General features: G+C 36.6%; 3 protein-coding genes across 8 annotated transcripts; 2 read left to right on the top strand and 1 right to left on the bottom strand.

Moving 5' to 3' along the window:
• The first annotated feature begins 1,233 nt into the window (after positions 1-1,233).
• On the top strand, positions 1,234-64,958 carry LOC123547847 (eukaryotic translation initiation factor 5B-like). 2 transcript variants are annotated; one of them, XM_053551089.1, is made up of 8 exons: positions 1,234-1,314; positions 14,233-14,335; positions 15,568-15,724; positions 22,967-23,032; positions 29,451-30,384; positions 43,686-44,595; positions 47,071-47,604; positions 56,027-64,958. In XM_053551089.1, exons 2-7 carry the CDS (start codon positions 14,246-14,248, stop codon positions 47,599-47,601), a joined length of 2,688 nt encoding a protein of 895 aa, XP_053407064.1. In that variant the 5' UTR covers positions 1,234-1,314; positions 14,233-14,245; the 3' UTR covers positions 47,602-47,604; positions 56,027-64,958. The 2 variants fall into 2 exon arrangements, with proteins under 2 accessions (XP_053407064.1, XP_053407065.1); XM_053551090.1 differs by lacking the exon at positions 22,967-23,032.
• A 4,833-nt stretch (positions 64,959-69,791) lies between these two features.
• LOC123546785 (galactocerebrosidase-like) lies at positions 69,792-103,532 on the bottom strand. 5 transcript variants are annotated; one of them, XM_053551091.1, is made up of 19 exons: positions 103,342-103,532; positions 97,298-97,366; positions 96,380-96,443; positions 94,694-94,782; positions 93,844-94,011; positions 93,049-93,087; positions 90,339-90,478; positions 89,193-89,310; positions 88,652-88,689; positions 84,799-84,923; positions 84,470-84,609; positions 81,584-81,673; positions 79,947-80,036; positions 78,501-78,642; positions 77,100-77,277; positions 75,761-75,930; positions 74,893-74,972; positions 74,380-74,574; positions 69,792-73,023 (listed from the first exon to the last, which is right to left on the bottom strand). In XM_053551091.1, the coding sequence occupies exons 1-19, from the start codon at positions 103,477-103,479 to the stop codon at positions 73,012-73,014; spliced, it is 2,085 nt and encodes a 694-aa protein (XP_053407066.1). In that variant the 5' UTR covers positions 103,480-103,532; the 3' UTR covers positions 69,792-73,011. The 5 variants fall into 5 exon arrangements, with proteins under 5 accessions (XP_053407066.1, XP_045189274.2, XP_045189276.2 ...); XM_045333339.2 differs by having other exon boundaries at positions 69,792-74,574; XM_045333341.2 differs by lacking the exon at positions 90,339-90,478 and adding an exon at positions 90,178-90,305 and having other exon boundaries at positions 69,792-74,574.
• A 13,345-nt stretch (positions 103,533-116,877) lies between these two features.
• LOC123547846 (DBH-like monooxygenase protein 1 homolog) lies at positions 116,878-120,012 on the top strand. The gene is made up of 3 exons (XM_045335092.2): positions 116,878-117,181; positions 117,929-118,075; positions 119,479-120,012. The coding sequence occupies exons 1-3, from the start codon at positions 116,921-116,923 to the stop codon at positions 119,614-119,616; spliced, it is 546 nt and encodes a 181-aa protein (XP_045191027.2). The 5' UTR covers positions 116,878-116,920; the 3' UTR covers positions 119,617-120,012.
• The last annotated feature ends 2,145 nt before the right edge of the window (positions 120,013-122,157 follow it).

The raw sequence follows: 122,157 nt of genomic DNA, 5'->3' as shown, positions 1-122,157 counted from the left end.
TGCCATCTTTAACTTATTATAAGAACATTCAGTGACTATAGACTTCGAGAAGACCATGCACTATTTATGCATCAGTAATCAGTGGCTCGGTACAGGAGTATCTGGCGAGTAAGCAACTATCTGACTTGTCACACTCAAAGAGAGGCCTCTTGGATGACATGTCTCTGTCCCATTGTCATTGATTAGAACCTGAAAAAAGTACAACTGTTTCATCAAAAAAGTTTTTATAAACTTCAATGGTTTTTAATAAGCATCTTCAAACTATTCAACCGAACACTGCAACTGTAGAGCTACATATAACATTGTGGTTAAAATCGCGCCCCACTGCGCCGCTCTAGAAATAACACGATATATCAATACAAAAATGTTACGATAAAGGTAGATCATACAAGCTAGAGTTCCTGTAGTTTATCAAACATTTCAAATATAAAGAATACATGTATATGATTAGAACTGGATAATGCTATGTAGCAATTTCTGATAATCAATGACTTCTTGATGATATTTAAAGCACAGATACTTGAACGCATGACAAGGTATCAAGTCACAACGTCCCCTATCAAAACTCTCCTGATCAACCCCCTCCCCCCCCTCCCCTCCATTTTGGTCAAAACATCCCCTTTAGGTTTAGAAATTGATCAACCTCACCCCCTCAATTATATTTTTATATTTTCTATTTGTCTTAATTGTGTTTTTGTATTTTTTTGTAATACTATAGTAAATACTTTTAGATCCCGTATTACTCGAAATCAAATTTATCAACACATAAATTAATTTAATCAACACCTTTAAACTATTCCACTACTAGAGTATATCGATTTGAAGTCCCCACCCCCTCCCCAACCCAATAAACAACTCCCATCTGCTTATCAGCGGTTATGTAACAGTAGCTGATTAGAGGGCGATTAACAATAATAATAATAATAATAATAATAATAATAGTAATAGTAATAGTAGTAGTACTGTAGTAGTAGTAGTAGCAGATTCTAGTAGATAATAATGATAATATTAACAATAATTAATTTATTTTTAGGTGATATTATTAATGTACATACACAGAAGGAAAATTAATTCTTTCAACTCCACTGCACACATCTTCATGGTCTAGTTGGGACTCCTGCTGTGCAAATATTTATCCAACATGATTACATGTAAAAAAAAAAAATGACCAACTGGTATTTTACGCGGATTTGGGTAAATCATTAATTTCTTGCATTGCCTCCCTTGCACGCTCTTCATACTCCAAGCGCAAAAATGGCGAACATTTTCGTCAATTTTTGAATACAGAATTCGTTGATTCTTGCTTAGATTGCGGTAAATGACGAGTAAATCCCATCATATTGTAAAAAAACTACATAAATGTTTTGCACTGCGTAATATTCCGATGAAAATTAATTTTGCATTGTTGAGAAACATCCTGTCTAATATTCGCTTTTGTTGCTCTGCAAACAGGCCGTTAAATCTATTTATCTGTTTGCTAAAACAAATGGTGCCGATCCATGTGTGATACATTTGTGATATATAAAAGTAACAGTCTTTGTAGACAATGTGACACAAGAATATGCTTTAGGTCTAATGCCTGAGAGCTTGTAGGAAAATCCAGGCTGGAACCCAGTCTTAAAATTCTGACTTTCAACAAAATTGATCACAAATGTCCAAAAAATAAGGCAGTGGCTAGGAGTCAGGTATTCCGACCTCTAGACAACCCATGCAGGGCTGTCTAGAGGTCCGGCAATCTCCTCCTACAGGACTGTCAAGAGGTGTGGCAATCAATATGAATACTGAGAACAGTTAGTCTAAATAATGAGACCTCAGGTAGACTCTTACATTCTGATATTTCATGTTGTCTACCTGGGGGATATTGACCAGTCAAAAAAAATATAACGATATTCAATTCTTTGAGTACAATTATTTGACCTATGAGAACAGTCGTGAAGGGAAGACCCTACAGGGTTCTCGGAAATGCTATTATACATACAAAAAGAAAGATAGATAGATAATTCTGCGTATTTGTATGCATACTTTTTGGATATCGAAGGCGAACTTTGCGGTGGCAGCTTTGCGCTCTCGCCCAATTGGAAATCATTGTTTTCCAATAGCCGCATGGACGATTAAAGTAGTATTGTTTACGTAATAGATTTAATCAAGGCGCGACAAACATGCCTTTGATTTATATGCTAAGTTTGTTTACCAATTTATTTTCATAACACTTGGCTCACTTATGCTTTTTGCATTTGCCACAAATTTAGATACACTGGGACCCCGTTATAACGCTGTCGTCGGGGTCCAAGGTTAGAGACCCGCGGATCTAGCGGGGTTAAATTTATAACGCGGGTTGATCGTATCAGCGGTATATGCAATACCCCACCCACCGGTAATGTTTTAGACGTATTTTGGATGCTGTTTTATGTAAATAAGAAATAAGAATCGTATAAACGGGACATATATTTACCTATGTTACTGAAAAATACATTAAAAGAATTATAACGCTGTGTCATCTTCTCATTTTGTCGTGATTCTAAAAGAAAGTTGGAATTGTGTATCCCGGAAGTAAACATATATAACGCTGTGTGAGGAGTGCGCGGTCATGAGAATTACATATGCAATGCAATTGCACTGGGGGTTTATGTAACTAAAAGAACGCGGACAGTCTTAAAAAATTTAATTTTGAATACATGAAGAAAATTGATAAATAAGATAGAAAATTGTTAAATTACCGTCGTTAATATACGATATTAAAAAGGGAGAACATTCTCAATGTGGCTTTCAGTGCGTCGAATCTTCGTTAATTCCGATGAACTGAGTGTGATGATTACGAAAAACGGCTGCATTTTATTACAAAACTGGGCCTGTTGTTTGATTTTTATTCACTCAAGTGTTCATGTCATCCGCTTAATTGGTGCAAACTTAACGGTTTGATAGTTGACTGACCGCTTACACGCTTGTTATGCAAACAATCTAATTTTGACACGGTACTGATTGCCTAATTGTCACATGTCTACATGTATTCAAACTTTAACAAAGGCGATACGCAAACAAGTAAGCTAGCAGACTATTATTGGTTTTTGTCACAGTTGTCATGGCAAAGGTGTTAATGTACAAAGGTACATGTAGTTTTAACGCTGGTTATGATCAAATTAAATAACATCCGCGGACTCGTTTTTTTTACCCTCGAAAATTCCGGGTCCAAGAGTCTACCGCGTTATAACGAGGACCGCGGTATATCGAGTAGCATTATAACGGGTTTCGAGTGTAATTGGATTAAATGATGACTGAAAGTAGCGGTGTTTGCAGGACAGTAACTGGACATTGTGATGTTAATCACAGCAGGTGACTGGAAATAGAAGGATAATCCTTTAATCCCTTGAGAAACATGATCGCGAATTTGATAAATTATCAGTAATAATTAGCCGTATGTGCATACTAATATTTATAATAATATTTTAAGAACTTTAAAATCTTAAAAGTGTTTTTTTCTCGGGATCAAAAACTTACATTTCTCTTTAGTATCTAAGACTTGATTTGTGCTTATATATGCTGAATTCGTTTACTGCTATAGTAAAAACAATGACTTATGGCAATCTACATGTAGTTAATGTCATTGATGACTTGACTATGACAATGAGTGTGGTTTTTCACTTGAATAAAATAGACTTTGTTTTGAAATGTTATTCCTTCATCTTTTACCATGAATACAGTTACATAAATGTAATTTTATAAGGCAAGAGTTTTTAATTAGTTGCTTCTTGGGAGCAATAAACACGATCTACTGAAATTCAAAAGTGAAGATAAAAGTAAGGCATTTTTGTAATTCCATTATATTAGATACAAGAAACAACCAATTGAAACAGCTGGTATTAAGAGTTATAAACTATAGCCTTGGCAAAAGGAAGCATTTCAGAAGGCTATGACTTTATCTAGCGACTGGCAAAAAATATACGACTCCAATTTTTCATAGTGGGACCAGGGCCCTCTCTACATTTTGGGGGATTGGGGCCAGGGCCCTTGGAGGGGGGAATTTCGCGTCGTTTTCAAGGGAGGGGGGAATTCATTCTGGAGATATGACATCTGATCATAACCCCTTAAATTAAGGTCAACTGAGTATTACAGATATCAGACTAATGTGAATATATCTGAAGTATTGTACAGAACATAATCTATTGAAAACAGGCAACTTTTATTTTCTTTTATTAAATCAGTTATGTGACATCCAATCGAGGTTCACATGTCGTCATTATCGTTAGCACTAGCAGTATCCACGGACATTGTCTCAGCAGCAGCCGGAGCAGGGCTTCCCTTCGTCGTATCTACCTGATTGTGCATGTCTAGCCCTGATGAAACAGCGGTGTCCGTGACAGTAGTTTTTTTTTTTGAGAGCATGCTGCTTAAAAAGCAAATCTATTTTTGCGCATTTCGCCCCTGTTGCATCCGTGATCTTTTTACGGTATGATGTGCATTATGCGACATTTTTTTTCAAAGGGAAGTAACTTTGCATACACGCATCCAGGGAACTGAAAAACACGCATATTATACGGATCAGTAAAACCAGGGGTTCCACTAGACCTGAAAACCCAAGAGTCCCGGGACCCTTGGGTCCAAATTTTGAAGGGTCCTTTTTCAAAATACAAGAGTCCTGCCCCAACACATCGATACAATTGACTATATTTTCTTATAAAGTAAAACTAGGTAACTAATAGCTACTACAACCAAGAACATGTTACATCATAATAACAATTTCTGTTTCAGGTCATATAATCTCATATTGAAAATAAATTTTTATCAAAATTCATTTTAATTTGATGAGGTTTTTCTTCAATATTTTTGTTTGTTAGCAGAAAAGTTCTAAAACACTGTAAAATTGTATCCAAAAACGTACTATCTGGATACTGGTACACTTTTGGAATGTCGTCTGAAATGTTGTTTTTGCCAGTTAACTTGGTCCACTAAGGTAAATCAGAGATAGTTCCTCAAATAATGATGCTACTTTTCATTAAAAATTGCATTGAAAGTCAAGTTTTTGTAGTGAATTTGGAAAAATTGCGTATGTCATCGGGTGTATTTAGAATTGTGAACGGACATTCTAATCTTTTTTAGCTCATCTGATTTTTTGAAAAAAAATGATGAGTTATTGTCATCACTTGAGCGGTTGTCGGCGTCGGCGTCTGCGTCGGCGTTGTCTGGTTAAGTTTTATGTTTAGGTCAGCTTTTCTCCTAAACTATCAAAGCTATTGCTTTGAAACTTGGAATACTTGTTCACCATCATAAGCTGACCCTGTATAGCAAGAAACATAACTCCATCTTGCTTTTTGCAAGATTTATGGCCCCTTTTGTACTTAGAAAATATCAGATTTCTTGGTTAAGTTTTATGTTTAGGTCAACTTTTCTCCTAAACTATCAAAGCTATTGCTTTGAAACTTGGAATACTTGTTCACCATCATAAGCAGACCCTGTACATCAAGAAACATAACTCCATCTTGCTTTTTGCAAGAATTATTGCCCCTTTTGGACTTAGAAAATATCAGATTTCTTGGTTAAGTTTTACGTTTAGGTCAACTTTTTCTCTTAAACCATCAAAGTTTTTGCTTTAAAACTTGCAACTCTTGTTCACCATCATAAGCTGACTCGGTACAGCAAGCAACATAACTCCATCCTGCTTTTTGCAATAATTATTGCCCCTTTTGGACTTAGAAAAATCATTTTCTTGCTTGAATATTATGTTTAAGTCAACTTTTCTCATAAACTATCAAAGCTATTGTTTTAAAACTTGCAACAGTTTTTCACCATCATAAGTGGACACTGTACATCAAGAAACATAACTATATCCTGCTTTTTGCAAGAATGATGGCCCTTTCTAGACTTAGAAAATCATGGGTAGGACAATATTTCTATTATACAAAAAAATCAGATGAGCGTCAGCACCCGCAAGGCGGTGCTCTTGTTTTACTTTCCAAATTCATTTAAATTTGTGGATTTTCTCGTTGATATTAAGGTACAATCATTAAACAATGGTCTAATTTAAAGTTTGCATGAAGAAATCATGCAGGACACTTTTCACATGCTCGGTAATCAGCTGGTTGCTTAATTATGATAATAATTGGCGCCTTTTTTGACAGTATGCAGGCTCAATATCAATTAATGTTAACACTTCATTGATTCTCATTACCTATGTTCACTCGCCGTGACGTAATTTGCTGATAAAGAAAAATCAGCGTGGCATGTCCACAGGATAAAGGGCGGGAATTCAGCAGAAGATCAAAGACAGGAGGGCATGACCGCGAGTGTTTATTTTGAATACACGTGTTTATCGTGGACATAGTTTTACTGTAGGAAATGACTGGTAAGAGGAAGGATTATCAAAGGAAAAAGTCTCCGGGTCCCGAGTGACGCACAGGCAATTATCATGCCGGGTCCTTTGAGCGTCTTTTGAAAATCTCCCGGACCCAGGTTCCCGGGTCAAATGGAACCCCTGAGTAAAACTTTATCAGGTCCATTAAGTTACGAGACGCTCCTAAGACTATCGGGTATCGATTTTTTTCTTGATTTTTTTTTTTTTCGAGGGGGAATTTTTCTACAGTTGGGGGGAAAAAAACATACTATTTTGAGGGGGGAACGGGGCCGAATTTCGGCCCCAAAAATCGGCAAACGAGGGCCCTGGGGACTCCAACTTTTTCCAGGAAGGGAGTCCAGGGCTGCTGTTTCGAAAATCCTATGAGAACCCTGCAGCATGCCCACTCATTTTTAGCTTGACTATTCGAAGAATAAGTAGAGCTATCCTACTCACCACAGCGTCGGTGTCAGCGTCCGCGTCGGCGTCACACGGTTAAGTTTTTCGTACCAGTCCACATTTTGACAAAGTCTTTTGAGATAAAGCTTTGAAACTTTCAACACTTGTTAACCATCACCATGTCCAGTTATAGGCAAGAGCACATAACTCCATCAAGGATTTTGGCTGAATTATGGCCCCTTTCGTCTTAGAAATCATGGTTAAGTTTTTCGTACCAGTTCATATTTTGACAAAGTCTTTTGAGATAAAGCTTTGAAACTTTAAACACCTGTTTACCATCGCCATATCCAGTTATAGGCAAGAGTACATAACTCCATCAAGGATTTTGGCTGAATTATGGCCCCTTTTGACTTAGAAATCTTGGTTAAGCTTTCCGTACCAGTTCATGTTTTTTGTAAAGTGTTTGACATATGGCTTTGAAATTTTTATCACTTGTTTAGTATAATAGTTTCTATCTGTAGGAAAGAGTATATAACTCTGTCATCTATTTTGGCTGAATTATGGCCCTTTCTGGACTTCGAAATTGGTTCTGTTTTCATACAAGTCCACGTTTTGTCAAAACTATTTGACATATGGCTTTTAAACTTTGAACATTTGTTTATCATTATGATTTCCATCTGTAGGCAAGAGTACATAACTATTTTGACTGAATTATGGCCCTTTTTGGACTTTGAAATTGGTTCATACATTGCCATTTAGTGCAAGACTTATCGAAATCAAAGAAATACAGGAACATTGTTTGTCTAATCTATCTATTTCTTTTGTCTGAATATCTGTGGAAATATTTTGACCCCATTCTTCAATCAATTCTTCGAATAGTGGAGCGCGCTGTCATCAGACAGCTCTTGTTAATGTTGAGGGTACTTGTACTCCCTGCTTTTGCAAAATAGGGGTACACTTCAAAATTTGGGGGTACACTACATGGCAGATCTAAAAATTTTCTATTTAACTACTGAAATTTGTATATTCAGGGTTTCAGAAATCCCATGTCCGGAGCCCGGGGGCTACCAGAAAATTCTGTCGGGCTACTTTATTTTTTATCAGAGCGTGCCCGCCGGACTACCTTGAAACTCCGTATCGGGTAGCCCGGAAATCAATAATTTAGTCTTCAAATATAATTTTGGTAGTTGTGTATAATCCCCTTGTTTATCAAGAGATACACGCCCGAGGCTTTAATTATCTTACCACCTACTGTCACAATCGGCAAACAATTAACCGTTTAATCGTACCTGCAGGCAAGTGTTTACAAAAACATGTGCACGAGTGATTTTAGACTGATCCAGTAACATCAAAGCCGCTGATCGGTATTGTTTAAAACAATATGCAAACCAGTCTTAAAATTACGTCATTTTAGCGCCACCTGCCAAAAGTGTACTTTCGGTTTCGCTGACCTCAATATTAAATTTTATCGAGCGATCAGAAAGATGTTTGATTTTGAGGCAGTTTAGTGCCTACACTGACTGTTTATGCTTTTCAGTTTAAAAACTTGCCTAACATGCAAACAAATCGACCATGATTTAGCAAAATATCAGAAAGTATACAGAATTTTGGACAAACATAATTTCGGATAAGTGAATATACAGTGCCAAGAAACTTAGAGACGTTATATACGCGGTTCGAGTCCGTTTATTAAACCAGACAGATGTTTAGAATCAGACAGAATTATTATGTCAACTTTAAATAATTTTGAGATAAATCACAATTCATACAGCTCTAAAAAGAAATATGCAAGTTTGCATTCCTTTTACATTGCCATGTTGCAATAATTTAACTATCAGGAGTGCTCCTTGTAATATTTCTCAGTTTAAATATATCTAATTTTATCTTTTAAAATGATAAAAAGGAGTAATGATAATTGCTATTTAAGAGAACAAAATTTATAACGATGTGCGTATGGCTAAAATTATGAAATTTAATCATTCCATCCACTGTAGTATAGAAGCACATAGTAAATTAATCGAAATGACCATTTCCAAATAAACTTAAATGTTCGGGCTACCAGATCAAAATTTTGGTAGCCCAGTGGGCTACCAATAAATTTGCAGATTTCTGAAACCCTGGTATATTACATGTTTTTTTTTGTTTTTTTTCATGCAGAACTCTCGTGGGTGGTGTATGACAGATGAGAGAATTTTAGAAAATTTAAAATATTTTCCAAAGTTAAGATAGGAAATTCTGAATCAAAAGACCCCTCCCTATATTATACTAAATATAAATAAGTTTTATTCCCAATTTCGTGAACGGAACACGATTCGTCCGAAATAACATACAGTCAACTGAAGACTGGTAAAAATCGCCGATCAATAATAAATGCCCAAACTATTACAGACGTGTATCAAAATTGCAGTTAAATATCGAAAAATAAAATACTGTTAACCTTTTGCTGAGTTTATTAAAGCTAAAATGCCTTTTTGCATTTCGTATCCATTCTTTTTTTGCACACGACCCGTGTGAGGTCCGACTAAAACATTTACCAAACCCCTCTATACAGCTGACAATTAACTGAGAATTCGGTGATGGAAACAAATTTATCACGTCTGTGGACCGGGTCTGCGTTTTAGACCATACCAAACAATTGGCAAGTGCGCGATGAAATTTTAAACAGCGATTTGGCAGCTGAACAGGTGTTCCGAATCTCTGCGTGCATGTACCCCTAACAAGTGATTTTTATGCGTACATTTGATATTTTGTGCGTGATTCATGTACTGCAGTGCGTGAATGGGCATGCTGCCCTGACTATATTTTATCTTTAAAAACAGGAGATGATTTCAAGTTTGTTCTTGTATTTATTTTGTCGTTTTAAATACATTGTAAGTGACAGGAAATAGAAGTATTTAGAGCGGGGTCGGGCATTTCCGAACACTTAAGCATGATTCTCCATAGTGATGAATGACAGAGGGTATTGCCGAACTAGGCAGTTATTTATAGCTCACCTTTATCTAACGTACGGAAATATACTCCTTACTTGTATTGTAACCGTTATATAACTATGAAAACATGTACTTAAAGAAGGTGACCGCTCATGTCTATTTCCGAACATGGAGTGTCAGCCGAACAGACTAAAGGTCTATTTCCGAACATGAGTGTACTTTTTAAAAAAGGTGAAATTAGACAACAAAACGTTTTATTTTCAAAACATTGACAGCAATTAGCTAGATCTATTTTATTTTGACGTTTCATTTGATTATTTTTAGACTTAATTAGAACTAATGCGAATGATTTCATTCAATATTAAAGACCCCCAAACGGAAACAAAGCAGCGTCTTCCTCTTCCATTTAGTTAGCAGCAATTTGTGTTGTGCCAGTCAAGATTTCCTTTTCTGTTAAGAACGGTTTTAGGGCCTATTCTGTTAGTTCCTGGAGAAAGGTATTTTACTCAAATTTCAATTTTAATATAATTGTTGTACATCTAGAGACATTAATTTATTCATTTTGCTTTAAATGAGTCAAGGTGCATTATGCATGTGTGCGAGTCGGCGGGCTAATGCGATAAAACAAGCAAGTGTGCAATACTTGCATTGATTGGTCACAAGTTACGTTTTTCCTATTTATGTTTGTACATGAAGCATGTTTTTCATCTTAACAGATCTTAACATACCTTGACCCTAGGCCGGATCAAGAAATATTTCATTGGGGTGGGGGGAGGTTAGTGGGTGGGGGGGAGGGGGGGGGGGTGGAAGAGCAGAAGTTTAGAACGAAGGTGTCATTGGGGAGGTGCATAGCGCAAAGATGAAATAGGTCAGCCACTGTTGGGGAGGGGATGTCAGGGGGGTCTCCCTAAGGATTATTATACGGATATGAAATGAGGGTCTCTTGTGCATTTTTGGTATTAGGTTTGAGGTACTTGGGGGCATATTCCTGTCAGTTTAGGGGGTCAGGGGGTTCTCCCCTGCAAAGTTTTGAAATACAGGTGGCCTCTGGTGCATTTTCTGGTGTAAATTTTGAGGTTCTTGAGGGAGTAGGGTGGGGGAAGGGGTCAGGTATGAAATGGTTGCCTCTGGTGCGTGTTTGGGACTAAATTTTAAGGTACTGGAGGGTTATTCTTGTCATTTTAGGGGGCCAGGGGTTCACGCCCTGGAGGTTTTTTTACAATACAGGTAATTGGAATGGCCGCCTCTGGTGCCTTTTTTATCTAAATTGTGAGATACTGGAGAGGGTAACCACCTTATTATTGGGCATCAGGGAGCTCGAGATCTCTTTCCTAGAAATTCTGATGCAGGTATGAAATGGTGGCCTCTGGTGCATTTTTTTTGTTTAAATATTAAGGGAGGGGATACCCCCTGGAGAGGGCTCTCCCCTGGAAAATTTAAAATGGTGGCATCTGGTGCATTTTTGGGGGTCTAATTTTTGAGAAAATATTATGTTTTTGCCGAAATAAATGTGTGTAAGTTTGATAAGTATGGGTAACTTTTCAGCCAACTGGACATACATAGATCTATGTACTTTATAAGACAGTTAACATAACGTTCGGTCTAGTACTAAATACAATACAAACTGTGTTCGGAAAAAGACGCTCTGTGAAAATTCATTAGTATATTTCCGAACACACAAATTACGTCATTTGAAGTGGTCCATTGATCTCCAACAGCCGTGAAAACATAGTAAAATGTATACAAATGTGTTTATCTACTTATAAAAGCCACAAACAGAAATGCTTTAGACACAAAACCTTAACTCGTGATGTTCGCAACCTTATCATTTTAAGTAATTTTTATTAACAGTGTCTGGTATACTTACTGGGTCGAAGTTTAAGCGTCACTGTAACGTGTGTGTAAAATCAATATGTAGAAACCGAGTGAGGCTTCCAATTTTAATTGTTTTGGCCGGTTTAGAACTTTGTGCAATGTCGCTGACAAAAGTTATGACGTCATGTAAGAATGTTCGGCTCAGACACGCCAGTCGGAAATGCCCGACCCCGCTCTACTATTCTTTAATCACGGGGAAAAATACCAGACTAAATTCAATAGATACCGTAATAAATAACAATTTGTTTACTACATAATCGGAAGCTTTTATCAAATTCTCGTTTTTCGCAGCACTGATGAATTAAAATAATAAACCTGATTTTTAAAAAAAAGAAACGGATTGTGCTCATGAATTTTTGAATTCCTTTTACTGCTTGTGTAAATAAATAACAGTGACTAGTGGAAATTGCTGGTAAAATTTTATATTCCATATGCCTGGAACCTGAGTGAGAGCTAATTTGCAGGGTTGGCGAAATCTGATTTTGACTTGCTTGTCCATTTTTAGCTCGACTTTTCGAAGAATAGGCAGTCAAGGGTGTAACTATTTTAAGTTATGTAACCTATTTCAGTTACTTTTTCAAGCATTTTATAACCTGTATTAGTTATAAAAATATAGTTAACTCAGGTAAGTTATTCAAAAAAAGTCTTTTTGCTGTTCTCACAAAGTGACCTTTGAAGTGTAATTAGTAGCAAACTGTGGTTAATAAAATTCTCTTTTTGTCTGATCATGACCTGATAAGCATAATGCGATGTTAAGAGTTTTATAGCTTTAAAACTTCTGCGTAAAACTTTATCAGCCTTGCGTAAAACATTTTACTACTGCATAGCTGGAAAAATAAAAGTTCAACGATTCAGGAAATAATTGCATTAGTCTCATTCACAATGAGGAATTGGCACAGGAAGCCTTTGTAATATTTTATGATAACTGAAACAAGTTATGTAAGTATAAACAGTAACTCAGATGGGTTATAAACTTCAGTTACTTTAAACAATTACACCGGCCTGACTGATAGGGGAGCTATCCTACTCGCCCCGGCGTCGGCGTGAGCATTAACGTCACACAAATGTTAAAAGTTTGCGTACCACCACAAGTATTTTCAAAGTCCATTGAGATACTGCTTTCATATTTTGCATACTTGTTTATCATCATGACCCCAGTCTGTAAAAAGGGGAGGCAACTCTTATCAAGCATTTTGACTGAATTATGGCCCCTTTTCGACTTTGAATAATGTTAAAGTTTTCGTACCACCCCAAATATTTTCAAAGTCCATTGAGATATTGCTTTCATATTTTGGATACTTGCTTACAGTCATGACCCCAGTCTGTAAAAAGGAGGAGGCAACTCTATCAAGCATTTTGACTGAATTATGGCCCCTTTTCGACTTAGAATATGCTTATTGTAATGTTAAAGTTTTACTCATAGCTTATATTATACTATCAAGCACAGAGAATAGTCGAGCGCGCGCTGTCCACTGACAGCTCTTGTTGTCAACCGATATTTTGAACTTGTCCGTATGACAGTTAAATAGTACATTCTGGTCAAATTTCACTTGTCCGCACAAGCTTGGGGACAACCTGGGCAATACAGACAACTGAATTTGCTGCCCCAGTAATTGTAATTACAATATTTACAAAAAACATGTAATAACGGCAACTTTATTACAACTTACCGCAACTTTTACCAGCAATTACCTTATACGCTGGTAATACATCAGTACATTTATATTAATTACTAGACCTCTAGACTCCTGGTCTAGAGGTCCAGTTACCGGACTCCTAGCCACTTCCTTAAAATAATTATTTCAGTTGTGGATGATCACTGGTAACCACTTAATACATAAATTTGTGAGGTTAGATGGATATACCAGGGCTTGAGCTAGGTGGCGCCTTGAGCGAAATAGTCGCTCAGGAGCTCCCTACTTTGTTTTAAAGCGAAATTCAAGTTGCCCGAATTTTTATCATTATCCATTATCAGCCTATTGACAGTTTGCAAGCTTTTCAATTTGACTCATATACATGGCATAATTTAAGCACTGCCTACTTCAATACATGTAAAACTTTCCAGAGAAGTGTGAAGGAGGTTATGTTGCTTTGTGTTGTTAAACTAAGCAGGATGGATTGACATTAATTTAAGTTTTAACGTACACATTGTATCCTCTTTTGTGCTTCAAAAAGTACCTTATCTCAAATAATTTCATTAAATCCACTTAATTTTACTTGTATTTTATAAAACACTATAAAACACACTTGCTGTGATAAAAATAACAGACTGAAATTCACACACATTTTTGACACCTGCATCAGCTGTTGGGACAACATTTTTATGCCACCGCCAGAACAAAGACAGGAAATTATATAAAAACAGTTAAAGTATATTTAGATCTGTATATTCAGATTCATTTTTGTCTGGCTTGTTGTGGTTCCAATATCTCTTTGTGTCTCCCTAAAATCTCTCCACTTCTCCCTAATCTTAGCTAAGGGAGAAGTGACCTCCCTAAAATCTAAGCCTAGCTTAAGCCCTGTATACAAATACACATAATTACTTCATAAAAAATGTTTTTAGTCCATTTTCATGAAATCATGTAAGATGTAACTCCTGCAGATAGCTTCCTTGTTTTATGTTCAAACTCCTTGTGGTGAATAGGTTCCCTGTAAAAATCATGTAATTTATATCTCCTTTAAAAATGTTTTCCTTTATTTCAGATTGTTTACAAAGATGGCAGAACATATGTATGGAGAGGAATGGGACAGTGATGAGTTTCAGACAGCTCTGAAAGTAGTGCTAAAGTGTGAAATACAGTCTCTGGTATGTTGACTGTACATATCTAATGCAAACAAATCTTTGAACTGTATGAAAAAAAATTTTTTTTTGGCCCAGTCTTATATATTCTGGTATCAGAGGCATTCAGACTGATTGTTTTTATTACCATTTTGAAATTGCCCAGTGGCTGGTCATTTTTCATGAAAGTCAGGTGACAGTCAGTGTCAGAAAATTTTGAGCAGATCTGGACTTCTTGAGATGTCCAAGAAAAATATTAAGACGTTCACCGAAAGTACTATGCATTCAAATATTGGTGAAAGATGGTTTTTCTTGGCCAAAAAAAAATGTAACAGATGTTTGATGCTTTGACAGTTACTTAAGAGCCCCCAGACCCTCCTAAAATGAGCGGAGTACCTTTCCAGTACCTCAAAATTTTGACCATAAAATGCACAGAGGCCACCATTTCATACCTGTATTTCAAACTTTTCCAGGGAGAGAGCCTTGTGACCCCCAACCCCACCCCTAAAATGATTGGGATGGCACCAGCAGGTGGTGCTCTTGTTGTTTTTTGTGTCCTTATTGATTTGTAATTTCTAAAACATGTTTAAATATAGTCTGAATGTTTGCAACTTGCCTAGGCATAAACTGTGATACATTAGTGACTTACCGGTACTACCTTTTTGGGACAGTGTTTATAGTTTGCACTGGAATTGAGAACAGTCTCCATTCTGCATCCATTAGTAACAAGGGTCTGACACAGAGAGTTGTTCTATAGCCTATGTTAAGATTAATTAGTTAAATAACAAGCATAACTGCAGGTTTATTTCATACATTTATTTCATTTTGGGGGTCTCCATTGGCAAGTGCTTCAGACTGCTGACGTCAAATCACTTGCCACTTACTCAGATTGGCATTTAACCTTTACCCTGCTAAATTTCTAAAATGGACTGGTTCATCATTCAGTTCGGGCAGTACCACTTATTATTCAAAGGGGTGTTCACTGAAAATTTATGGACTGGATAGCAAACAGTGCAGACCAAGATCAGCCTGTACGGATCTTGGCCTGCACTGGCCGCAAAGGCAGAATCTCTTGCTGCTAGCAGGCTAAAGGTTAAGGAGACCATACGTCTGATTTTTGGAAATTTGTGGTCTTCCACTACCATTCAGGGCTTAAAGGTAGGTGGTCCAAACTACCAGTGTGACTTTAACCCTACAAAAACCCAGACAAAACAGCGTTAAAGATCTATATAAGTAATATGTAATGTTATCTTCAACAGTTGGAGAGATTGTCGGAGACGGGGGAGGAAACAGTGTTACTCACAGCCAGTGCAGCAGATTTGTGTGTTGGACATTTGGCATCATCAAAAGCACTGAGATTTGTCAACACAACAGATGTAGGCATTGTCAAGAACAAATTCCTTTACTTTCTAACAGGTGTGTATTATGATACATATAAATAAAGTTGTAATTCACTGTAAAATCAGATATAGATAAGTCTGAACTTATATTCTAATTAGGTGCATAATTTGAGCCATGCCATGAGAAAACCAACATAGTGGCTTAGTGACCAGCATTGATCCAAACCAGCCTGCGCATCCGCGCAGTCTGGTCAGGAGCCATGCTGTTCGCATTCATAGTCTATTGTAATTAGAGAAACCGTTAGCGAACAGCATGGATCCATGAATGTAGTGGTAAATACATTGAGGGCACGAACCATATATTAGCCTGTGATGGTTCTGTGATGGTTAAGAAAATTTGAACAATACTACCCATCACCTTTACCCTGCTAAATTTCTACAATGGACTTGTCTATCATTATAGTTGGGGGAGACACATTGTCTTTGCCCCGTCCGTCCATCTGTCTGTCACACCATTTCTGATCAATATCTGGAGAACCATTTGACCTAGAACCTTCAAACTTCATAGGGTGGCAGGGCTTACTGAGTAGACGGGGTCACTCCATCAAAGGTCAAGGTAACAGGGGCCTGAACATTTAAAACCATTTCCGATCAATTACTTGAGAACCACTTGACCCAGAATGTTGAGACTTGTTAGGGTGATTGGTCATGCGGAGTAGATGACCCCTATTCATTTTGGGGTCACTCAGGTCAAGGTCACATGGGGCCTGAATATGGAAAAGCATTTCGATCAATAACTTGAGAACTACTTGACCCAGAATGTTAAAACTTCATAGGATGATTGGTCATGCAGAGTAGATGACCCCTATTGATTTTGGGGTCACTCTATTTAAGGTCAAGGTCACAGGGGCCTGAACATGGAAAGCCATTTCCGATCAATAACTTGAGAACTACTTGACCCAGAATGTTGAAACTTCATAGGATGATTGATCATGCAGAGTAGACGACCTGTATTGATTTTGGGTCACTCTAATAAAGGTCAGGGTCACAGGGGCCTTAAAGCCCCAACTTTTACTACCCTGGCAGTAAGGTTTTGTAGGAGGAGCCTATCAAATAACAACGCTACTCTAGGCTGTCTGTTAGCTAAAAATAGCTCACTTTAAATGATTCACAGGCAAATGTAAACAATGGTCAGTTGAAGAAGAAATTTGAACTAGTTTGCATGTTTTGTTGGTAAAAAACTATTATTATCTATATTGTGCATAGATATCAGTATCAATCCTATGAAAAATTGAGTCAAGACTAGCATTCCTGATTTTCAATCTTGTTTATGTAAAGTTAACAATGAAACACAAACATTCATTTAACTAAAATTCTGTCATTGCTGGCTGGTCCATTAATTGAGATAACCTAGCAATAAATGTAGAAATAATAAACTTTAAGTCTGGGATGCAAAACAATACACACAAATTAGCAAGTGCTGCTGTGATAAGGACTAATAAAAATGATAAGCTATTTGAAATTATATTTGTCACTGTATGTCTGTAATTAGTAGTTCCCTATTTCTTTAAAACATTTTTTATGATATGACACTTAAAAATATAACTGTAGAAATGACTATGATATTCTATTTGGTTCATGACCTCATTAGCTCCTCCCGGCAAATTCAAATTTTTGGCAGTTAGGTTTAAATAATTTTTTGAAACTATACTTCAGAATTTTTTGTTTTAAAAAATAAAAACACCAATTGATAAAGAATATTTCAATGTGTATTTATGCAATTTTTCATAACTTTTTATTCAGTGGTTTATTTAAATTATGAAAAAGGGCTCTCTAATGTGAAACATGCATAATTTATATAAAAACCTGCCCCGGCACCATCTTGTGGCTTTTATATGGCAGTTGGGGGTTTAACATAGAAAACCATTTCCGATCAGTAACTTGAGAACCACTTGACCCAGAATGTTGAAACTTCATAGGATGATTGGTCATGCAGAGTAGATGACTCCTACTGATTTTGGGGTCACTGATAAAGGTCAAGGTCACATGGGGCCTGTCACATCGAAAACCATTTCTGATCAGTAACTTGAGAACTACTTGACCCAGAATGTTAAAACTTCAAAGGATGATTGGTCATGCAGAGTAGATGACCCCTATTGATTTTTGGGTCACTCTAATAAAGGTCAAGGTCACAGGGGCCTGAACATGGAAAACCATTTCTGATCAGTAACTTGAGAACCACTTGACCCAGAATGTTGAAACTTCATATGGTGACTTACCGAGTAGATGACTGCTTTTGTTTTTTGGGTCACTCTATTAAAGGTCAAGGTCGCAGTGGATAAAACATGGAAATCCATTTCCAGTCAATACCTTGAGAACCATTTGACCTAGAACCTTCAAATTTCATAGGGTGATAGGACTTACAGAGTAGATGGCCCCTTAGGATCATTCCATCAAAGGTCAAGGTCACAGGGGGCTGAACATAGAAAACTCTTTTCAATCAATAACTTGAGAACCACTTGACCCAGAATGTTGAAACTTAATTGGATGATTGGACATGCAGAGTAGATGACCCATATTGATTTTGTGGTCACTCTAATAAAGGTCAAGGTCACAGGGGCCTGGACATGGAAACCGTTTCCAATTCATAACTTGAGAACCACAAGGCCCAGAATGTTGAAACTTAGTGGGATGATGGACATGCCAAGTAGATGATCCCTATTGCAGCCAACCATCAGTGTCTCTTTGACTTTTGCTCCTGTCCCCTATTGACTTCTTGCCTATATGACTATGCATTGGGGGAGACATGCGCTTTTCTACAAAAGCATCTGGTAGTACCATTTATAATTCAAAGGGATGCTCATTGAAAATTTACTGACTGAACAGCGAACAGTACACTTGGTCTGCACTGAAGCTATTACAATTGTTTGGAAAATAGAAAGTTGAATTAATGAATAAACATTTCAAATGAATGGACTGGAGGAGTAATGGTTTTGATTGTACAAAGTTTATGGAGAGCTATCCTTCTCACCCTGACATCCTCATACACAACTAGTTTAAAGTTTTTATGCACTTTTGTTTTGATATAACTACATAGATTTGATTCAGACTTATGACACAAAGGCCATTATTCTCCGACAAACATTTTATGAATTAATAACCCTTTTTTACTTCGAATTTCACGTTTTGGTAATCCTTCACTCTTCTCCTTTATATCTGAATCGATTTGATTCAGACTTAAAATAGTAGTTCCACATCATCATTCACATCATACCACACAAATGCAATGACTCTTGCTCTAATATTTCATGAATTAGGCCCCCTTTTTACTTAGATTTTTAGTTTTAAAGTTGTGATGAAGTTTTACTCTATCTCAGTTATTGCTAAATGGATTTGATATAAACTTAAAATGATTGTTCAAACTTATAGCCACATGATATGACACAATATGCATTACTTTTGCATGAGCTATGTTCCTTTGATACTTTATTGTTTTGATACACTTCCACTCCATCTCAGTTATTACTCAATACATTTGACACACACTAAGTCTTAACTATTAATATTGCCATCCACATTGGAGTCAGTAAACACTCCAGTGATAGCTTTAGCCACCTCAGTTGCCATCCACATTGGAGCCAGTAAACGTTCCAGTGATAGCTTTAGCCTCCTCAGTTGCCATCCACATTGGAGCCAGTAAACACTCCAGTGATAGCTTCAGCCACCTCAGTTGCCATCCACATTGGAGTCAGTAAACACTCCAGTGATAGCTTAAGCCTCCTCAGTTGCCATCCACATTGGAGTCAGTAAACACTCCAGTGATAGCTTTAGCCTCCTCAGTTGCCATCCACATTGGAGTCAGTAAACACTCCAGTGATAGTTTTAGCTTCCTCAGTTTCCATACACATTGGAGCCAGTAAACACTCCAGTGATAGCTTTAGCCTCCTCAGTTGCCATGCACATTGGAGTCAGTTAACACTCCAGTGATAGCTTTAGCCTCCTCAGTTGCCATCTACATTGGAGCCAGTAAACACTCCAGTGATAGCTTTAGCCTCCTCAGTTGCCGTACACATTGGAGCCAGTTAACACTCCAGTGATAGCTTTAGCCTCCTCAGTTGCCGTACACATTGGAGCCAGTAAACACTCCAGTGATAGCTTTAGCCTCCTCAGTTGCCGTACACATTGGAGCCAGTAAACACTCCAGTGATAGTTTTAGCCTCCTCAGTTACCATCCACATTGGAGTCAGTAAACACTCCAGTGATAGCTTTAACCTCCTCAGTTACCATACACATTGCAGTCAGTAAACACTCCAGTGATAGCTTTAGCCTCCTCAGTTACCATACACATTGGAGTCAGTAAACACTCCAGTGATAGCTTTAGCCTCCTCAGTTACCATACACATTGGAGTCAGTAAACACTCCAGTGATAGCTTTAGCCTCCTCAGTTGTGCCCTATTTCACTATCAAGCTTCATAAAAGTGGAGCATTCTGTCTCCTATAACAGCTCTTGTTTAGGATGCTGTAATCTGTCCTATACCATTGTTTGTTTGTGTCAATGGTGTCTGGTTCAGCAGTAGATGTGGTCTGGAAGCCAGTGGGGATCAACAGTGGTCTGGGAGGGTTGCAGCATTCCTGTGACTTTAGTTGATGTGAGTACAATTGCCGACAATAGGGTTGCATTATTCAGAAAACACAAGTATTGATTCAGTAGTGAACTGTGATAAGGTCAGAAAATTGACCTTTATTTTTGCCCCAAATTGCCTGAGGTAACCTTTATTTAAAAAAAAAACTTTAGAAAAGCCTTTATTTTCATTATACCCTGCTGGGAGGCCTGCCATCATCAAAAGCTGGAAAGTTCATTGTGGGGATTCACATGATCAAAATAATCTCTAAACCAGAATAAATTTATGAAAGGTACAGGATAATATTAAAGCAACTTTTGCTGTAAATCTCAAATATAGCCTATCATATGGCAACATATATCTTATGTATCCTAAAAATCTACATATATTTCAATCACAATCACCTTCTGATTATCTGGAACACTTTAAGAATCTGAGACTTCTTATTTTCCTTAGTGTTTGTAATTACAGGATGTCTATCATTATTGTCAACTACATAATAATTTAACAATTTTCATTAGTCATATGTTAGGCTATGTTTAAATTTCATATCTTATCATGGTAGGAAATTTATTCACGTTTTTCAAAATATAACTTTGGTTTAGAGATTATTTTGATCATGCGATTCCCCACAGTGAAGTTGCCATATCCTTTCCGCAGCCTTAACGTACTAAAACGTATAAGCGTCTGATGGCCATTTCACGCATCTGTAGAAAGAACATTTATTACACGAAACCGATTTTGAAAATATTTCTGAAATGTCTAGGTTTGCAGCTCTCAAATACGGTTATATCTTACATCTGAGGCATATACTGACACTCTCAGACAACATCAAAAATGACAATTTGAGCTATTTGATGAAGTTCCGAAATTATCAATGTACCCTTTGTCCGTTACGGACCCCTGTGGGGTTTGTGTTTATCCAGAGCTCAAATAGTTTTTAACAGATTAAAAGCTGACATGCTGTACTAAAGCCCAGGTAATTTCAATTCGTGATGAAGTGCTGAAAATTGGCTCCCCAATAGCAAAAAAAAAAGAAGAAGTCCACGCGCATACATTTAGACAGAGTGACCCCTGCGCGTGACCCCTGACTATCTACGAATCAAAATGCGGCTTTCGTTTTCAAGTTTAGCATTTCTACTTTCATTTTATTTACTTCCGGAAATAGCTGAAGGTCAAGTGATGTCATTTTCTATGTTGTCAAAAACATACATATACCTGGCGAGGTTGCATAAATATGTGCTGGCCGTCCTAAGGTTATTAGAGAAATCATTTTTTATCCAAAAATCAGCGCTTTTTCGACATTTTTTTACAAGTCTGTATGAAAACTGACGTTTGAGTCAAAAATGGCTAAATTAAAATGCAATTTAGGAAATCTGTATATCCTTTCCGCAGCCTTAACGTACTAAAACGTATTAGCGTCTGATGGCCCTTTCACGCTTCCGTAGAAAGAACATTTATTACACGAAACCGATTTTGAAAATATTTCTGAAATGTCTAGGTTTGCAGCTCTCAAATACGGTTATATCTTACATCTGAGGCATATACTGACACTCTCAGACAACATCAAAAATGACAATTTCAGCTATTTGATGAAGTTCCGAAATTATCAATGTACCCTTTGTCCGTTACGGACCCCTGTGGGATTTGTGTTTATCCAGAGCTCAAATACTTTTTAACAGATTAAAAGCTGACATGCTGTACTAAAGCCCAGGTAATTTCAATTCGGGATGAAGTGCTGAAAATTGGCTCCCCAATAGCAAAAAAAAAAAAAAAAAGAAGAAGTCCACGCGCATACATTTAAACAGAGTGACCCCTGGGCGTGACCCCTGACTATCTACGAATCAAAATGCGGCTTTCGTTTTCAAGTTTAGCATTTCTACTTTCATTTTATTTACTTCCGGAAATAGCTGAAGGTCAAGTACGTCATTTTCTATGTTGTCAAAAACATACATATACCTGGCGAGGTTGCATAAATATGTGCTGGCCGTCCTAAGGTTATTAGAGAAATCATTTTTTATCCAAAAATCAGCGCTTTTTCGACATTTTTTTACAAGTCTGTATGAAAACTGACGTTTGAGTCAAAAATGGCTAAATTAAAATGCAATTTAGGAAATCTGTATATCCTTTCCGCAGCCTTAACGTACTAAAACGTATTAGCGTCTGATGGCCCTTTCACGCTTCCGTAGAAAGAACATTTATTACACGAAACCGATTTTGAAAATATTTCTGAAATGTCTAGGTTTGCAGCTCTCAAATACGGTTATATCTTACATCTGAGGCATATACTGACACTCTCAGACAACATCAAAAATGACAATTTGAGCGATTTGATGAAGTTCCGAAATTATCAATGTAGCCCAGGTAACTTCAATTCGTGATAAAGTGCTGAAAATTGGCTCCCCAATAGCCAAAAAAAACCAAAAAAAAAAACGGGGTGACCCCTGACTATCTACGAATCAAAATGCGGCTTTCATTTTCAAGTTTAGCATTTCTACTTTCATTTTATTTACTTCCGGAAATAGCTGAAGGTCAAGTGATGTCATTTTCTATGTTGTCAAAAACATACATATACCTGGCGAGGTTGCATAAATATGTGCTGGCCGTCCTAAGGATATGGCCTAAACTTAACTGTGTTGGTTTGATAATGAACTAAACCAGAAATAAGTCAAAATATGTGAAAATAAATATTCCAGGAGCTAATCCACAATCTCAAGGAACAAGACAAGTTACGACTGGGCCAGGAACCAGTGCAGTTACAGGTATAAATCTACCCAGAATTGTGTTATTTAGAGACACCTCACTTATAAAAACAGTTTCATTTTAAAAAAATGATTAGTACTGAACTTGGTCTTTAGAAGTAGCACAGTTTATTAAAAAGGTTTTCCAAAGATGAAAATCTGGTTACTGTGAAATCATTAATATTCGTGGGGGACTAATTTTCGTGGATTTCGTGGTTGAGTCAATCCACGAAATTTAATCCCAATGAACAAGTAAAATTCCCATTCATTTTATGTTCAGAAGTTGAAATCCACGAATTCATATCCCCATGAAATTGCCGTTTTGACCAAAACCAAGAAATTTCATGCCCACGAAATTTAATGATTTCACAGTATTAGATGTTAGGATGGATGGTTGGATAGACAGCCGGATGGTCAATCTCTGGGTTTTTATTTCCATTAGTGATGTGACTTGGGGGTTGGGATACTGAAATGAAACTTGGCATATAGGTAGCTTATAGTAAGACCAAGGTAGGGATTGCATTTTGGGGTCATTGGAATCAATGTCAAGGTCACTTGCTGAAAAAAAAAAGAACTCAGTTTCCACTAATTTGCTTTAGTTTAGATTGATGTATTGAAATTAAACTTGGCATATAGGTAGCTTACAGAAAACCAAGGAAGGATTATAATGGGGTCATTCAGTGGGGTCAAGTTCAAAGTCAGCATAACTTAATTAATCTGCATATTTCGAAAATTCACCATGACACTGTGATCTTAGCTGTTGGTCTGTTTTACCATTTTGAATGTACAAATTTTTGAGGACAGCAGATTAGTAGGTTTGGATTTAATTGTTTTGGGGAGGGGTGGGTTGTAAAAACTGCAATTAGGCCAGGGGTGTGGAATTACTATGTCCGACTTGTCCGACTCGGGAGTTTCGGTCGGCGGACAAGTGCATTTTTCCAGCCCACTTGTCCGTGGACAAGTAGAAATTCTGAGGTCAAAAACTTTGTTTCATTCATATATTGTTATTATGGGAGTAGTAATTAGAAAGAAATTACATGTACTTGTATTTATCGGTAAGAATTATTCCTATTATTAGCGAGAAACGTCGAAAAACTTGGAACAGTACGACACATATATATTGGTGCATCAGCACCATTTTTAGCCCACCATCATCAGATGGTGGGCTATTAAAATCACTCTGCGTCCGTGGTCCGTCCGTCCGTCATTCCGTCCGTCCGTCCGTCCGTCTGTCCGTTAACAATTTCTCGTTATCCCATCTCCTCAGAAACTACTGGGGGGATTTTGACCAAACTTTGTCAGAATGATGTATTGGTACTCTAGTTGTGTCCCCCTGAAAATCAGACTGGTTCAACAATTTATGAGTGAGTTATGGCCCTTTGTTTATTTCTATAATTTATATAGATTTATATAGGGAAAAACTTTGAAAACCTTCTTGTCCAAAACCACAGAGCCTAGGGCTTTGATATTTGGTATGAAGCATCATCTAGTGGTCCTCTACCAAGATGATTCAAATTATTTCTCTGGGGTCAAATATGGCCCCCCCCCCCCTGGGGGTCACATGGTTTATATAGACTTATATAGGGAAAAACTTTGAATAACCTCTTGTCCAAAACCACAGGGCCTAGGGCTTTGATATTTTGTATGTGACATCATCTAGTGGTCTTCAACTAAGATTGTTCAAATTATACCCCTAGGGTCAAATATGGCCCCGCCCTGGGGGTCATATGGTTTACATAGACTTATATAGGGAAAAACTTTGAAAATCTTCTTGTCCAAACCACAAAGCCTAGGGCTTTGATACTTGTAATGTAGCATCATCTAGTGGTTCTCTACCAAGTTTGTTCAAATTATCCTCCTAGGGTTAAATATTGCCCCGCCCCGGGGGGTCACATGGTTCATATAGACTTATATAGGGAAAAGCTTTTAAAATGTTCTTGTCAGTAACTATAACATTCAAACTTGGACCACATGTATATTTTTGAGTGGCAAGATGAACCTTGACATGAGTTGACCTTGATTTTGACCTAGTGACCTACTTTCACATTTCTGTAGCTACAGCCTTCAAATTTGAACCACATGCATAATTTTGTGCACTGGACCTTTGACCTTTATTTTGACCTAGTGACCTATTTTCACATTTTTGAAGGTACAGGCATCAGATTTGGACCATATATAGTTTCGTGTTTCAAAATGAAATTTGACATTGATTTTGGCCTAGTGACCTACTTTCACATTTCTCAAGCTACAGCCTTCAAATTTGGACTACATGCATAGTTTTGTGTACCGAAAAAAACTTTGACCTTGACATTGACCTAGTGACCTACTTTCACATTTTTGAAGGTACAGGCTTCAAATTTGGACCACATGCATAGTTTTGTATTCTGAAATATATTTGACCTTGATTTTGACCTAGTGACCTACTTTTACATTTCTCAAGCTACAGCCTTTAAATTTGGACCACTTGCAAAGTTTTGTGTACCGAAACAAACTTTGACCTTACATTGACCTAGTGACCTACTTTCACATTTTTGAAGGTACAGGCTTCAAATTTGGACCACATGCATAGTTTTGTATTCCGAAATAAAATTTGACCTTGATTTTGACCTAGTGACCTACTTTTACATTTCTCAAGCTACAGCCTTCAAATTTGGACTACTTGCATAGTTTTGTGTACCGAAAAAAACTTTGACCTTGACATTGACCTAGTGACCTATTTTCACATTTTTAAGGTACAGGCTTCAAATTTGGACCACATGCATAGTTTTGTATTCCGAAATAAAATTTGACCTTGATTTTGACCTAGTGACCTACTTTTACATTTCTCAAGCTACAGCCTTCAAATTTGGACCACATGCATAGTTTTGTGTACCGAAACAAACTTTGACCTTTACATTGACCTAGTGACCTACTTTCACATTTTTGAAGGTACAGGCTTCAAATTTGGACCACATGCATAGTTTTGTATTCCGAAGTAAAATTTGACCTGGATTTTGACCTAGTGACCTACTTTTACATTTCTCAAGCTACAGCCTTCACATTTGGACCACTTGCATAGTTTTGTGTATCGAAATGAACTTTGACCTTAAGATTGACCTAGTGACCTACTTTCACATTTCTGTAGCTACAGGCTTCAAATTTAGGACCACATGCATAGTTTTGTGTACCGAAACAAACTTTGACCTTGACATTGACCTAGTGACCTACTTTCACATTTTTGAAGGTACAGGCTTCAAATTTGGACCACATGCATAGATTTGTGTTGTGTACGGAAATGAAATTTGACCTTGAGCTAGTCAATAAGTCTAGAAATTTGGAACACTCAAAAATGGCACATTGGTGGGCGCCAAGATCACTCTGTGATCTCTTGTTTTTTTTATTGTTTTCTGGCTGTGGTTCAATCAAAATTTATTTAATTTCTTAGGTTTAATATTAAGTACGATCTGGAACAACCTTCTTGCGATGATATAGAATTATTTCAACATAATAACATAGGAGATTGAGAACAATCCCGGTACACTCTCGACGCGCATTATTGCCGATTTCAATCTATAAAGTATGCAATGAGAAAAAATTTAAGTTTACTTTGTAATTATTAAGTTTCTTATGCATAAAACTGGATTGAAAATGATTGAATTTATTTTAAATAACAGTTACAACGGAAAATAACTGTTAGACATAAGCGTTTAGGTCGCTTCCGGTATGCGCAATCGCTCGGCGTATATACTTTTATCGTATAAAAAGTATCCTAATCGTACACTTTTATTTAATGATGTGCGGACATGAATAAAAAACATTCTTTTTGAATAATTGTTTCTTAGGAAATGCTCAGGAATTGAGGTCGGTTCTGGTATATGCACCCACTGCGCATTTGCGTGACTTTTTTTCGTTCGTCATTTAATCAAATAAAAAATATATTTATATTTAACAATTAAACTTCCTGTGGACTTTATGGATATCATTTATGATACCCCAAGTCTAAATTTGATATATTTAAATGCTGGGTATGTTGAATGTAAGCTACATCAAACTTAGATTAGTTCTCGAAGTCCGATCATGCTTATAAATTATTTAATAAAAGTTGACGATTTAAGAAATAATAAATTAGTTACGACAAAATATCCTAGACATCACTGAAACATTTGGACTCTTTTTCTGAATGTGCGTCTCTGCACGGTCGTTTAATCAGTATAAAGTGTATTAAGGCTCCCTGGTCTCTGATAACATCGCAGCACAAAGAATGACGTCATCTCGCACTTGTTGGATTATATCGAACATACTGTACAGCTAGATGGCATCATGTTAAAATGCTGATGGAAAAAGTGTTTCCTCGAAGTGTCTCTCCATCAGGGATTATCATTTTGGTTGCACACATGTTTTTCAAAATCTATCGGTCTGAACATTGAAATTATATGTTTGGGTCCAGTAAGAAATTTTATCTTGTGTAAGTAACTAAGATAATGTTTCTTATATTGAAAATTGGGACCGTGGACAAGTGCAAAAAAATGGGAATTCCACACCCCTGTAATTAGGGCTATAGGCCAGGGTCAAGGTCACATTAACTAAAAATAGATTTATTTTCCCTGGGATCATGAAAAAGATGGTTTCCGGTTAATCACTTTCTATGGATTGACAAACTGAAAAGAATTGATAAATACATAGACAATATACCAAGTCATATTTTCTATCTGTACAATGTACATTGAACTCCTACAGTTTTCAGCCAATTCCAGTGAAATTTGTTAATATTCACATTTTGTTTTGAACTTTATGTCAGACATTTTTTCCAGTTTTCCCTTTTTCGAATTTATATGTCATTCTATTAAACATTTTCGTGGGGCATGACATGCCCCACGATGCCCCACATTGTGTTATACAATATTGACATCATTCTTGTTAATCCCCCGCCGTGACGGAGGGATTATAGGAATGGTCTGCGTCTGTCCTTCCGTTCGTCCGTCCTTCCGTCTTTCCGTCCTTCCGTCCGTAACAAAATTGTGTCCGGTCCATATCTCCTAAACCCTTTGAAGGATTTTCATGAAACTTGGGTCAAATGATCACCTCATCAAGACGATGTGCAGAACTCATGAGTCAGCCTTGTCGGTTCAAGGTCAAGGTCACAACTCAAGGTCAAAGGTTTGAGCCTGCCATTTTGTGTCCGCTCTATATCTCCTAAACCCCTTGAAGGAATTTTATAAAACTTGGGTCAAATGGTCACCTCATCAAGACGATGTGCAGAACCCATGAGTCAGCCATGCCGGCTCAAGGTCAAGGTCACAACTCAAGGTCAAAGGTTTGAGCCTTCCATTTTATGTCCACTCTATATCTCTTAAACCCCTTGAAGGAATTTTATAAAACTTTGGTCAAATGATCACCTCATCAAGACGATGCGCAGAACCCATGAGTCAGTCATGCCGGCTCAAGGTCAAGGTCACAACTTAGGGTCAAAAGTTTGAACCTTCCATTTTGTGTCTGCTCTATATCTCCTAAACCCCTTGAAGGATTTTCATCAAACTTGGGTCAAACGATTACCTCATCAAGGCAATGTGCAGAACTTATGAGTCAGCCATGTTGGCTCAAGGTCAAGGTCACAACTGAAGGTCAAAGGTTTGAGCCTTCCATTTCATGTCCACTCTATGTCTCCTAAACCCCTTGAAGGAATTTTATAAAACTTGGGTCAAATGATTACCTCATCAGTATGATGTGCAGAAAGTATGAGTCAACCATGCCAGCTCAAGGTCAAGGTCACAACTAAGGGTTGAAGGTTTGAGCCTTCCATTTGGTGTCCACTCTGTGTCTCCTTAACCCCTTGAAGGATTTTCATCAAACTTGGGTCAAATGATCACCTCATCAAGAACTCACGAGTCAGCCATATCAACTCAAGGTCAAGGTCACAACTGAAGGTCAAAGGTTTCAGCTCTGTATCTCCTAAACCCCTTGAAGGATTTTCATGAAACTTTGGTGAAATGATCACCTCATCAAGACGTTGTGCAGAATTCATGAGTCAGCCATGTCAGTTCAAGGTCAAGGTCACAGCTAAAATCAAAGGTTTTACCCTTTCACTATCCATAGCAGTGGTGGGGGATTGAGCTGTCTTTCAGACTGCCTTGTTTTTTTTAGGGGGTGGGGGTTTCAACCCGTTCTTGACTTTATTCTGTTAAGCATTTGTCATATAATGTTTACAATTGAGCCGTGCCATGAGAAAATCAACATAGTGGGTTTGCTACCAGCTTGGATCCAGACCACCCTGCGCATCCACGCAGTCTGGTCAGGCTCCATGCTGTTCGCTTTTAAAGCCTATTGGAATTGAAGAAACTGTTAGTGAACAGCATGGATCCTGACCAGACTGCACAGATGCACACTATGTTGGTTTTCTCATGGCACGGCTCACATCATTCTTATTTCTGTTGCAGCCTATTGCAATTTATTTTCATTTTAGGAAATGTGGCACAGGTCTCTCCTGTTATAAACAACATAACCCCTAAGGGTCCAGTTCAAGCCCCTGCTCCACAGTCAGTGGCAAAGAAATTGAACACAAAAGCGGTAACTCCAAATCAGACAAAGGTTGCGGAGAAACGACCTTTGGAGGCTGTAGCTGCATCTCCAGATATCAGTTTATCATCACTAGATGCAAAAAGGAGAAAAACTGAATCACAGCCAAATTTGGCAAAGGGAAATTCCATTACCTCATTACAGACATCAACAAATCCATCAGTCACTCAGGTGATGGCATCAAGTACTGGCAAAGGGCCAGCTCCAAAATTAAAAACTACAAAATTTGTATCAAAATCAGGTGGTTTTACTGAAGAAAAGATCTCTGATGCGGAATTTCAGAAATTTTTAGCCCAGTATAAACCTAACATACCGGAAGGTGATGAGGAGGAAGACGGCGATCAGACCAAAAATATCGCCATGCTTCGGTCTGGTTCCATGCCTCAGGCAACTCTTCAAAAACAATTTCAACCAAGTCCTGTCTCAAGTGTTCAAAATACTCAGTCCAAAGTGACCAGTCTAGTGAATAGTTTAACAGACAAAAATATTAAGACTGGAATCCAGTCTGGGAAAAATCAAAGTACTCAGCTTGCTGAAATGAAGAAAGACAATTCTAGTGTTAAACTTGAAAACAAAAGTGTGAATAAAGAAAACAGGGAAAATGTGAATACTTCTAATGTTGAATTGTTAACTGAAATTAAAGAGGAGTTAGATCCAGATGACACACAATATAAGGAAGCACAGGCAGCTGTTAAGAAAGAGAATGAACTGAATGTTAGCAAAGAAAAGGATAAGAATGTGACAGTGGCTGGAAATACACAAAAGAAAGACACATGTGGCCAGTCAGACAGAACTGGACAACCTAGTCAGAATAGAAACAGGTATGTAATGTTGTATGCTTTAAGGTACTTTATCAATAATACAATTATGCAAAGGTTACCACTTATTTTAATCTCCTTTTTATGCCCCCGGCATCTACTGATGCGGGAGGCATATAATGATTGTCCTGTCCGTCTGTTCATTCGTTCATTTGTTCATTCGTCCGTTCAGATGAGGTTAACCAAATGGGACTGTTTCGTCTAGCATCAATACCCCTTACTAGAATGACTTGATACTAATGCAGATGTAACCTGTGACCATTCCTCATCTTCAGACATCACCTGACGTCAGTTTGACCTTGAACTTGACCTCGTTTTGGACTTAGGTTGCTTTGTATCAACAAGGATGCCACTGGGGGCATCAAGCGTTTATTGAACGCAGCTTCTTGTTCAGTTTTTTTTCCTTCTTAACAGGGGCCATTAATAGGCCCCTTCCCCTCAGAAAAATTCTTTTAAATCATGCAGTTTTCATGCTAGTTTCCCCACAGCCCCACTCCCACCTCCCACCTCTCAGTGGAAGGAGCATATAGATTTGGTCTTGTCCGTGCATCGGGCTGTCAGTCTGAAAAAAAGTTTGTTATACGCCTAGCTCAAAAAGTGTCTGATATAAATTGATGAAACCTTGTATGAGTCTTTATCATGATGTGAACTTGCGTATCTTCTAGTTTTAGCTCGACTTTTCGAAGAAAAAGTAGAGCTATTGTACTCGCCCTGGTGTTGGCGTCAAATATCTCTGTTACTATTGAAGCTTTTGACTTGAAACTCAAAATAATTATTTACTACCAAAATCTACACCAGGAGACACAATCCCCATAACTCTGATTTGAATTTTGAAAGAATTATGCCCCTTTTTAATTTAGAATTTTTTGTTAAATTTTTTGATGAAGTCAAATATCTCTGTCACTATTAAAGCTTTTGACTTGTAACTCAAAATAGTTATTTACTATCATAATCTACACCCGGAGACACAATCCCCATAACTCTGGTTTAAATTTTGACAGAGTTATGCCCCTTTTAACTTAGAATTTTTGGTTAAAGTTTTTGATAAAGTCAAATATTTCTGTTACTATTAAAGCTTTTGACTTGAAACTCAAAATAGTTATTTACTATTAAAGTCTACACCAGGACACACAATTCCCATAACTCTGTTTGAAATTTGACAGAGTTATGTCCCTTTTTGAACTGACAAAAGTCGAGCGCGCTGTCTTATGGACAGCTCTTGTTTGTCTGGTTCTGCCCCCTATTTCCAGAGTTATGGCCCCTGAAATAGTAAAAAATGTGAAATAGTAAAAAATGCACATTTTCACCTTGCGAAACCTTGCATGAGTCTTAATCATGATATGAACTTGCACACCTCCTATCGTTAAAGTTTTGATGCACTTTTACTCTATCTCAGTCATTACTAAATGGATTTGATTCTAATTTAAAATAGTTCTTCAACATCATCAGGGGTCTAGCTAGGTCCAATTTTTAAGGAGAAGTCACTTCTCCCTCCAGCTGATTTAGGGAGAAGTGGGAAGACTTTTTCTACCTAAACGCTGTGATTCGAAAGGTGGCTATAATTTTCTTGTTTCTAGATAAAAAAACATTGATGTGACCATTCATTTTCTTAGTTACATCACTTCCCATACAGTGGTTATTGTTTTGATACAAAATTCTGAAAAAGGTCATTTTTAAAAATTCAGGCCGATGCTGTAAATCTAAACCACCAATTTTTAATAATAACTATTTTGTATAAATACACGATGAAAGCGTTTATTATTAACACCGAGTTACCACATCGGCGAACAGTATTTCACTCGAATAAAACTGAAAGTAAACTGTGTAAACCAGAAATATATATTCAAATCAATTCATTGATGGAAGTCAGTTTAACATAGTTAATACATTACATGTCGTTCTTTTACTATAGATAACAAAAAAATTTGTACAATAAACCAATTAATCACATGGTTAAATGATCAGCAATTTTTTTTATAAAACATTGTTTTTTTTACACTTGAACATGTTGACAAACCAAAAGTGTCAAAGACGTAACCGCAAGGCTACTTGGCTGAGGCCTAAAAAAAAATATGTTTGTTTCCTGTAACATGCTGAAGAAAATGGGGGTCGGTAGGTAGGAATTTTTTTTTTTTTTTTTTTTTTAGTAGGCAGTTAACTGCCTAATCAGGCCTCTACCTTAACTTTTTTCAGCAGTTGCCAGCAGGTTCACCAACTGCTAAAATCTAGTAGACCTGCTCAGACTTTAGTGGACCTCCAATTCTATCTCATAAATTGTGATGCTGTAGACGTCATAACTTCATATGACTCAAAGAAACAGGACTTATTTCTAAAATAATTAAAAATGGAAGACAGTAGCAATCTGTTATCCCGAAAAATAATTATTTTGAAAAGTGTCCCAAAATATGGACACAATCATCATCCTCCCGACCAGTGTTGAAAGTGAAAAAAAAAACATCAACAATTATCGGTAATCATTCTGATGATAAACTAAGTAATTGGCCTCGTTTTCATCCCTCAAAGAGCTAAAAGAAGTATGTCGCATCTGCAGTGGAGATCAAAGCGGTATAGTTTCCCCCAGATTGTCATTGCATTACGTCATGTTTTCGCGCCATGTGACACATCACTGTCTGATCGTACTTTCTCGATTCCTTTAATTGTTGAGAAGAAATCAGTAAAAAAGTTTTTTCTTTAATTTTTTAAAAGCGAATGTGCAATATCCCGAATAAACTGACATGTAAATGTGTCAGACCCTGAACGATGATGACCTATTTGCCCTCAAGAAATTTACATTATTGTTTGAGAAGAATATCTAACAAAGTGTTGTGGCAAAAAATATATGTACAAAGAATCATTTAAAACTTATTAAAAATTGCAACGACATCATACTGCTTCATTTTAAAACCACATTTCTATTTACGTTCATGAGGTCACGAAACCTATTCTGCCTGCCGTGCTAACAGAAATCTGTTTGCCAAAAAATCGTTTTACTCCATGTATTTAAATTGTTGCCCCTTTTTCATTATTAACCCAGGTTTTCGTTGAAAACCTGAGTTATTAGATTGGGGTAGATGTCGGGCGGGCGGGCGGGCGGTGGCGGCGGCGGCGTCAAACAGGTGTTTCCGGTCAATAACTTTTGTTTCGGTAAAGATATTTGAATAAAACTTGGTATGTATGTAGCTTATATCAAGACAAAGGCTGGGATTGATTTTGGGGTTTGTGGGGTCAAGGTCAAGGTCACTGTTACTTAAAATAGAAAAAGGGTTTCCGGTCAATAACTTTTGTTTCGGTAAAGATATTTGAATAAAACTTGGTATGTATGTAGCTTATATCAAGACAAAGGCTGGGATTGATTTTGGGGTTTCTGGGGTCAAGGTCAAGGTCACTGTTACTTAAAATAGAAAAAGGGTTTCTGGTCAATAACTTAACTTAGGAATGAGCTATCACGATGAAACTTGGTGTATAGAAAACTTATATAAAGTTGAAGCTTGGGATTGATTTTGGGGTTTCTGGGATCAAGGTCAAGGTCATTGTTACTAAAAATAGGGTTAGGGTTAGAGTTAGCATATCTTCTACATGCATGGAGGGATTTTGATGAAAGTTGGCACAATTGTTCACCATCATGAGACGGAGTGTCATGCGCAAGAACCAGGTCCCTAGGTCTAAGGTCAAGGTCACACAGAGGTCAAAGGATACAAGAATGAAAACTTTGTCCGGAGCATATCTTCTTCATGCATAGAGGGATTTTGATGTAACTTGGCACAATTATACACCATCATGAGACGAAGTGTCTTGCGCAGTTCCCTTCTTTAGAATTACTTCCCTTTGTTGTTACTATAAATAGCTTATATTGTAACTTTTTCATTACTAGACGTAGGGAAAAATCGAGACCACTTTTCTGTAGTACAACATGCATGTTACATCAAATTTTGAGGTGTATTTTGACCAATCTCTACCTGGTAAGGATTTCTGTGTGGACTTACAATTTTTTTTTTTTGTATTTTTTTTTTTTTTTTTTTTTTTTTTTAAGATTAACTTCCCTTAGTTGTTACTCTAAATAACTTATATTGTAACTTTTTATAATTGACCGTAGGGAAAAATCAAGACCACTTTTCTGTGGTACAACATAGTTGTTACTTTCTAATTTTAGGTGCATTTTAAGGTATCTCTACCTGGTAAGGAGTTTTTTTTGTGGACTTAGAAAAACAATAGAATTACAATGATTACTAAACAACCACAAAATTAAAATTACATCTGCAAATACAGCTGCTAGAGTAAAGAAATTTGCTGTGACGGGCGTATATTGTGACATTCTGGCACTCTTGTTTATTCTTATGAAAAGTGTTGAAAACCTGGTTTCGTGGCATTGCCGCGTTTCTTGTTTAAGATTTTTTAATTGTGTTTTTTGTACTTTCTGGTCAAAAGTCTGAATTTTATTACCATAGTATGTACCGTTTATTTACTTTAAAATGGAAATAAATAATCAAGATCGCGCTGTTTGAAATTTTACAAAACATTATATGAAAATTTGATCGTTTTTAAAGAATTTTGCCTACATTCCTGTCGATATCTTATTAAAATTGTTATAGAATTCAAACTGTATTAGTTCTCAAGCGGTGTTGAAAATCTGAAGTGATTATATTAAAAAATGAATGCACTACGCGCGTTTTTTGTGTCAAAAGTAACTGCGATGTAAATTAAGTATTACGATAGGGTGCACGTGCTTGTGGAATGGAAAATTACCAGCATGACGTTTTGATATTTTTACGATTCGCGGGTAAATTCCAGTCAATCCAGGTAATTTTGGCTGATGTAATTACTCAATTTGGTAAAGTTACCACGTAAAAACCACTCGCCCGATCGGTGGAGTAGTCCATTCGTGCTATCCTGACTTTAACTCGCCAATGCTTATAACTGTAGAATGCCGTACTAAGGCAAAATCAACTTTGGTTTTGTGAATTCGCCGATATGGGTACGATTTCCCCCCCTATTTTTCACTTTTAAGGGTTTTATTTTATTTGCAGACCGTGACTGAAAATTGGTTGACCGTTGGTCTACCCAACTTTTGATAGTGGACCTGCCGATATTTTGGTTGCGTCGGTCCAACGGTCCACCGCTATGGTCGAGGCCTGCTAATCAAATAAAATTGTTGAAAATTTGCTCCCGCCTTTCAATATCAGATGTTGTTCATACACGTTTTTTTCTCCTTTTGTTCAGTAAACATTGTGTAACAGGCAAAGTTCATAGTTTTGCAGACAGACATAGCTTCAGCCGTTTTTGCCAATTAGAGATTTTCGGGGCCACAATTAATCTTTTGTCGCAATTAGTTCAAGTGCAACCGACAGTGTGACCTCTGAACAAGTGGTACAAACATGATAATAGGCTGCTCTTCTACGAATTGTTTATCAATTAACGTTTACACATTGATCAAATAAATAAACGCCTTTCATAATGAAGGACATTATTGTACTAAATACAAACCGTGAGATGACCACGTGTCAGTCGGCGCGTGACGTGATTGACATCTGTCAGTAGCTAATTAGTATATCACGCTCCGCCTACTGCCATACTTCCGCTTGTGGCAGCGAACAGTATTGAAATTCACCGAGATTTTGATTGACAAGGGGCAGAACTGTTGAACTCGATATGCATCCAAGAAAACTTCTCGATTTTCGCGGATGAAAACCCGGAACCTCGAGTCTACCGACAAACAGGCTTTTCGCCATGTTGTTTCATGTCGACGGAAGCAGGAACGTTCGTTACTATGCGCGACGAGGTCAGGTACAACTAAATTATCCCTATAATCAATAAAGATATGATCAGAATCTCGAATTTCGGCCCATAAAAAAATTGCGGTCGGCGGTAAAAACTTACGGTCGGTCGGGTTACAGGAAACAGACATATTTTTTTTTTAGGCCTGAACACAATCGACTGTAGTGTATCGGATAATTTGATTGGCTTTCACACTTCGGGAAAATCTCTGAAGTAGGTGGAGCTTAAATTATGCTATCGACATGTATTCAACACTCATTTTGACATTGTGCAAATTGTCAACTGTCTGGGTAGCTTTAATTAGTGAATGCGGATATCAAAGAATATGGGGCGACTTGCATTTCACTTTGAGGTTAGATTTGAGCAAACTTTGAAGTTCCAAAGTGCCTATTTCGCTCAAGTCGCCCACTTGCGAGAGCCCTGATCATCACTCACATCATATTACACAAGAGCCATAACTCTTGCACCAATATTTGATGATTTATCTCCCCTTTTTACTTAGAATTTCAGGTTAAAGTTTTGGTGCACTTTCACTCAATCTTAGTTATTAACCAGGTTTTCAACGAAAACCTGAGTTATTAGATTGGGGTAGATGTAGGTCGGGCGGGCGGGCGGCGGCGGTGGCGGTGGCGGCGGCAGCGGCGGCGTCAAACTGGTGTTTCCGGTCAATAACTTTTGTTTCGGTAAAGATATTTGAATAAAACTTGATATGTATGTAGCTTATATCAAGACAAAGGCTGGGATTGATTTTGGGGTTTCTGGGGTCAAGGTCAAGGTCACTGTTACTTAAAATAGAAAAAGGGTTTCCGGTCAATAACTTCTGTTTCGGTAAAGATTTTTGAATAAAACTTGGTATGTATGTAGCTTATATCAAGACAAAGGCTGGGATTGATTTTGGGGTTTCTGGGGTCAAGGTTTCTGGGGTCAAGGTCAAGGTCACTGTTAATTAAAATAGAAAAAGGGTTTCCAGTCAATAACTTAACTTAGGAATGAGCTATCATGATGAAACTTGGTGTATAGAAAACTTATATAAAGTTGTAGCTTGGGATTGATTTTGGGGTTTCTGGGATCAAGGATCAAGGTCAGTGTTGCTAAAAATAGTGTTAGGGTTAGGTTAGGGTTAGGGTTAGCATATCTTCTACATGCATGGAGGGATTTTGATGAAAGTTGGCACAATTGTTCACCATCATGAGACGGAGTGTCATGCGCAAGAACCAGGTCCCTAGGTCTAAGGTCAAGGTCACACTTAGAGGTCAAAGGATACAAGAATGAAAACTTTGTTCGGAGCATATCTTCTTCATGCATAGAGGGATTTTGATGTAACTTGGCACAATTATACACCATCATGAGACGAAGTGTCTTGCGCAGTTCCCTTCTTTAGAATTATTTCCCTTTGTTGTTACTATAAATAGCTTATATTGTAACTTTTTCATTACTAGACGTAGGGAAAAATCGAGACCACTTTTCTGTAGTACAACATGCATGTTACATCCAATGTTGAGGTGTATTTTGACCAATCTCTACCTGGTAAGGATTTCTGTGTGGACTTACAAACTTTTTTTTTTTTTTTTTTTTTTTTTTAAGATTAACTTCCCTTAGTTGTTACTATAAATAACTTATATTGTAACTTTTTTATAATTGACCGTAGGGAAAAACCAAGACCACTTTTCTGTGGTACAACATAGTTGTTACTTTCTAATTTTAGATGTATTTTAAGGTATCTCTACCTGGTAAGGAGTTTTTTTGTGGACTTAGAACAACAAAAGAATTACAATGATTACTAACAACCACAAAATTAAAATTACATCTGTAAATACAGCTGCTAGACAGTCAGGGGTGTAACTGTTTTAGGTTATGTAACCTATTTCAGTTACTTTTTCAAGAATTTTATAACCTGTATTAGTTATAAAATAAGGATAACCCAGGTAAGTTATTCAAAAAAAGCCTTTTTACTGTTCTCACTAAGTGAGCTTTAAAATGCAATTAGTAGCAAACTGTGGTTAATCAAATTCTCTTTTAGTCTGATAATGACCTGATGAGCATAATGGGATGTTAAGAGTTTTATAGCTTAAAAACCATTTGCGTAAGACTTTATCAGCCTTGCGTAAAAAAATTTACTGCACAGCTAGAAAGATAAAAGGCCAAGGATTCAGGAAATGATTGCATTAGTCACATTCAAAATGAGGAATTGACACAGGAGGGCTTTGTAATATTTTATGATAACTGAAACAAGTTATGAAAGTAAACGCAGTAACTCAAATGGGTTATAAAATGTGATAACTTGAAACAGTTACACCCCTGACTGCTAGAGTAAAGAAATTTGCTGTGACGGGCGTTTATTGTGACATTCTGACACTCTTGTTTATTCTTATGAAAAGTGTTGAAAACCTGGTTTTGTGGCATTGCCGCGTTTCTTGTTACTAAATGGATTTGATTCAAACTTAAAACAGTTGTTCCACCTTATCACCCACATCATGACACAAGGTGCATAACTCTGGCACCAATTTTTCAAGAATTATGCCACCTTTTACTTTACTTTTACCTTATTTTTGATACAGACTCAAGCTATTGTGCAATATCTTCTTCCACCATTGGAGTAATTAAACACTTCATTGACAGCTTCGGCTTCCTCAGATGTGCCCAGTTTCACTATCCAGCATCGAAATAGTCAAGCGCGCTGTCTCCTGTGATAGCTTTTGTTTGTTACTTTACTATAATACATATGTATATAATAGTCCACATAAATACGGGGTACATTCATTGCCATCAGTGATAGCTCTAGTTTGTGACAAATGTACCAGTAGGGGCACACCCTGTGTCCTACAGACACATTCTAGTTCTGTTATTAATAATTAATTTAACTGAAACCAGGGTTCTGCTGAGAATCAAATGGTGGGGACACATGTCCCCTTGGTTTGAAAAATGTGGGGACATTTACAAAATCTTGGGGACAACAACTGTTGATCGTATGTCATTGAAATTAGATAGTAACATTACTAAAATTGAAGGCTTTATTGCAGTCCAACCATTGACACTTTTTGAATCAACTCTCCTGAAATTTGGAGTCACTTCCCTATTTGGGTTTATCCGAATTTTCTGCACCCTTTGTAGTTTGATTTTGTGACACATTTTCAGTTTTGGAGACAATTAGTGCCAAAATGGTTGACAGATTTTAAAAGATTGCTGATAAGGCTGTTTGTCTATGCAGTAATGGGTTAAGCAGTCAATGGACAAGCTCTCAATTTCATCTGCCGAGACAGTGGGTGGAGAACAGTTCACAACATCGGGTTTGTGTGGTCTATCGGGCTTTTTATGAAGCAACATGAAGTACTAGGCCGTTAATCATTAGACTGAATGTTTTTCTAGTCTGCAGATACAGAAACGAAGCTTAAAATTTTTCATTGTTGATCAAAATGATGTTTTTATGGGAAACTCTTCTATTTGGATAAGGAAGAAAAAATGAACGATTCGTACTCAGTTCCTGTCCTCCCATACGGACATTCATCCCCAAAATTTTCGTAACGCTACAACTGACGCTTTTAGGCCAATTTTATTGCGACATTCATTCTTTTTACGCAAGATTCCCGCAATGTCGTGGTCTCGGCAGAACCCTGCTGAAACCATAGAAAAACCTTGTTAACTCAATAGACACCTTATTTACTAACCAACCTACATGGTTCTTGGTACGTTATTTTGAAGCAGATCAAATATTCGAAGCAAGACTGTTTTGGGGGACATAAAATCCAGTCAGTTCAGTAATGTTAAGTTCAATAATGTTTAATAACAACATGTGTTTTAGACCAGCAGAAGAGAATTACGGCTTGTTTGGCTATCCCTATTGCATACAAAGTTCAAGTATCACAGACAAATTTTCAGGAAGGGAAATCTCCGTGTGCTGTGAAATCATTTAAATTCGCTGGCTTGAAATTTCACGCAAATGTGAAAAAGGACTGTTTCGGGCGGGCTTTAATAGGCGCATTTTCAATTTTAGAAATGAAAAATAAAGTTAAAAAAAATAATAGAGCGGTCTTTAATTCGCGCATCGGTCCTAGCGCAAAATACGTGAAAATTCATCCAACGCGAATAAAAATGATTTCACAGTATTACCGATATTTCAAAGATGTATAACTGTCACACTGTAAACAGAATGATATCCATGAAAAAATAGATTTTCCTGAAATCATGATATTTAAGAGACAAAATGGTGTAAGATTTATTTTGCAATTTACTTTATCTGTCCAATAATAGTAACCTTTTTTGGCGAAATAACACTATATTATCAAAAGTGAGTGAATTGTAAGATAGGTGAATTATTGAACAGACAGTCACATATCAATTCTGTGAAATGCCACAGGGCCCTCGTTTGCCGATTTTTGGGGCCGAAATTCGGCCCCGTTCCCCCCTCGAAATAGTATGCTTTTTTCCCCCAAAGTATAGAAAAATTCCCCGTCGAAAGAAAAAAAAAATCAAGAAAAAAATCGATACCCGATAGTCTTAGGAGCGTCTCGTAACTTAATGAGCCTGATAAAGTTTTACTCCTTCCTCTTATCAGTCATTTTCTACAGTAAAACTATATCCACGATAAACATGTGTATTCAAAATAAACACACGCGGTCATGCCTTCCTGCCTTTGATCTTCTGCTAAATTCCCGCTCTTTGTCATGTGGACATGCCACGCTGATTTTTCTTTATCAGCAAGTTACGTCACGGCGAGTGAACATAGGTAATGAGAATCAATGAAGTGTTAACATTAATTGATAAAGCGGTACCCGTATTGAGCCTGCATACTGTCAAAAAAGGCGCCAATTATTAAATTATCGTAATTAAGCGACCAGCTGATTACCGAGCATGTGAAAAGTGTCCTGCAAGATTTCTTCATTCAAACTTTAAATTAGCTCATTGTTTAATGATTGTACCTTAATATCAACGAGAAAATCCACAAATTTAAATGGATTTGGAAAGTAAAAATAAGTTTAGAATGTCCGTTCACGATTCTAATTACACCCGATGACATAAGCAATTTTTCCAAAATTCACTAAAAAAAACTTGACTTTCAATGCAATTTTTAATGAAAAGTAGCATCATTATTTGAGGAACTATCTCTGGTTTACCAAAGTGGACCAAGTAACTGGCAAAAACAACATTTCAGACGACATTCCAAAAGTGTACCAGTATCCGGATAGTACGTTTTTGGATACATTTTTACAGTGTTTTAGCACTTTTCTGCTAACAAACAAAAATATTGAAGAAAAACCTCTTCAAATTAAAATGAATTTTGATAAAAATTTATTTACAATATGAGATTATATGACCTGAAACAGAAATTATTATTATGTTATTATGCTGTAACATGTTCTTGGTTTTAGTAGCTATTAATTACTTAGTATTACTTTATAAGAAAATATAGTCAATTGTATCGATGTTTTTGGGCAGGACTCTTGTATTTTGAAAAAGGACCCTTCAAAATTTGGACCCAAGGGTCCTGGGACTCTTGGGTTTCCAGGTCTAGTGGAACCCCTGGTTTTACTGATCCGTATAATACACGCGTTTTTCAGTTCCCGGGATGCGTTTATGCAAAGTTACTTCCCTTTGAAAAAAAAATGTCGTATAATGCACATCATACCGTAAAAAGATCACGGATGCAACAGGGGCGAAATGCGCAAAAAAGATTTGCTTTTTAAGCAGATGCTCTCAAAAAAACAAACTACTGTCACGGACACCGCTGTTTCATCAGGGCCAGACATGCACAATCAGGTAGATACGATGAAGGGAAGCCCTGCTCCGGCTGCTGCTTAGACAATGTCCGTGGATACTGCTAGTGCTACCGATAATGACGACATGTGAACCTCGCTTGGATATCACATAACTGATTTAATAAAAGAAAATAAAAGTTGCCTGTTTTTAATAGATTATGTTCTGTACAATACTTCAGATATATTCACATTAGTTTGATATCTGTATTACTCCGTTGACCTTAATTTAAGGGGTTATGATCAGATGTCATATCTCCAGAATGAATTCCCCCCTCCCTTGAAAACGACGCGAAATTCCCCCCTCCAAGGGCCCTGGCCCCAATCCCCCAAAATGTAGAGAGGGCCCTGTGCCAACCTGCTTTCGATAACAGTCGTTATGAAATCTGTAACACTTCGCTCAGAATCATGTTACAGAGGCTTGCTGTCCGGAATTATTTCTTTGTGTGAGTGCATCCCTAGACGTGTATAAGGCTTTGTGGAAAATCTACTCTTCCCAAATGGCTGGCCTGAATTTAAAATTTTTTCACAATAATCATGATAATCAGACTACTTCTGTATGTGACCCGCTACCAAATTCCTTCAGTTCAGTCTTTAAGTCATCTTGATTTGTTAGCTCACCTGTCATATGGTGAGCTTTTGTGATCGCATTTCATCTGTCCGTGTGTGCATCCGTCCGAGTTTGTCTGGGCTGTAACTTATCCACGGATCAAGGGATTCCTAAATAACTTGGCACATATGTTTGCCTCATTGGCATGGTGTGTCACGTGCAAGAACCAGATTGATAGCTTAAAGGTAAAGGTCATACTTTGAGGTCAAAACTTGGTGCTGTTTTGCTTGTCCGGGCTGTTAAACTCAACTATGGACTGAGTGATTCTTAAAAACTTTGGCACAAATGATTGCCTTGATAAGATGATGTGTTATGTGCAACAACCAGATTGATAGCTTTAAGGTCAAGGTCATAATTAGAGGTCAAAGGTCAAAACTTGGTGCAGTTTTCCTTGTCCGGGCTGTAACTCAGCTTGGATTGAGGGTTTCTGAAGTAACTTGGCACAATTAATTGCCCCAATGAGACAGTCTGTCAGGCTTAAGTAGTTGAATGGTCAAGGTCACACTTAGGGGTCAAAGATCAAAAGTTGATGCAGTTTCTCTTGTTTGGGCTGTAACTTAGCCATGGATGGAGATGTTCTTAAATAACTTGGCAGAAATGTTTGCCACAATCAGTTCTGTCGCTGTAGTCCTTTTGACAGCTGGCGGGCTCGACATGTTGCCCGAGTATGATATGTCAATTGAATAAACATATGTATTGAAAACCAGAATGTGATCTTAAACAATCCTTAGGGCAAGCAGGGATCATGATAGTGGAGCAACTAATTTTGCCCTTTAATTAAGAAATAATAAGTTCCCAAACGTGGTTTATCGTAGAATAACCCGAGTTTTGAGTTCTTATGCGTAAGAATATATCACGAAGGCGTAGGCCTGAGTGATATATTGTTTCACATAAGAACGAAAAACTTGGGTTATTCTACAATAAATCACACTTGGGAACTTATTATTTCGTTTCTAAGATGACAAACTAGTATCAAAAGTGTTAGAAAAAGTGGTAACTATTTTTTACGACCGTGCTACGCGCCTGGATCAGATGACATCATTGCACTCGAGTGGTTTATTGCAGAATAACCCGAGATAGATTTTGCTCTACACGTATGTAGGTTATTTGCTGGTCGCGTTAGAATTGAAAATATAATAACATTGTTTCTGAATTATTGTTTTAAATTTCAGGTTAGAGAGTATAGATAATCTTGACACAGAAACTCTCATTCAGATGACCAAAGCTAAACACCTTGAAAATATGTCTGAGGCTGACAGAGAAATACAGGCTAAACTGGGACAGCTGTCATCAAAACTGAGTTGGGTTGTAGAGTATCCCAAAGAAAAAGGTCAGTCTGGGCCATCTGGTCAGGTCACTCCTGTCCAGAGAACGCGAGTCTCTGAGAGTTCGGAAATGGCAGCAGCGAGACTGATGCATCATGGACCATATCGAGACAGTCAGGCAGATGATTTTGAAGAAATGGAAGATGATGATTTTGAGGATGATGAAGATGAATTTGATGAAGAGGATCTTGATGATGAAGATAAAGCAACTCTGAAAGCAATGCGTGAAGCCCATATGAGAAAACTTAATGCTGGTATGGTACAGTTTGGGGAAGGGGAAGATATGTATGCTGAGGGGTTTGGGGTGTCACAGAATTTTCACCCTGCCATGGGTCAGGATTTTCCACAAGATTATGAAGAAGATGAGGATTATGAAGAGTTGGAAGAATATAATTCAGAAGAGGAAATGGGTGCAAATATGGCCCAATTAGGGCATAACAGAATCCATGGAACTCTTCCAAATTTAACTGGGCCTGGTATGGTGCAAGGCCATGGAGAAGGGCCTTCTGTCTCAGGGCATCAGCCATATCAAAGAACTGCTTCCCCGACATCGGAAAACTTTTTAATGATTGGACCAATAATGGCAAAATGTTTAATATGTAATAAAATTGTGCGGAAAACTGAAATGAAGTCACATCATGAAACACATTTAAATGAAGAACCCTATGATGAGGAGGAAGAGGAGGAGGAAGATATTGAAGAGATGGAAGAGAATATTCAGGATGAGGACGGTGGAGCATTTCAGGAAAAACAAAAGGTTTGTTTCAAGGTTCTTCTTGGCTCGACTATTCTTAGAATATGCAGAGCTATTGTACTCGCCCATTCTTTGGTGTCACTATTGGGTTAAGTTTTTGTATGTCATGTGTATCTCAGTAACCACTTGCAGACTTGGATTGAAAGTTAACACTCATATTCACTGTGATGAACTGACATGCCATGTACATAACTTTGTTGTTTCTTTACAAAGCTATGCCCCATTTTCAAGGTAGGATTTTTATATGTAAGCTGATATCTCAGTAACTACTGATGGAAATAGATTAAAACTTGAGTAGTTAGACATTACTGGCCTCCAACAGTTCTTGTTATTGAATTTAGTGTTAAATATCTCTGTGTACCTGTCTTGCTGGTTTGTTAGCACACCAGAGCAATGCTCAGGTGAGCTATTGTGATCGCTTGATGTCCGGCGTCTGTCTGTCTGTCGTCTTGTCTGTCAGCATTTACTTGTGTATGTGATAGAGGCTGTATTTTTCAACTGATCTTTATGAATTTTGGTCAGAATGATTGCCCTGATGAAGTCTAGGCCAAGTTTTAATATGGGTCATCTAGGGTCAAAAACTAGGTCACTAGGTCAAATCAAAGAAAAACCTTGTGTATGCGATAGAGGCTGTATTTTTCAATTGATCTTAATGAAATTTTGTCAGAATAATTGCCATGATGAAATCTAGGTTGTGTTTGAATATGGGTCATTCGGGTTCAAAAACTAGGTCACAGGGTCAAATCAAAGAAAAACCTTGTGTATGTGATAGAAACTGTATTTTACAATTGATCTTTATGAAATTAAGTCAGAATGATTGCCTTTATGAAATCTAGGTAGAGTTTGAATATGGGTCATCCGGGTGTAAAAGATTAAGGTCTATAGGTCAAATCAAAGAAAAACCTTGTGTATGCAATAGAGGCTGTATTTTTCATTTGATCTTCATGAAGTTTAGTCAGAATAATTGCCTTGATGAAAACTAGGTAAAATTTAAAAACGGGTCATCTAGGATCAAAAACTAGGTCACCAGGTCAAATCAAAGAAAACCCTTGTGTATGCGATAGATTTTTCAATTGATCTTCATGAAATTTGGTCAGAATGATTGCCTTGATGAAATCTTGGTAGATTTCGGTCATCTGGAGTCAAAAACTAGGTCAGTAGGTCAAATCAAAGAAAAACATTGTGTATGAGATAGAAGCTGTATTTTTCAATTGATCTTAATGAAATTTGGTCAGAATGATTGCCTTGATAAAATGTAGGTCAGATTCGAATATGGGTCATCTGGGGTTAAAAACTAGGTCACCAGGTCAAATCAAAGAAAGACATTGTGTATGTCATAGAGGCTGTATTTTTCATTTAATCTTCATGAAATTTTGTCAGAATGATTGCCTTAATGAAATCTAGGTCATGTTCGAATATAGGTCATCTGGGGTCAAAAACTAGGTCACTAGGTCATATCAAATAAAATTCTTGTTTAAACTTAAGAGACCACATTATTTGGTCCAATCCTAATGAAAATTGGCCAGAATATTTGTTTCCATGAAATCACTAGGTCAAACATGTTTACACTGTTATGGTGTGTTCTCAGGTGAGCGACCTTGGGCCATCTTTGCCCTCTTGTTTTTAATTCACACTGCATAAGACAATGTTCCAATATTTATGGTGGAGGAAGGCCACAGTTGCCTTCTGGGCATTATTTCAGGCATAGGTGACATATGGGTAGAACCACTCACTTTCTGCAAGCCAGCAAGATAGCTTCCTAGCATGAAAGCTTTCTAAATCTTAGATGGAGTTTGAAATCTGCAAACGTGAGAGTTATGCAGTTTGAAGTGTTAGAGAAGTTCAGATGAATATTGAATAGAATAGCAGGGTTTGAGTAAGACTGCAAAAAGTTTGCAAAATGCCATTAAAAATCAAATTGCATGATGAGGTTTCATGACTTTTTTGCAAGTGAAATTTATACCTAATTAAAGACTATTTATGAACATGCAAATACAAAATACTAGTTTTTATCTCAGATTTTTGGACTTCCTCAAAGTAGCCAGTAATGCATTGCACTATGATTACAGTTGGAAGCGTCTGAATTTCTTTAAATTGCAGTGCAGTCGCATTTTCATGTGAGTGAACAGCAGCTTGGACATCATAGCTCACTCAAATCAAAAATCAAAATGGCTGATATACTGTTAAAAATTCGCTTTTCTCCAGATCCACATCATCTGGGGTCTGTTTTGTTCTTGATGTCTTGCTTTCTTTGTACTTACAAGCAGAATGTTGAATTTCAGTTCTTTAGCACTATAAAAGGGGGCCCTGATCAAATTCCCCTATATTCTACTATTCATTGAACTCTGAAAGCTTAATTCAAGCTCCAACTTCTAAGAGGCTTTTACCAAAACAAAACCTTTAACATGTGACTAAGCTCTACTAAAATGCTTTACTAACTTGTTGACAAATTGATTTGATGTTTTCTGTGTTATTTAGACATTACAAGGTGAGTACAACCCAGAAGAAGGGGAATACCCACCCGAAGAAGGCGAGTATGCGGAAAATGAGGGCGAGTACCCTCAGGAAGAGGGCGAGTATCCGGAAGAATTTGAATTCCAGGCAGAAGAGGCTGAGGATGGTATGGAATATACAGCAGAAAAATTTGTTGCAGAAAAACTTGTTGCTGAGAAAGTAGAAGATATTTCAGATACTTCAAAGGAATGTAAAGACAACGTTTGTGACATTTGTAATAAATCATTCAAATCACATGGAAACATGATACGTCATCGGAAAAATATTCATAAGGAAGAGACAAAAGAAGTGAATTTAGACAGTTGTCCAGTATGTGGGAAATCATTTCGTCACCTACAGAAACATGTGAAAAAAATGCATCCCGAGTTTGGTGACCAGTCACAATCGGGGGAAGTAAATGAAAACAGCGGTGACAGTAAATTAGACTGTAATATTTGTGGAGAACTATTTACAGAGGAGGAAAAGTTAAAGGAACATTTCAAAGTCCATGCCTAGTCAGTAAGTATGTTGTGATATTATACAGTTGTTTCTCATATAGAGGCAGATATGTGGATTTATCAGTTTGTGATAAGTGATATTTATGTAGGATGCAGCCAAAGGTATATATATCGCTTTTTCCAGGTTGAGAAATCCTTTTATTTTATGACCCTTATCTCTCTGTTCACATGAAGATCGATAGAAGGTGATATTCTTGTAAACAAATTGATTTTGGAGATCACTCTAATAAAGGTCATGGTCATAGGGGCCTGAACATGCAAAACCATTTTCGATCAATAACTTGAGAGCCACTTGACCCAGATTGTTGAAACTTCAAAAGATGATTGTTTATGCAGAGCAGATGACCCCTGTTGATTTTAGGGTCACCCTGATAAAGATCAAGGTCACAGGGGCCTGAACATGGAAAACCATTTCCGATCAATAACTTAAGAACCACTTGACCCAGAATGTTGAAACTTAATGAGATGATTTGACATGCAGAGTAGATGACCCCTATTGATTTTGGAGTCGCCCTATTAAAGATCAAGGTCACAGGGGCCTGAACATGGAAAACCATTTATGGTCAGTAACTTAGCAAGTTTAGAACCACTTGACCCAGAATGTTGAAATTTCACATGATTATTGATCATGCAGAGTGGATGATCCCTATTGATTTTGGGGTCACTCTATTAAAGGTCAAGGTTGCAGTGGACAGAACATGGAAATCTGTTTCCAGTCACTAACTTGAGAACTATTTGACCTTAGAACCTTCAAATTTCATAGGGTGATAGGACTTACAGAGTGGATGACCCTTATTAGCTCATCTGATTTTTTGAAAAAAAATGATGAGTTATTGTCATCACTTGAGCGGTTGTCGGCGTCGGCGTCGGCGTCTGCGTCGGCGTTGCCTGGTTAAGTTTTATGTTTAGGTCAGCTTTTCTCCTAAACTATCAAAGCTATTGCTTTGAAACTTGGAATACTTGGTCACCATCATAAGCTTACCCTGTATAGCAAGAAACATAACTCCATCTTGCTTTTTGCAAGATTTATGGCCCCTTTTGTACTTAGAAAATATCAGATTTCTTGGTTAAGTTTTATGTTTAGGTCAACTTTTCTCCTAAACTATCAAAGCTATTGCTTTGAAACTTGGAATACTTGTTCACCATCATAAGCAGACCCTGTACGTCAAGAATCATAACTCCATCTTGCTTTTTGCAAGATTTATTGCTCCTTTTGGACTTAGAAAATCAGTTTTCTTGGTTAAGTTTTATGTTTAGGTCAGCTTTTATCCTAAACTATCAAAGCTATTGCTTTAAAACTTGCAACACTTGATAACCATCATAAGTTGACCCTGTATAGCAAGAAACATAACTCCGTCCTGCTTTTTGCAAGATTTATGGCCCCTTTTTGACTTAGAAAATATCAGATTCTTGTTTAAGTTTTATGTTTAGTAACTTTTTACGTTAACTATCAAAGCTATGCGTTGAAACTTGCAACATTGTTCACATCATAAGCATGACCCTGTACAGCAACACATAACTCCATCCTGCATTTTGCAAAATTATTGCCTTTTGACTTAGAAATCATTTTTTGGTTGAGTATTATGTATTAAGTCAACTTCTCATAAACTATTAAAGCTATTGTTTAAAACTTGCAAACAGTTTTTCACATCATAGTGGACACTGTACATCAAGAACATAACTCTATCCTACTTTTGCAAGAATGATGGCCTTTTTAGACTTAGAAAATCATGGGTAGGACAATATTCTATTACACAAAAAAAAATCAGATGAGCGTCAGCACCCGCAAGGCGGTGCTCTTGTTGTTTTTTAGGGTCACTCCTTTAAAGGTCAAGGTCACAGGGGCCTGAACATAGAAAACTCTTTTCAGTCAATAACTTGAGAACCACTTGACCCGAATGTTGAAACTTAATAGGATGATTAGACATACAGAGTAGATGACCCCTACTGATTTTGGGGTCACCCTATCAAAGGTCAAGGTCACAGGGGATTAAACATGGATAACTGTATCCATTTCATAACTTGAGAACCACTGGGCCAAGAATGTTGAAACTTAGTGGGATGATTGGGCATGCCAAGTAGATGATCCCTAATATTGCAGCCAACTATCAGTATCTCTTTGACTTTTGCTCCTGTCCACTATTGCTTCTTGCCTATATGACTATGCATTGGGGGAGACATGCGCTTTTCTACAAAAGCATCTTCTAGTTGTATGATAATACTGGACAAGCAAGATCAAGGTGTCACCTTAGAGCAAAAAGTGAATAAGTCCTTCTTTATGACAATGTAGTTATCCACTTCTTGCGTTGAGGTGACGAATTTAGGGGATGTATTCATGTTGGCCTGGGTGGATATCACATTGATCAGGTTCATAAAGTAGGATATTGACCACATTATCATACAATAATTGTTTAAAAAGGCATACCCTATTACGAGGGGAGTAGATACAGAGAACCTATAGTATTAGCTAAATGAACCTAAAATAACAAATTAATGAAATTTCACAGAAGAACTTGCAGCGAAAAATGTCATTTTAGGCATGTAAACAGCAATATTGTACATTTTATAATAAATCGCTATCCACCTTTTTTTGTACAACAGCAAGAAATAAATCTGATTTAAATTTTACATTAGTAAGACCGATAATTGTTGAAAGGTTTTTTGTAAGAACAATAAAGTGTTCCAATATCTATTCAACAGTACCCCTGTTAGCTTGCTACCTACCCCCTTTCAACTGCTACGCCCGGATAAACACGTTGAAAGAGTTGCGGTGGCCCAAAAGCAAAATGACAGAAAAACGAGAATTGTGGGTGAACGATAAGGTCCAGCAATCTGGGAATGGGTGTCGTCCAATGTAAAATTATAAATTCTCTGTAAGTAAATCAATTTCGGACAGTTTTCGGGTGCACCAAGTTATAGGGTATGCCTCTTTAATACTGAATGACAAACGGAAACAACCATCAAGAAAAATCATTACCTCCAACAGCTAGCTTGTTATATGTAAAAATGCCACAAAATGAGCCATGGCATGAGAAAACCAACATAGTGCGTTTGCGACCAGCATGGATCCCTTTCAAACCCTATCACAATTAGAGAAACTGTTAGCAAACAGTATGGATCCTGACAAGACTGCACGGATGTACAGGCTGGTCTGGATCCATGCTGGTCGCAAACGCACTATGTTGGTTTTCTTACGGCGTGGCTCAATTAATCATGTGACTGTGTAAGCTAATAGAATGGACTTTCAATACAAATTCTACAGTTACGGTAATATAAAACTAGGTCAATAGGGCAATTAATATGTAAATTCTTGTTAACACTCACATTAACACTAACAAGGTTTAACTTTTCTTTTTGTCTATCTCCAAATACGCTTTTGTACAATGGCCAGATATTGTACATTTAAATGAAATGGTATGGGGAGACAAAATGCTTGACAAAAATCAATCTCTGTTTAGACTTTCACTTAACTCCCTGAGGCCGGTATCGTAACATACCTGCTGCAGCAAGATAAGAATTACCACCAGACGTCGAAGAACATTATCTGATCTTATCATTATCACACTCGTATGCAGTCAATTGATATCTTGCAGAGAAATATTACTAACTTTGGTTTAAATTTAAATAAACTTAAAAAATCTTCGAGGTTTGAACAAATATTTTTATATTCAATTTTGTCCGTAACTTATATCCAAATCGAATATTTTCACTTTGAAATATTCATAATTTTAACACACCTATTGCGTTTAATAAATGTTTGAACATTTCTGATTTTTTTACTTCTTTCACATGTAAACACATTAAATTCCAATAAATAGAAATACATTATTAACACAGAATATTTACATCGGCATTACTCAAAATTTACACCCGTTTTTGTGCGATTTTGATGTATAATCTATATCTAAACATTACACAGATGTTACGTGACACGCGCTGAGACAGTTTAAGTTGTAATATTTACACCCATCTTTGAAGAATTATTAAATTTACAAACATGGGTTTATTTACACAATTTTTTTTGCTATTTTATAAAACGTGTTTTGTTGTGTTATTCTTTTTCCATCTGTATTGTATGCAATGTAAGTGTACGAATATTTAACAGTCAGGGGTGTAACAGTTTCAAGTTATCGCAGTTTATAACCCATTTTGAGTTATTGCTTAACTTGTTTCAGTTATCATAAAATATTACAAAGCCCTCCTGTGCCAATTCCTCATTTTGAATGAGACTAATGCAATTATTTCCTGAATCCTTGACCTTTTATCTTTCCAACTATGCAGTAAAAGTTTTAGTCAAAAGTTTTAAAGCTATAAAACTCTTAATATCCCATTATGCTTATCTGGTCATGCTCAGACTAAAAGAGAATTCGATTAACCACTGTTTGCTACTAATTTCACTTTAAAGGTCACTTTGTGAGAACAGCAAAAAGACTTTTTAGCTTGACTATTCGAAGAATAGGTGAGCTATCCTACTCGCCCCGGCGTCGGCATGAGCATGAGCGTCACACAAATGTTAAAGTTTGCGTACCAACTCAAATATTTTCAAAGTGCATTGAGATATTGCTTTCATATTTTGCATACTTGTTTACCATTATGACCCCAGTCTGTAAAAAGGATGAGGCAACTCTATCAAGCATTTTGACTGAATTATGGCCCCTTTTCGACTTAGAACAAATGTTAAAGTTTGCATACCACCCCAAATATTTTCAAAGTACATTGAGATATTGCTTTCATATTTTGCATACTTGTTTACCATCATGACCCCAGTCTGTAAAAAGGAGGAGGCAACTCTATCAAGCATTTTGACTGAATTATGGCCCCTTTTCGACTTAGAATAAATGTTAGTTTACGTACCACCACAAATATTTTCAAAGTCCATTGAGATATTGCTTTCATATTTTGCATACTTGTTTACCATCATGACCCCAGTCCGTAAAAAGGAGGAGGCAACTCTGTCAAGCATTTTGACTGAATTATGGCCCCTTTTGTAATGTTAAAGTTTTACTCATTGCTTATATTATACTATCAAGCACTGAGAATAGTCGAGTGCGCTGTCCACTGACAGCTCTTGTTTGAATAATTTACCTGAGTTAACTATATTTTATAACTAATACAGGTTATAAAATGTTTGAAAAAGTAACTGAAATAGGTTACATAACTTAAAACAGTTACACCCCTGACTGTTTAAGCCTTCTAAAACTTAACATTTTCCGACCATTCATTTTTCTGATAATGGAATTCCATCGTCGGAGTCATCATCCGCCGGAACTAATATGTCAGAATCAGCATGATAATTAATATTTTCTTCATTTTAAGAAAAATCTTTGGCAGACGACATTATTTTATTCTTTTGAAATACAGTATGAACGAAAGACTGTGGAGTTTGTCTTTTTTATTTACTTTACATGACTGCATAATTACAAACATTTATTTTAACACGGGAACTAAATATTAGCACATTTGATAATTATAATATCTAAGAAATAACAGCCAGTATGCAAAATAGTTTTTGCTTTTGTCAGGATTATCAAAATCAACAAGTATGTGATGCAATCAGCATGATCTCGATGCCGCGACTATACTCGTCAATTGCTTTCCTGCGGAGTCCTGATAACACACATATAGTCGGGATATCGACGCTACAGGCAGGCCTTGACACTAACTTTTTTTTGTGGTGTCCCAGAGGGCCCCCTACCTGTAGAATTTGGTGTCCCTCACCAACACATGGGATCCTTCCAGTATGAAAGGATGAAGATGTACAGTACTCAACCAAAACTGCTAAATCTTCAATCATATTTATTTCTTTTCTTGTTTAGAATTATGTCTCCCCCAGGAGACATATTGTTTTTGCCCTGTCCGTCCGTCCTTCCGTCCGTTCGTATGTCACACTTCATTTCCGAGCAATAACTGGAGAACCATTTGACCTAGAACCTTCAAACTTTATAGGGTTGTAGGGCTGCTGGAGTAGACGACCCCTATTGTTTTTGGGTCACTCCGTCAAAGGTCAAGGTCACAGGGGCCTGAACATTGAAAACCATTTCCGATCAATAACTAGAGAACCACTTGACCCAGAATGTTGAAAATTCATAGGATGATTGGCCATGAAGAGTAGATGACCCCTATTGATTTTGGGGTCACTCCGTCAAAGGTCAAGGTCACAGGGGCCTGAACATTGAAAACCATTTCCGATCAATAACTTGAGAACCACTTGACCCAGAATGTTGAAACTTCATAGGATGATTGGTCATGAAGAATAGATGACCCCTATCGATTTTGGGGTCACTCCATTAAAGGTCAAGGTCACAGGGGCCTGAACATTGAAAACCATTTCCGGTCAGTAACTTGAGAACCACTCGACCCAGAATGTTGAAACTTAATAGGATGATTGGTCATGCAGAGTAGATGAGCCCTAACGATTTTGGGGTCACTCTGTGAAAGGTCAAGGTCACAGGGGCCTGAACATTGAAAACCATTTCCGGTCAGTAACTTGAGAACCACTTGACCCAGAATGATGAAACTTCATAGGATGATTGGTCATGCAGAGTAGATGACCCCTAACGATTTTAGGGTCACTCTGTTAAAGGTCAAGGCCACAGGGCCCTGAACATTGAAAACCATTTCCAATCAATAACTTGAGAACCTCTCGACCCAGAATGTTGAAACTTCATAGGGTGATTGTTCATGCAGAGTAAATGACCCCTATTGTTTTTGGGGTCACTCCTTTAAAGGTCAAGGTCACAGAGGCCTGAACATTGATAACCAGTTCCGATCAATAACTTGAGAACCACTTGACCCAGAATGTTGAAACTTCATAGAATGATTGAACATGCAGAGCAGATGACCCCTATTGATTTTGGGGTCAGTCTATTAAAGGTCAAGGTCACAGTGGCCTGTTCATGTAAAATCATTTTTTGGAAATAACTGGAGAACCACTTGACCTACAATGTTGAAACTTAATAGGATGATTGGACATGCAGAGTAGATGACCCCTATTTATTTTGAGGTCACTTGATCAAAGGTCAAGGTCACAGGAGCCTGAACAGTGACTTGAGAACCACTAGGCCAAGAGTGTTGAAATTTAGCGGGTTGACTGGACATGCCAATTAGATATTGCAGCCAACCATCAGTGTCTCTTTGACTTTCACTCCTGACCCCTATTGACTTCTTGCCTGTAGGACTTTGCATTGGGGGAGACATGCGCTTTTTTGCAAAAGCATTTTCTAGTTAAATTCAGCAATAGTTTATATACTTTATTTTGTAACAACTGATATTGGTTGTTGCTGAATTTAAACTGAAGCAAGAAAAGAAATAAATACAATATAAGATTTAGCAGTTATTGTGAGTTGAGAGCAATAACTGCTAAATCTTATATTGTATTTATTTCTTTTCTTGCTTCAGTTTAAATTCAGCAACCATAGGCGTTATATTTTCTACCCCTGTCAGGCCTCGACACTAACAGTGTCCCGGGATCCCGAGGACCCCAAATTCTAGCGAGGGACACCCATTATTCAAAGCTGGAGGTTCCTCCAGGATATCTATTTTCAACAACGACAATGTAATAGCTACATTAAATACCGAGTTACATTGATTTTAAAGATTTCTTAATTCTTGCAGAATATTCGACCAAAAAAGTATGACAGTTAGTGTCGAGGCCTGACGGGTAGAAAATATGACGCCTATAGTTGCATTTCGGCCCCAGGGAGTTAAAGGCCCATAATGCCTTTGTTTAAAATGTGGCTGCCACATTTTCCATTATGAACATAAAATACATAATATACTACAATGTTTTATTGAATCTATTAATTTTATTACCTCCCTTTATGACTGTAACTATAACAGTACATGTGCAATATTAAAAGAAGTGCTTTTCTAACAATGTAATTTTGCAAAACATAGCTGTTTCATCTGTTTTCAAGATAAAACTTTAAAGCATTATTGACCTTTAAATTATCCTCCTAGGAGGGGCATTCCCTGAACTGTAATTGGAAATCCTGACCAGTTGGCTCAGAATGTAAATCACGAAACAGTTAGATTTGGTTCTTCAGTGAGAGAAATATTTTTCATGAAAAGTTTACAAAATATGATTTTCTCAAGTACACTGTAATGTGACCTAAACATCTGATTTAAGTGGGGAAATTTATTGATACTAATTTCTAGAACATTCTTTAGATTGACTGACCACAAAACTGAAATGTTGCTGTAGAAGGGCTAAATACTGATTTTAAACAAATAAGATTTCAATATGGAAAATAAATGTAAATTTGTGTTTGCAAAATACCAAAATTGCTAGCTTTTGTTATTTTTTGCAGAGTACTATGAAGAGAAATCTTGAAGGTCAAAGGTTGCCAGATATATTAGACAGATAGGTGACAGGTTTTTATGCCGTGCCAGTTTAATAATTGAAATCTGTTTTTCTTTTTCAGGTCTGAACAGTAGCATTCTGAGTTACACTACCTGAAGTTGGAAGAGTTTACAGATGGAGTTGGACTTTTTCTGACATTTGTTTTAGAGACGAACTGTTTCTTCAGTGAAACAATAATTCTTTGATTACACTTTCAGTTGAATAGGTGTAGACATTTTTATGGAAATTAATGCCTAAGAATGAGTAGAGGATATAGAGCAGTATTGTCTCTCTGGCATGCCATGGCCTAAATGTCTGATACAAAATAATATAAGGAAGCGAACTGGTAATGAAAGTTGTCAATTTTTTTGTGATCACAGTCATATTCTTGTATTTATTTAAACCGAAATAGAAAATTATTCTTTCATAACAAGAAGAAGCTAAAGACATATACAGAGAACTCATAATGGAAAAGGAAATGCTGATTGTCATTATTGGTCTGCCACCTTAACCCATAGTGCTAAATTTCTTTATAATGTACTTGTCCATCTTTCAGTTTGGACATTACCATTAACAGTTAAAAGGGGTGCTTACCAAAAAGATACTGACTGAATAGCGAACAGTGCAGACCATGATCAGACTGCACGTATGTGCAGGCTGATCATGATCTACACTGGTTGTAAAGGCAGAATCAGACGTGTCCAGCATGGTAAGGGTAAATATGTAACCTGATATATTTCCTAATAATACAAGAAATTGTATATTTTGAGTCAATTTTTCTGATTCTTGCTTTTTTCAAACAAAGTCCATCAGTATCTTAGTTTTATGTATATACTTCCTTGCAGTAATTAGTACTCTAAACAGTCAGGAAAAGGTGTTAAAAGATTTACAGTGAACAAGATTTGGACACAGGCATAGCCCTTATTATTTTAATGCCAGCTATAAATTAATTAGTAAATAAATAGTGAATCCTTATGTGTAGATTACAACTACAAGTGTTTCTATCCCTTTATGAATTAAAATAAAAGCTGTCTGTTTTTGAATTGCATACTTCTGTTAAAATGGATTTTGATATCTGTGATTCCTTTTTGCTTAAAAAGTGGATACATATGTTACCATTTTTTACCAGTTTTCATTAAGCACCTGTATCTTAGATTGGTGATATTGCATGCGTATGGATTTTATGTAACAGGCTGTCAGTGTTTTGTCTATATATATAAAGAGAATTAGTAAATTTATGTATTAAAAGTGCATTGATGACATGTGCAAAATCAAGTTTCAAGTCAGTGCCTACTTTCTTTTAACTGTAGCGTATTTTGCTCTGGAGCTGAATCAGAAGATGCAATTTGAGTGCAAGAAATGGGTATTTATCCCAGTTGAGGTTCGAGTTGGGGCTGACATGAATTATATTCATGAAAACGACAGATATATTTAAAGATGTTAGTCATAACTGAAACTCGGGCACTTTTACAAGACTATTAGCATTACACTAGATTTCAACATTATTAATTATATGGAAGTTGCAAAGAATACTATGTGTTATTGAATGGCATAAGTAATATATTTGACTGGAATGGACTGCTTACATGTTATTAGAGGAAAATGTTTATCTTGACTGGTTACGTATTTGGAGAAAAAGACTTTCCTTGACTGCTTATGCATCTAGAGAAGAGTTTTGTCTTGACTGGTTACATAAAAGATTTTTAGCTTGACTAATGGAAGGATATGTAGAGCTATTGCATTCATCCAAGTGTTGGCATCAGCACCTGCATTCCGAATATGGTTAAGTTTTGTCTGTAAGTTGTTATCTCAGTACCCACAAATGGGGTTGCATTAAAACCTCACACACTTGTTCACTGTGACCATCTGAAATGCAGTGCAAAGGCTTTATAGCTCTGTTTTGCCTATTCACAAAGTTACACCCCTTTATCTTTGTAGCAATTTTTGGTGTTATCTGTTATCTCATTAAGCATCTAATGATGGGAAAATTGTCGCCCATTTTATACTTGTTAATGTCTATATTTTCATGATTTTTATAAGCCCAGGGAACGTATTATGTTATACCCACAGTGTCCGTCCGTCCGTTAGCAATTTCGTGTCCGCTCTGTAGCTCTTGAACCCCTCGAAGGATTTCAAAGAAACTTGACACAAATGTTCACCACATCGGGACGACATGCAGAGGGCATGTTCTGGATGGCTCGCTTCAAGGTCAAGGTCACACTTAGGGGTCAAAGGTCATTGCTCTGTAACTCTTGAACACCCGAAAGGATTTCAAAGAAACTTGACAGAAATGTTCACCACATGGAGACAATGTGCAGAGCGTATTTTCTTAATGGCTAGCTACAAGGTCAAGATTGCCTAGTTATTTGTCACTTGTTTACCCAAGTGGAGCACAAGAATGAATTTAGAGGTCAGAAGTTCAATATCTTGTTTGGGCAAGTGTTTCTTTTTGACACTCTAACAGAAGATGACTATAATGTCTGAACTCTGTCATCCTTCACTTGCATAAAATCAATTTTGTTGTTTGTGTGCATACAAAAAATGGAATAGTTTTGATATAAATTAGTATAAGCACGCTGACCTGTAGCAATGAATAGTACAGTTGTAATGTTCGGAATCACTGTCAGTAGTGGCCTAAGTGCTGCAACACAGTGCATATATATCTGTTTTGGTAGCTTAATATCGCAGTAGTTAATATAATTATGTACATTTGATCTTCCCGGAGCAACAGTTAAAATTCCAATAATTTAAGAAAATCCTTACTTTCTGAAATAATTTATAAAATTTATAATGGCAATGGACAACATGCAGGGGATATTTCAACTCACAGTGCAGTATATTTATCAACATTCTGTGTTAGTGCGATGCATTTTTAGCTCATCTGATTTTTTGAAAAACAAAAGCTGTCTCCATAGGATGACACATGCCCCCGATGGCACTTTGAATGAATAGTTATGGCCGATGTTAGAGTTTAGGACCTTTGACCTACGGACCTGGGTCTTGCGCGCGACACGTCGTCTTACTGTGGTACACATTCATGCCCAATAATTTTAAAATCCATGCATGAATGACAAAGATATGGACTGGACACGCCCATCAATGCACTATCATGAAATATGACCTTTAACATCTAAGTGTGACCTTGACCTTTGAGCTACGGACCTGGGTCTTGCGCGCGACACGTCGTCTTACTGTGGTACACATTCATGCCAAGTTATTTGAAAATCCATCCATGGATGACAAAGATATGGACCGGACACAAATGCACTATCATGAAAAATGACCTTTAACGTCTAAGTGTGACCTTGACCTTTGAGCTACGGACCTGGGTCTTGCGCGCGACACGTCGTCTTACTGTGGTACACATTCATGCCAAGTTATTTGAAAATCCATCCATCGATGACAAAGATATGGACCGGACACGAAAATTGCGGACAGACTGACAGACCAACAGACAGTTCAGAAACTATATGCCTCTCTTCGGGGGCATAAAAAATGATGAGTTATTGTCATCACTTGATCGGCGTCGGTGTCGGCGTTGGCGTTGCCTGGTTAAGTTTTATGTTTAGGTCAGCTTTTCTTTTAAACTATCAAAGGTATTGCTTTGAAACTAGCAACACTTGTTCACCATCAATAGCTGACCATGTATAGCAAGAAACGTCACTCCATCCTGCTTTTTGCAAGAATTATGGCCCCTTTTGGACATAGAAAATGTCAGATTTCTTGGTTAAGTTTTATGTTTAGGTAAACTTTTCTCCTTAACTATCAAAGCTATTGCTTTGAAACTATGAAAGCTATTGCTTTGAAACTTGCAGCACTTGTTCACCATCATAAGCTGACCCTGTACAGCAAGAAACATAACTCCATCCTGGTTTTAGCAAGAATTATGGCCCTTTTTGGACTTAGAAAATCAGATTTCTTGGTTAAGTTTTGTGTTTAGGTCAGTTTTTCTCCTAAACTATCAAAGCTATTGCTTTAAAACTTGCAATACTTGTTCACCATCATAAGCTGACCCTGTACAGCAAGAAACATAACTCCATCCTGCTTTTTGCAAGAATTATTGACCCTTTTGGACTTAGAAAATCAGATTTCTTGGTTAAGTTTTGTGTTTAGGTCAGCTTTTCTCCTATACTATCAAAGCTATTGCTTTGAAACTTGCAACAGTTGTTCACCATCAGAAGCTGACCCTGTATAGCAATAAACATAACTCCATCCTGCTTTTTGCAAGAATTGTGGCCCCTTTTGGACTTAGAAAATATCAGATTTCTTGGTTAAGTTTTATGTTTAGATTAACTTTTCTCCTAAACTATCAAAGCTATTGCTGTGAAACTTGCAACAGTTGTTCACCATCATAAGCTGACTCTGTATAGCAAGAAACATAACTCCATCCTGCTTTTTGCAAGAATTATGGCCCCTTTTGGACTTAGAAAATATCAGATTTCTTGGTTAAGTTTTATGTTTAGATTAACTTTTCTCCTAAACTATCAAAGCTATTGCTGTGAAACTTGCAACAGTTGTTCACCATCATAAGCTGACTCTGTATAGCAAGAAACATAACTCCATCATGCTTTTTGCAAGAATTATGGCCCCTTTTGGACTTGGAAAATCATGAGTAGGACAATATTTCTATTATACAGAGACAAAAAAATCAGATGAGCGTCTGCACCTGCAAGGCAGTGCTCTTGTTGAAAGTTAGTACTGATATGTAACTATTATTCATCTATTAAACTAGAAAGCAGCTAATATATAACACCATGTTAGTCTTGATTTTATCTCAGTTATTTCAGAGGTCAATTAAAGCTACAAGTCTGTTCATGTAAGTGAACACGAGTAGCGTCAAATGAGTCTGTTGCCAAAATCACCAGTGACTTTTACAAACCTTTTAAACTGTTCTGGACTACAGAAATTTCACATGAATTTAGTGAACCGAAGGAAAATCATGTTTCAGGTATCATTTAAGTGATTTTATAATGAAGTACGAGAGTATAATTGTTACGTTAAAAACATAATGAATTAATTTTGACATGCATTGATCAATCACTTTTTTTTATTTGGCAAATTTGTTTTGTGAAGTTACAATTTCTTTACATAATTACTTCCCTTTGTTGTTACTATAATATGTAACTTTCTAGAGTGTCTGTATTTGATTTATACAATAATGACAGCAACTGTAGGTATATGTACTTCTATAACTTGTTAATGCAAAAACCTTTCCAGTAATATCCTAGCCCGCCCGCTTAGCTCAATAAGGAATGTGCAGATCTACAGATCTCAGGGTCATGAGTTGGAGCCATGGACGAGGCATATGTTCTCCATGACAGTTTGATAAAAGACATCAAGACATGTCCTCCACCTCTGATTCATGTGGAGAAGTTGGCAGATACTTGCAGAGAACAGGTTTGTACTGGTACAGAATCAAGGAACACTGGTTAGGTTAACTGCCCGCCGTTACATACCGGTAACTGAAATACTGTTGGAAAAACTGTGTTAAACCCAAAACAAACAAACAAAAGTAATATCCTAGTGTTTCAGAAATACCATATTTTGGAATACTCCTTATAGTTTTTTGTTGCAAAGAAATTTAAAATACAATGTTTGTCACATTAAAGTATTGTTGATTTTTTCTAACTAAAGGTAATTAATTTCTGAAGAAAGAAAATGCCAATTATTACTTTATGATTATGTTGATAGAATGAGAAGAGGTATAAAGCAATTCAAGGTCTTTAATATATTCATTTTTGTCAGTTTAAACTGCCTCAGTGACCATTTGTATTAAGCAGCCACTTGCTTTAAGCAGCCAGTCATCAAGACTTCTCAGATTAACATTTGAGCCACGCCATGAGAAAACCAGCATACCATAATCGGCCGATTATAGGTTGCACTCATGTATAGGACGCAGTGAAAAAATATCAGCAGAATTCTGGAAAAATGCTTCTACCCACTTATCACTTATCCGAATTTATGTTTGTCCGAAATTCGCATTAGTTTCTATGAACTCGCCGGTTTTGCTAAATCATTGTCAATGTTTTTGCATGTTGTGCAAGTATTTAAATTGAAAAGCATAAACTTTGTGTAAGCACTAAACTGCCGCATCCTCTGATCACTCCATGAATATTGACGCCAGTGAAAACGAAAGTACACTTTGGCACCTAGAGGTAAAATGACGTAATTTTAAGACTGGTTTGCAAATTGTTTTGATTATTACGGATCAGTGACTATGATCATATTGGATCAGTCTAAAATCTCGCATGCATATGTTACAATTGCCTCCGGGTATGATTAAACGGTTAAGTGTGTGCAGATTGTGACAGTAGGTGTAAGATAAGTTAAATGCCTCGGGCGTGAATTTCTTGATGAACAAGAGGATTATAGACAACTATCAAAATTATGTTTGAAGATTAGATAATCGATGTCCAGGCTACCTGATACGGAGTTTCAAGTATTTTAATGCAAAATGTGTAAAAACACGCCGGGATAGTTTTACGCAGGTCTTGTTTAAACTTAATGATCAGTTACAGAAATGCGTTGTAAAATATATTTTAATGAAAAACAGCATTTATTTATCTTAAGATTTTACGTGAGCTCTAAATTTTACATTTTATACAAAAGTAATTTAAAACGCCGGGTCCCGATACTGGCTATTAGCTATGCTCAAGTCATTGGTATTTAATCCCCTTGAATTCTCTTCAATATAGAGGTATACGGTGTAAACAAAGATCAATTTTCTTAATTTTTGAGTCTGGGGGAAATGTTTGGTCTTTTTCTATCCTCATACATAGGATGCATCGGTCCTTCAAGACCAGAATCTTGTAAAAAAAATGTGCATCTTATATTCGTAGGATGACGGTAGTGGCTTTGCGACCAGCATGGATCCAGACCAGCCTGCGCATCCACTAACGGTTTCCCTAATAACAATAGGCTTTGAAAGTGAACAGCATGGATCCTGACCAGACTGTGTGGATGTGCAGGCTGGTCTGGATCCATGCTGGTCGGAAAGCCACTATGTTGGTTTTCTCATGGTGTGGCTCAATTTTTATTCTTATTTCAACCTGATGCAGCAGCAGTCACATTGTGTCACTCCTGTTGCTGTCTGCTCTATACAGGTTTGACTGTATCTTTAAAGACAACAGTAGATGTAGCATTTCTCTTACTCTACGCAATCCTTGGTGCAAGTAGTATGAATTATTCATAGTTAAATAGAACATTCATACCCTATGGAATCGTTTGTTAATTTCAGCTTTTTTAATGTGTGAAATTTGATAGTTCATTTAACTATTGAATTTTTGCTATGTATTTTGTACTTTTTTTTTCTTCTTTTTTTTTTTAATGTATTTAATATTCATTATAAGTACAGGGCATGTTGAACAAGATTTGATTCAAGTTAAAGTCATTCCAGATTTAATCTCTATTAACTAGGTAAGCTTGATAAGATTTTGGCATTTTGCATTTGAAAAAAATACCGGTAATGTAAATATGAATATACCAGAAAAGTGACTTTTTTTCTTTGGTCTGATCTCCCTGATAGTCTGGTGCTTTTTAGTCCCCTACTGGTGGTGACTATAGGAATGCCCTCTGTCTATCTGCAAATCTGGATCTTGCGATAAGTCAAAAAGTTTCAAGTTCGGTTCATAAAACTTGGTATGTGAATTGAGGGCAATATTTAGATTATACACGTACATGAATTATGCTTGTAGGTCAAAGGTAAAGGTCATTGTTGAAGGTCAAGTAAAAATAGTTTCTGTTTCATAACTTCTATATGCATTGATGAATTATCTTAGTGCTACACACAAACGTTCCAAAAGATGAGACAATGTGTCAACGCATAATCTATGTTTGCTGGTTAAAGGTCAGTGTCGCTGTTCAAGGTCAAGTAAAAATTTGTTCATGCGTCATTACTTTTAATTGCATTGAAGGATTGTTCTAGTACTACACAATAATGTTTCCCATGATTAGACAATGTATCGCGCACATGACCCATGGTTGGTCAAAGGTCAAGGTCACTATTGAAGGTCAAGTAATTTTTTTTTTCACCATTAGGGGACTTCTGTATTTCCACTGCAATACTCAATCTCTTATTCACATGTGTGACACAGAAAATTCAGATTATCTTTAGTATATACATCAATTACAACTAGCTCTTGTATATTAAAGTTACTGCCATACGTAAAAGCTGTAAGCATATTTCAGAAAATATTCAGTATCAGTTAAAACTCTCATCTATTTCTGATGAACCACTGCAGGATTATATTGCATTAACCAGACTTGGCATTTTTATAAGTTTAATCCATTTTATAAATGGGGTACGTTTGTTCAAGTTCCACAAGAGGAAACATTTTTCAGTTGACATAAATCAAACATTTGTGTGTGATAGCTCAGTTTAAGACTAATGTCAGCTTACTGCAGAATGGGTAGTGGTTCCCAGTTGAAACTGAAAAATTGTGTTAGGGATGAGACTTGAAATATCTGCAGATTTTCATTGAGAACCTACAGCAAGTATGTTGGTTTGCTTAGTGGTTCCAAGGTTAAAAGTTTAGTGTCCAGGCAGCTGATTGGTCGTTTTCTGAGCATATTATTGAAATTGACCAATAGCAAGACTGCTTTCTAAAACTGGTCTCTAAGCAAAATTTCATAACCTGGAAACCTGGTATATTTGAAAAGCTTTTTTCATGTCCTACAATTTCAAAAGATTGTAAAGGGCAAGATTCCCATTAAAAACTGGGGTAAACCAAATCAGATGAGTCATAATATGTCATTGCTTGTATATAAACAGACAAGTTAACTGTACAGATTGATTGTTTGTTAGTAGATCTCTATTTTTTTTGTCTGTTGCCTTGTACAATTTTGACAGAGTTGAACAATATTAATATCCGATCATTTCAATATATTTGTACAAAAAAGGTGTATATTATAGATAAGGCATTACATTTATTTGTTGTACCAAATTGTATTTGTGCTATTTTCATCTGTTCTTCATTTGGGCCATAATGTCAGTGTGAATAAATTCCTTCAATGGTGAACAATTGTGTTTTTTCTCACTTCTCAATAGATAACAAAAAAAAAGAGAGGTAAGTTGTTTTTAGCTGGATTATTCTCCTTGTGCTGCTATCATTACAGGCATGGCATCTTGTAATACCTAACCAAGATTCATGGAATTGACCAATAAACCAAATTCATCATAAAAGCAGTGATCAAAAATGAGAAGAAACTACAAAATATGACCTTCATTTGTTTAATTTGTCATAGAAATAGAACAGGTAGATTTTTCTCCTAGCTTAATAGTCCCCTACTGGTTCAGGGACTATAGGAATGCACTTTTCCGTCCGTCTGTCCGCAATTTCCTGTCAGGTCCATAACTCTGAAGGGATTTTAATATTACTTGGCACAAATGTTCCCCATGATGAGACGACGTGTCATGCGCAAAACCCGGACCCCTAGCTCAAAGATCAAGGTCACAATTTGAGGTTGAAGGTCAACAGGGCTTTTTTCCTGTCTGGTCCATAACTCTCCCATCCATGAAGGGATTTTAATATTACTTGGCACACATGTAGCGCATAATAAGACAATGTGTCATGCACAACTTCCAGACCCCTAGCTCAAAGGTCAAGGTCACACTTAGCAGTCAAATGTTAACATAGCATGAACAGGGTCTGTTTCGTGTCCGGTCCGTAACTGACATTTATGAAGGGATTTTAATATCACTTGGCACAAGTGTTCCCCATGATGAGACGACATGTCCTGCGCAAATCCCGGACCCCTAGCTCAAGGGTCAAGGTCACAATTGGGGGTCGAAGGTCAAAAGAGTTTTTAGCTCACCTGAGCCAAAGGCTCATGGTGAGCTTTTGTGACCGCTTGATGTGTGTCGTGTGTCCGTCAACAATTTCTAAAAAAATCTTCTCTAAAACTTCTGGGCAGATATACACCAAACTTCACATGAATGATCCTTGGGTGGTCCCCTTTCAAAATTATTCAAAGAATTTAATTCCACAAAGAACTCTGGTTGCCATGGCAACCGAAAGGAAAAACTTTAAAAAACTTCTTCTCAAAAACCAGAAGCCCTAGAGCTTAGATATTTAGTGTGAAGCATTGCCTAGTAGACCTCTACCAAATATGTTCAAATCATGACCCCGGGGTCAAAATTGACCCCGCCCCAGGGGTCACTTGATCTTACATAGACTTCTGTAGGAAAATCTTCAAAATGTTTTAAAAAATAAACCAGAAGGCCTAGAGCTTAGATATTTGACATCTAGCATTGCCTGGTAGACCTCTATAAAGTTTATTAAAATCATTACCCCCGGGTCAAAATTGACCCTGCCCCAGGGGTCATTTGATTTTACATAGGAAAATCTTCAAAAAATTTCTTAAAATAAACCAGAAGGCCTAGAACTTAGATATTTAACACAAAGCATTGCCTAGTAGACCTCTACAAAATTTGTTCAAATCATGACCCCCGGGGTCAAAATTGACCCCGCCCTAGGGGTCACTTGATTTTACATAGGAAAATCTTCAAATTTTTTTTAAAAATAAACTAGAAGGCCTAGATCTTAGATATTTTACATGTAGCATTGCCTAGTAGACTTCTACAAAATTTGTTCAAAGCATGACCCCCAGGGTCACATTGATCCCGCCCCATGGGGTTACTTGATTGTACATAGAAAAATCTTTAAAATTTTCTAAAAATAAACCAGAAGGCCTAGAGCTTAGATATTTGACATGTAGCATTGCCTAGTGGACCTCTACAAAAGTTGTTCAAATCTTGACCTCCCCCCTCCCGGGGTGAAATTGACCCCACCCCAGGGGTTACTTGATTGTACATAGGGAAATCTTCATAAATTTGCTAAAAATAAACCAGAAGGCCTAGATCTTAGATTTTTGATATGTAACATTGCCTAGTAGACTTCTACAAAGTTTGTTTAAATCATGGCCCCCGGGGTAAAATTGACCCCGCCCCAGTGGTAACTTAATTGTGCATCCATAAATCTTCAAAAAATTTCTAAAAATAAACCAGAAGGCATAGAGCTTAGATATTTGACATGTAGCATTGCCTAAAGGACCTCCACAAAATTTGTTAAAATCATGACCCCCCCCCCCCCCACCGGCATCAAATTGGCCATGCCCCAGGGGTTATTTGATTGTACATAGGAAAATCTTCCTAAAAATGTCTAGAAATAAACTAGAAGGCCTAGAGCTTAGATATTTTGTGTATAGCATTGCTAGTGGATCTCTGCCAAGTTTGTTCAAATCATGACCCCGGGTCAAGCTTAAATGCAAATCTTCATAGCAACCATTTAACCAGGTGAGCGATATAGGGCCATCATGGCCCTCTTGTTTTCCTGTCCCATCCATAACTCTGCCATCCATGAAGGGATTTTAATTTTCTTGGCACAAATGTTCCCCATGATGAGACAATATGTTATGCGCAAAACCCGGACCCTTAGCTGAAAGGTTAAGGTCACAATTGGAGATCAAAAGTCAATAATTTTTTTTTCCTGTCGGATCCAGAACTCTGTCCTCCATCAAGGAATTACAATATTATTTGGCATAAATGTTCCCCATGATGAGACGTGTCATGCGCAAACCCAGTACCCTAGCTTAAAGGTCAAGGTTACACTTTGAGATCAAAGGTCAATAGGATTTTTTACCTGTCTGGTCTATAACTTTGTCATGCAAAACAGGATTTAGATATCAGTTGGCACAAATATTCCCATAGATGAGACAACATGTCATGCGCAAAACCCAGGCCCAAGGTCTAATGTCAAGGTCACACTTAGAGACCAAAGGTCAGACACAAGAATGACTTTGTCTGCAGCATTTCTTCTTCATGCATGGAGGGATTTTGATGTAATTTGGCACAAATGTTCACCAACATAAGACAGATTGTCATGCACAAGAACCAGGTCCCTCGGTCTAAGGTCAAGGTCATATTTAGAGGTCAAAGGTCAATGTCAAGGTCACACTTAGAGACCAAAGGTCAGACACAATGACTTTGTCTGGAGCATTTCTTCTTCATGCATGGAGGGATTTTGATGTAGCTTGGCACAAATGTTCACCAACATAAGACAGATTGTCATGCGCAAGAACCAGGTCCCTAGGTCTAAGGTCAAGGTCATATTTAGAGGTCAAAGGTCAAATTCAAGAATGACTTGCTACGGAGCATTTCTTTTTCATGCATGAAGGGATTTTGTTGTAACTTGGCACAAATGATCACCATTATAAGACGGATTGTCATGCGCAAGACCCAGGTCCCTAGGTCTAAGGTCAAGGTCATATTTATAGGTCAAAGGTCAAATTCAAGAATGACTTAGTATGGATCATTCCTTCTTCATGCTTGGAGGGATTTTGTTGTAACTTGGCACAAATGTCCTCCAACATAAGACGGATTGTCATGCGCAAGAATCAGGTCCCTAGGTCTAAGCTCAAGGTCATATTTAGAGGTCAAAGGTCAAATTCAAGAATGACATAGTATGGAACATTTCTTCATGCATGGAGGGATTTTGATGTAACTTGGACCAAATGTTCACCACCATGAGGCACCTTTGTTTTTAAAATTACGTCCTTTTGTTTTACTATAAATAGATTTTATTGTAACTTTTTTATTAGTGGCAGTAGAGAAAAATGGAGACCACTTTTCTGTGGTACAACATGCACGTTACATGCAATTTTTAGGTGTATTTTGACCTATCTCTACCTGGTTAATTGTTTCTTGTGGACTTATATAGATGTTGTTTTTTTTTTGTTTTTTTTTAGGATTAATATATAGTACAATATTGTTTATGCATCATTGACAGATATCAGTTCATTATGTTATACTGCAGTAGAGAAAATTAGGTGCCTTCCAGTAGGGGACTTTGTATTGCATGGCAATACTTCCTTCACTTGTTTTAAGTTGTTGCTTGTGTTGCACTTGACCCATGCCTATCAATCACAAAGGTTCCCCATGATAAGACAATGTGTTGCATACATGATCTATGCTTGTGGGTCAAGGTCACTATTGAAATTTAAATAAAAAGTTTTTGGTTCTTGGCTCCTTAAGGCCTTGAAGCATTTTTAGTTCCCTATCTCGACAGAAAATTTTGTTGAGGTTTTACAAGCAAGTTGGCAATTTTTTTAAAAGTTGAGCGCACTGTCTAACGGACATCTCAGCGTGGTTGTATGCTTTGCTGTTTCACTCTTTAGACAAATTTTATTGTCAACGGAAAAGGTTATATAACACTAAATTGAATTTAGTTTATTATCCATTCTGAAATTGCTTAACATTCAGCATCGCAGCTATATAAGGCCATATACAGTATTTACTTTGATAAAATGCTCATTAATATTAGCACCAGTTTTAAATTCACAAATCATTTTCAAACTAGAGATGCTTTTGAGAAAAGCGCATGTCTCCCACAACTGCCTTGTTTGTCTGGATTGTTCAGATGAATGGTTCCTATGAAAAATATCTAGTTTCTCTAGATGGACTAGATGAGTGGACCCATAGATGCTTTAGATGAGTGGATCCAATCAGTAATTCAAGGGCCATAATTCAAAAGTGCCTGGGCCGATTTGGCTAGTTATCGAACTTGGCTGAGGTGTTATGGTCAAACACATTTTGTTCAAGTTTGGTGAAGATCGGATGAGAAATGTTCGACTTAAAGTGTGCGGACAAGCTTTGTGACAATATGACACACACACAGACAAGAGTAAATCTATTTGTCTCACACACCACTGTGTGGTGGGAGACATATTAAGAGAAAACCCATTATAAATATTACCAAATCTACCAATACTTTATAAGGTCTGCTTCTCGAATATCTTATTTCACCAATATGGACCTCCATAAGATCCAAGAAAAGACCAAATGCACAATGTTATAGTATGAGCATTTTTATTTCCCTCAGAGTATAGTAATTTACATACAAAAATAAAGATAAGATTGTAAAAAAAATATAAATGGATTTCATTTACTATATAAACAACAATTACATTGTAATAATTAAAAGAATGTCACATAGTATGTCTTCTCTACAAACTGAGACTCATTTCCAAAACCTGGCCCCGTGTTCACAAAACTTTCAGTCTCAGCTGAGTTTGATAATGAAACTTTTATTTGTTATTTATATCTAATGAGCATGTTTAAACTAAATTTGAAGTTAATAACTATTTCCAAATGACTATTCAGTTTTGATAATTTAACACTGCAATTTAGTAAAACAGATACCAAACTCAGCTGAGACCGAAAAATGTTTTGTGAACATGGGGCCAGGACATCACTCAGGAAGAAAACCTTTGTGTCTTATCCAATTTCTGGACATTATGTACAGGCTATAGAACTAAAACCAGCAATGCAACAATATCAAATCTTTGGAAAGTATTGTAAAAGCAGAAATTTTCGCAAGGGTTTAAATTTGCTATATTTGAAAGGCCCAACATATTAACAAAGATCAATCCTTGCATAAATATTCACCATTTGTATAATTCAAATTTAAGTAGGATACCATTTTTACAATGTTGCGAATATTAAACCTCGTGAACATACACAAAATTTCAAATTTGCGAAATTTTTACCCAGCAAAAATATGTTCTTTTACAGTATAAAATGCCCTGTTTTTTGACAGGGTATTTTGGGGGCATTTTACAACTGCCTCTTATCGAAATGTAAACAGATTTTCATACAAAATCAAAGAGATTAGAACAAACAGAAAAAACAGAAGCACTTTAAATTCATATCTGGTTAGGTAAACACTATACAGTAAAACACCGCTCGCTCGAGGTCGCAAGGGGATGAGCAAAATGCTCGAGTTATCCATGGTTTCGAGCTACCCAAACATTGACCAACAAACGAAGAAAATTGAAACTTGTTTTACCAATTGCCATCGGGACCATTTGCAGGTTAAACGGTGATGCGTAATAATAACATACTTGAGACATTTTAAAAAAAAACGTATTACAAACGTTATCTATGATAGATGTTTCAATATGTAATTTGTAAATGGCAAATGTGAAGAAACAACTAGCACTTTTTGTTTTTATTTATCAACAAGTGCATATCAAAATTATCGTCTCAATTTTATGAAAAGGCTATATTATTTCCTTTATTTGCATGCAAACAACTGCTTATTAAAATATTAAGATCTCATAGCTATCTTCTCATCCCGCAGAAAAGATGTTTTAAGTAATCAGTAATTGATCGATATTTGATCAATAAAACTTTTCTTCAACCTTTCATCAATAATTTATCTCATTATCAGATCAAATATACCGACAAACAAACATTTAAGATAGTCGGGGAATAGACCACGCAATTCTCACGGGGTGTGAAATTCTTTTTATTAACATTCTGACCGCCGAAGGTGTGAAAAATTTTGACACCTCTGCTCGAGTTTGCCAGAAGCAACAAAGAATAAATTAATACACAGGGACCAGGTGTCATGCTCGAGCGATCGAGTTATCGATGCTCGACCCAGCCATGGTAATTTCACATAGAAAATAGAAAGAAATCGACCGGGACCGCATGAATTGCTCGAGCGAGCCCGGGTGCTCGAGTCATCGATGCTCGAGCGAGCGGTGTTTCACTGTATATATTGTAACTGTATTATATAGAAGTAAAAGAGCAAAGGTCTATCGCACAAAACTTCAACAGCAAATGTAAGAGATAAAAAAGTCATCATGATTTACAATGAAATGTTACAAAGGGGTGACTTGCTTTTGAAACGTAAATCCTACCAAAGACTTCAATTTTTTTTAAAATTCATATTGTGAAAAAATTTCAATTCTTTCAAAGACAAAATGAGACTTTTCTATAAAATTATATCATACCAGATCTTTGGATAAAACTGTGCAGGTTGATTTTGTTTGGTTTCTGTTACACCAGTACAATAAAGCTCCTACAACAAGTTTCCAGCTTGGTGGAGAAAGATCCCAGGTGTTCTCTTCCAGAGAGATCATTTTAGACACAGAAGAGTTTCTGGATAGAATGAACTTTCAAGTCAGTTGATCCTTGCATGTAAGTATTCTACAACATTGTTGTGTAGCAAGGATAAGTAACCTGCAGTAAACTAAGTTAAACAGGGTCACCCTGAAACTTTGTCATGAAAAGAGAACTATAAATCAATATATCACAATTGCGATGTAATACTGCAGTAAATTAGATCAGATACATTCTGGTAATCAGTATATCATACATTTCACAATAATATCAAAGACACCCAATGAAGTGGCTCGGGAAAACAGTAACTTTTCAACTTTTTAAACATACTTTAACCACTTCATAGTCCATAATCATGTTATGCAACTGTACTCAAGTTGTTATATACATAATGTTTTAAATCTGGTCTAGTAAACTGCATTTTTGAGGCTACAGAAACAAGTATACATAAATTATAATGTGATGTGATACTTCCTACAGGTATCTCCATGGAACAAAAATAAGACCTAAACATTAATCTAGTTTAACAATGCAATTCAAATAAAGAACTAAAAACTAATAATGTAGAGATTCAACAAAAATTAATCAATTTTCTCAATTGACAATACTGAATAAGAAAACAGAAAAGTAACGCCAATGAAATTTTTCGGTGAACAAATAAAAGTACATGAACAAGAACAATGCTCATGATAAACAGACAAAGGCTATATTCCATATTCAGTCCAACATCAAAATAATCATACATAACATAAATACTAAATGTATAATACTTAGATCTACAGAGATTAAAAATCATCACAGATATAATGTAGGGATAATGCAGAATCCCGAGGGAATGGTTGGTACACAAGCCCTTTACGGCGAGGGTACCAATGATTCCTGAGGGATTCTGAAGGTATTACAACACAAAAAGAACATGTACTAATGCTATTCTAGCGTAAAAATCAGGTAAATGAATATGTTGTCTCTAAACGTCATTAAATTTCCATGAAATGCGCGGAAAAGTCTAAGTTGTTTTTTTTTCACGTTGATGTCATTTCCTTTTGAATTATCCATTTTGGGGCCATAATATGTTAACGCTTTGCCACGGAACGTGCATATATTTAAAGGTGTTATAACAGCATGTGAGTGCAAGAATCTCTCAACACACGTTTTTTCTCCTGTTAAAACACCCCCTGAAAATGACAATAACAGCAGTTTTATGCTAGAATGTTCTCAGATCTTAAGTATAGTCTGTTTCAAAATGAATTTTTAAGTAAAGATAGCTTCAGTGAAGTTAATACTGGACATGACTCTGCCTTTGCAACCAGTGCAGATCATGATCAGCCTGCACATCCATGCAGTCTGATCATAATCTGCACTGTTCACCATTCAGTCAAAATCTTCTTGGTATGCACCCCTTTTAACAGTTAATAGTACTGTCCAAATTGAAAGATGGACAAGTTCATTATAGAAATTTAGCTGGGCAAGGGTTAATCGGACTGTAAGTCAAACGGAATGCAAGTAAATTCACACATTGGCCACAATATAAAGCTTCATGTTATATTCTGCACAATAAATAACATGCAACAATGTGGGCCTGCATTTATCAATAAAAACTTGTACTGAAATTGCCGTAACAATAGAAGTACTCAGCATGAAATACCTCAAGTGATAAGCAGCTGTTGTCAGCAAAACTTCATTAGAATACAATCAATTTCAATTCAGCATCTAAATTTCAGACTCAGGAAATTGATAAATCACCCAGGTATAATTTGTTTACAAGTAAACCTCTAATTAATGTTTGACAAAATTATAATTTCATTCTCCTAATGCATAATATGGTAGTAATATTAATGTGAACATACTGTATAAACATTTCATTTCATGGACACACAATTTCGTTGTTTTGGCTTGAATTCATGGGAATTTGAGTATACAATTTAAAATTTTGAACACAAAATACTCGTTTATTTCAAAACGAGGCTATAAAACTACAGTATCACCATTTTGTTATGTGATTATAAAAATATAAAATCTAGGAAAAGATTTTTCAATTATTCACAAAAATACAAGTCTTAAATCAGATCCTATTTAACAATATTATTATCTTAAAGTGAGTGAAGTCACTGACTATGGAATGTAAAAGTTACAAAACAACAACAAATAGAAAAGATGAGTATTTCAGTAAACAAATACTTATCAGTAATATAAGCTTTAACAAAAACAGTTTCTTCTTAAAACTTCAGGTATTTTGCCAAAACAAGTCATTTCAGAGTATAAAGTCTGTAATTTCTATCCTATGCCATTTCAATACACATTGCATCATTATTGAAATATTCCCTGCACCATTGTCTCAGTATATGAAGACATGCCTAACTCCTATATCTACAGAAAGCAAGTACATTGTATTTATCTCCCGGGCTTTTTACCTTTAATAACAATTTCATATGAATTTAGCTATTTCAGAAGAAAACTTGAAAATTTCACAGAGCTGAAGATGATATCCTATTTATTCCTTAAAGATTTAGAACGTCAATCTCTGGGCTTACATTAGAATCATCTGCATTTCTTAACACATTATCAATAATTTTCTCTCCATCATGAGGGCTTGCTACGACAAAATTATCAAAATCGGCAATTCCCCACGATGAGGTTCCAAGGCCGGCAAATCCATGTGTCTTGTAGTCAGCAACTGTGACATTAAACAAAATCTTGCCATTTAACAATCCGACTGCTTTACTACCCTGAAAAGTGTAATGGAAACTTTAGTACTGTAGAACATAACATCTTTTACCCAAATGCATCATTAAATTACCACATATAGCTTAAGCAACATACTAACACTTCATTGGATAAATCGTGAAATATTCTCAAACTGTATTCTGAAAAGTAGCCTTTAAAGTGGTTTAAACTTGTGAACATATCATTTTTTGCAAAGCATCTCTGTGAAGTACAGAAAACTTTTTCTAAATCAGTAAAACATCTGACCGAGATATTTTGTGAGATGAGGGAGCATATCTGAACTGTTCTATTTACTATTTCTTTGTTACAATGGATCATACCTGGACAAGAAGCCTCAGTGTGTTCCAACCCTTGACATTTAGCTTTCCTGTCGGTCCAAGCTTATGAATAACAGACTGACCTGAAATATGAGGTGAACTTATGAGAAAATAAGAATTTAAAACTATTCCACACCGTATGTTAGATTTGCTTTTTTATTTTTGTTTTTCGGTTTAGCACTGTTTTCCTCAACAGTATTTCAGTTATGTATTGCCAAGCAGTTAACCTTACCAGTGTTCCTGGATTTTGTCCTACTGGATTCTGTACCATTACAAACTTGTTCTACACAAGTAACTGCCAACCAGAGGTATAGGCTGAAATGACTTCAGACAAAATATCTTTCACCAAATTGTCATGGAGAACATACGTCTCGCCTGGGACCGAACTCTGATCCTAGATCTGCACTATCCCTTTTGATCTATACTGATGAGCCTCATCTTAAAAATATTCCAAGACTGTTTAGACAGCAAATTTTCTACTATTGCATGTGAGGCCTTATTAATTTATTAAAAAATGTTGTTATGTCAATATATCAACACAGGTAATATCATTTTTAAAATTAACTTATGCTATGTCCATCTCATGATGTTGAAATCTCAAGTTATCTTAATAGGGACATTTTTCTGCAATACCAAAGATTTACATGTTACAAAATTTTTAAAAACAAAAAACACCCAGCAGTCCAATTACATAAAGGGTTTATCTTAACGCAAGATATAAATTTTTCCATTAATGTAATTGAAATCTCAGCTGTTCAACAAAATAATTTTCCCAGAATTATAAGAAAATGTGATATTAGCTAGAAATCAACCAAGAACTACACCCTTCAGCAGTTTTTGAAATCATTTGTCACTTTACAGAAATTCTTACCTATGTTACCAGTGACCAAAAATCTTTGAGTAGCAGGGAAGACAAAGAAGAAAATTCCAGTTGAATCCAATATGTTACAACCTCCTTCAAAAATACGTGCACCAACAAAGTATCCATCTGATGAGTTTGCTTCTCCGAGTTTAGCATCTACTTGGACATAGATATCTGACCTATCAAACACAAAAAATTATGTAGAATAATTTTCAAATTGTTAGTCATATAAATGCCGATTTAATACAACACAATGAACCAAATACTAAACCATAACAGTCTTCCAAAATCACTCTTGAAGCATGTCCACTCTAAAACATTTTGCTGGATCTGCTTATAAATTTTGAATCATGTGGTTTCTTTCCAGCTATTAATGGTTTTGGACACCCTAGTATTAATGATGCAGTACTTTCCATCAATAAATGGTTTTATACTTTCAAGTTTTTAACAGTTTAGTACTTTCTGTCAATTAATGGTTTAGTATTTTCCAACTACATTTGTATTAATGGTTTATTACCTTCCTGCTATTAATGATGTAATTATTTCCAACTATTAATGGTTTAGTACTTTAAACCAATTAACGGTTTAGCACTTTCCAGCTATTATTCATATAATACTTTCCAGCTATTAATGGCTTAGTATTTTCCAGATATTTACTGTTTAGGACCTTTCAAGGAATACCAAGGTACTCCTGAGGGCATTATTTCTGGTACAGACGCACACCTGATGGAACTATTGACCTTCTGCAAGCCAGCTGGATGGCTTCCTCAAGTTAAGAACAGAGCAGGACCTGAACCCATGGAGGTGGAAGGCAAGTGATTCAAAGTCATCAAGTTTAACCACTCAGCCACTTCAGACCCTATGTTCCTTTCAACACAAATATGAATTATTTTGGACTTGCCATACATTTCTTACTTTTTGTCAAAAACAAATAACTGATTTTTTCTAATTTCACACATTCAGAACAAGCTTTAGACAAATGTTTGGCTTTTAACCAACAGAAAGACATACAGTAATTATAAGACAGCGACAGTGGTCCAATGTTCCTCACCTGACCTTTACTGCTTGACATTGGATATATGTATGACACACTGAATCATATATAGTAAGTTACAACTGTGTTAAACTAGATGCCCACAGGCAACATGTCGAGCCCACACTGTGACCTTGAATTTTGAGATAGGAACCTACCCTGGGGTTTGCACATGACACTCCGTCTCATTGAGTTAAACATTCATGCCAGATATAAACAAAATTTCTCAATATGGTGAGTGATTACAATAACTCACCAGAAGCACAAACAGAAGCACTTTGTGTCAAGATGAGCTAAGTACTGAATCAAGCTTACCATTTTTGTGAGCCTATGTAATTCGTTGCAAAATTCAACTTCTCAGCAGCACACCAGTATACAGGAATCTGGGTCACCATTTGTCTCATGACCTTGCCTTGACCTCCACCAAGGTCCTTCACCTCGAAAGACCCAGTTTGCTGAGCAAAGTTAAACGGTTCTTCATGTTCATTATATTCTGTAAAAGAATGAATACAGACTTGTTATAATGGTCAACCTTAGTTTAGTTTATACTGGTTTAATATTTTTGCTCAGTTACAAGGAAGCTTTAATACTGATTTGAATCATTCAACCTCTTTGGTGTGCAAACAAATCATGCAAAGTATATTCATCTTTTGTTTAAATATGTTCAAGCATTCTATTTTCTCACTTACATCTTCACAAGTCTTTCCACCCTTACCAACATCTGTGATTTCTGATTAAACAAATGTGTATTTCAATAAATGGTATTTTATAAAAAGCGGGTCATGATGACCCTGAATCGCTCACCTGCGTATCAATGTTTCAAATGGCAAACTGATGCTAAAATATTAGAAAGTAGATCAGTAGGTAACATTTATGGTCACTGAAAGACAGTTTAAAGACTGGTGTGCAAAACTGTACATGTCATCCAAATTTCAAGGCTGGATCTTAAACTAGAGTGGTCATAAGCAAAAGTTTATGCATGGACACACGGACAACGTAGACCTACTGACCTAGCTTTTTACTGCTGTTAACCCAGTTTCGAACTTGACCTAGATATCATCAAGATGAATATTCAGACCAACTTTCATACAGATCCCATGAAAAATATCGCCTCTAGAGAGGTCACAAGGTTTTTCTATTAATTGACATAGTTTTTGATGGCATGTGACCCAGTTTCAAACTTGATACCCTCAAAGTGAACATTCTGACCAATTTTCATGAAGATCCATTGAAAAATATGGCCTCTAGGGAGGTCACAAGGATTTTCTATTTTTAGACCTACTGACCTAGTTTTGGACCACACATGACCCAGTATCGAACATGACCTAGATATCATCAAGATGAACATTCTGACCAACTTTCATAAAGATCTCATGAAAATGTGACCTCTAGAGTGGTCACAAGCAAAAGTTTATGGACAGATGCACGGACGACAAACGCCTCGCCATCACAAAAGCTTACCTTGTCACTCTGTGACAGGTGAGCTAAAAAGGCAAATCAGTGGCCTTTAACAAAATCATAATCACCTTGCTATAAAATAGAGTTCCACAGAATTATTTTCTTATCACAAATGACTTTACTGCTACAATTTGACAAAAAATCTAAACAATAATGTTTATGCTTCATACTTTTCCCTGAAATAAACAATACACCAGACATACTAAACTCTGAATTACATTAGAAGGACTCAATGAACAAATAGCTTCACTGTCTTACTTTCAAAACCCTCCATGTAAGGCAGTGGAAAGTCTTTGACTGGAGGAGGAGTCTTGTGACTTCCCTTGTTGCCAGTGTTTAACGTTGTCAAGGTGATCACCACATCTACATCTAGGTCAAGTGTAAATGTTCCATTTATAATCTGAAACAAAAATTGTCTACCTAATTTGTTCAACAAGTTTCTTTAGTATGTGCCATACAAACTTTTTCGAATTCATTTGATGTAGAACCCATGTATATTTGCAGTGAATAAAGTCATGCATCCCTTGATTTTAAACAAAACTAGAGCTATCCATAAAGATGATTAACACCGCTTTGATCCAGGGTAAGTAAAATGCTGTGATCATGTTTGACCTTTACTTTGAACTTAATGACCTGGACTGCACACTCTGCATGTCTGCTTGATGAGGTTAAGAACTGTTTTATGAAATTCATTAAAATTCATTTCAGTCATTTTGAGGACATGCAGCGGACACAAATTTGAGCCATGTGATTTTAAACCTCTGTGACCTTGGCAATGGACCTTGTGACTTTGGTTGTGCACTTTGAACATCATCTTGATAAGGTAAATACTTGATGCCTGTTATATGAAAATTTTCAAAGTGGTTAAGAAGATATGCAGTGAACACAAACATTGGGCCTTGAAGTATGACCTTGACCTTGGACCTAGTGACCTTGGTTGTACGTTCTGCATGTCATTCTGATGCGGTTAACAAATGATGCTAGTTTTATGAAACATTTCCAAGCTGTTAAGAGGATATAAGACGATATTGAGCATGATGGACAGATGAATGGACCAACACATGAACATGCATGAATCTAATATAGCCCCTATATACATGTACTTGGTATCTAGGGATATGATCAGCATATTCTCATATTGGGACAGTGGACTTTTCTGTTTGTTAAGTTTAACATCACACATATACAAATATAAGACAAAGGGTGGCAGGCGGCTGTCCAGCTTTTGATTGTGAAGGAAAAACCCAGGTACCTCATTCTTTCATCACAAGTGTGCCCATGGTTAGAATCACTGACCTTCCATAAGCCAGTTGGATGGTGTCCTCACATGAAAGAATTCTACCCTCCAGACAAGGTTTCAAACCCATGTTTGTGATGGGCAAAAGATCTGATGTCAGCAACCTTGACCACTCAGACCTAGGCAGCCTCTTGGGACAAAAGTGGAAGTAACAAAATCAGCAATGGCTCGGATTGTCTTGAATAGTTCATTATGTGTTTTGGTCACTCTGCAATGATTTTGTCTGGAAACGCACTTTGTCAAACCTTGCTATTTAAATCATTACATATTGTTAAGCAGGATGAACTTGTTCCCTACAATTTTCAGGAACAATTTAGTGTCTTTCTTATCTGATAATATGCAACAACATACAATGTTCTTTCTAAATTTGTAATGAAGCTGAGTTAATTTTTAGCATCAGAACTTACCTGTAGTGGTTTTTGTTTCTTGAAGAAAGTAGATGAAGTGTTATCAAACCTCAGTTTACTTTTCCACATCTGTAACACTTTTGTATTAGCCTGCAAACACAAGCATGCACATTAGGTTAAGTGTGACTCACTGGCTGTTTGCATGGCTTCTAATACAGTTTTAAAATAGGTACATAGACATATCATGGCTTTCAGGAAGTTTTTCTGTTTCTGTATGTTACAAAATACTCTGAGGAAAGAAAGCTAACAAGGTCTATCTGCTCCTTTATTTTTACAGACTTAGACTTTTTTCACCCCTAAAACAATAATATCTCTGCTAGTAAGTGACAACCTTCATAAAAAGGACAAAAAATACAACAAAACAAGAGCACCGCCTTGCGGGTGCTGACACTCATCTGATTTTTTTTGTATAATAGAAAAATTGTCTTACCCATGATTTTCTAAGTCCAAAAAGGGCCATAATTCTTGCAAACAGCAGGATGGAGTTATGTTTCTTGATGTACAGAGTCATCTCATGATGGTGAACAAGTGTTGCAAGTTTCAAAGCAAGAGTTTTGATAGTTTAGGAGAAAAGTTTACCTAAACATAAAACTTAACCAATAAATCTGATATTTTCTAAGTCCAAAAGGGGCCATAATTCTTGCAAAAAGCAGGACAGAGTTATGTTTCTTGCTGTACTGGGTCAGCTTATGATGGTGAACAAGTATTGCAAGTTTTAAAGCAATAGCTTTGATAGTTTAGGAGAAAAGATGACCTAAACATAAAACTTAACCAAGAAATCTGATTTACTAAGTCTAAAAGGGGCAATAATTCTTGCAAAAAGCAGGACAGAGTTATGTTTCTTGATGTACAGGGTCAACTTATGATGGTGAACAACAGTTGCAAGTTTCAAAGCAATAGCTCTGATAGTTTAGGAGAAAAGTTGACATAAACATAAAACTTAACCAATAAATCTGATATTTCTAAGTCCAAAAGGGGCCATAATTCTTGCAAAAAGCAGGACAGAGTTATGTTTCTTGATGCACAGGGTCAGCTTATGATGGTGAACAAGTGTTGCAAGTTTTAAAGCAATAGATTTGATAGTTTATGAGAAAAGATGACCTAAACATAAAACTTAACCAAGAAATCTGATTTTTTAAGTCCAAAAGGGGCAATAATTCTTGCAAAAAGCAAAACAGAGTTATGTTTCTGAATGTACAGGGTCAGCTTATGATGGTGAACAACTGTTGCAAGTTTCAAAGCAATAGCTTTGATAGTTTGGGAGAAAAGCTGACCTAAACATAAAACTTAACCAAGAAATCTGATATTTTCAAAGTCCAAAAGGGGCCATAATTCTTGCAAAAAGCAGGATGCAGTTATGTTTCTTGCTGTAAAGGGTCAGCTATTGATGGTGAACAACTGTTGCAAGTTTCAAAACAATAGCTTTTATAGTTTAGGAGAAAAGCTGACCTAAACATAAAACTTAACCAGGCAATGCCGACGCCGATCAAGTGATGACAATAACTCATCATTTTTTTTCAAAAAATCAGATGAGCTAAAAATGCTAAAAGAGTTGCATGGTTTAAGGGATTTGAATAGGAAATATTTCCTTTCTACTATGAATATCTTTTTCAGGTTCAAACAAATGTCATACTTACAAACTGTCCTTTTAGCTGGAATTTCACTGTCTGTTTCTTTACATTATATTTTGGTAATGGTGGCCTGATACACTTTGAATGGTCATGACTCTAAAACATAACAAGAGGACCATGATGGTCCTGAATCGCTCACCTATCACCACATGACCCAGTGCTGAACTGAGTATGTCGTCATTATTTCTATTATTTGACATAGTGACCTAGTTTTTGAGCACATGTGACCTGGATATCATCAAAATAAAAAATTCTGACCAATTTTCATGAAGATCCATTGAAAAGTATGACCTCTAGAGAGGTCACAAGGTTTTTCTATTATTTGACCTAATGACCTAGTTTTTGAAGGCATGTGAACCACTTTTTAACTTGACCTAGATAACATCAAGGTGAACATTCTCACCAAATTTCATGAAGATCTCATGAAAAATATGGCCTCTAGAGAGGTCACAATGTTTTTCTATTTTTTGACCTACTGACCTAGTTTTTGACCGCACATGACCCAGTTTCGAACTTGACCTAGATATCATCAAGCTGAACACTGTCACCAATTTTCATTAAGATCCATTGAGAAATATGGCCTCTAGAGAGGTCACAAGGTTTTTCTATTTCTAGACCTACTGACCTAGTTTATAAAGGCACGTGACCCACTTTTGAACTTGACCTAGATATCATCAAGGTGAACATTCTCACCAATTTTCATGAAGATCTCATGAAAAATATGACCTCTAGAGAGGTCACAAGGTTTTTCTATTTTTCAACCTACTGACCTAGTTTTTGACCGCACGTGGCCCAGTTATGAACTTGACCTAGATATCATCAAGCTGAACACTCTCACCAATTTTCATGAAGATCCAATGAGAAATATGGCCTCTAGAGAGGTCACAAAGTTTTTCTATTTTTAGACCTACTGACCTAGTTTTTGACCCCACGTAATCCAGTTTTGAACTTGACCTAGATATCATTAAGGTGAACATTCTGACCAATTTTCATGAAGATCCATTGAAAAGTATGACCTCTAGAGAGGTCACAAGGTTTTTCTATTATTTGACCTAATGACCTAGTTTTTGAAGGCATGTGAACCACTTTTGAACTTGACCTAGATATCATCAAGGTGAACATTCTCACCAAATTTCATGAAGATCTCATGAAAAATATGGCCTCTAGAGAGGTCACAATGTTTTTCTATTTTTTGACCTACTGACCTAGTTTTTGACCGCACATGAACCAGTTTCGAACTTGACCTAGATATCATCAAGCTGAACACTGTCACCAATTTTCATTAAGATCCATTGAGAAATATGGCCTCTAGAGAGGTCACAAGGTTTTTCTATTTCTAGACCTACTGACCTAGTTTATAAAGGCACGTGACCCACTTTGAACTTGACCTAGATATCATCAAGGTGAACATTCTCACCAATTTTCATGAAGATCTCATGAAAAATATGACCTCTAGAGAGGTCACAAGGTTTTTCTATTTTTCAACCTACTGACCTAGTTTTTGACCGCACGTGACCCAGTTATGAACTTGACCTAGATATCATCAAGCTGAACACTCTCACCAATTTTCATGAAGATCCATTGAGAAATATGGCCTCTAGAGAGGTCACAAAGTTTCTCTATTTTTAGACCTACTGATCTAGTTTTTGACCCCACGTGATCCGGTTTTGAACTTGACCTAGATATCATTAAGGTGAACATTCTGACCAATTTTCATGAAGATCTCATGAAAAATATGGCCTCTAGGGAGGTCACAAGGTTTTCCTATTTTTAGACCTACTGACCTAGTTTTTGACTGCACGTGACCCAGTTTCGAACTTGACCTAGATATCATCAAGATGAACATTCTGACCAACTTTCATAAAGATCCCATGAAAAATGTGACCTCTAGAGTGGTCACAAGCAAAAGTTTATGCACGGACGCACGGACGACGGATGCTGAGTGATCACAAAAGCTCACCTTGTCACAAAGTGATAGGTGAGAAAAAAGGCAAAGGGATATTCACATAATATCTACTGCCAAGTTTGCTTGCTCAAACCCTTATATCCTGAATATTTACTTTTGCTCAAACTTTCCACCTGGTCACACTGAACTTCTCTATAATTATAATACTTCTTCTACAAACAGATTACACCAAGATGAACCGCTAGAACACTAAAACCATACCCGAGATCCAGACAAATCATACCTGTGGTCTAAATGAACCACACCTCTTGTCCAAATGAACCACACCTCTTGTCCAAATGAACCTAACGTCTTGTCCAAATGAACCACACCTCTTGTCCAAATGAACCTAACGTCTTGTCCAAATGAACCACACCTCTTGTCCAAATGAACCACACCTCTTGTCCAAATGAACCACACCTCTTGTTCAATTGAACCACACCTCTTGTCCAAATGAACCTAACCTCTTGTTCAATTGAAACACACCTCTTGTTCAAATGAACCACACCTCTAGCCCAAATGAACCACACCTTTAGCCCAAATGAACCACACCTCTTGTCTAACCATGCACATTATGGTACAGACCTCACCTTTTCTCTTAAACATTTAATATAAATCTCGGTTTTCTCAATCACTCTGCACTTTTAAAACTACTTTAGCTCATTTTCAACTGAGCATGTTTTTCACACCCTGACATGCAATCAGATGGTGGCCATGATTTTCTATAACAATACATGTGATTTTCAACAGCTATACTATTTTCTCTATGAAAAGCTTTAAGGAAAGCATTTACTGAGATTATTAAAGCATGTCTACAAACTTCAATTGTATAAACTGACAGAATGTTCAATGAAGAATGTTTGTTCAATGATTGTGTAGAATTCTCATAATAACATACAGTTGCTTAATAAGATCAGGATATATAATTTTACTTAACATAAATTTACCATTGTTTCTATAATAATAGTGAGATCTTTCCCATCAGGACTTGCAAGAGAAACATAACTTCCTCCAAAAACAAAATGGCCACTGCCATAACCATGACGATAGTACTTCCAGCCAATCTGTGTGAACTGTGTCGTATGAGCTGTTGAAATGTAAACATTTAATAAACACATCAATCTGTAAAGTTCATGACAATTCAATTGTTTTACAATTCTGTCACTTAATTGTATCATTTAAACCTGTAAGAGGAACAAGTGATTTAAAGTCAACTAACTTAACTTCTTGGTTACAAAGGCTCCTCTACAAACAAACAAGTTTAGAAATATTTTACCTCCCAGCCATATAGGACTTTCTACCACATAATGTCCTGACCATGGACTCTCTGCTGTCATCAGTCCATCTCTTGTAAATGGTAGTGTATCATAATAGGCAGCAATCAGGTTCCATGATATTGTTCTGAATATAAATATGCAAGTTCCAAGATATAGTCCTTAATACAAATATGCTTGTTCCAAGATACATGCCTAAGTAACAAGAGCTGTCTGAAAGACAGCGCGCTCAACTTTTCTCAGTACTTGACTCTGAATTAGAGCTTTGCCAGTAAAAACAAGAGCTGTCTCCATAGGATGACACATGCCCCCGATGGCACTTTGAATGAATAGACATTAAAGGGCCTCCTTGACCTTTGACCAACGGACCTGGGTCTCGCGCGCGACACGTCGTCTTACTGTGCCACACATTCATGCGTAGTTATTTTAAAATCCATGCATGAATGACAAAGATATGGACCGGACACGCCCATCAATGCACTATCATGAAATATGACCTTTAAAGTCCAAGTGTGACCTTGACCTTTGAGCTACGGACCTGGATCTTGCGTGCGACACGTCGTCTTACTGTGCCACACATTTATGCGTAGTTACTTGAAAATCCATCCATGGATGACAAAGATATGGACCGGACACGCCCATCAATGCACTATCATGAAATATGACCTTTAACATCTAAGTGTGACCTTGACCTTTGAGCTACGGATCTGGGTCTTGCACGCGACACGTCGTCTTACTGTGGTATACATTCATGCCAAGTTATTTGAAAATTCATCCATGGATGACAAAGATATGGACCGGACACGCCCATCAATGCACTATCATGAAATATGACCTTTAATGTCTAAGTGTGACCTTGACCTTTGAGCTACGGACCTGGGTCTTGCGCGCGACACATCATCTTACTGTGGTACACATTCATGCCAAGTTATTTGAAAATCCATCCATGGATGACAAAGATATGGACTGGACACGAAAATTGCGGACAGACCGACAGACCGTTCAAAAACTATATGCTTCCCTTCAGGGGCATAAAAATTCCAAGTTAAAAAGGGACATAACTCTGTCAAAATTCAAACCAGAGTTATGGGAATTGTGTATCCTAGTGTAGACTTTGATAGTAAATAACTATTTTGAGTTTCATGTCAAAAGCTTTAATAGTAACAGAGATATTTGACTTTATCAAAAACTTTAACCAAGAATTCTAAGTTAAAAAGGGGCATAACGCTGTCAAAATTCAAATCAGAGTTATGGGAATTGTGTCTCCTGGTGTAGACTTTGATATTAAATAATATTTTGAGTTTCAAGTCAAAAGCTTTAATAGTAACAGAGATATTTGACTTTATCAAAAACTTTTAACAAAAAATTCTAAGTTGAAAAGGGGCATAATTCTGTCAAAATTCAAAACAGAGTTATGGGGATTATTTCTCCTGGTGTAGACTTTGATGGTTAATAAGTATTTTAAGTTTCAAGTCAATAGCTTTGATAGTAACAGAGATATTTGACTTTATCAAAAGCTTTAACCAAAAATTTTAAGTTAAAAAGGGGCATAATTCTGTCAAAATTCAAATCAGAGTTATGGGGATTGTTTCTCCTGGTGTAGACTTTGATAGTAAATAGCTATTTTAAGTTTCAAGTCAATACTTTTGATAGTAACAGAGATATTTGACTTTATCAAAAACTTTAACCAACGGCGACGCCGATGCCGGGGCGAGTACAATAGCTCTACTTTTTCTTCGAAAAGTCGAGCTAAAAATACACAAGTTTTATGATTCAGTCCTGATTATAAATATGCCAGTTCCATAATATAGGCTTACACAAAACTAAGCATGTTCCATTATATAGGCCTTAAGGTAGTTCTGCACTTTCAGATCATTTTTTTTTTCTACAATGTAGAATTTGATGAAACCCAGATTATACTTTTCACAGTCATAAATAAACATATGGTCTATAGTATAGTGTAATAAAATGTATACGTCTGTGTGCTTGTTTTTGAGAAGTTTGCCTTTGATTAAAGAGGTTCGCAACTTTGCACATAAAACGCTGATTTTAAGACATTATTTGGTATATTTAACATATCAAACGTTTTAAACATAGCCAATTCAATAAATTTACTCACAGGTACCCATTAATTCATAAAATGATTTTCATTTCCATATACCAAGTTCAGACTTTATTCTACAGTATCCGCATCAGCAACATTACGCCATCACTTCCCGTTTATCAAACATGCAGAACTACCTTAACAAAAATGTGCCCATTCCACAATCTACGTCTTAATAAGTATATACAAATTCCATGATACATGCCTAAAGGAAAGCATGTATGTTATATGCTACAGGACTAAACAGGTACGTGTAAGTTCCATGATGGTAATTTTCTAACATGACTCAATTTGTTTTCCTACTCAACAAAGAATGCTGTAAGTGTAATAATATCATGCAATAAAATCACTGTACGTCACAGTAAATAATCTCTTCTATAAATGAGCCGTGCCATGAAAAAACCAACATAGTGGCTTTGCGACCAGCATGGATCCAGACCAGCCTGCGCATCCGCGCAGTCTGGTCAGGATCCATGCTGTTCGCTTTCAAAGCCTATTTCAATTAGAGAAACCGTTAGCGAACAGCATGGATCCTGACCAGACTGCGCAGATGCGCAGGCTGGTCTGGATCCATGCTGGTTGCAAAGCCACTATGTTGATTTTCTCATGGCATGGCTCAAATAATCTCTTCTATAAATTGATCTTGCATCATTCAGGCAATTCATGAATGAAAATTCTGTCAGTGCATATAGGAAAGCTCACTGATAAATAGTTATGAGAAGTTCAAATGGCGGCACGCTGTAAGGTTTACAACATAAAGAAGTTTACAAATTATTTGGGGGATGTACATGTACCCAAACAAGAGAATTTTTTATTGAATGAAAGCACTATTTGTCAGAAAGCTCTGTCCATCAAATGTGTATCATTACATCACCTGGACTATGTATTCCTGATATATTTCTGATGCATATGAATTGAAATTGATGATTTAATCAAATGATAAAATCAGTTTAGGATATACATTGTAATATGATTAAACTTAAAATATTAGGGTTCATTAGAACATGATCTAAGGTGTGGTTTTATTATTTTCACTTTTGACTCGGGAAAGGTATTTTTTTATCTCTTAGTGGTTTAATCAATTCACTTCCCTATAAAAATTGTTCAAAGATAATAACATAGAGCTTGGTGATCAGTCGAAGAATTTAAAATGTCAATGCTCTCAAAAGTCTGATTTGTAACACTGAACCATGAACATACCGAGGCAACACATTCACAATTATTTACTGATTAATTATTAACCATTTACATAAAGCTTGAATCACACTGCCGCGGATGGGCTTGCGGATGAGTTCCACATAGAATCCATAACATATCCGTAGAACTCCTAACTCATTCGTAAATCATCCGGTGTATCCGTTCAAATATCGGGGGCTACTGTGCGAAGTTTATAAAATGATCAAAATTTTGCCACAAATAATATATCTGTAAGGAATCCGTAATAAATACATAACAACTCCGAAAAGATCGTAAAAGATCTTAAAACATCGTAACAGTCTGGGAGACAGTCACTGTGGTGAAAAAACACAAGCTATTACAGTTTTATTCCGGTTCTACTAAGGTTAATTAATGTTCTGTTACCATTGCATTAGAGATTTATAACGTAATAAATTTGAAAAACCCTATTTTTCTTACACATCCGGAGCAATCCCGTCATAGGAATCTGGAACTCATCCGCAAGCCCATCTGGGGCAGTGTGATTCTAGCTTAAAAGACAACATAATCCACATAACTCAGATAGCTCCACTTACCCAGTGATGTTTCCATTCACAAAGTTCTGATTAAGAATCTGGAAAAGACACCAAAGCATGCACATTAAACTGTAAATTTAAGTTCAAGTTTAATTCTTTTATTGATTTGAATCTTGCTTATATTGAAAATGAGAAAAACCTACTAAACTGGGTTTAAAGAAGTTGCTTTTGTCATATATGGCATGAGTAACCCCTACATGATAAAACAAGACACATACCTGAAAATGGAACCTGGCAGCATCATAGCAACTAACATGAAACATTTATGCAGTCCATTCCACAGTGATTATGTAGTGTATCTTAGAATCTCGGACAATGTACCCCTATGGTTTACTTCAAGTAACAACAAAATTAACAATATTTAAATTCCAAATGGTCAAATTAAGATAATGACACTCAATCTTAATAAAGTTCCACAAATATTGAAAAATAGTAATGTAAAAAATTAAGTTTAGCATCAGTAATCATGTTTTACAACACTACAATAGAATTTCATTCAACCTTTAATGACACAGCACATAAATCATTACAAAACCCTTACCCTAGCCCAGCAACCTCCACCAACAAGATCATTAAAGGTACTGTAATCTTCTGAAGCCCACAGGGGTTTTCCCGTCTGTATTGCTTCCTTTGTGGTAATTGTTCCTGGGTAATGGGACCTGAAAAATAAAGAAATGCATCATCTGTAAATACATCAATATAATGGTGGTCATTCACCAAGTAACAGTTACATGCAAATGAATAAGAAATTGTGAACAGTTTCCAAAGACTAATTCAGTACATCCATGTGTAATACAGTGGCAGACTCTTAAACTGAATGTTATTAGTGCACCATTTGACTGTTCAGTCTCTAAGATCTAATAATGTTGCAAAATGAATAAAACATGTGTCACCCATAAATGGCCTGACAGAACCAAGTGGGTCTATAATTCAGTTTCAGTCTCAAGGTCACTATGCCTTTGACCTTAATCATAGTTATATCCAAAACCAACAGGGGACAATTGCTGACCACAGACCATCATTCTACCAAGTTTGCAGGCCTTAGGTCCAAACTTTCTCCAGTAACTGTTGAAGATCAGTCAAAAAGCACTATTCAGACGATGACCTTTGGACTACTGACTATCAAAATTATAAGGATCATCTGTTTACTACAGGCAATCATCATAAAATGTCTGGAGGCCATAAGCAGTTACTGAACAGACGTTTTCAGTCTCAAGATCACTGTGACCTTGACCTTTGACATACTTACTATAAAAACAATAAGGGTCATTTACTGAAAATAGGCAATTGTTCGATGAAATTTGAAAGTTGAAAGTTGAAAGTCAAAATGGTCTATAGTTCTTGATCAGAAACCATTTTCAGTAACAATGTCACTGAGAACTTGACCTTTGACCTACTGTCACCTACAACAAACCCAGTCACCTAATGACCACAGGTAATCATCCTATCCTTTCTTCAGCAAAAAAATCAATATATGTCAAGTAGCCAGCCATAAGGTACAACTGTTATCTGCGCTTTCTACATACCCTATGATTTCAACAGCTGCTGCTAGTTCTGGGTCCTTCAGTATATCTACAGCTATTTTCCAACTACCATCAGGGGCTACAATAACTACATGCTGTAGTCCTGCATCATCCAACTCTTTCCTTAAAGTCTGCGATAATGAACACATCTAACATGAACATACCCTATATATTCTACAGCAGCTGCCAGTTCCGGGTCTTTAAGGATATCTTCAGAGATCTTCCAGTCCTGGATATGGGGAGCATCTGGAGCAACAATCTTCACATGACCGAGTCCTGCCTTATCTAATTCTTTTCTTAAAGTCTGAAAGCAGTTAACAATAGACTGGTTGGGACTTACTTATGTGCATATTTGTAAATTTTATTTTCACACATGTCATAATAAGTGCCTTAGATCCAAGACAAAAGCACACAACTACTCCAAAAACATTCAGACAAACATGTATACTACATTGTTATTAAGCTTTCACAGTGGTCATATCTCTTTAATTTAATTCCTTCAATGATATATCCAAACAATTAAAAAGAAAAGTCATAGAAGATAATTTTGCTAAATGCATTACAAGGCATTCAAATACCGGTACATAAATGTACATATGACACTAAGTCTCAACCTTTCTAGTATAAGCCAATTACCGATGAAAGGAAATCTAAATACACAGCTTAATACTAGAAATTTCAAGCATATTTAATACAATTCTGTCAGGATATACCTTGTAAACATGCAATGATCTCAGTTAACAATCTGAGGGTCATTCCTGAAATCATGCACAGATAAAAACAACTTTGTTTATAATCACTGACCTTATGAGCTGCAAGTTAAAACAGCTGGAGGACAATTCACATATCTTACTAATATATAAAGTATTCAATTAATACAACATAATTAGATCTATGAAAATAGAAATTTGTACATTGATGAAATACTGTAAAACACTTACTGGTATTTGCAAGAACTTCAACTAATATTTGAAGTTTTTTTTCCTTTGCACATTCAAACATCTTGAGCAAAATATGAAAAGTTCCTAATAGTATAAGTACTGGTATATCCAAATGCATTTCAGATTTCATGTCCCACAACATTGCAAAATCAACATTTGGAGATAAAATAAAACAAAACTAATTAAGAATATTTGTGTGACAAAGTTCCTGCATATTTAAAATGTTTCACAGCAGACTATTTTGCAAATGATACCTACAACCACCACCATGGAAGAAATATACAAATGTATGTTTATACATATAATCTACAGGTTTAATCAGATTAAAATGACTTCCAGACAAGTTTCTATGTAATAATCATTAACCCTCATCATGCTGAACACGACTGATTCTGCCTTTGCGACCAGTGTAGATCATGATCAGCCTGCACATCCGTGCAGTCTGATCATGATATACACTGTTCAGCATTCAGCCTGTATCTTTTTGGTAACCCCTTTTAATACTTAATGGTAGATCTACTGTCCAAATCGAAAGATGGACAAGTTCATTATAGAAATGTAGCATTATAGAAATGCAGCAGGGTAAGGGTTAAACTTTGATACCCTGAAATATAGCTTCTTGGGGAACAGGAAGATATGGTACATGTATTTATATCTCTGATAAAAATTTAAAAGACTTAAATTTCAGATATATTATAAAACTAAAGGCTTGGACAAAAGTTATATTAAAAGCTCCAGGAATATTTACAAACAATACTAAACTTGTATTCTATCTATGAACCCTATCAATTGTTTATACAACCATCATTTAACACTTAACCCTTATTCTGCTAAATTTCTATAATGAACTTGTCCATCTTTCAATTTGGACAGTACCACTTACTGTTAAAAGGGTTGCTTACCAAAAGAAAACTGACTGAATGTTGAACAGTGCAGATCATGATCAGACTGCATGGATGTGCAGGCAGGTCATGATCTACACTGGTCGCAAAGGCAGAATCAATCCTGTCCAGCATGATACGGGTTAACCGTTGCCCAAAAATACAGTCTATATTATACATGTAAGGACTATAAGATAAAAACCTCCTATCACAGAATAATGACTACATGACTATTCACTATTATATATATTGGAAACATGTGTATACCATGTACTTTTAGAACAGGATAAATTCTTTTGCCCACTGATGTAATTTCACAGATATTTTCAAGCATAAATAACACAATTAAGGTAATGAGATCTGATTTTAAAGTTTCACCAACACCTTTATAAGTGTACTGTAAAATCATTTAATTTCATGGGCGTGAAATTTCATGGTTTTGGTCAAAACGAAAATTTCGTGGGGATATGAATTCGTGGATTTCAACTTTTGAACATAAAATGAATGGGAATTTTACTTGTTCGTTGGGATTAAATTTCATGGATTGACTCAACCACGAAATCGATGAAAATTAGTCCCCCACGAATATTAATAATTTCACAGTATCAAACATTGACCAATGGCCAAAAATAGAAGTTTATACAAAATTTCAAACTGTAAAATCATTAGTTTTCATGACACACTAATTTTTGTTGATTTGTGATTGCCTTAGAGCATTGAAAATTAGATACTAAAGAAAAAATAAAATCCATTCCTAACCCAGTTCATTCTCAAAATGTGAAATTAACAAATTTATCTTTAGGCAGGGTGATAGTATTTTTTGCAAAAAACTACGAAATTCTTGCCAAACCCGCAAAATAGTTGCTGGAACTAAGAATTCTTCTGTTTACAAATTTAATGAGTTTATAGCACCGAGAATACATCCTGCTCTAGAGTAAGACATGCTCACCTTTACATACACCTTATCATAATCTTTTTCATTCCAGATCTGAAACAGTGAAATATAGAGAGATAGACAATAGCTCGACTATAAACTACAAGAAACATCCTACCTTGATGTAGACGGCATCATAATGATTCTCATTCCATATCTGAAAATTAACATCCAATCAGCTTATACTCAGATCACTGTTCACTTCAGGGCTCCGGAAATTTTGAAAACTAATTGGTCCGAAACAAAATCACATTTTCGTTTTTCTCCATTTTTACATGACCAATTTTTTTTGTTCTTTCACTTCACAAATTGGTCTGAAAAGTCAAAAATAGGCCAAAAACTGACAAACCGGCAAATGTCCGAAGCCCTGGATCACATGTTCTTTTATTTATTAGCAATACACATACACAGTATAAGAACAGCTCTAATAATCCATGCCTACATACATTTTTTTTCTAACTAGGACAGTTTCTGAGTAATTTAACATCCTCAAATCAACAATCTTTGTGCAATGAAAGTTATTAACATAATTCAGACTACCCAGCTGTGTGGTTCTTGGAGGGTGGAACTGCATACTCACCTGTATGCACTTACATAAAAGCTGTTAAACTACCCACATATCCGTTTTAAAAATAAAAGCTAAATTGTTTCAGTTAAACCTGTCATATGGAAGGACATATATTTTGCAGTGAACCCTTTCTTTTGAATAAGGAAACCATCTTTGTAGCCTTTTGGCTGATAAAATTATGGAGGGGCAAGGAACACCATTTAAGCATCTTTTGAAATTTGCTTAACAGTAAACTTACAAAATGTCTTAGTGGGGAAATAAAATGCAATTCTTTTTAACAGCAAAATCTTCCAGCACTCAGGGATAAGTATTTTCAAACATGGTAACTATGTAAAACATACTAACCCCAATGTAATCCACAGTAACATTATAAAATTTTGCGGCTCCCTTAATCCACTTGATGATGTAGGTAGCAGTAAGAACTGGAAATTGGTATGGATTCCTTTGGCCCATGGGATTCAACCAACCAGGAAAACTCCATGGCAAACCATAGATCTTGATATTAGGATTTCTCTGTAATGTAGCAAAGAGATATATATAAGAGCAGACATGCATGGTTAATGCAACCCAGAAAACTTTAAAAAATATAACATGTCTGAGGAACCAAGATTGAATAGCAATAAATGTCCGGTACAAGTAGTTGTTTGAGATTTACCTTGGACACACAACAGACAATATTTTTGGTGGATTCTATCTTCTGCAAACAACTACATTTTTGCAACAGCAACAAAAAAAAACGGATGTGCACTTGTTTCACAAAGCCAACTATGTATATAGCAAGTTTCTTGAAATACCATGTACTTTTGGAGTGACCAATTGACCCATTTTTTGTCATTATCTTGTATTTTTGGACTATATTTGGCTATTGCAACCACATTTTTGACAAGTAACAAAGAAATGAGTATGCATATTCTCCATATTTCCATCTATCTATAATATAGCAAGTTTCATGAAAAAATATCTTGCACTTTTTATGGTTATAGCAGGATCCCACTTTGCCACTTTTTAGTTGTATTTTCCGACTATTTGTTGCCATAGCAACCGTATTTGTTTGCCACAGCAACAAAATATAAGGATGTGCAAATTCTCTATATTTCCATCCACCTATGTACCAAGCTTCATGGAAAAAAATAATTTCATACTTATATATTTTTGTGAGTGCAGGATCCCACACTGATTAATATATATGACCAACCTTTTTAGCCTCAACCATAAGCCACCATTCATATCCCCTCTGATAGTTCTCATCCAATGCATTGTGCATGTGTGAAGCTTCTGTACCATCTACAACAACATAATAAATGAGCCGCGCCATGAGAAAACCAACATAGTGGGTTTGCGACCAGAATGGATCCAGACCAGCCTGCGCATCCGGGCAGTCTGGTCAGGATCCATGCTGTTCGCTAACAGTTTCTCCAATACCAAAAGGCTTTAAAAGCGAACAGCATGGATCCTGACCAGACTGCGCAGATGCGCAGGCTGGTCTGGATCCATGCTGGTCGCAAACCCACAATGTTGGTTTTCTCATGGCATGGCTCAATTACTTTAAAATCTTGTTATCAGCTGATCGATTTCTCAAGACATCTACTAGTTAGCTGAAGCTATATGTCTAAGCCAAAGACACAATTCACAATAGCCTTGCATGGGCACAAATGTCCATTACAACACTGAAGCAAAAATTACCATTTTATCAAATTTAAAATACTGCATTACTGTTTCATAGGCCACCAGTACTTTTAAAAGAGTCACTTACAACCTACTTCCAATGTCATTATCTTAATAAAAATAATGACAACACAATGGCAATACAACTCTCTTCCTTACAGCTGCCCATAGTATTACAGCTACCTGCACTAGAATTACTAACAACCCCTTGATAAAACTACCATGTACATTATAACATTTACCTGTACTAAATGAATTTCTGACAACAACAAGATAATACTACTAACAGCAAAGTGTTTCTGAAGCCAAGAAAATTCTGTCAAGCAACTAAAAAATTTTCAAAGCAAGCTCAACACTCCCTACCTTTGAAACTTGATGTTTAGTAGACCAGTATTGAAGAAGGTGTCAATAATCACATTGCTTATCAAGAGATACATGCCAGAGGCAAAAACTTACCAATTTCACACAATCTTTTATTTCACCGAAAGACATCTGATCTTTATCCAAAATAAATCCCATATAGAACCCCAGGTGCAAAATTTCACAAGCTGAACAATATTTTTAAAGTATGTGACCTAGAGTCATGAAACTTTATTAAAATGTTACATTTTAAATATTACTTTATGAAGATTCATGACTCCAGGTCAATACTTTTCAAGACACATACAACACAAACTTTTAGACCTTTAATGCATATGTCTGATATAAACTAAAATTTGGCCCTTTTATATGCATGTTTTTGACTGTGCAGGGTCATAACTTTGGGTCTTACTGAATTAAGTCCCAAACAAAACCCCTGGTACAATCCTGTGAAGTTTCATGACTCTATGTCAAATACAAAAATTCAGAGAGATGGACATTTGGATGGAAAAATAAAAACAATGGACAAGGCCAAAGGTAAATCTAAGTGCCCTCCCCATCAATCCTGTCAAAATTGAAAACAGCCGTAGCACAAAAATCATAAATTGTTACTGCAGTAAGATATTTAAGCACATATCAGTCAGGCTATAAATAATGAAACCTTATATTAGTTTACACCTTCTATGATCACACTATAGTACTTATACATGCACTAAGGACATATCACCATGAAACGGAATCTGTTTGGCTACAGACAAAAACATTTGCAGATTTCTGAATCTATGAAGTACATTTCTGAGAAAAATAGGATAGTAAGTAACTGACAAAATGACAATACCAGTTTCTCGATAGTTACCTGTACTCTGGCCATCTCCTCCAATCTCCACTTTCAAAATATGAAGAGAAGCTCCAAAGTTAGGCTGAAAGAAAAAGAAATACAACACTCCTGGGTTACTAATATATACATTTTACACAAGTCAAACCTGTTGTAAATAAACATTTTGTTAATCACTATACTGTAGAATGGTTGCAATGGTTCTATTTTTTCCAATATTGATGAATGATTCACTTTGACTTCAAATTAACCCTCAGCATGCTGGACACGAATGATTCTGCCTTTCAGTCTGATCCTGATCTGCACTGTTCGCCATTCAGTCAGTATCTTTCTGGTAAGCACCCATATTAACAGTTAATGGTACTGTCCAAATTGAAAAATGGACAAGTTCATTACAGAAATTTAGCATGGTAAAGGTTAACAGTGAACATTAATCTGCATCATATTCTAAAACTCATTGACGTTTTTCGTGAATTTTAAGCAAGATCAAAGAAGCTGCAAATCATGAATTCACTAAATAAAGACTACCCTAAAATAACCTAATCTACAGTAGTAGGAATATAAAATGCCTTCAATCCATTCCTACTACTTTTGTGAAGGCAGTTCTTAACAAAGACCAGTCAGAGGGTGTGTTTAATTACTGATTTGAGCCGTGCCATGGGAAAACCAACATAGTGGGTGTGCGACCAGCATGGATCCAGACCAGCCTGCGCATCCGCGCAGTCTGGTCAGGCTCCATGCTGTTCGCTTTTAAAGCCTATTGGAATTGGAGAAACTGTTAGCGAACAGCATGGATCCTGACCAGACTGCGCGGATGCGCAGGCTGGTCTGGATCCATGCTGGTCGCACACCCACTATGTTGGTTTTCCCATGGCACGGCTCATTTTTATTTCTTGAAAGCTTCCTTATAGTTACTTATGATTTGAAAAATTAATGTACCTTAAACAAGTAGTCAAGTATTTCACTCCGCTGTGGTTCTGGATAGTTTATCAACAGCTTGGAGGTTGCCTGAAAGAAAGATTGATTATCAATATTGCCTGTATAAATATGTCCTGAATTCGAAATAAGAAATTATTCATATGTAAACTTTGCACAATAACACATGTTGCTGATGAATAGTTACACAATTCATGTTATTATATTTACAATATGTTGCAGCAAAAAGAAAAAACAATTTGTGAGACAGATTTCTCCCTTTTTGAATACACACAAGGAGAACTTAAAACAGGAATACTGACAGTACCTATAACCATGTAAATATAGAATCATGTATTCTGACCATAAGCTGTCTATTTGTCAAGATTATATACACCCCCTCCACCACCCATACACAAACACACACACTTATACAATGGGAAATACCTAAATTGTATATTATGAATTTGAAGAAAGTATGAAGAAAAACATTCTATATATCTATGACACTATTACCATTACTATGTATAATAAAAGCTGTGGGTGAGGCAGTTCTCATATTTTAGGGATCTGGGACTGATTTTGGATGGATCCTACCTTTAGTTTGTCTTGATGTGCAAAACTTAAAATATTTACAAAATAAGTAAATTTGCCAGAAAACTGTAATTTATTCAGGGCTTTTTCTGGCCATTTTGGGAAAAAGGCCCCTGTGCTTTTTGGGAATTTTCGACTCGCGAATATTGTCATATTGGGAAATATATGTATCGGTTAAACATCCAAATTAGGAAAGTATTTCCATGAAAATCAGTCTTTTTTTTTTCCTTATGTATATTCCTGTGATTTCTACTGCTAATATTCATAAAAGGAAACTGCTTTATATTCAAATTCAATAAAATCTACAATACTATGGTTGCACCACTATAATTTGCAACAAAATACCTAGATCTAAAAAAAAAAAAAAAAAAAAAAAAAATTTTTTTTTTTTTTTTTTTTTTTTGCTTTGATTGGGAATTTTTGAACAGCTATTGGGAAAAAATATGCATATTTGCCATTGGGAATGGGGCCGTATTTCGGCCCCGTGGGACACGCTGAAAAAGCCCTGTTATTGTCGAATAAATCCCGCAAACAAGAACATGAAACAAGAGTTGTTGGAGGACAGCAATGCTCGACTATTCAATAGATTTGTCACAAAAAGATATTCAAACTAGAGATGCTTTTGAGAAAAGCGCATGTCTCCCACAACTGCCCCTATGAAAAATATTAGTTTCTCTAGATGTTTTAGATGAGTGGATCCAATTAGATGGTCCGGATGAGTGGATCCAATCAGTAATTCAAGGGCCATAAATCGAAAGTGCCTGGGCGGATTTGGCTAGTTATCGAACTTGGGTAAGGTCTTATGGCCAAACACATTTTGTTCAAGTTTGGTGAAGATCGGATGAGAAATGTTCGACTTAGAGAGCGGACATGAGTAAAAAGGCCAATTTTTTCGGAAATTCAAGGGCCGTAATTCTAAAATGCCTGGACCAATTTGGCTAGTTATCGAACTTGGCCGAGGTCTCATGGTCAAACACATTTTGTTCAAGTTTGGTGAAGATTGGATGAGAAATGTTCGACTTAGAGTGCGGACAAGAGTAAAAAGGCCGATTTTTCGATAATTCAAGGGCCGTAACTCCAAAATGCCTGGACCGATTTGGCTAGTTATCGAACTTGGCCGAGGACTCATGGTCAAACACATTTTGTTCAAGTTTGGTGAAGATCGGATGAGAAATGTTTGATTAAGAGTGCGGACATGAGTAAAAAGGCCAATTTTTCGATAATTCAAGGGCCGTAACTCTAAAATGCATGGACCGATTTGGCTAGTTATCGAACTTGGCTGAGGTCTCATGGTCAAACACATTTTGTTCAAGTTTGGTGAAGATCGGATGAGAAATGTTCGACTTAGAGTGCGGACAAGAGTAAAAAGGCCGATTTTTCGATAATTCAAGGGCCGTAACTCCAAAATGCCTGGACCGATTTGGCTAGTTATCGAACTTGGCCGAGGTCTCATGGTCAAACACATTTTGTTCAAGTTTGGTGAAGATCGGATGAGAAATGTTTGATTAAGAGTGCGGACATGAGTAAAAAGGCCAATTTTTCGATAATTCAAGGGCCGTAACTCTAAAATGCATGGACCGATTTGGCTAGTTATCGAACTTGGCTGAGGTCTCATGGTCAAACACATTTTGTTCAAGTTTGGTGAAGATCGGATGAGAAATGTTCGACTTAGAGTGCGGACAAGAGTAAAAAGGCCGATTTTTCGATAATTCAAGGGCCGTAACTCCAAAATGCCTGGACCGATTTGGCTAGTTATCGAACTTGGCCGAGGTCTCATGGTCAAACACATTTTGTTCAAGTTTGGTGAAGATCGGATGAGAAATGTTTGATTAAGAGTGCAGACATGAGTAAAAAGGCCAATTTTTCGATAATTCAAGGGCCGTAACTCCAAAATGCCTGGACCGATTTGGCTAGTTATCGAACTTGGCTGAGGTCTCATGGTCAAACACATTTTGTTCAAGTTTGGTGAAGATTGGATGAGAAATATTTGAATTAGAGTGCGGACAAGAGTAAAAAGACCGATTTTTGGTAATTCAAGGGCCATAACTCCAAGACGCCTGGACCGATTTGGCTAGTTATCGAACTTGGCCGAGGTCTTATGGTCAAACACATTTTGTTCAAGTTTGGTGAAAATGGGATAAGAAATGTTCGACTTAGAGTGCGGACAAGCTTTGTGACAGACACACACACAGACACACAGACAGACAGACTGGAGTAAATCAATATGTCTCCCACACCACTGTGTGGTGGGAGACATAATAATGAATCCCCTCTCATGAATTTTAATGAGATTACAAATAACACCATGAAAATTTTTAAATATAAATGGATCATAACTTTAGAAAAGTGTAAAACAGAATTATGGAATCTGTCCATTATATGCATTTCACATCATCACAATAGGTGTTAGAATTCAATCCATCCATACAAGCTGTTACCGAAATACCAAAGTTTTGACAAACAAAAACTTAATTAAGTAATAATTGCTTGAAAAAAATAATAAAAATGGCTTACAAGTAAATATTGCTAAAAAAGGGCCATAACTTTATAAAAATAATTAATCATTATGGAACCTGTGCTCTGCATGTCAGTTTATCACTGTGAAAATGTGTGTGAAGTTCCTATCCATTCCAGTTAAATATAGCAGATACATAGATACAAGCTTACAAATAAAAGTTTACTAAATTGGGATGCAGACAAATAGGTAAGTGAAATACTCATAACGATTCTTCAATATTTAAGCTAAAAATTGACATCTTATACCAAAAAGAAAATTAATTTATTAACGTTAATAACATTAATAACGTATTGTCTTCCAAATTGAAAATCCTATTATTCAAACAATCATAATAAAGAGAATTTACTCCCTGCTATTTTCGCTAGTAAAGTCTGAATTAATAGCAGAGCTACCAGCGTCAAATTACAGTTAGACGTGTGAAAAAGAAAGCATGATATTTGTGGCACTGATTTGTGGTATTTATTGGAATCGGTACTGTTCAGTTTCTTACAGTAGACTATGCGCAGAGTAATTAACCAAACTCCAACACAGTGTTACTTCCCCTTATCGGAACAGTTGACAATATTCCTGCACGGAGGTTGGTAATTAACAAGTCGACAGACGCTTGCTGTTTACAGATTATACAAACGTCTCGCTTACTGCTATGGACAGTGAATAAAAATGTAAACGGGTGTTTGACGATAAGAAATTAGCAAAATTTTCTACGTAGAATAAAAGCTGTAACACATAAATCTCTCTGTGAAACGATTTCCAGCACGCTGCCGTAAGTGAACTGTTTTATATATACATATAATTGTGGGTATGACATCACAGAATCATTTTGGTGCAAAGGAAACAGTTCCTGATGCAAAGTACCTTGGGGTCACTATATCCTCAGATCTTAATTGGAATAAACACATCAATTTAGTCACGTCCAAAGCTACCCGAACACTTAACTTCATCAAGCTAAATATCCCATGCAAAAACCCAAAAGTTCGAGAAGTAGCTTAAAAAGCCCTAGTCAGGCCACAGCTGGAATATGCTAGCTGTGTTTGGAACCCTTATACCCAACAAAACATCCACCAGATCGAAATGATTCAGCGGAGGGCATCATGATGGGTTAATCATGACTACTCCCCTTACAGCAGTCACAAACATGCTATGTCAGCTGAGATGGCGTACCCTTGAAGATAGGAGATCTGACTCACACCTCCTTATGTTCTACAAAATAGTGAATGGTTTGGTTGCTGTACCACTCCCTCCCTATGTCAGCCCCCCATCCCGTCTAATAAGACATCCCCACTCCTATACTCAGATCCTCACTCCCTGTAATTACTGTAAGTACTCTTTCTTTCCAGCCACCATAGTGCTTTGGAATTCCCTTCCAGTACAACTTGTGCAAGCCCCCACCCTGAACCAGTTTAAGCAGGGTGTGACCAAACTTGCACACAATGCTTAACATGATAGACCTGTTTTTAAACTGCTTTTATCTGTAAATCCTTCTTGTTTTAACACTAACTGGAAAGTAGGTCTCATGTTGGGTCAGAGCAATTCAAGTGTCTAAATTGGCTGCCTGTCTCAAAGACAGTAGATCAGATAACTCTCTGTCATGTCCATAGAATAAAGTCAGGCACTGCACCGGAATATCTTAAGGAGCATTTTACATCCCATTTTCCAGCCCATGACCATTTTACCAGATCTAGAGTGTCTGCACTTCCATCAACAAATTCTTTTGATTCTAATTATTCCTTTGTTGATACTGGTCGGTTTTCTTTGCCAGAGAGGATGGGTAACTTTGGTAGAAAGTCTTTTGCTTACAATGGGATTGTTTTGTGGAATGGTCTCCCTCAACATCTTAGGGATATTGAATCTTCCCATCCATTTAAGCATGCCATCAAATCCTTTTTAATGCCTAATTGATTTTAATAGTCTTTCAGTTGTAGTATATTAAAATCTTTTAATTGATTTAAACAGACAAGTCTTAGAAATATAATTCTTATCTCAGTCATTTATATTTTTTATTTTTTGCTGCTGTACTGATTTCATAAATTTAAATGTAGCTATACTTACATTTTTAATTTAAGTATAAATATCTTTATTTTCGTCCGAAGCAGTGAGTTTTCTATTTTGGCTGACAACTTTGTGATCATTTTATCCTTCACTGATCATTCCTCGTGAAATATTATGTGATAAATCCTTTACTGTGAGTGTGATACATATATGTGATCTCAATTAGCTTTCATAAATTATTCAGTATTTAAGATTATGTATCTTGCTTTATTACTCAAAATATAACAGTTAAACATGACTTTCTGTGTCATGCCGCCAATAACAGGGACCACAATGGAAATAAGAAGAATCATTTCATCTTTTTTGTGTTATCCCTGGTATTGGTGGGCATTACATGGCTTTGCTGAGTAATATGATATAACTGTCTAATGATTTGTTGGTTTGTCACTATGTAATATTTATTATGCATTGATTTGTCATTTGTTTTATCGCTATATTGCCATGTCATGTACACTTGTGCCAAATAAAACTTACTTACTTACTTTATCAACTGTATTCGAGCTTGCAATACACATCGTGTATTACTTTTATCCTCCTATCCATTCTACTTTTAATTTTCTTGTACAGGCGCGCAGCAGAGCTGCACATAATACTCGTAAAGAGGAGTGCTGCAGTATAAATAGATAGATAGGTAGCGTGTCCACCTTACACTCAAGAGGTCAGGAGTTTGACCCCTATCAGCACCAGACTTTTTAAAGAAATTTTTTGTTTTTTCTCTTTTTTTTTTTGCTATAGCACCACTTCAGGCACTAATGATTTTTTAGGGAGCTCTGCCTTTTAGGTAGCACCTTATTTCATATTACTCTGAAAAAACAGTATTCTCAAAAATAATCGAGTTTACAGTATTATCCCATGCGGGTAAATAAGTCGAGACGTATTTGTACTGTGACACCGTTTTGTAATTTACCCCTCCTCCGCTAATTCCTCCAATTCCATCGAAGGGTCTCCCAAAACCTTCTCTATCATCTATATTGTATACGTCAGTGTATCCTAATGACAATACGATTAGGTGCAGAAAAACATAAATTGTCTGTAACTGTATCATTTCTCCTTGTTTACAAATGACGTTGATATCAGAGAGATTCCAAAACGTCCCCCACTTCCGCCGTAGATAGGGCTACACTATTCACCCAAATTTAACCACAACTACTCAAAGCCTACAGACCTCACCCCTTCTTTTGGTATTGCCAGCTGAGCACAGGTCTCGGTAATAAAGCATTTGTAACAATATCAACATAGTAAAAGGGCTTAAAAAACATGTAGATTTTCTTGAAATTGTAAGGAAAAGGGTAAAATTTTTATGATCACAGACTGTCACCACAAACCCAAATTGAAAACGATGTTTCTCATTACAGATCTGGTGCAGCCGTTCTGCGCATGCCCGGAATGATTATCCATTGGAGCGCACGGCATAATTACGCAATATTTTGCATGCCCGCACGCATTTAGTGTATAATATGCATAATATACTGACTAAACATTAGGGTTAGTATCACCATGGTTACAAAATATATACATTTAAGGTATTTTAGTTCAAATTGCTTGGATCCGATATATACCGGAGTCTGTAATATATAACAGGCGCACCAGATATGTTTTAGTCACAGCCCAAAAAGTAAACGCAAGTATAGACAGACTAAATTTTTGTGTGTAGACATATAAGTCACGCCTAAATGTTTTGCATTAATGACATAACGTTGTCCTAACACCACATAACGCTCTACGGACCTGTTTTTTTTTCCAGGTTAGTGTGATGAATATGGCTTTTTTTGTACATATTTATGTTCAATTTCTTTTTTGTTTTCTAAAGCGACTTGTGACGTGTCCCTCATTTTGTTGCTCGTCGGCACCCCTTAACTATCACGACTGCGTGGTGTAACATGAGGCTATGAGGGCTATAAAAATAAACGTATATTATACTTCTCCGGGCTATGTAATAGAACTAAATCCGCTGTGACGGGGTGCCTTCGTCTAAATTACCAATTTAGATTTACTAGCTTCCTTTTTCTCCTAACTCTTGTAACATGGTTAAGTCAACTACGTCGTCTTTTTCTGTAGGGATGTTCATGAAAAACAACCATGAACGGAACTTTAAACCATCTATACGGAGAAGATATCCCATCATCATCATCATCCGGTAAAAGGATTGGAATCCGTGTCGGAATCAGGGTCGAAAACCCTGTGTAAAATTCTGTATCCCTGCTCACAAAGGCACTTGGACAACATCAGGCTCACTATTAACTGTGTTGTTGTCTTCCTTTCATTGTCAGTTCTATTCTTAAGTTACTACGTACTCATAGTCGTAATTTCTGGAGATGTTCACCCAAATCCAGGTCCAGTTCAAGACCATTCAAGATTATCATCATCTTCCTCCGATCCCTCTTCCTACTCCATACAGAGCATAGACCTATCAAACACGCCTCTTTCATTCATTATAATGTACAAAGTATTAGAAAAAAGGTCGATATTCTTAAGACAGATTTCAATCTGGACATGTTTCAATCAACCTCTCGTCGCAAAAAAGTCACATTTTGTCAACAATTTAATTTCTGACGCAACATATTTCACTGAACGCTCTTCTTCAACGTTTGACCTTATACTTACTTCAGATCTGAGCCTAGTGACCATGGCTGGAGTTTCAGACCCTTGTTTGGAATAAAACCAACGGTATCACTGTCCAATTTTTGACCTCCTTAACTTTAAAAAGACGAAACAATAGTTATTCAAAAGACACATTTAGCTTTTCGACAAAGGTAACAACCAATTTTTGCGCCAAAAGATAACTAGTATATATGTAGATTGGAATGCTATTAAACATACCAACATTAACATCTATGTTCATAATATAACGTCAGTCATTCTAAATGCATGCAAACATTGTATTCCAAATAGAGACATTACTGTCAGACCTAGCGACCCGCTTGGCCCAGTACACACATCCGCAAATTGATAAGACGCAGAGCATACAGAAAAGCTAACCTCACCAAGTTCATTCATAATATTGTTGTCAATGAAATAAGAAAAGCAAAATTATTTCACTCTTCCACCCTAGCATACAAACTATTATCTTCTACTAACAACTCTGTTAAAGTCATGGTGGACTATCGTAAAATCATTTATTACACCACCCACTTCTTCATACCTGCCTCCTCTACAAGATGGAAATAATACTATAGAAGATGGCAATTCCAAAGCAAAGGTATTAACTAACCTTTTCCGAGACCAAACACTTCTTTACGAATCAGAAGCACCACATCTTCCAATTATAGAATCGCACTCCACAACTCTGAATCACTCCTACTGAAGTAAAGGATGTCCTTAACTCACGGTCTACAGGTAAAGCTCTGTCACAATATAGATCTTTTCAGATCTTTTCAATCCTTCTAAATCAACATTTATATTTCCTGACTCCTGGAAAGAAGCTTTTGTAACTCCAATCTTTAAATCTGGTGTTCGTTCTATTGTGAACAACTACCGCCCTGTGTGCTATTGGTTAAGTTTTTGAAAGGGTTGTCTTCAAACACACGTTTAACCATCTTAAAGACCACAATGTTCCCACTTCTCTCCAATCAGGATTTGTACCCGGGGATTCCATTGTCAATAAATTGACTTTTCTGTATTTATTTTTACTCAAAGCTGTAGACTCAGGCAAAGAGGTCAAGACCGTGTTTTGCAACTTAAGCAAAGCGTTAAACAGGGTATTGCACAGGGGCCTCCTTTCAAGCTGAAACTTCTGGGTATATCTGGCAAACTTCTCAATTGGTACTCTTCTTATCTCAATGGAAGGAAACAGAAAGTTTTAATTCCTGTTGCCCAAACATGTTGGAACAAAAAAAATTCAAGCAGGTGTCTCTCAAGGATCAATCCTAGGTCCCCTGTTATTTCTTATATACATTAAAACATAATTACTGATATAGGGGCGATAATCCGTCTATTTGCAAGACGACTTCAGTCTTTATATTGTTGTGGATGACCCAGATTCCGCTGCTCAAACCCTAAATACTGACCTGTATACAATCTCATCTTGGACCTCTCGTTGGCTGGTCGAATTTAATCCTAACAAAACCGAGTCCCTAAAATTCTCTTGTAAAACACGCCCACCCGCACATCCCGACTCTCTATGAATACTACAAAAATCACCGATGTCACTACACCTTTGCATCTTCTTCTTTTTTTTTTCAATCAGATCTCCGCTAGCTGGAAATCACATATCGAATATATCTTATGAAAAGCATATTAACGTATCAACATCATGAGGAAGCTTAAATTTACTCTCGATCGTGAATCCGTTGAAGTATTATACCTTTCATTCAGTATACCAGTTCTGGAGTATGGAGATATAATCTTTGACAATGGTGTGGTCTCGTTCAGAATGTCAAGCTCTTAAGGAAGTTCAATACGAAGCCGCTCGTATAGTTCCCGGTACAACTAAATTGGTATCTGTTACAAAACTCATGTCCGAAGTAGGCTGGGAAAGTCTTGAAAGTCGTAGAAAAAATTACAGAACAAACATTTCTTTCTACAAACTTTCAAACGGCATCATTCCATCTTACCTTCTTGACCTTCGTCCCCCACTTGTTTCTGATGAATCCTACAGTCTTCGAAATGCAAACAACTTTCTAATCCAAAAGGACAAGGACATCTCTTTATCATGATTCTACAATCCCATCTGCTGCGCGATTTTTCAACCAACTCCCAGAGGACATAAGCGAGACTCTCCTAACCTTAATGCTTTCAAAAGACAGATCTCATCTTCTACTAAAATTCCTAATTACTACTTGCAGGAAAACGCCAGTTACAAATACATGTGTATATAATGCCCGACTCCATAAAACTATAGCTCTCTTAGGCCATACCAAATTGATTTGTCGTTCGTCGGAACTACCGCATCAATGATTTCATTCCCGAGAAAAAGAAAAAAAAATCACCCGCCCGCACGTACATAAAAATCGCCGAAATTTTTTTTTCTGATTACGCGGTCCGGAATGATAACGGTAAACAGGTTTTATCGCTGTTTTAATGCGTCAAAGTGATATTGATCGGAATCCATGCGTTCGTAATACATGTAGCTGATGGCACAAACTAAAAAAGTCAGGAATTATGGTGTTGTTCATAATTTGTTTTAAATCTGGAGTGACTGTGCTAGTGCCACACATGGCATTCGATGTGCCGGTAGGTAATGAAGTAGGCACGTTCTACGACTGTTCAATTTATACAGTGAAAAGAACAAAGCCCGACTTGTAAGACGTGCACGGCCACGGGGATTCAAATTGAAAATCTTTGGATTTAACATAGAAATATTGTTCAGATAAAGTTTTCAAACCATTTGTTATCAGTTGTTTAGTTAAATATTTTAAATCTAGAGCCAAAGCCAGTGCTTTCTTGAAAAAAAAATTTGTTCACAGATCCTGACTGATCCATCACATTAATTGTCTCGGGCCCAAATCGTTTTGAACGTAACTTCTTTAGTACGGCAGTCAGATATTCTATCAAAATGTATATATTCATTTTTAAAAAATGTTTAGCTTTTCAAATAAGTTGTGTAGATATAAAAAATAATTTCTTTCGTATTGTAACCCCAATTTTCCCTGTTTGTATATTAATTTGCTGTGAATTGATTGAAAGAAAGAATCTGAAAAAACAGACCTTCCCAACTCAAAATTTCTTGGTCAGTCAAAGCACAACAAATAACACTTTTGAAGAGTGGCCATACTGGGATCATTTTTTGTCCGTCTGTTATCATTTTTTACTGAAATGAACCTCTACCACAAAAACTTAAGCTACATTGTAACCTTATCTGTTAAGAAAGTATTCCAATGGATTCGAGCAATGTCAAAGCATTTGTGTGCCCAACTCAGTTTGGTCTCATTGGTCAAGTGATTTATTACTTTCCCCTCACCTCTACCGTTTGGAGTTTCACTAGGGGCACAAAGTTGCTCATGTGTCGAAGCCATCTAACTGGGTTTCAGAAGATATGTTATTCCACTTGGGTGCCCGTTTTGTCTTAAATATTCCTCATCCTCTGCCGTTAAATGGGCACGCCTTCAGATTAATGTAGAAAAATCAAAATTAAAAATAAGACACTCATCCCTCAGTAATTATAAATACAAAATAAAAACAAAGTGATTCAGTGAGTTTTAGCAAGAATTTATTTGCAAAACCATTCATGTAGTCTTTAAAACATACAGAAAAGCTATCTACTGTCTTAGTCACACTGTAAATGTTTAAGTTCTGTGTTATTCTTAAAGAAATGTTAACTTCATGTATAATCATAACTGCAAAAAAAAAAAAAAAAAAAAAAAAAAGAAATACCCGCTCGCTCCATGTTAAAGCTACCCGCCTCTGAAAAAATCAAAATTGAGGGAAAAAAAAAATTTCGCTCGCTCGCTCCCATTTTTTTTTGAACATTTTCCGAAGAACTATTAATCAATTTGGTATGGCCTTGCTGATCTTTTCAGTAAAAACCTCGTTGATACTCCTCATTATTCCTTTGGCCAAAGGGAGACAACAAAACTTTACCTCCTAGAATGCACGGTATATCCTTTCCGCAGCCTTAACGTACTAAAACGTATTAGCGTCTGATGGCCCTTTCACGCTTCCGTAGAAAGAACATTTATTACACGAAACTTATTTTGAAAATATTTCTGAAATGTCTAGGTTTGCAGCACTCAAATACGGTTATATCTTACATCTGAGGCATATACTGACACTCTCAGACAACATCAAAAATGACAATTTGAGCGATTTGATGAAGTTCCGAAATTATCAATGTACCCTTGGTCCGTTACGGACCCCTGTGGGATTTGTGTTTATCCAGAGCTCAAATACTTTTTAACAGATTAAAAGCTGACATGCTGTACTAAAGCCCAGGTAATTTCAGTTCGTGATAAAGTGCTGAAAATTGGTTCCCCAATAGCAAAAAAAAAAAAAAAAAAAAAAAAAAAAAAAAAAAAAAAGAAGTCCACGCGCATACATTTAGACGGGGTGACCCCTGCGCGTGACCCCTGACTATGTACGAATCAAAATGCGGCTTTCGTTTTCAAGTTTAGCATTTCTACTTTCATTTTATTTACTTCCGGAAATAGCTGAAGGTCAAGTGACGTCATTTTCTGTGTTGTCAAAAACATACATATACCTGGCGAGGTTGCATAAATATGTGCTGGCCATCCTAAGGTTATTGCAATTCGACACTCATTAATTAATGGAATGTCACAGATATGCCCAATTTCCCTTCAGGTCGTACTATTTGGAAACCCTCTGTTAGACGACAACCTAAATGGCAACATCTTCTCAGCTGTTCAAACATTTATAGAAAAGTCAAAACGTTTTGGTAAGCAAGCTAACAACTCTTAATCAATCGCTTCAACCTGTCCGATAAAAAAACCCTATTGATTTCACGTTTACAATACTGATAACTTTTGCCAAATATTATTTTCTTAATGTTTATATTGCAGCCAATCGCTCATTGTTGCATTATTTCATTATGTCATGACTTTGTATAGTGAAACGAACCTTTCAATAAGCAATTTGCTCCATGTTAAATCTCCACTCGTCAATTTATTGTATTGTATTGTATCTTGAAATTATTGGCGAATAAATATGTTTATAGTTTGATTGTTCGATTTATGGACTCGTCTGCCGGTAAGGGAAATCAGTATATTTTACCCTGCCTTACACAGGCCATTCCAATATTATAAGTACAAAAACATCGCTGATCTCGAAATCGAACTATAAACTAAGTCACGCGACGGTAAATAGTGCTGCGCTTTAACCCAGTGTTGTACATATATATACTATCCTTCATTCATTCTGTGGGATCTCCATACAGATATACACATTCTACGTCATCTGACAGCTCTTCCAGACGGGAGGTTTTGATCTGAGTTTTCAAGCACTCCAAACAATAGTATACTGTAAAATCATTTAATTTCGTGGGCATGAAATTTCGTGGTTTTGGTCAAAACGGCAATTTCGTGGGGATATGAATTCGTGGATTTCAACTTTTGAACATAAAATGAATATGAATTTTACTTGTTCGTTGGGATTAAATTTCGTGGATTGACTCAACCACGAAATCCACGAAGATTAGTCCCCCACGAATATTAATGATTTCACAGTAGCTTGATTTTGAGAAAGATCCTGCGTGATCCAACTAATTATGCTTGTAAAATGATAACTATAGCGTGAAACAAGCAATAGATTAGCCTGGTCTTTTAGCATTTGACAGAATGTGAAAGTCTTGATCCTCAATATTTCCCCAATTTATACTTTACAATGTATTACTCACATTGTTCAGTAGAACCAGAATTAGATGAAGAAAAATTGCATCTGAAAATTCAACCCAAGATTCCACCTAAAAGAGCTAAATTATAGGCCTTGATTTTGGTGAAATGGACTATCGGAACTCTGTGTTGTATGTGTCCAAGAGGAATGCATTATAAAGATGTGCATGAGCAGATTTGACATTGGATTCAATCAGTAATAGCAAAATAATTGTTCTTGCATATGAGAAAATGGTATTTATTTATTGTAATGAAATAGTTGACAATTTTACAGAAGCAAAGCACTCCATAAGTTTATATTTAAAATTGTTTCTGTTGACTGATTGTAACTGTATGTGCAAAACAAAAGCAGTCAGCAAAACAAGGCAGAAACTCATGAATGATCTTTATTTATGCATACATGTACTTCTAGTATAATTAATACCACAGGTGGCAGTAACGTACCTAGGATACAGTATGGGTCCATGAGCCATATGCACTTAAATTTACTACAATTATAATGTTTTCTTAGGAAAAAAATGACAAAAAGCCATTTTGAAAAAAAAATTTGCTCCTGTGACAATGAGCCATGAGAAAGGTGACCAAGAACAGTTTGACATGTGCATTGCTTCCAGGTCCGTATTTTTTTTTCAAAACAATATTTCCTTATCAATGGTTGGCCGCCTTTTCGGCAAAAGATTAATCTTTCAGAAAAACCTTACTTCAAAACCCAGTTCCAAACCGTTTATGCATCACGAGCGAGCAACGGCATACGAAACGATAGTGATTTCTCCACCCGAATAAATCCCACACATTTTTCGCACCGAAGTCTCCCCCGTAAAACAAATCAAGTACACCATGTCAGTTAAAAATAGCACTGCAAGCAGTCAGAATATGCTAAATGTAAACTAACAAGACTTAAAATAAGGTTCAATTCTACTTAATTACTTACCAGTTGTTATTTATTTGAATTTGGTAAATAATCCTCGTGAGCCATCGCTGCTTGTTTATATTCGGGTACTCCTTGGATTTTATCGCTACGTTTGAAATACGTAAACTGTCTCCGCCAATGAAAACGTTCTTTACAACCACCGTCTTGTCAACGGTAAGCATGGCAGGCGAAGGTAATTTCCGAAAGCGAAAATGTTAAATAGCGAATTTGTAAGTAACAAAGTAGGATTGAACCTAGTTTTCGGTCTTGTTAGTTTGTGTTTAGTCTGTTATGAACGGTTATAACGTTATTTTAAACTCGCACTGTGAGCTTGATGTGTTTTAGGGGGGAGACTTCGATGCGAAAAATGTGTGGGATTTATTCGGGTGGAGAAATCACTATCGTTTCATATGCCGTTGCTCGCTCGTGATGCGTAAACGGTTTGGAACTGGGTTTTGAAGTAAGGGTTTTCTGAAAGATTAATCTTTTGCCGAAAAGGCGGCCAACCATTGATAAGGAAATATTGTTTTGAAAAAAAAATACGGACCTGGAAGCAATGCACATGTCAAACTGTTCTTGGTCACCTTTCTCATGGCTCAGTGTCACAGGAGCAAATTTTTTTTCAAAATGGCTTTTTGTCATTTTTTCCCTAAGAAAACATTATAATTGTAGTAAATTTAAGAGCATATGGCTCATGGACCCATACTGTATCCTAGGTACGTTACTGCCACCTGTGGTTTGACGTCGCGGACAATAAAGCCATTTCATAAATGAGCCGCGCCATGAGAAAACCAACATAGCATCCGCGCAGTCTGGTCAGGATCCATGCTGTTCGCTTTCAAAGCCTATTGCAATTAGAGAAACTGTCTAGCGAACAGCATGGATCCTGACCAGACTGCGCGGAAGCCACTATGTTGGTTTTCTCATGGCGCGGCTCAAATTTGATAATACACATTATACTCGTCGTTTAAGTTATCGGAGACGTCGGTCAAATTAACTTGTTTAAAATAGTTAAAGAAAGTAGAATTTTTTATGTTTCAGCGGGAAAAGCTTACATGTGATCAAAAGAATACTACATTCGTGACTTTCCACATTGAAGTTATTAAACTCGTTGGATAAAATTTATAAAATGTTCGGCAGAGCCTCGCATTTTATTATTTTATTCAACTCGTTTAATAAATTCACTAAGAAAAGTCACTCATGGAATATTCTCTATTTATACATAATTTATTTTAGGTCGATTGTGAAGCAATTTCTACAACTTATATTAATCACTCTCGACACTCCATTCCTGATGGAATCCATCGCCACAAGGGTATGAGAGAAGAGGCCAATTTCCCTTTTAAGCAAGGGAGTTACTAGTACCATTTTTCAAATCTCTAAACTCGTACAATTTAGAAATAAGTAAAGGTATAGATTTTTACAGCCTATCTGTAAATATACCACTTTCTTAGACCTGAATATGCTTTACAGTAGTCTTTATTGGAAATGTATTTCACTCCTTAACTATGTGGATTTTCATATAGTCCGGCACGATATGAAAATTCCAGTTCGAATATGAACGGAACTATCTTAAATATACATGTCATCATAAAGCAGAAGATACAATGACGCATTACGGGCGGTATAACATTGATTTTACAAACTTTCAAAATGGTTGGTTATAAATTTGTAAACCTTTGAATGCCGTTACAGAAAAGACTTGCCGCATAATACGATAGTGCGATATTGATATCGCGTCTTCATATCATGTTTGTTGTTGTTTTTTATTTTTGCTACGTATTATCGCGCAATAGCATTGTTACTTCGCGTCTTCACATCGTATTACCGCATTGTGCCGCCCTACCAAACTAAAGGGCGAAACAACGATGGTCCCAACAGAATTCCGTAGTTTTTCTGTGGTCGTAGGGTCAAAATTCAGTGTTCATTGAAATATTAGCGATGTATTTATCATTGCTATGTGCAAGAAGAAATTCTGTTTTTAGTATCCGTGACTTGTGCTATATTGAAATGTGTGCGCAGTGACCTGACTCATTTTAGACGGTCTGTCCCAGACAATCCTCTTTACTAAATGAAGACGTGCGAGCGAAGACAGCTGAAAATGTCATGCTTTTAGCTTTCATTTACGTAGGAATATCCATCCTCCTGTATAATGATCAGTTAAGGTGAAGTTGCCTGTTATTGCCTAAATGAGGTTGTAAAGTAGACACAATGTATGTTTTTCAAAACGAATATCGCCACTCTGGTATAGTTATGATAGTTTACTTGGAAGGGAAGCATGCAAGAAAATCAAGTGTTAAGCTTTCGCCTTTATACCTATATGAATGTGTCAGCGCAGCGAGCAGAAATTTTTCAATATAGATAGGAATATAGCATCCCGTGGGTTTAATTATAAACATTTATGATTTGTTTATGCCTTTAGCTTTTAATTGCAAAGAAAAAAAGCGTATGCTTGTTAGACATTAGTGGGTCGCGCGCCGAGTGCGCTCCTCGATCACCTGAATCCGCTAGTGATTATAAGGACTGACCCATTTGAACATCAGCAGAAAAAAGGTATGCAGTTATTCAGTTGAATCAAGTGCGTTTAGGTTATCTTTTCTATTAGATTTTGTACTGAAATACGACCCTCGTGTCCCAAAAACTGCACTAGAAATGTTGACTAAATTACATAATTGATAACGACTCTGCACCGTTCGAGTTCCATTTAAGGTTTAGGAGTATATCACCAAAAGACAGAAATATTTTATAAACGAATAACATCGTTACCAATATTTTACTTAACCATTACATGTTCTGCCGTACTGTCCCGTACTGAAAATATTCTGAAAAAGTTGTCCCCCTTTGAAAATGAATGCCATTTGTAAAGAAATAAAAATAAACAATTGCTGAAAACTTTATTCCACTTAATTATGTGAAATTTCAACACTCGCATGCAATTGCAAATGAATCAAAACTAACATATGTAACAATTCTTTGAAAATGGTGAGTTTTTGAAGGCGTTTGACTGCCCGGGAGTGGGTCCCATTTAGGCAGTCCTTTTTTCGGAATTCAATGTTTATATTAGTATACTGACACTTGTTTTGTTGTTTTTGTAATGATAGAGTGTATATTACTTATATTACTCTACAAAACAAGTGTCATTATACTGATATAAGCATTGAATTCCGAAAAATGAACTATTTAAACAGGCCCCACTTCCAGACAGTCAAGCGCTTTTAAAAACTCACCATTTTCAAGGAACTGTTACACATGTTTGTTTGGATGCATTTGTAATAGCGTGCGAGTGTTGAAATTTCACATAACTAGGTGGAACACAGTTTTCAACGATTGTTTATTTTTATTTCTTTACAAATGGCATTCATTTTCAAAGGGGGACAACTTTTTCAGAATATTTTCAGTACGGGACAGTACGGCAGAACATGTAATGGTCAGGTAAAATATTGGTAACGATGTTGTTCGTTTATAAAATATTTCTGTGTTTTGGTGATATACTCCTAAACCTTAAGTATTCAAATAGCCACCGTCCTGGTTTATATTTTGTATTTACATTTTTATTGACCGACACATCATGATGTTTAATAGTACAACAGTACAATAGTACCTTCTGTAAGAAGATTCTTTGGAAGTATAAAACGCAACCAAGAAAGACAAGCAGATTCTGTGTCTGATTGAGTCTATCAAATAAGATGTAACGACATGAGCAACACCACTTGCACATAAACCATCAGCCCGCTCCCACCGCTAGCACGATATACACTTTTCTAATACGCACAGAGGTGGCTTGGTGGTCTAGTGGTAACGCACACGGCTGTCAATCAAGAGCTCTCGGGTTCGAATCCTGATCCAGGCACTGGAAATTTCTGAGATACTTTTGATTGAGACCCTCCGACCTAAATAAGAGGCCAGTATTCGTTCTTCCCAGGAAATACTTTGTCACGTGTATCGAATCTATACACCAGGCATGTGATAGAATCAGACTGTCTATTTGCAAAGGGCTAGGGTAAGTTGGCCGGATTTTTTATTATTTAAATGATTTCTCTCACTATGTTCTGAGGGTTTTCCTTTGCTCTGTCCCACTAATCAGATCACTCTTTGTCTGTACTGATAGTGGGTGAATTTGACGCGCCTTCGTATGTAAAGCGCCTTTGAACGTGTTTTTCATGACAAGTGTGCCATATCTAATAATCTGCTGTGATATATATAACAATGTACAGACTCCATCTTCCAAGCAGTCGCATCTCCCGTTGTCCTTTGTCGTCCTAAACCCAACCCAACAGCTTTTTATGGAGGACGAACACCACAAGTGCTCTTCCGAGTTTTATTTCAAGCAGGGACGGATACCTGGGTAGAACCACCGGTCTTCCGTTGATCTACTGGATGGCTTCCTCACATAAAATAGCCGGCACACCCTAAGCGAGGTCTCGAATTCGCAGCGGCCTTAACCACATGGCCAGTCACGGAGGCACCGGAAGAGAGGATGGTTAACTACGTGGCCAGTCACGGAGGCACCGGAAGAGAGGATGGTGAACTCGAATGAATTGTTGAGTACCAATTCCGGATATTTTATCGCATTTTGCATCAAAAGGGCAATTTTAAGCATTGTCTGCTTCTAAGTCATCACTGCCACCAGTGCAATGATACATGTCTGTGTCACGTAATTATACACTAAGTAATATTAAGATATAACAAGATGTGTTAAGAACGACGCTTGCCTCTTAGGTTCAAATCTTTATGACTTCCGTATCAACGGCAAGAATTAACAATTCAATACCAAAATGCATTGCTTTTCTTCCGTATTTTCCAAACCATTATTTGAGCCGCGCCATGAGAAAACAAACATAGTGGCTTTGCGAACAGCAAGGATCCAAACAAGCCTGCGCATCCGCGCACTCTGGTCAGGATCCATGCTGTTCGCTAACGGTTTTTCTAATTGCAACAGGCTTTGAAAGCGAACAACATGGGTCCTGACCAGACTGCGCGGATGCGCAGGCTGGTCTGGATCCATGCTGGTCGCAAAGCCACTGTATGTTGGTTTTCTAATGGCGCGGCTCATTTTAGTTACCTTTCTTTCTGTATGTCGAATCGGAAGAAAATTAGTCCCAAAAGTGTTACAGATATGTTACATTATGACCTATCTTATAACCTGTCTGTTCGTTTGTTACTATGGAACTCTTGTTATCTGATAGATGTATTAATCAATGCATAATCTGGTCAAAATTCAGTACCTCCGACATGATATAAAAAGAGTTTTTTCTTGCAGACCGGTACCATTTGCGTCTAGTGTCTAATTAACAATGCATTATCTACTCGCTGCAAGCCTTCTGATTATCAGTCAGATATATTACATTGAGCTCGCACCCACGGAAAATTATCCTTATTCTGTGGCGCTGGCGAGCAAGTATATGTTGTACTGGAAATACAATGCCACGCATATAACGTTCGAGACACACGTGCAAACTCATGGAACTGTGGGATTGGGAATATCAAAGAATGGCTCAATGTTCCCTGCGGACGCCGCTGTTGGGTTCGTTTCTAATAACCAAGGCAAGCTTTTGGTAAGTGCATGCTATACAGCTTTTTATTATATACTTATAATTTTCTGTTTCAAATACAGTATATATTTCACTAACGAAAGCAAAGTCCTGTATTCAACTAACATCAGATACGATAAAAATTTTCAACGGTAGAACAACTTGATTTAGTTGTGACGCCGAACACGATGTCTGAAATGACGTACAGCCGTCAGATGACGTTGTCTTGACGTGTCATGCGTTTAAACGTTTGTCTTTTCAAATAAGTTTTCAGCCTTGTTGAACTAAAAATGCCACAATTTTGACTGATATGATACTAAAAATAGGTACATGTGTGTAATAAAGAGGTCATTAAAACAGCTCCTTGATTTAGAATTACGCTTTCGGCTCTTATTTTGCCAGGCTGCGCCTCATGGGAATAGGTCCGAGTCAAATACAACATTGTAGATCAAGGCAATGTTATAAAAACATAACATCTAAAAGACATTCATAGAATATTTTAGTGACTGCATGTAAATAATTAAGGAGCGTCCGAATATTGGTCCTCGCCTGTGAAACGATGTAGAAAATAAGTACATGTACCTTTATCTGTATGATCCAAGTGAAATTGAATTCAATAAATTTTAAGATCATTAACATTTTTAAGTTTTAATAAAATTTATACTGATATATCTGGTTTTTGGGGGTTTTTTTTTTGAAGTCTAATAGATTTGACCTTAGTGTACGCTTATCCCTTGTTCCCTACCTTCATAAAATATTTTCTTGTTAAAGGATACGTACACAACAGGACACGTCCGTCCAACTTTGGACAAATCTCAAGATTGGGTGTTGCTTGATTCAATGCAGACTGGGACTGACACAGTACTGAAGTTTTCCCGAGCTCTGGACACAAACGACAGTGAAGATATTCCCATTAAGGTGCGTATTTCTGTTTCTTTACATTTATTAGGAATTTAGGATCGAATTTTGGAAAAAGAATCAAAAGTGGTTCGAGTTAGAAAATACTCTTACATGCAGAAAGTGATTGGTCAATTGTTAATGAGATGACAATTCTATAACTGGTAACATGGTTGTATTGTTACGCGATAACGCATGTCTGCATACTGTGACGGACAGTACTATGTTACAAATAGGGTACAGAGCTTCAATATCTGCACGAGCTCCAACAACTAGCTGTTCTTGCATGATTAGTTTTAATTTCTTGCATACTGGAAGGGTGTTTTCACCGTTTTTAATGTAGCTGGAAAACTCCGTCTTAACATAACATTCGCGAAACAAACAGCATTTACACCAAGGATTCGTGTAGTTATTTTTATGTTCGGATTAGGTAGCAGGGTACACTTAGATTCGAAAATTTTTGGCACAGACAGTCTTACATGTAGCGAGTCGCAATACTGAATTTCCCTAATGAGCAGAATTAGGACTCTCATACAAGAATAAAGAAAGTTTTTACATCATCCATTAAAAATAGCATGCCAAAATCATCAATTTTGCACTTTTTGAACAGCCTGCAATGATCTCGCTGCAGGAACAATGCCCAATTTTATTGCATTTCTCAATCCAATAGTTCTTACTGAACGTCAGGATATAAACGGAATGGGGGCCCATCCAGCTCGTTTTTTTTTTCTCACAAAATAGCGAAAATGTTCTTCAGTATCTATCAACAAGTACAGAACCCTTCCGTGATTTGAATTCCCCGCGCCAAGCTCATCGATTCAAACAAAGCTAACAGCAGTTAGTATTACAACTGACATCAGAATTTTACATGTATCAGTTGTTTAAATTTTCTAAAGAATTAACAATCATTATCTCTCACCTTAATTTACAGACATTCAAAATCACGAAGTTCTAATTATTACAAATATTCGGGGCCAAAATTCGAAGTGTACCCCGCTACCTTAATAATCATATACCAGTTTGGTTTCTCCTTATGTCTGATATCGTAAAAAAGTTATAAAGTAACATGAAAACTACATAGCATTACACTGCACAGTCCCGGATCTAAAAATATTTGATGCGCATTTGGGGACACCGGTTAAGAACGAAGGCGTCACCGGCATAGCCCGGTAGGTACGGGAGGGGTCCTTCGCTCATGTTCGCGGACTGAGGGGGTCTTCCCCTGGATATTTTTAATTTTGAGGAAACAATATTCCTTTGCTAAAAAGGTTCGGTGCAGCTAATGATGAGTATAGGTCACTTTTCAGTCAACTGTGTGCGGGGGAGGGGGTGTGGGACACGCCCCTCGGCCCCGACAAAATCGGAACTCAGCGTTGTTGCTTGTCTTTAGATAATGAAGCCATCAGTATTGTTCTTTTTTCTAGCCTGGTGTCACACATGTTATATGGGAATTTACAACGGCCCTCCCACAGTCGCCATCTGATGTGGTTTACCACGGACCGAATCGCGGCAGCAAAGATATTACACTTATAAACAGCGGTGATGTTCCAGTGGGAAGATGATACCTCCGACAAGAAATATTTTGTTTAAGTGACAGAAATTTAAACATCATGAATTAGAATAAAACTTTACGAATTTTTGGTATTCATAAATACATAGAGGACGTGTATGATCTCTTACTCACATTGACTTCTTTCCTTAATGTAACGGGCTTATCACAATAAACTTACACTGTGATTTCTATTGTATTATTTTTATTGTGTGCAGAAAATAAAGAAAAGTTTCATTAATTTTACCCACAAAAACAAGCAATGCATTTTAATACACTTAAGTATAAAACACTTTTTTATAGCTCTTTGACTATGCAAAATAAAAGAATAAATAACGTAGTATCTTCTTTTTTCCGTACCGTATTTTACATTATTGAAAAACAGAATTAAACCAAGTTGATGACTATATTTGCTGTTGTTGTTTTACTTAAAATTGGTGAAAAATAAATCACCCTTCCCACTACGTTTTTACAGGAGATCTCTAATCTATAATCCTTGTTTTTTATATGATCGGCACCTCCCGTGATACGATAAGCAGAGATAGCCGAACCATAACGATCTAAAAAATATCCGATAGTGATCGATATTTAGCTAGACGGTCGAAGGGAGACAACAAGGTATAGCGTTGATCTCAATTATCAAGGAAAGATAATAGAATCGATTTTTGCCCAATTCTTCAGTATGCATGTAGTTTTGTCCTAAGTCTGAGACACATCTGTAAGTACAGTGTGCAAAAAGAAGTCATAGTAGACAGTGTACGTATCAGGATAACCAAAAACGTAAGACTTGTTCTACACCTTGAAAACGGCCTGAATAAGATTCAAATATAAAAAAATATATAGAACTAAAGAGAATAAATACCAAGATGAACATAAATTGATTCTACTCACTTTTGATCGCATTCAAACAGCCTCGCGTATGTATATAACGCTTGACATTACGTCTGAGATAACACTAGAAGCTACTTCCCTTTAATCCTTATCATGCTGGACACCACTGCGTACGTGCAGTCTGATCAAGATCTACACTGTCCGCCATTCAGTCAGCAGTAAGCAACCCTTTAAACAGTGAATGGTGCTGTCCAAATTGAAAGATAGACAAGTTCATTGTAGAAATTTAGCAGAATAAGGGTTAACCACAGCGTATCAGTCTTTGTTAGACATGGTGGCTGATTTTGTCAGCTGCAAGTTGCAGTGATGTCAATGGTTCCAGAGAAAAGTAAGGATTTCGCATCGGCTAACACGAGACTGACTTAAATCACCCATATAGTCAATTGTAAGGTCATTAAATCTAAGCGCTAAAAGTGGTTAACTGGACTGGCATAAAGAAGAAAATATCCACATTTTGCACTGAAGTGATGATAGACGAAACATTACAGTTGGCCTTCGGGAGAACAGTCGTTCTAACAAGCGTATAAAATGCCAGACGGGACACTGGTATTTTTCTGACAGTAAAAATACATTACTTTGTAGAGTTACGCGATAATGGTATAACTATATTATATAGGGGCCTTCTTCTCATATTTCCGAACCACCTCATTGATTTTAAGCTTTTAAAAGCTATTCCCTGTTCTTAATTTAAGCGAAATGTGGTAAGTCATGACTTTTGAAAATCAGATTCATTCGAATTAAAAATGGAGTTAGCCAATAATTCTTACTTAAAATCACTTGGACAATCTACTGGCTTCTTGAAGGAAATACTAATCAGTTATCGTAAAATTTTCTTATTTGCAAACACAACTAGAGTAACTTCGGGTATATTCGACACCTTAAGCATAAAAACGGTGAAGCAGTTTTCGGTTCAGAATGATTGGTGCGAACATTTCATGAAAACGAAAGTAGACCTTTTCTGCGTCTTCAGTATAAAACGCTGCCCAGTGTTTGCATCTACATCGTCAATAGGATGGATATTATTCTGATTGTTGTCGTCGTGTAAATTCGACATCTTTCGGGCAAATTCGGCACCCTGGTAGAGTTTTAAAAAATATACAAGTTGAAGATTTATCTTTTTTATATAGCTACATTAAAAACAGCAAATGTCGCAATAGACATAACACAACAGTTTTTATGCTGACGAGTAGGCTCTAATTCTTTCAGATTTCATAACTCGATCAAGCTATAAAAAGTAAAACAAAAAAATAATATTAATTGTTCAGCAGGTTATACAAACGCCGGCTAATTGTTTCGGGAACAATATAATATAGCCTCATTAATTATGTTTATTTATTTATTCGCTGCTGCCTTCTTTTTTGACAATGGTACCATTTTCTACCATCTGAACGGTGGGGGCAAGTTTTGATGGAAAGTAAGAGCCCTGGAACACTTCGCACGAATTTGTCTGGACATTTTAATCTCAAATAAGGCGTATTTGTTACCGAAACCTTTGGGTTACTCGGCTATGATTGTTTTAAATAACGATGATATGTTCTTATCATATCCTATTCAATATATTTTACTTTGCACAAATTTTGATTGTCTATTGATAATTAATTGTCATAAATTCGTACTGGTCCCAGATGTAAATATGTGTACGCTAATTAAATGCACAGGTCCT

This window comes from Mercenaria mercenaria, chromosome 9 (assembly GCF_021730395.1).
Source record: "Mercenaria mercenaria strain notata chromosome 9, MADL_Memer_1, whole genome shotgun sequence".
Lineage (NCBI taxonomy): Eukaryota > Metazoa > Mollusca > Bivalvia > Venerida > Veneridae > Mercenaria > Mercenaria mercenaria.
The sequence above is the reverse complement of the archived record's forward strand: the minus strand, read 5'-3'. Positions and strand labels throughout refer to the sequence as shown.

Excerpts from the sequence above, each read along its gene's own strand:
- LOC123547847 (XM_053551089.1), top strand. The coding sequence starts at position 14,246 with ATGGCAGAACATATGTATGGAGAGGAATGGGACAGTGATGAGTTTCAG. Across the intron at positions 23,033-29,450 it reads AGGAACCAGTGCAGTTACAG|GAAATGTGGCACAGGTCTCT; the intron begins GTATAAATCTAC and ends TTTTCATTTTAG. Across the intron at positions 44,596-47,070 it reads CATTTCAGGAAAAACAAAAG|ACATTACAAGGTGAGTACAA; the intron begins GTTTGTTTCAAG and ends TGTGTTATTTAG.
- LOC123546785 (XM_045333339.2), bottom strand. The coding sequence starts at position 103,479 with ATGATACAGTTACAGACAATTTATGTTTTTCTGCACCTAATCGTATTG. Across the intron at positions 89,311-90,338 it reads GCTGCTGTAGAATATATAGG|GTCCCATTACCCAGGAACAA; the intron begins GTATGTTCATGT and ends TTTATTTTTCAG. Across the intron at positions 75,931-77,099 it reads TACATAGGCTCACAAAAATG|GTCAGATATCTATGTCCAAG; the intron begins GTAAGCTTGATT and ends TGTGTTTGATAG.
- LOC123547846 (XM_045335092.2), top strand. The coding sequence starts at position 116,921 with ATGCATTATCTACTCGCTGCAAGCCTTCTGATTATCAGTCAGATATAT. Across the intron at positions 117,182-117,928 it reads ATAACCAAGGCAAGCTTTTG|GATACGTACACAACAGGACA; the intron begins GTAAGTGCATGC and ends TTCTTGTTAAAG. Across the intron at positions 118,076-119,478 it reads GTGAAGATATTCCCATTAAG|CCTGGTGTCACACATGTTAT; the intron begins GTGCGTATTTCT and ends TCTTTTTTCTAG.